Consider the following 129,322-nt stretch of genomic DNA (forward strand, 5'->3'; position numbering starts at 1 on the left):
TGATTAATTTTACAAAATGTTCAATTTATAAGACAAAACACTCTTGAAACTCTAACATACAATATATCAATAGAATGCTTGTTTTCTAAGGAATTTAATGATACCTTTGTTGATGACGTAGCTAGATTTTTCGGGGAGAAAAACAATTTTAAAATCCGACTATGCATTCGCTCAGTTTTGTGACCATGTCTGATTTTGACTTTTGGGCAATACCACAAGTTGGTATTCAGACTTAGAAAGCCTAGATTGATACCAATAACCAACCTAACGGCACACTCTGCGTACATAATATTTCCGTGTAAATAAATATCCTATATTACATAATACTAGCAATTGTTATTACATAATGCACTCAATTACTGTTGAACAACTTAACCGTATAGTTTCTCTCTTACAATCCCGTCAAAGTATCCGAAGTGTTGCACAACAGACTAAGGTTAGTTACAGTACAGTTGCCAAATACGGAAGGATTCATTGCTCCGACAGAAATGCTGGAAAAGGTGGCCGTCCTAAAAAGTTGTCTGAAGCTGATAAGAGGTATTGTATACGTCAGGTTACAAAAGGCCGTATAGACAATGCCGTTAAGGTTCAAAAGCAATTTTATAAGGATCTTGGTGTCATGGTTAGTGCTCAGACAATTCGTCGTACATTTCGGGAAGGTGGCTTAGGATCTATAGAAAAGCCTAAAAAGCCGGCTATTAGTCAAGCTAACGCAAAGAAGAGATTAGCATGGTGCATGGCTCATAAAGATTGGACTATAGTCGACTGGAAACGAGTTATTTGGTCAGATGAGACCAAAGTTAACAGATACAACTCAGACGGGCGTGTTTGGGCTTGGATTAGGGACGGTGAACAACCTCAACCTAGGCATGTCAAGGGCACAGTCAAGCATGGTGATGGTAGTGTCATGGTTTGGAGCGCCATTTCTTATGCAGGAACTGGAAGGTTATGTGTTGATTAAGAAGAAAAATAATATAAAAGAAAAATATAAGAAACAATAAAAGTCTGTGGAAACTTTGTTTAATTCTTTTATTTCAAAAAAACTGTCCTTTTAAAATTATACAAAATGGATCCTTATTTATATCTTCTGGAAACGGGTAAAACTTCTTGATAAAACTATATACATATCCAATAGATAATTATGAATCTTGTTTAACCTTGATAATGAAGAACCGGACTGATCAATTAATCTCAGCTGTCAGTTATGTTTCAAATGCTAATCTGATTCAAATAATTAGTTACCAATGGTATCTCAAATTAAACTAAATAAATTTTTTTTAGAACTTCAGAATGATCTCGAATTGATACAATATTGTTTCTTTATTGAAACATATATCTCTATCATCTTCTAATCAACTCCTCAAGTTTCTATTCTATGACTCTTTAGAGATTGTTTATAATTGTGCATAACCATACTGAAGATAGTGCTTCTTATAGGTAATTAATTTTCGATATTAAGTATTTTATATATTGATTAGCAACTATTCTTCTTTCATGTTTAAGACATCTATTACATAACATCTCTGTAATTTTATAGTTTCATTCTAACACAGGTGTGTCTCATATACTAAAGTAGATTAGTATCGTGTACATGAAGTGCACCACTAATATATGATAACATCATCCCTCTTTGATAATGATTGAATATCTATACTATATTTTGTAATACATCATCATATATACAACATTATGCAACATAGAAGGTAATATGGTCAAACACTTGTATAATGAGATTTTAGAGGATGAACTCGATAAAACAGTCGATTATGTGTGCGGAAAATTAAATCTCTGTAGAGATCAAGTAATTTTTCAGCAAGACAACGACAGTAAGCACACCTCAGATATCGCTAAAGAATATCTTGCATCTCAAGAATATCAAGTAATGAGCTGGCCTGCACAATCTCCAGATCTTAATTCCATAGAAAACATGTGGAGATTATTAAAAATTCGATTAAATGAATATAATATACCACCTAGAGGCATCAGCGAATTGTATGAACGTATTATCGAAATATGGTACAATAAAATTACTGTAGAAGAGTGCCGAAAGGTGATAGAAACTATGCCTGATCGTATTCAACAATGTATAAAAGCCAAAGGTTATTGGACTGACTATTGATGCCAAGTTTCTGTATTTGAAATAGTTCTTTAACATGCTCACAAAACTGAGCGAATGCTATCGTTGACTTTAAAGCCTTGTAACGTAGCAAATACTTGATTATTTTTTAAGACAAATATATTAATAAACTCGTAAAAACCTCACCTTTTATTCCAGTATTTTATTCATAAATACATCATATTAAGAAATAGATACTAAATAAATGATTATGTAATAAAGTTGTGAACATTCGCTCAGTTTTGTGAGTCACTGTATAAGTTACCAAAAAAATATGGTAGAAAAGCTACCTTTTGGGTGCTTATAGAATATCATTCCTACCATATTTTAACTGTCAAAATTGGTAATGTTGTGGTTTAGGTAGGTTTAAGTAATTAAATAAAAGAAAATAAAATAAAAGAAGATAAGACAGAAGAAGTACGTTGAGACTTGTCAATAAGTTTATTAAAAGTTAATTCAATACAAGTATTGTTATTAGTTGTAAGTTATACAAAATAAGGGTGAATAATGTAAGAGTATTTATATATTTTGTGGATAAGGATGATGAGTAATAAGAAGATAAAAATATAACAAATTGTATTTGATAATATAATTATAGAAGGATTACTAAGAGTTATAATTATAGATTCATGTCTTTAGTATATATTTATTTTTATAACTAATACGTGTATTCTGAGTAGAATCAATTATTACGCGTATTTGTATTATTCTTAGTTTACCCCAGTTTAACTTGTATAAAGTTATTTTTATAAATTTATATTCAGCAGAACAATAATAGAAGAAAGTATATTTTTAGATGTAGGACTTTTTATTAATTAATTATTTTTCTATACAAGGGTAAATATACTAAATATGTTTATAGAGAGAATTATTATACAAATGCACTATGTATTCTATTATGACTATTTATCTTATTGAATTAAGTTATAAATCTTACAACCATGACAGGTAACTTTGCTACCATATTGGTAACTTTTCTACCATATTTTCCGCCATAGTGAAGCAGTAGAAAATCCGTTATCTTATCATCTTGAACAACAAGTATTACAGCATCAAGAAGCTATACAAACCTATTATCCTTCTGGTGGATCGGTAACATCTTCAAGACAAGCACAATCTAGTTTATCTCCATCACAATTAATAACTCCAGAAAAAGTAATCAAGAAACGTCAACCTATCAAGAAAATAACTGTTGAAGTTGATCAAGAAAATATTTGGGATAAAATGAAAAGAACTGCTATAACAATTTCACTAGCAGAATACTTAGCAAGTAATAAGAAGGCCGCACAAGATATTAAACTAGGAATAGCATATTTATATAGAAGAAGAAAAATCACTACAACAACAAATGATCCGGTGGTTGTTAACAATTTGAGGTCTACAGGTTTACTAGATGAGGAAGCCTACAAAGACAAGGTTCAAAAACCTATTTATAACCTAAATACTTCAGATGGATCAAGCGAAGAAATTGGTAGTAGTGATGAGGATGAAACAAGCTCAATAAGTGAATCAAGTTTGACAACAAGTAGTGCTTTTGATGATGAACAAATTAGTGATACAGATGATGAACATACAATAATAAGCTATCCATATATTCGTGATACTATGAAAAAAGCAAGACCTACAAGAGTTTTAATACAGTGACTCACAAAACCGGCCCAATGTTTTGCACTTTTCCCTTTAATGATGTATTACTCGTTATTGGGACAAGCTACATACACAATTCTTATATCATTATAATCGTTGAAAAGCTCTCTCTATATATATAGTCTAAAATGGAAATAATATTTAGAACTCAGAAAGAAATTAAAGTTTAAAATCATGATGTACATTGGGCCGGTTTTGTGAGCATAAGCTAATTTTTATTTAATCTAATAATTTTATATTTAATAATCAGTCCAATGACCTTTAGCTTTAATAACTGCCTTGCAACGGTTTGGCATGGAGTCTATAACCTTTAAACAATCCTCCTTGGTTATCTTGTGGTACCATATATGGGTGATTCTTTCGAACAACTCTCTAATGCCCTTAGGTGGAGTATCATACTCATTCAACTTGCGTTTCAAAAGAGCCCACATATTTTCGATTGGATTAAGATCTGGAGATTGTGAGGGCCAATCCATTAGCTCATACTGCTGGCTTTTAAAATGCTCGCGTGCAAGTAAAGACGTATGTTTAGAGTCATTATCCTGCTGAAAAACAAGCTGATTTCTTTTTAATCCTGTTTCTTTACACACCATTTTAATTGTATTTTCAAGTTCATCCTTCAAAATATCTATGTAAAGCTGACCATCCATCGTAGAGTCAATTTTACACATCCATCCTACTCCAACACAAGTTACACAACTCCAAATCATAACGGAGCCACCTCCATGCTTGACATTCTGCTTGACATGCCTAGGTTGAAGGCGTTCATCATCCCTAATCCAAGCCCAGACACGACCGTCTGAGTTGAAACGATTTATCTTCGTCTCATCAGACCATATAACTTTCTCCAATCGTCGATGGTATAGTCTTTATACTTTTTAGCCCAGCGGAGTCTTTCTTTAATGTTTTTTTGACTGAGTGCAGGCTTTGCCTCCTTCTCCATAGATCCGAGACCAGCCGATTTTAAAGCCCGGCGAACTGTTTCGGCGGACACAGACTTGTATAGCTCTGCTTTGAGTGCTTTTTGGACTTGTACGGCGTTGTCTAGACCTCCTCTAGTGACCTTATGGACACAATAGTGCTTTTCAGTCTCCGTAAGTTTAATAGATCTACCTCCTTTTAGCGTCCCACGTCCTGGAAAAACCTCCTTTCTGATACGAGACACAGTTGCTCTACCCACCTTCACTTCATCAGCAATTTGTCGGTCAGAAATTCCGGCATTAATCTTGGCAATAATTGTGTTTCTTGTCTTAGTAGATAATACGCGCATACTTACATAAAAATGCTTATGTAAGTAACAAATAAAAAATGAAAAATTACAAAACTCACCTTACTTATAGTTAATAGGGGTCACTGGACACAATTTTCGCTATTATAATATGCTGGGTACAATTAAATACCAAATTGTGGTACTACTTTCTAAATCCTATAGTGAGTCACAAAACCGGCCCAAAGTACATCATGATTTTAAACTTTAATTTCTTTCTGAGTTCTAAATATTATTTCCATTTTAGACTATATATATAGAGAGAGCTTTTCAACGATTATAATGATATAAGAATTGTGTATGTAGCTTGTCCCAATAACGAGTAATACATCATTAAAGGGAAAAGTGCAAAACAGTGGGCCGGTTTTGTGAGTCACTGTAACTATAAGGAAGTTTTAAAGCATGGTGGAGGTTCTTTAATGATGTGGGGTTGTATAACATCATTTGGACTAGGTTACGCGTCCAGAATACTCCAAAATACTATGGATTCAGAATGCTATATTGAGATACTAGAAACCTCTTATATGGATACTTTAGCATACTATGGTCTGAATAAGACAGAGTATATACTTCAACAAGATGGAGATACAAAGCATACGTCTCGCATGACTAAAAAATGGCTTGAACGAAATCATGTGAAACATCTCTGTTCATGGCCACCAAATAGTCCGGATTTGAATCCAATCGAGAATCTCTGGCACAAGTTAAAGTCAAAATTAGGTGAATATCAAACACATGCAAAAAACATAAATGAATTATGGGAACGAGTTGAGGTAGAGTGGTATAAATTGACCAAAGAGGATATGGAGCCTTACTATAATAGTATGCCATCAAGAATTGAAGCAGTTATTAAAGCTAAAGGGGGCTATACAAAATACTAAATTTTAATACATTAATAAAAATTTATTATTAGCGTAACATTTTTTAGTTTCAGTCTGAGTTTAAACATACTTATAAAGCAATTTCCATTTTAAGACTATCAGCTTATAACAGGCATATTGTACTTTCTTTGTTCCAATATTCCTTTAAACTCGATAAGTTTTCAAAGAAGTAGAACGTGAATACCCAAATTCTCTGATTTTTTGGGACAATTTGTTCACTTAGTGTATAATTTGCTATATTTTTGTTTTATTATTACTCATCATCTTTATTCACGAAGAATCATAAATACTTTAATATTATTTTAGAATGAACTTGGAGCATTTTTAATCTTCATAGAATCTTATTAACAAATCTCAATGTACTTCTTCTTGTCTTCTCTTTTATTTTCTGTATCTCTCTATCTTTCTTTTATTGTTAACTGACATATAAACGAGAATACGACTGAATCCTGAATAAACGAAATAAAAATAATTATGAAAGAATATATAAGTCATGAAGTAATGTTGATATTCAAATATATATTTTGCTGATTCAAGTCACTGATCTAAGGATTACTTATTGGCTTTTATAAATATATACTGGGTTGATTAAGGTTTTAAATAAACAATTTATTTTTTGATCTTAGTACGGACTCCTATCGTCTTTTATATTTTTATTTTATTGGATCAAAGATGACCTGAATTCTTTATTAATACTATAAAGATAAGCATTTAGTATTGATACATGTAGATGATTGGATACCCGTAAGTTTTATATTATCTACATGATGTTACATACAGTATGATGTTATGGTTTTTTACTTTATGTTCAGATTACTTGTTTATCCTGTTTTATGTACTACATCTTTCATAATATTACTTATATTCATATTTGAAGCTTGTTCTATAACAAATACAGCGTCTACAATTGGATATGACTCAAATCCATGTGATACGGTATTTATTATACAATTTTTAAGCTATACATAGCATCGGAGTTTTAAAACCGCTAAGCCACTTTCAAGTGGTTATGTACAGAAAATCTCTATTATAAAATAAGATAACTAATTAATCGATAACAGTTCCTTAATTACTATATTATTTTAGTATAATTCAGTTCTCAATCGTATTGTTATAAAATAAGGAATAACATACGTCAGCTCTGGAAGATTGTTTTATTTAAAACATGACTTACGCGGGTAACACAAGTACTTAAAGTTTGTGAAAAAGTGTTTTTAGTCTTTACTCCAGATCCATAGTTTGAACTTAATAACAAATATCCCAAAACTTATAAATATATTTCATCATGATGCTGCTTTTGAGGGAATATCTTTGTTTTGTTCAATTTTTTGATTCTATTTATGCGTTGGTTACACGTGAATAAAATATGTAACAATTGAATCGTGGTACCTTTCTTATTAAGTATTTGCTCATATAAATATTTATCGATACTAAATATAATTGTTTTTCGTACCATTTATTTAACCAAGACAAGTCACTACGGTGCTAGTAAGCGTTCGAGTGACTTGGATCATGCGTTATAATTCCTATCTTTCATGTAGCTTAAGGAGCTAATCTATACCCTTTTATGGATTCGTCGGAATTTCATATCATCTGCATGACATAAACAAAGCTACATTGAAGTGACTGTTCTTTTCATTAATCTGACTTCTTTATTTATTTATTCATTTTTTTTTGATGAATGATCAAATAGAAAATTAAGTTAACTTTTTTTTTCATTTTATCCGTTTTTTGTCTTTTCATTCTTCTGCTTTCTTTTTTATACTCTTCCTATCTTTGAGTATTTTTTATTTTCTATTACAAGAGAATTTTGTAATCGCGATGGCAAAAAATGAATTAGCAGAAGATGAGTACGTAGTAAGTATAACTATAGACTCTGTTCAGGTGAAAAAAAAATTAACATAAATGCTTTTGTCTTAAAGGTTTCACGTATTGCTGGGATGAAAAATGTGGTAAGTGATATTAAATTTCCTTTTTTATTTTCTTTTGTTTTTGAATTCACACATTTTTTTTCTGTTCATCTACATTAAACTATAATTGCCTTTTTTTAAAAAAAAATTCTAAAATATGAGTGAAATTAAATATACACTTGTGCATTTTATTGAATCATTGTTTTTTTAGAATAACATTAGGTATTTTTTAGTAGAATGGGAAGGTTATGATTTGACTGAAAATACTTGGGAAGAAGAAGAAAACATCATCTCTGCTGAAACAATTGATCAATTTCTCATTACTTATAAAGAACAAAATAACATTAAGCAAAATGCTTGTATAAACAATATACAAGGCAAAATCTTTTTATCTGGTACGTATGATCCGGATATCAATGCTTATATTCCTATCAAAAGAACGACTGCTACACGACCACGCACAACAGATTTATCTTCTACATCTATTTCAAAAGCTAAAACTGTTACAATGTCTTCTGGGTCTATGCAAATAATTAAATCATCTACTGCAAATACCAAATCAGCAGCCGCTTCTGCTTTATCTTCTGTAGTTCAATATAATCGCTATAAAAGAACAAGAGTAAATGAACCTATGCATGAAACTGTAATTATAGAAAAGCCGTTCAGAAATGTAAAAAAAAAAAGAAAAAGAAAAAGAATGAAGAGAATGTACAAAATAAGCTTTGATACTTATATTTATCTATTTTATGTCAATGTATAATTTTAGAAGCGTAAATCGATACCTGAACTTAAGACATTAAAAAATACCATTATGAATTCTGTGGAAGTAAGTTTAAATTTTGGTATGTACATAAAGGGATATTAAAAATATATTGTATAGAATAAATACCCCATTGTGCTGATTCCCAATAAAAGAAGAGGTGCTCTACCCTTTCATGAAATTCACAATGTGGTTCCTAAAATAACAATAGTTAATACTATTGATAATGAATTGCCACAAAAATTTATATATATCGATCAACTAAAGTACACTTCACCTGTTCAACCGCCTGATCCAGCCTTCTTATTCGGCTGCAACTGTCCACATACCTATAACCAACGTACAGGTGCTTGTCGAAATGGCTGTCATGAAGGTGTCGTTAATTATGATGAGAACGGCATCTTACTTCTTAATCAAGGAACGGCCATCTATGAATGCAATCAGTGGTGTGCGTGTGATGCTGGTACTTGTAAGAATCGTGTTGTGCAAAAAGGAAGAAAGATTCCCCTTGAAATTTTTAAGACATATAATAAAGGATGGGGCGTGCGTAGTAGACGATTTATTCCTAAAGGAACCTTTATTGAAGAATATATTGGCGAAGTGATTACGATTGAAGAAGGTGATCGGCGAGGTATTCTGTACGACAAGCTTAAATGCTCTTATTTATTCGACATGGATTTTGCACGTGACGAACTAAATACTAAGTATGTTATTGATTCCTTTGTTTTGGGTAATGTAAGTCGATTCTTTAATCACTCTTGCTCGCCTAATTTGGATGTTTATGCTGTCTATTATGACAGTGCAGATAACCTTATGCATCGTCTGGCTTTCTTTGCTAAAAGGGATATTCAGAAAGGAGAAGAACTTTGTTTTGATTATAATGGCAGAAGGGATGTGCTTAATGAAGAAAATAATGATGACGCGTCGTGTTATGCTTGTCATTGTGGATCATCTGAATGCCGCAAGTGGATCTACTATTAAGCAATACTCTCTATATATTTATAATACATTTATATAATATACTTATATGTATTCAGTAGGCTTAAATTATACTTTTATTATTAAAACGATTTTCTTATTATGTATTTAACCAAAATAGATAATTAACTTCAAAAACAGACATGTATACAGTATGTAAATATATATATATATATACACATATAATGAACAAGTAAGAATTAGAATTATAATCTGTTTATAGTGGATCAATTAATGCTTAAATTTTATATGCTTGATTTGAAATACTTTCATTATTGCAGACATATTAAAATAAATTTTAAGTTTGTTTTCTTTTACATTTGAAACTTTGGTAGTTTTTAATAAACTGAGGAGGAAAGTACTTGAACCTTACATTACTCTTATGTTAATCGAAATACACTTGTGGTCTGTTTTATTTTCTTTGAGCAATATATTCACATAGGTTAAGTGCTTTGCTAATCAAAAGTTGTATATGGGTAATACATTCAATTACAATATTTTGTATACAATGTATAACCTTGAATATCTTCATTAATTTCTGGTAGATATAGAAGATATTTATAGCTACAAAATTAATAGTCTTCAAATATTATTCACACTAGTGATAGATTATTAATAAAATACATCTAACCTTTAATTGTATTAGGGCATCACGACCTTTTATTAGCAAAAAGAATATTGTATCAATAAGCAATTTTATAAATATTCAAAAATAATTATTAAGAAGTAACTTATACAATTTTAGCAACAATGGATCAAAGAACAAAAACTAGGTAATGCATATATTGGTGAGGATTAAGAAGATTGTAAATTAGGAGCCGATATATTTTTATTTTTTATTTTATTTTTTATTTTTTCAAGAAAAACCTGCTGATTACGTTTTCAGGCCAAAAATTAGTAGAGCTAAAATATGTAAAAACCTTACATTATCATAATAATTGATATATGAAGGACTAGATTAAAGATTCAAACTTATACAGATAAATTTTCTTGAAATACCAGAATATATAACTTTAAATACTATTTTTGTTTATTGACTATACATCAATAAATTTAGTCCTATAACATTTTGAAGGTAAGAAATAAAATCTTAATTAGTTTATTTTAAAAACACTTTATAAGGGCAGAGTTAATGAAACTTAAGTTGAAGATAAGCATGTTTATAATAATGGCATTTATAATTCAAAATTATCTTTACTCTTCAACAGCTGCTAAACTCTTTATATTTATCCAAAACAAGTAGCATGGCTATAAGATATTCAATGAGATAATATGCAACAGTATCCCTTATTTATGTTATCTTGATATCAGCTGTCATTCTTTTGTTTTTTCCAACTATACTGATAAAGGACAAAAATCAATTGCATAAAGTCATTATTATCCTAGTTCTTGCTGTTAATTGAATTTATACCTGTGACTAAGCCACATCTACAGGGATTATAAATTTTTCAGTATGCAACGTACTTGGTCACTCAAAACAACAAGAATTGTTTCATGCTAGTATATTAGCTATTTGCTCCTATACCCGACATTATTGAAGGTAGGGTTGTTTTTTTATTATGCAAAAATGGGTTTTTCTAGACATTGGCTGGTATTTTTATTTCATAAAATTATCGACTACCAGAAGAGCAAGCCTCTTATTAAGTATCATTATTAGCAAATTTAATGTTTGATGGAGAGACTTGACAAAATATTATTTTGAGCATTCACTTTGGTAGTATTTTTTTTTTTTTTTTTTTTTTTTTTTTTTTTTTTTTTTTTTTTTTTTTACAGGACTAAATTCATTAATAAAATGTAAACTAAATAATAACTTACAATCCACCCTAAACTAGGTCATATTTTAGTTATAAAATCAGAAATTGCTGAGAATTTGAAAAATTAGTTGAAGGAAAAAATATGTATATATAGCCATTATTTTCATTTTATATATTTACAGAAAATAAGAAAGGTCTGATTTTTTCTGAATGAAACTGACACCCATTTAATAGGATTATCAGTTATAATCATAATTATTTTAGTATTTGATAATATAAGCATTTTATTTTATACACTATTTCTTCAGCATTGTATAGTATACGTGATGACAACTTCTAATATAATTTGGAGCAAATTTTTAAATGAATATAATAATCACTTTTTTTTCTTTTTTTTTTTGGTAGTTGCTTAATCTGCTTATTGGCTTATTTTACATCTAACTTAAATATGCTATTTTTTGTTAATTCTAATACTCTGATAATATAGATTACAGATTGAATTTTCCATCAACACTGAATGATGAATGACAAACATCTCAAACAGTCACATTTACAGAGGATATCTTCAAATAAAAACCAACTTTTTATTTTATTTTATTTTAATCTTAATTTTTGTTTTTTATTTCAAGTCCTTTTTTTTTTTTTATAAAAATAAAATAAAATAAAAAAAATGTCTCAAAAGATTGGTACGTTGAAATATAGTTAAAAAATATAGTCAACTAATTTTTTATAGCTATCCTTTCTGTTTACGACAAAACCGGCTTGGTTGATTTTGCTAAGGAACTTCATGCTTTAAACATTCGTTTACTCGGTTCTGGTGGAACTGCTAGACTTGTTCGTGAAGCAGGCATTCCTATCGAGTAAGTTCAATAAAATCTTTAGATGGCTAAGTTGCCTTAGAGTTGTTACTGATATTATTTAGGGATGTATCTGTAATCACTAAAGCTCCTGAGATGTTAGGTGGTCGTGTTAAGACCTTGCATCCTGCTGTTCACGGTGGTACGCTAACTAACAATATAAAAAATTTTATTGATTTGTAAAAATTGATTTATTTTTAGGTATTTTGGCACGCAATATTGAAAGTGATGAAAGAGATCTTGCAGAACAACATATTGAAAAGATCGACATTGTTGTTTGTAACCTCTATCCTTTTAAAGAAACCATCGCTAAACCAGATGTCACTATCCCTCAAGCTGTAGAAGAAATTGATATTGGTATATATATATATACATATAACATATGCTATTTTTGTTACATTGTTTGATTAATGGTGTATAAGAATAGGTGGTGTTACTTTATTACGTGCTGCTGCCAAGAATCACGCCCGTGTATCTATCCTCTCTGACCCTAATGATTATTCTAAAGTTATCAACGAGCTTAAGGATGGTGAAATTACACAAGAGACCCGTAATATGCTTGCCTTAAAGGCTTTTAACCATACAGCCGACTATGATACTGCAATCTCTGATTACTTCCGTCATCAATATGCCCAAAATATCGCTATGATGCCTCTTCGTTATGGCGCCAATCCTCATCAAGCTCCTGCCCAAATTTTCGTAAAAGAAGGTAGATTACCTGTTGAAGTTTTAAGCGGTTCTCCTGGTTATATTAACTTTTTGGATGCACTCAATTCATGGGCTCTTGTCAAAGAATTGAAGGAAGCTACTAAGATGGCTGCTGCTGCTTCCTTCAAACACGTTTCACCTGCTGGTGCTGCTATCGGAACCCCACTCACTGACATTGAGAAAAAAGTATATCAAGTAGATGACTTAAAGATACCTTTAACCCCTCTGGCTAACGCCTATGCACGTGCTCGTGGTGCTGATCGTATGTCATCCTTTGGGGACTTTATTGCTCTTTCTGATAAAGTGGATGTTGCTACTGCAAAGATTATTTCCCGTGAAGTCTCAGATGGTGTCATTGCTCCAGCCTTTGAGCCTGAAGCCCTTGAGATCCTCAAAGCAAAAAAAAATGGCAAATATTGTGTTCTAAAAATGGATCCCACCTATGAGCCCGAGCCTCAAGAAATTCGTCAGGTATATGGTCTTTACTTAGAACAAAAACGTAATGATTACAAGATTGATGCATCTCTTTTCAAGAACATTGTCACCATGAATAAGGAATTGCCTGAAGATGCATTGAGGGATTTGATTGTGGCTACCATTGCACTCAAATATACACAATCAAATTCTGTTTGCTATGCAAAGAATGGCATGGTCATTGGTCTTGGTGCTGGTCAACAATCCCGTATTCATTGTACTCGTCTTGCTGGTGACAAAGCTGATAATTGGTAATAATATAATATAAAATGCCCTTTTTTTTTTCTTTCTAAATAGCTATTTATAGGTGGTTACGTCATCACCCTAAAGTATTAGCTTTTGATTTCAAGAAGGGTATAAAACGCGCTGATAAGTCCAATGCTATCGATCTTTACGTTACTAATCAAATTGGAGAAGTAAGTATTTGTAGATATTGCTAACTACATATACTAACTGGTAGTTTATTAGGGTGTAGAACGTGAGGCATGGGAGGCTAACTTTAATACAATTCCAGAAGCCTTGACAGCTGATGAACGTAAGGAATGGATGAGTCAATTAAAAGATACCGTTGTTTCATCTGATGCCTTTTTCCCCTTCTCTGATAACATTTACCGTGCTCATCGTTCTGGTGTTAAATATATTGCTGCTCCCTCTGGCTCAGTTCAAGATCAAGTTGTAATTGATGCTGCTAATGCTAATAATATGGTGCTTGTACATACTACCTTACGTCTTTTCCATCACTAAGCATTTTTAAATTGTGATACATAAATAAATTTATAATTTGCCTAAAAAAAGAATCCATTTTAAATGAGCGATGTTTATTATTATAAACCCACGCGGTCTTTTTTTTTTTTTTTTTTTTTTTTTTTTTTTTTTTTTTTTTTTTTTTTGCTTTTTTTATTATTATTACATTGAAAATAAAGATGGGACAAACTGGATCACAATTAGAAGACATGGTTAATTCTTCAAACTGTAAATAATTTTTAATATATAAATATTTATATTATATTCATATTCAAAAGTACTTATTTATTCTCATGAAAAAAAAAGTCTCTGCAGAGGAAATTCAACGTCTTTACAAACGTTTTATGAAATTGGATAAAGATAATTCAGGCTCCATTGATAAGGATGAATTTCTTTCTATTCCTCAAATAGCTAATAATCCATTAGCATCACGTATGATTGCTATTTTCGATGAAGATGGAGGAGGTGATGTTGATTTTCATGAATTTATTAAAGGTCTAAGTGCTTTTAGTGCCCGTGGTAACAAAAGAGAAAAGCTTGAATGTAAATGAAGTTTTATTTTTATACTAGAACAATTCAACAACAATTCTTATTCATGTGTTTACCAATTTTCTTCTTATAGTTGCATTTAAAGTCTATGATATGGATAGGGATGGGTTTATTTCGAATGGTGAATTGTTTCTTGTTCTAAAGATGATGGTAGGGAATAATTTGAAAGATAATCAGTTACAACAAATTGTAGATAAAACAATAATGGAAGCTGACAAAGACGGTGATGGGAAAATCAGTTTTGATGAATTTTTGGTGATGGTTGAAAATACAAACATAGCAAAGCAAATGACACTTGAAAGCTTTTAAAAATGTATATATGAAATTTTATTATTTACAATTATTATGATATTCTAATAAAGCCCTTTCTACATTGCCGTCATCATCATAGACGAGCACTCCTTGTTTCCATGACCCATATTTTAATCCAATTTCTTTGTTCTTTTCATATTCTCGTGCAATGTCATCGGCATTCCCCTTCCAGTCCCGATATAATTGAAGATTCTGTCGTCCAATTAATCGAATACACTTGACACGTAAATCATTGGTAGACTATAATAAGTATTAGTACTTTATTCAGCGTAAATATATATCTCATACCCATCTCGGTAAAAGATCTTTTGATATTTCTCCAAAATGGCCAATACCGTATTTTTCAATTCCCTGTATAAGCAGCCCCCTTTCAACTTCTGTCCATTTACGCTCTTCTTGTTTAACACCTTTTGGAGGACGAAAATAACTAATGACATGTGTTAGTAAGCATATTATAATATTATCATATGCTTACTCTTGATTTAAAGTGCCATCTGGAAAGATCATGTTTTTTGTAATTTCAAAATCAGGACGAACACAGAATTTAAGACGAAACTGTTTTACCCATTCTTGTTTTTCTTTCGTCAATCTATCTGCTTGATCTAATTCCTCCTCAAATTCCATAGGGTCAGTCTTTTGTTCTGCTTTTTCACACATTGCTGATCTTTAAACGCAAGTAAAAAAAAAAAAAAAAAAAAAAAAAAAAATAGAAATAATTAAAAAGCAAAAGTAAAATGTGAAAATTAAAAATTTACGTGTTTAAAATTTACGTGACGACGTATTTCTTTTTATTCAAAAATAATGTACTATTATATTTATCATTAGTAAGTGCATAGCAAGAATGTCATGCAAAAGGGGTATATATAGGCGTGTATTTATAAATGTATACATGTATAAATAATTCATTCCTTCATTGTCTGTCTAATCTTATATTGATTGGGATAGTTTTTGGTATTCTCAATATGAATACGAACAGAGTCATCGTAAGCAGACCACATGTGACCAATAAGTGCAATGTCACCGTTGTATTTATTCACATTCTGTAAACGAAATATTTAGCAAATGTTTTATACTGAATTAAGTATTTACCTCAAGTTTATTGTTAAGCTCAGTCATTGATTGATTAAGCTTGTTCTATATTAATAAATTATATAATTAAAACCTTGTTTATATATATATATATTTATAAGCATGTATATAAAACTGTTGGAATTTACAATATTTGCAACAATTCTTGCTAGTAAAAAGCTCTGTTGCTGTTCATGTGGATTTTCCATTTGCCCGATCAGTCAAAAACGGATAATAATAATAAAAAAAAAGTAAAAAAAAAAAAAATAAAAAAATAAACCGAGCAAATTCACAAATTTTTTTCTGCTAATTTTAATAGTAAAAGTATACAGCTATTTTAATGATTTAACTGCGGCCAAAAATAGCTAAAAAGTATGAATCTAAGATAGCTTTTAGGTACAATAGTACGATTAAACTAAAGAATTTTATTTTAAAATTAAAAAATGACCATTGAGCACATTGCATTGCATTTATATGCTGTTTTGTCCTTGTAAGATCGCTATGGAAAAAAAAGGAAAGAAAAACCCTTTTGGGATAAAAGGGAAAATGTTGAAGTGTATGTATAAGTGATGATAATTAATTATCAGAAAATCGTTGTTGTATTGAAAGAAGATGATGGTCAGAGGGTTCAGGGATTTGGGAGTGAGCTAGATAGTCCATCTCAAGCAGAATTGCACATATGGAAGGCCAGCGTATGAGCCAGTCATCAATTGATTTTCTCACTTTCTTAGTAAGGAATGTTGATGGTAATAGGTTCAAGGGACAAGAGGGTGAATTTTCAATAGATTTGGGGCATCTGAAGGCGGTTATGCATATGCAAACAAGAAAAACTATGTGAGCGTGTGAAGAGTTCATTTGGATGGAAGGGGCAGGCTTGGAGTTTACCAAAAGGTAACCAAAAGTCTCAAATACAGCGCTTACGGTCTCAATTGACGTAAAAATTAAAACCAAATAGCGGATTTTTGAAGTCAATTAGCGTTTCCTTTTTTTTTCAAATATAACTTTTAACATGAGTAACAACATTTACTTTTTAACAGAAGATGGTGTGGAAGCTATGGAATACATTATAGACGATGGTAATGAATTCAATTTGGAGGATTTAACAAACTTAAGCAAGTATAAAGAGTCAAATCTGACTCCAATTGAGCTTGATCCTGAGGACAAAAACTTGAAGAATAACATATTAGTTATTAATGAGAGAGTAGAAAAGGCAAAAGCTGCTAAATTGCGTGCGAAGAGTAGCTACGCCGCCTATACAGTCGACCAGAAAACATTGTTCCTGTATAATATAAAGATCAATTTTTTTTTTTGTCAGGTTGTCATTTATACATAAATAAATATTTATTGAAATAAATAGTTAGTTGTAATATCGTTTTATCATTATATTATTTAATTATAAGAGTGAAATAAAAGAATAAAGTTTCTATATCATAGCCGACAATTATTTCCGAGAAGTGTCAATTTGACTTGGCCTTGTACGATAAAGTAGTTTTTTTTTTTTTTTTTGAAAACGATAATCATTCGTAAAAACTTAATTTAGGAAGAAGAAAAAAAAGAAAAAAAAAAAAGAAAACTATATGTTAACAGCATTCGGCAATCGATGTAAACTAGTATTCTTGATATTTCAATTTACTACACGTGTCTATAACCGATTCTAATTGCACGTAATCCTCATCCTGTAACTCGTAACTAAGCGACTGTAAAAAACTGCTAGCTTTGACAGAGGTACTCCGCATAAACTCTGCTACGCATGCAGCTGTTCTAGACAGCATCCCCTCTTACATATCAGGTTTAGCAAGTGAGAAGTCGGCTACAAAATTTAATGGTGGAGCTATCTTGCTTCTTGCACTGTGGGGATTTAAAACAAAGTATTGTACTTTGTCTTTCAAGCAAGCTTCCAAGCACAGTTTAGAAATCTTCGACAATATGATCAATCAAAGTATCAGATAGATACTTTAATTTATCTACGCATGCGAGAAAATTATTTCTATATGACAACGTAAAAAAACGTAACATAGAGAATAGAAATGAGGACAGAAGAAAAAGATAAGTTAGCTGTTAAAAATTCGTTTTTCGTATAAAAACTTTGCACACATATGAGTGATGAGGAGAAGCGTGACATGCAGAAGACAAAATTGCTTTTTCTATTGTCGTGTAATAACAGGCAATCAGTCAGATTTTCAAATCAAAGCAATAAATAATCCTAGCTACGTGTTAATTTGTGGTTACCTGAGGAATCCTTGAAATGTCAATAGTAAGCAATTATTCGGTGTTCGCTATTCTACCGCAACTACGCTACTCACATAGTCTTCACGGCCACTTAACACAAAATGCGCCAACTATGCTTTCACTAAGGGTGTTATCAAAGGCGGTCATGAAACATATCATGCGCAACTATATATTTGTTAGATATGCTGCCTTAAATAACTCTTACAGTTTGCCTACGGCCCTCCAAAAGATTCCTACGTTACGATAGAAACATGAACAATGTTAAAATTGCTTGTAATTCTAGAGAAAAAAGAATAAGAAGTGGCAATTCAATAATAGAAAAAAAAATACGCGTAGATACCCCATGTACCAAGAATTCCAAAAAAAAAAAGACTGATTAAGGATGTTCCTGTTACGAGTTTTAGAAAATAGACTGATATTTAATAAATATCGTTGAGACGCACAAAAAAAAAGGTACACTTTGTTCATCAGCTGAACGACACAAAAAAAAAAAGATTTGTTTTAGTCTAAAGACTAAAAAAAAAGGCCATATTTTTATACTAATTTAGTTAGGGGTAAAAGGGGGGTGACTCTCTCTTTTTTCTTACGATTAAGAATTATTTTATTTATAACAAAAATTTTTATAACAAAAATTTAAACAACCCATGTGAGCATATAATACTGGCGTATTGGAGTGCCCGGGTCAGTTCGAGAAAGGATAAAAGTGTACTAAAAAACCTTTTGATAGGCAAAAGAGTAAAAAAGAAAGAGAAGGGAAGAGGAAAAGCAAGATATATCAATAAATACTAGATTCAGAGTTACGTAACCAGTTTACAAGTTTTGTACCAAAGGGGGCAGTTTCTGGAGGAAGTTTGCCATGATGAATATAGTCAAGTTCAAAAAGTATACGGCACATAGCAGGCCAACGAATCGTCCAGACAGGAAAGTCAGATGAGTTGAAAGCTGATGAGATTGATAGCATGTGTTTTTGTTTATTTGGCAGCTTATTCAAGAGGAAGGACAAAGGGTCGGGTTCGGTCAAAGGCATTTGTAATTGTCGATGCATATGTAGGCACCATATAGCATGAGATCTTGTGAACAAGGCATTAGGGTGATAGATGCACGGTTTAGGGACACTACCAGGTAACTAACCTGGGCGCCAGCAGACTATTCGGCTACGTTCTATATTTGACATAGGCAACCAGAGGATAGGATCGATACCTAGGGTAGGACGGCAGGCAGACAAGAGAACGGCATTCTTACTGTTTTGTCGATCACTAAGATTATCTTTCAGGTATGCTTTACAGATACCAGCAAAAGCACGAGGATCATAAGTATTATCGTCAAAAAAAGCAGTATACCGTTGCCAGATAGGTGTTTTCGAAAGCTTATACCATTGAGAATGGCTTGAAGAGGGGCGTATATGTGGTAAAAACTTGGAGACAAGAGCATCGTCTGGAGAGTGGATAGACCGAAGCAAGAATTTAGCTTGCAGGAGGTGAATACGTTCCTTCATTGTGGGCAGGTTGACCAAGTGCAGCATAACTTCAGTTGAGGACCGAGTACTACCGCCAAAAATTTTTCGGATACTTTGTGCTTGACATGCTTCTAATTTTGTGATTTGAGTAACAGAGACCGAGTTAATAGCGAGGCCATATTCAAGCTGAGTGTGATGGAACGTAAAGAGAAAATAAAAGAGAAAGAAAAGAAGAGAGAAAGGGAACAAAAGGAAGTATAGTTTGAGACTGTTTTTATTCAATTAAAAATAAAAAAAAAGAATTGAAAGTTAAAGAAAAAGTTAAAGATTATTTTATGTCTACACAACTGCTTGTATTTATATTAATGAATCCTGAATCAAAGAAATAAAAATAACCGTCAAAGAACATGAGTCATGAAACAGTGTTAATATTCGGATATACATCTTGTTGATTCAAGAGACTGATCTATGGATTATCTATTGGGTGTTATAATGATCTGATTAAGTTTTGAATAAAACATTTATTGTTTAATCTGAGTATATGTTCCTGATATCTTTTATGTTTTATTTTATTGAATCAAAGACGACCTGAATCCTTTATCAAGCTTATAAAAATAAATATGTAGAAATGATACGATGTCTTATAATTGATACATCTAGACAATTGGATGTCATCAAGTTTTATATTATTTACAAAATGTTCTATATAGAGCTTTATTTCATATTCAGGCTTATAGTCTATCCTGTTGTCGTTTAGGTAAGTTTAAGGATTAAATATAAACAAAAGAAGTAAAAGAGAAATAAAATAAAATGAAGACAGAAGAAGTACGTTGAAACTTGTCAATAAGTTTATCAAGAATTAAGTTCAATACAAGTATTGTTATGTTATGAGTTCAGTTATACAATATAAGGGTTAATAAACTAAATATGTCTATAGACAGAATTATTGTACAAGTGCACTATATATTCTATTATGACTATTTATCTTATTGAATTAAGTTATAAATCTTACAACCATGACATATTCTTTATTATGTAATTCATCTATTATAATATTACTTATGCTTATATCCAGAGCTTGTTCTATAACACTCCTGAGGAGCTTTGTTGTTCTTAGCTACCCAGCCTGCGTTGTGCGAACATTGATATTAAGAGACATTGCAGCAGCACGAACGCTCGTTCCTTTTTCTTCAACAAAATAAAAGAGCTTCTCTTTCACAGCATCCTTATAGTGTTTGTATGCTTTCGTTCCCTTATTCGTTTGCTTTTTGTCGTTTGGTAATGTTTTAGTTTTCGTTTTTATTTCTTTCTCGGGAGGCTTCAACTCTGTATAACGGTCGTAATTAGTTACGCTTTCGACTGGATACATCTCGTTATCAACCTCCATTTGAAGCTCTATCACTTCGTTTCCTTCCATGTCATGCTGATTTCCTAAACCGTCTTCAAAAATAATGTTCATCTCCTGAAATATCGTAAAGAAAGAGAGTTAGAAAAATACGCTAATTTTTTTCAATTATGTACGCTATTTTTTTTTTTTTTTTTTTTTTGAAAAAATGCGCGAATAATTTTTCCATTTGGTGTAATACATGCAATTATAGTAAAATTTTGGTGAAGTTAAACTTTCTTTGCATAAATGAATAAATCAGTCATGTGCCTAGCCTATTTTTTTTTGCTTGAAAATTTGTTTTTTTAAAGTTTAAATCACCAAATGGAGTGGGTTCCTATTTATTTTAAAATTTTACTTGGGAATATTTTAAGTGCTTTTTTTCTCTTTTTTTAATCAGAGATTTCCGCTATCCATTCTCCCTTTCATTATTAAAGAAATGAAGAGCTATAAAAAGCCTCAACAATCAAGTAGCAAGTCAACTCAAGGAATGAAGAGTATAAAAAAGTCCCAGAAACCAAAAAAGTTCCGGCAATCAAATAGTAGTCGACACAAAGAAACGAAGGAAACAAAATTCATAAATGAAAAGTATCTTTCAATAACCAGAGCTCCTTCATTTAACGATTTTGCGTCAAAGTTGACTGGTCCAATCGCTGTACACTCTATCAACTTTGGTTGTACCAACGCATATAAATTAATGCTCATTTAGGTTAAATATTATAAGACAGCTGTACTCCTGTATAGACTTCCTGGTGCTGCTCTACAAAAACAGTAAGTATAGAATTGTCAATGCATATAAGCTTTACACTAATCATTTATTTTAATATTATTCAGGCCTAAAACTACTACAATTACATTTAAAACTATCTTTAGCTTGACTTCTGCCTTGGTGAGTCATATATCCATTAAATGTTTTGTTTCTGTAACTCTTTTAACTAAAGATACAAAATAGATTCCTTGTAAAAACGATTTAATTATAGATGGGATAAAGACCAGCTCAAAATACGTGTTGTTTTCTAGTAATTTGTTTCACGTAGCTGTTCAAGTAGATGAAGTATTTTCAGGAGAAGAGGAAGGGGAAAAAACAGTTGTTGACGATAACGATGACGGGTATGAGAATGAGGAAGTAGAAGCCAACAAGAACAGTAGACATGTAGAAGAAGAGCAAGCGAGCAGTGTCGAAGAAGACATTGTAGATGACAGCAACGAAAACAGCTCTGTAGACGAAGATGTAGAAGATGGGGTCAACGAAGGTAATTCAAATAACAATAAGTACTAAAAAAAAGTGAAAGACTTTAATATATATATGTATATATATAATAAATAGCACACGATAAATTGGTTCAGTCTCTTATATCTAAAATCCTCAATGACAAATTCATTAAAGTATATTATGAGGTTAAAAACAAAAGCAATTTGGTACAAGTTTTATATCAAAAAGCAGCATCAGCGACACAAGACAGTAGTACAACAAAAGAATACGTAGAGTTTTTAAAGTTATCTGTTTCAAAATGTTTTAATATGGTGCATCCTCTTATTCGACAGCGCTCTGGCTCAGTGCTATCAAAAGATCAATTAAAAACTATTTACAAAGTTTGCTCTCATCACAAAAACAAGTTTGAAAGTATGAGTGTTCCCAATAGCTCATGTATTGACAAGCTTTTTGATGAACTAAAACAGTTTCAGCATGAGTAAGTAATAGAAATTGCTTTTTCCTACTTATCAATCTTGATAACCAATTTTTTTTGTTCCGTATAGTGTAAGTGATCATCCAATCAAGACATATATTGATAATGAAAAGAGCAAAGAAACAAACAAAAATAGCGATCATTATTTACTTTTAAAAATCATTGAAAGAAGGCAACAGTATTAAATAAAAATGAAATTATGCTTCTTGGTTAAGTGTAGTAGTATTATTAGTGGCTTATATATACATTTCTCTACTTAGCATTGATAACTTCAAAAAACTGGAAAAAAAGAATATTTCAGAGTCAACCTTTTGCAGCATTTTTCGAGACATTGTGGATGTGATACTTTATAATACAAATATAGAGATTGATGATGGGTAGATAGTATCGAAAGCAAGCAGAAGAATGGCCATTATAAATGAGTACGACAAAACAGAGTTTGGGCGAACAATTGACGTGCTGATACATCAAACGCATTATGAACATGAAATTGAATTATGTGGGATAGAGTTCAAAACTCAGGCAGCTAATGATACCTTATTGCAATATCAACAGTCAAAAAATATCCGTACTAACGCTACTATGCTGAACGACAACATAGGAATCACAAAAGACAGGTATGTAAACAATATTTACATGAATTGATGGGGTACCAGTGGCTATATGATACAATTGTCCAAACAAAAAGACCAAAGAACATGAGTCATGAAACAGTGTTAGTATTCGGATATACATCTTGTTAATTCAAGAGACTGATTTATATGGATTATCCATTGGATGTTATAATGATCTGATTAAGGTTTTAGATTGTTTGATCTGAGCTTAGGTCCCTGGTGTCTATTTCAGTGGATCAAAGACGATTTGAATCCTTTGTCAAGGTTATAAAAATAACTATTTTAGAAATGATATGATGTCTTATAATTGATATATCTAGACGATTGGATGTCAATAAGTTTTATATTATTTACAAGATGTTATATACAACGTTTTATTTCATATTCAGGCTTATATTTTATCCTGTATTATGTAATTCATCTACTATAATATTACTTACGCTTATATCCAGAGCTTGTTCTATAACAAGACCATTAATATCAGCTCACCAATTACACGAATAGTTAGCCCTCCTCGTTCCTCCCTCATTGCTACCAATAGATATTTTCTTCACCCCAAGCAACAAACGGTCCACCAAACTTTTCAAAACCATGCCAGTATAGTTATTTTGTTTCGTCATACAATAATTGTTTATGATATTGTTTTTATAGTTATTACATTTGCCATTCTTGTAGTTCAAATTTAACATAAGTTATTAACATCATTATTCATATCATAATTATTATTAAACTTGTAACTCTATTTAAAGTATTATAAAGCTTTTTGAACACACCTAGAAAAAACTTTTTAACTTTTAGTTCCCTTCATGCACACAAAACAACTTGCCCTAGTTCTTTGAAAGCATAACCATGCTTCTGATATGGGCGAACTTTATTATTAGACTTCTTATTTATTCTTTGTTTTTTATTGGGAGACTTTCCTTTTACTATTTTTTTTTCAGATAGTTTACAGTCCAAATATAATTAGTACTGTAATCGATGGGGGTGTGCTTCAATATCAATATCTGTCTCGAAGTGCTCCTTTATGCTTTCATCCACAAATTCACCTTTTCCATTTTCGTAAATAAAACGTATGCTAATTTGTGTTTTAAAAGTATATAAGCTTAGCAAAAGTGAAAAAGTCTTGCTTCATCTTTTTTTTTTTCTTCCTAAATTAAGTTTTTACGAATGATTATCGTTTTCAAAAAAAAAAAAACTACTTTATCGTACAAGGCCAAGTCAAATTGACACTTCTCGGAAATAATTGTCGGCTATGATATAGAAACTTTATTCTTTTATTTCACTCTTATAATTAAATAATATAATGATAAAACGATATTACAACTAACTATTTATTTCAATAAATATTTATTTATGTATAAATGACAACCTGACAAAAAAAAAAATTGATCTTTATATTATACAGGAACAATGTTTTCTGGTCGACTGTATAGGCGGCGTAGCTACTCTTCGCACGCAATTTAGCAGCTTTTGCCTTTTCTACTCTCTCATTAATAACTAATATGTTATTCTTCAAGTTTTTGTCCTCAGGATCAAGCTCAATTGGAGTCAGATTTGACTCTTTATACTTGCTTAAGTTTGTTAAATCCTCCAAATTGAATTCATTACCATCGTCTATAATGTATTCCATAGCTTCCACACCATCTTCTGTTAAAAAGTAAATGTTGTTACTCATGTTAAAAGTTATATTTGAAAAAAAAAAAAAAAAAAAAAAAAAAAAAAAAAAAAAAAAAAAAAAAAAAAAACTGTTAAAGCGGGTACTAACATTATCTGTTTATAGCTTGATATTATTCCCTTAATTACATTCGATATAAGTAATATTTATATAAATACATATTAGTTGCTCTCTTGTTTACTAAGGAATTCGTTTTTTATATGTTATCTCCTGTTGAACCAATTTCACCCCCTTTGCTCATCCGCAATTTATGTCCTCATTTTATTTTATTTATTTAAGCCTTTTTTAATTCAAATCAAGATTTATCAACAGCAAAATAATGTGACCGCTATATTGATGCAGCGGTCACTTTAAATTATAAAAAAAGAGAAAAGAAAAAAAAAAAAGAGAAAAGAGGATTTTAACTAGACTTTTCAATAAATACATATATAACATGCCCAAGTCCAAACGTAGTACTATTGGTATGCTTACATATCTACATATATCTATAATTTTTAATACAAAATATTAACACGCACATGTATATAGTTCCTTTAACTCAAACCAGCAAGAAAGGTCGTGAAGGAAAAGAAAAATTGATTGAAGATGTAAGAGTCTGATGATAAAATAATGAAGGATCTAATGAATAATGTATATACATTTATATATAGATTCATGAATGTGTAGATAATTATGATTATTTGTATTTATTTTCTGTAAAAGATATGCGCAACACTTACCTTAAAGAAATCCGCCACGATTTTAATGATTCTCGTTTCTTTTATGGTAAGAATCGTGTGATGGCTAAAGCTCTTGGAACAACACCTGAAGAAGAATATAAAGAAGGATTATCTGGCATTGCTAAGGTAAGTAAAAAGGAACTTATTTTTTTTTTATAACGACTAATCGTAATATTTCAATTGCAGAATTTAACAAGTGAAGTAGGTCTACTTTTTACAAATAAACAGCCAGAAGAAGTACAAAGCTATTTTGCTGAATTTGTTAAACCTGATTATGCACGCTCTGGTGCTATTGCTACTGATACTATTACGATCTCTGAAGGACCAGTAATGCGCGGCGTAGATCCCATGCCTCATAACATGGAACCTCTTTTGAGATCACTTGGTATGCCAACTGTTCTTAAGAATGGTATTGTTACCTTACTTGTTCCTTACACAATATGTATGGAAGGCGAAACACTTTCGACAAATCAAGCTCATCTTTTGAAACTTTTCTATCATCAACTGGCGGAATTCCGTGTGGAATTGATTAGTTGTTATCATAATGGGCAAATCCAACAGTTAGAATAAAAAATATATACATATTAGAAAGAGGAATTTAACTTATGGCTGCTACTTTGAGTTTATTGTTTATTAATGCCATTTTTTTTTTCTTTATTTCTCTTGAATCTTTTTATTATAAATAAATAAAAATCTATAAATTAATGCATTTCTTTTTTATAATCTAAGCCACAAATTTCATGTATTTCTATCATTTGTGCGATTTGGTGTTCCTTTTTTTTTTAATTAATATAATGACAACGACTAAACTTACACCTTATGGTAATAAACAAAATGCTTTAAAGATTTAAACTACTAAAACTTATTCATTTAGAGCAACAACGTTTAAAAAACATTGAGTTAAATAAAGAACTATTAGCGTCCTTAGACATTCCATCTATAAAAAATTCAGTTGTTACCACGTTTATCACAGGAACAGAGTAAATGATGTAGATGATTCCAAAAGTGATTTTCATTTACGCTTTTTTTTTTGTAGTGAAAAAACAACAGCAGCAAATAAACCAATGAAAAAGCTACGAAAGGCGTCTACAAGTATAAAAATAAACGGAGAAGAGAATAACATAATAGTAGAATATTAACTTTTTTTTTTCCTTTATTAGCAAAAAAGCCATTACCTACACGAAAATCATCAAGACTTCGAGGAGAACAACCTCTAGCAATTGAAATAGATAAGGAGAACAATATTGAGCTTTTAGTGGACAAAGTAAAGGTAAGTATTAAAATTTAACAACGAAGCGGTTACTTATAATTCTTTTTTAGGAAGATCCACGCTATCAGGAAATTATTGAGGAAGGCAAGCTATTGACAGCCGAAGAATATTTTAACCAGGACATAATAGACAAAGCTATTAAGACAGATGGCCATTTTAAGGGTTGGGTAAATCCTATCATTATTGAAAAATACGGACTTGAGGCATCAGCAGCAGAAGCATGGGAAAAGAATGGGGGTGGTACTTGGTCTATTGCAGATCCCACTGGTAATGGAAAAAAAAGAAAAAAAGGATCATCTAATGCAAAGGTAGAATATAAGATAGTGAAGAGATTTATGCTTAGTTTATATAAATATGTACGCATATATTTGTAGGCAGATGCTTTGAAAATGTTCAAAAAAAATCCAAATCAATATTTTTATAGACATAATGAACCTGGTGAAGAGCAATGGACGCATGAATGGTCAGAAGAAGAAAAAGGATTATTTTTAAGGGTAATGAATAGAGTAGACAAAAAAGAAGTGTATATTTATAACTTATGTATTAATATGTAGATTGCTCGAGAATATGGTTGTGGTGATAAAGTAAAGCAAAATAAACCAAGTAAATATGTTTGTATTTATTAATTATAATATTTAGTGGGGTTTGTTTGCCAGTTATATTCCACATAGGTAAGTAGAACTATACTATATAAGATTAAAACTAAAATGTAATATTGCTTGTTATAAATAGACTTGGATATCAGTGTAGTAGTAAGCTTATTGCATTTATTACTTTGCTTGTATGTTCTAAGAATTATAAACTAGGTTTTTATCGTCATGAAATCATCAAAAATGGCCTAGTAATTGATCCAAATTTTCAAGTAAGTGGAAATTAAGGGCTCTGATAAAAATAATAATGTGTTATTTCTTAGTTTACTTCTTCTGGAGAACCTATCTATGTTGGATCACATAATACACGTCGTTAAGTAATATGGTGTAAATATATGTATATATCTATTAAATAAAAATGAAGGGTTTGCATATAGTCAAGGTTATATGCACAGATACTTTTTAAACCCTGAGTGCACGTTATTTATTATATTAATTTAATTTTTTTATACCCTATATTTATATGTATATGTATGTATGTATGTATGTCTGCGTAATATTTTTTTTGCTATATATAGATGTTAAAAGAGAAGGAATGTCGTATTTTATTATCTGTGGTTAAAAGCCATGTGTATTTAACTTTCAAATAATATTAAAAATGAAAGAGTAGTATATTATATACTCCTTTATAACATACTTTCGCAATAAACTATATATTAGGAGTATATAGGGCTAATCATAATATAAGATAAAAAGCTTAAGTTAAAAAATATATATACATATTTATATAGATATATACATAATGTGCTAAAATTTTCTACATGTATGAATACTATGCTATTATCTGTTATTAAAACAATTTACCTAGCTATAGGCGGATATTTGTTTCGAAAATTTTTGTATGCTGTGTCCTCTACCCGCGCTTTTCTTTATGTAAAATGATAACAATAAAAATAATAAGGGAGAATACTGTTATATGATATATCAATAATATAGTATGTCATTATAAGGCTTCTTTATTGAATATATTGCATGACAATGTAAGGAGAAAAGCATAATTATTTGTGTATATTTATGTATTATTTTTTTTTTCTTTCAAGAAGCCTAAGAGGTTCTACCTATTCTCTCCCTTTTTAGTAAAGAATATATAATATGATAACAGATAAAATAAAACTTCTCCTCATTTTATTAGTTTTCGCTCTACAACCTTTTATAGAAATGTGGTGAAACTAAATTCTTTATAATCAAACTTTAATATGATTGAGTCAGTATGATGATCATAATAGGGGATAGCATTGGTTCCTGAATGTAATAAATAATATAGCAATCGAATCGAATATTAACAATCTGGTATATATCAACCATTAGCAAATTATGCACAGTGTAAAGTAGTTAATAATAATATGTTTTCTGAAGCTATTGTAAAATACCCTGTAGGTGTTTATTATGTTTAATATTATTTTATCCAATATAAATTCTCCTATTGACATAATATTATAGTATATTATTTAAAAATTCTGTATTGTAGGAGAATCAAATCCAACCTTTCAACTTATTAAACATTGTAATTAGGGGAAACTAAAGAGAAGTATATATATATACATACATATATAATATCACCAAAAAAAGTACCCAATATTTAATTTTAACAACTAAAAAAAAATGGATATTCAAGACTTACTATGTTCACAGCAATCTAATCAATATGAAGTAGAGCCCTTCACATTTATACATCGACGACAGCCTTCTTGGTCTTCCTCTTCATCAAGTAGCTATACTTCTTCATTTAGGTCTCCTCAACAACAACGTACGCCCTGGTCGTTTCATGAAGATCAACTACTTCAACATGGCTACGAGCAAGGGCTATCCTGGGCTATGATTTCGACTCACTATCTACCTCATCGTTCTCGAGGCTGCTGTTGGGGACGCTTCAAGACATTACAAGCCAAATCTCTTGAACAGCGAGATTGGACTTGCGTACAAGATCAGCTATTGTTTATGGCTATTAAGAAACATAGCCGTTTATTTAAACAGGCATGGAAAGCAGTAGAGCAAGAATTAAATGTGGATTGGAAGGAATGCGAAATGAGGTCTATAAAGATATATGCTACAGGTGTTAAAAGAAAGTATTTATTACATTATTAGAGTACACCACTGGGTTTTATATACTATTTCTTTTTATGTATTATGATTTATGCTTATTATGTTGGTTATTCTATATGAATATGTTTTTCTTTATTTCCATTTTTTTTTTTCGTTTTGTAATTATTCTATTTTGTAATTCTTTAATGCAAGTAATAACCCGATTTTTTTTGATTTTTGATTTTTTTTTCAAGAAAAAAGAAAAATTCTAATTTCCTTCCCGATATTCGAAACCATGTTTGATAATAAAGAACTATTATACTTCATATTCCTCTGTCTTTTCCCTTCTTTTTTTCTTCTTCCTCCCTTATAGAATTCGATAATGTTGATTCATTTATTTATATTAGTATTGGGTTTTGTACAATATTCATTTGAGATTTCTTTTCAAAAGACTACCATCCCCTCATGTTCGCTGTCTGAAAATTATGACCCAAATAAAAGACCTCATATAGCCATTATATCACATGACTCAGCTACGAGGACCTTTACACAAAGCCCAAAAAAAGGGGCCCAAGATGCGGCTAACATCCTCAATATTCAACTTGATTGGAATTGTCATTATATCAACTCTATAAAAAAGATGAAAGCCGATATATACAGTGCTGTCGATAGTGTAAGTTTGTAATTCATTTATTTCAAAAAAAAAATTTACATTCGTCTTATTATATTATCATTGTAGGGTGTTGATGGCATTATTGTCACTATTCCAAATATCGAAATTGTAGAAGCAGTCCAATACGCTACATCCAAAAATATACCCGTCCTTGTCTTCAATGCAGGGCTTAAATATGCAGAACAATTAGGCCTTACTCGAATCCTTCAAAAAAATACGGAATCCGGCGAATACATAGGAGCTGAGTTATTGAAACGAGGTTATAAACAACCACTTATTCTACGGTTTACGAGCTTTGACGATGACGCATTTGATAGTCGGTATTTCGGTATTACAAGAGCACTTGGATTTACACCTGAATTGATAGCTATCACTGATTACAACAATACAGCAAAATCGATTACTGAGGTTACATCTTACTTGATAAATAATGAAAAATACGATTCATTAATTTCCCTAGGTGGTTCTGTAAGGCATTAAAAGAAAAATAAAATAAAATAAAGAAATATAATAGAGATGCTAACCTATTCTATTATATTTGTAGCTCGGGACAGATATTATCTCTAGTGCTGCATTAAATGTCCTAAACTATAACACAAGCAGGAAACTTGGTGTCGCATTTTTTGACACAGGAAATTCTGATGATATGCTGTTGTTATTTCAACAACATCAAGATGTCTTTGGTATTTCACAACTGCCCTATCATCAAGCTGCATTACCCGTCTTTCTTATGTATTTAAGGGTAAACAAAAATAAAGGCAGAAAAAAATAAATAATAGTTGAAATCTAAACTATATTTAATAGATCCTGACAGGCTATGATGTTTTTCGAAATCAAACTATCGAAACAGGCCCTATATTAATTACTAACGAAACATTATTAACAGTCTTGGAAAACGAGAAAACAACATTGCTTCCATTAAAAAATAACAATGCTGACGTTGGTGTCATTTTGCCAAATGCACAAGGAGACACATATAATTTTGCTATTATGGCAGGTATTAAGGACCTTGCACGTAAACTGAATTGGAATGTTTGGAATGTCAATGAGGTAAGATGAAAAAAAAATGAAGAATATTTCTGGCTAATTTGAATGATATAAACAATGCAGCAAGATGTACTTGGTAACAATTAATAACAAATGAACTTAATTATTACGTAGTTAACTTCAATTTTATTTTAGGTTATACAAGTCAACTTAAAACTGAAATAGATTATTATCAAGCCCAAAACATAAAAGGCATTATACTTCAAACCAGTGATCCAGAATTACTTGAATATACTGCTCAAATAAGCAATGAAAATGAAACGCCCGTAGTCTTGATAGGCACATTTCATGAAGATTTGAATTATTCAAATTCAAAGTAAATTTTTATACGCAGACACAGTTAAAAAAAAAATACTTATTCTCAACAATGTTGATAGGAACATATTTTCAATTTCAAACGATATAGCTAGTATGTCAAAAGAGATTGCACAGAGTGTTTTTGACTTTAATTCTGTTAGTCCTTTATGTATCTCGGAGCTGACTCCTTGGAAACAAAGCGATTTTTGCGAGGATTTTTATAGTAATTATAGTGCAATTGCTTCAGCTGCAAATAAACCAGTGGAAATATTACCAGTCAACAAAATCAATATTTCAACTACGAGTTTCATGGATTCTGAAGTAACTAGAATTTTACTTCGACTCCATAATTCAGGATACACTCCAGACTATTATGTTACACTATCAGAGCATACATTCAATATCCTTAATTCTGTAAAAAAAAATATATTGATTGGGGGGTTTTAAGATGAAAGTGTTGATTCGTTTTTTTTTTTTTTTTTTTTTTTTTTTTTTTTTTTAGCGTATGCTGAAAGGCTATTTGAACAATTCAACTACCATAATAACAACAGCAGATCTTTTTGACCAAGTTCAAGCCTTTTTAGACAAACGAGTATCACGATTTTGGTTTTTGAACACGTTTTCCATGGGATTTTTATCTGTCATGAATATTTTATTTTCAACAATGTTGACAATACCTCAGCCATGGAATATGAGCGACATATCAACTACACAAGTAACACATATTTGTCCTGCAGGTTCCTATTACTATGAACTTTCTACCAGCTACTATTGTCTAGATGAAAACAGTCAAACAGTCAGGTCAGTACGATGTGCTTCCTGTCCAATCAATACCTATAGTAAATGGGCGGATATGTCTGAATGTTTACCATGCCCCTTTGGTATGTACTCAGACAAAGGATCCAGTACGTGTCATACTTGTATCAAAGGTGACATCAAAAGCAGTAGTAATGACTACTGTTTACAGTACTTTGAAGAACAGTATAATGATCAAAAACAACTTTATATAACAATCTTTGTGCCAATTGGTGCTTTATTGTTAATTGGACTATCAATATTTGGATATTGGTGGTATAAAAAAAAGAGGCGGTCAGCACATTTATTGAGTGATGAAACATGGTTATTGACTTATAAGTCATTAATGAGGCCACTTCTGCCTCATTTGCCATCAGCGCCATCGATGGATTCACCACTAATGTCTGAACATGATAATATGATGCCAGTAACAAGTTATGTAGCCCCTGATCATTCAAGTCCTCTTTTCCCATATCTGCAACAGCAGCAACAGCAGCAACAGCAGCAACAGCAGCAACAGGGTGTGATTGAATCTGGACTAGTATTTACAAATGAAGTTACCTTATCTTCAAGGTAAGTGGGAAAATAAAATGTGTTTTACATTTTTGACCGTAAACATGTAAATGGTATTGATTATTGTATTAGTGTTAGATCTTCTATTGATCATATTGAGAAGAAAGATTTTGTCTTGGAATTTACAGTTGGATATCAGTAAGCTTTATATTTTTATTATATATACATATACTAACCGAAACTTACTATTAGTCATAATTTACCCGTTTTTATCAAACAAATTGGATTTAAAAAATTAAAAATAGATGATTCTATTCGTGAAGAAGTAGCATTGATGAAGTTTTCTAGACATCCAAAGCTAGTCGAATTTATTGGTATTTGTGCTGAGCCCAATGCTACGTTTATAGTAGAAGGTAAAAAAAAAAAAAAAAAAGAAAAAAAAAAGAAAAAAAAAAGAAAAAAAAAAGAAAAAAAAAGAAAAAAAAAAGAAAAGAGAAAGTTGGGATTATTTAACCCAATTCACATTAGAGTACTGCGCAAAAGGAACACTAGCGGATATATTAGCTAATTCTGATATTGATTTATCATGGATCTTTAAATTTTCACTTATCAATGATTTATTAGAAGGTAGCTTTTGTGTGTGTGTATGTTTAAAAGCTTATATATATATATTTTAGGCTTGGACTTCTTACAACATTCCCAGTTTATCTATCATGGCTGCCTAACTTCATTTTCCTGTCTCATTACTGGTAAATGGGAATTAAAAATTACAGATTATGGATTACAAAGGATACGTCGAAATCAAATTGATCCCTCCGTATATTTTGCGCTTCGAAAGAATTTACATATGGATAATAAAGAAATTATATCTGAACAAACTTATCTTCTTCCCGACAGCGAACATTTACTTTGGATTGCACCTGAAGCTGTAACCTGTACATCAGTAGGTTTTTATCTAATTTGCCCGACTAAGCGAGCAGATATATATAGGTAAAAATGAATAAATAAATAAATATTGAATTTTACTCATACATATGTTTTGATAAATAGCGTTGGGGTTATTATCAATGAAATACTTACAAGAGAAAAGCCATATCAAAAGCTTCTAAATCAAGGATTATCGTATGAAAATATATTTATGCGTATAGCTAATGAAAACCTGAGGGTGTCCACACAACCAGTTGGAGAAGATGAATATTCTGATAAGATTAATGCAATTATTTATGATTGTTTACAATCTGATCCAAGCTCAAGGCCATCGTGTTCTATGATTAGGGTAACTAATGCTTGCATTATACATACATACATACATACATATGTGTATATGTATATACTTTTTTAACATACTAATTATTTTTTATTCATAAAATAGCACCAAATAAAGTCAATTGATCCTTATCTTACACAATCTAATGATGTTGTAGATAATTTAGCAAATTTGGTAGGAAAAACTATATAAAGCTTCAATATATATGTATATATTACTCATTGTTTATCATGATAGCTTGAAAAATATGCAAATGACATGGAAAACTTAGTGCGTAAACGAACTGCCAACTTGCAACAAAGAACTTTAGAATTAGAAGAAGAACGCGCACGTACTCAAACTTTATTGCAAGGTTAAAGAAAAAAAAATAATAATAATTTTAATATGCATATAGTTTACTGATACAGAAGAAAATAAATAGATCTTAAAATAGCAAAGGAAGTAGCCGAAGCTGCAGCTGCAGCTAAGCAAAATTTTTTAGCCAATATGTCTCATGGTAAGTTCTAGTATATGAAATTTATTGTATATTTAATTGTGTGCTTTAATAGAAATTCGTACGCCTATGAACGCTGTTATTGGAATGTCCCGTATATTAATGGAGAGTGATTTACCAACTGAGTTATATGATTGTGCGGAAACAATTGAATCTTCAGGTAAACAAAAAAATATATACATATATGTATCTGTATATCGATATATATTTATAAGCTAACTTTTTTTTTTGTTTCTTTTTTTTTTTTTTTAAAAAAAAAAAGGTAATCATCTTATGGCACTTATTGATGATATTTTAGACTATTCAAAGATTGAATCCGGAAAGCTTTCACTCGAAAAACGAATTTTAGACTTGGTAAGCATTATAAACCGTTCGTAAAAAGAATGAATGAATTTTAATAAATTTATAGGTATTTGTAATTGAAAGTGCTGTAAAGCTTGTCGCTCCCACATTCTTAGATAAAGGGTTAACTCTGTGGTACGAAATTGATCCTAATATACCAATTCATATTTATGGTGACTTGGTACGCTTACGTCAAGTTATTTTTAATTTACTGTCGAATGCTCTTAAGTTTACAAAAATGGGCTACGTTCGTATTTTAGTTGAAATGGGACAACAGCAAGAAAAGGAAGACGATAATATAATTTCTCTTTTAGTCTCTGTAACAGATACTGGTATTGGTATCCCGAAGGACAAACAAAACAAACTTTTCCAATCGTTTTCTCAAGTAGATGCATCTACGACGCGTAAGTTTGGCGGTACTGGGCTTGGCCTAGCTATTAGTCAACAGTTATGTCGTATGATGGGGGGTGATATGGTAAGACGATTTGTTTTATATTTATTTATCCCTAAGCAACTTACTAATTTTAACTTTTTTTTTAACGCTTTTAAAGTGGGTTGAATCTGAAGTTGGGAGGGGCTCAACATTCAAATTTCAGGTTTTATTAGAGAAGCAAGTAAATAGTTTAACCTATAAAGAACAAAATCATCTTTGTGAGCTAGTATGCAATAACCCATTGGTTATTACGCAAAAGGATTCTGCTAAACAAGCTTGGCAAGGACTTATACGCAGCTTACTTATAGAAAATGTTCAAACTATGGATTACGATGAAGTTATTGCATATATTACTCAAGAAAACCATTTTGATCATTCTGTCATTATTGTAGATACAGACTTTGATATTATTGACTCTCTTGATTCTCAGCCTACGACAAGTGAAATGGTCATCAATAAATTAAGGAGTACATATCCAAGTTTAAAGAACATTCCTATGCTTTGCATCAACGATATTAGACTGATAAAATCGAACAAAAAGTCATCGCCTTCGATAAACGGTTCACAAGCTCGCTCTTTACCCAAAAATATCACTCCACATCCGGAAGAAAAGGGTGATCCTACAGCACTTGAATCTATGGATCGTAAATGGAATCTTTATAAACCCATCAAAAACTCCAAACTAATTAGCATCATACGCCATATGTCAACTTTAAATCACTCTGAACCATCTCCAATGGTTGAATCAAAAGATAGATATCATAAAACACAGCATTTTACATTTTCAGAAATTAATTTAACTTTGTCTGATATTTTATCAAATAAGACAACATTACTTGTAGATGATAACCCAATAAACCAAAAGGTGTTATCGAGGATGTTGAGTAAGATGGGTCTCAAACCACAGATTGCACAAAATGGACGAGAGGCCTGTGAGCTAGTATCAAAATCAAAAGTAGATCTTATCTTTATGGACATTTGGATGCCAGAAATGAATGGACTTGAGGCTACAAAATGGATAAGAGACATGAATAAAACGGATGGTAATAATCCATACATCATAGCAATGACAGCATGTGTGATGGCAGGTGATCGAGAAAAATGCATAGAAGCTGGTATGAATGGATATGTCAGTAAACCAGTACGCAAAGAAGAGTTAGAAGCAGCGTTGTGTATGTATATTCATACACAAATTAATAACTTAGTAGTACCCAATGATACAATATGAAAAATAATGTAAATTTATATAATCTCTATACTTTTAAAAATATATTTATTTGAAAAAAAAAAATAAAATTTATTATGAAAAGTTAAATATTAAGGATTTATACTTTAATATTTATTAAATGGAGCTTTACTTCTAAAATTCTTTGAGTCACATTCCTTTATATATTTGTAGTCAGCTATTTTGCATTTGGCTTAATAATTTTGAACTAATATCCTACTGTACCTTTTGTACTGTACATTAAATAATCGTATTGTGTACGCTAGAGAGAAATTTGACTATTTATATCTTTTCAATTTAAAAAAAAAAATGTATCGATGGGAGTTTTTTTTTTTTTTTTTTTTTTTTTTTTTTTTTTTTCAAGTGGCTAAATGTTCGTGTATAATACTTGGATATAATAAATGTTAACAATTAAGATATATATCATGTAATTAATGCTGTAATTGCCCTTATGAATTGTCTTCTCTTATTAGCAGAAAATGAAGTATATTCTACAAATGAAAAAAGAAAATTTTTATTTTATAGCATCATGAACTTATGCTTATACATAGTAGATAGAGTATTTATTAGTTTTGAGAATGCGCCTTTCCAGTTGGATAAGTATAACATTCAATCGATTCACGTTTCATTTGAATAGAGTATCCAGGAGCTAAAGGAGCTGTATACTTGCCATCCTTCATGATAACAGGATGAATAAAATGTTCATGCAAATGGTCAACATATTCTAAGGCGCGTCCTTCAGTTGTACCAGTAATGCAAATGTAATCGATTAAGGATAAATGTTGAACATATTCACATAAACCCACACCACCTAAACCATAAAATAAGACTTAATATATATGTCTATACATCTTTTTTAACAAATAATACAACTAAAGAAGTTTACCTGCATGTGGCCAAACGGGAATATTAAATTTCTTTGCCATTAAAAGAATAGCCAAGACTTCGTTAACACCTGCTACACGACAAGAATCAATTTGACAAAAATCAATAGCTTGAGCTTGGAATAATTGCTTGAAGATGATACGATTTTGAATATGTTCACCAGTAGCGACCTTTGTATGAGGGTAAAGACCTTTACGGATTGTAGCATGGCCAAGTACATCATCAGGTGAAGTAGGCTCTTCTATAAATAAGGGCTTAAAGGTTATAAGGTCTTGCATCCAATCGATGGCTTCTTGAACATCCCAAACTTGATTAGCATCCATCATTAAAACACCCTCTTCACCAATTTCTTCACGAATTAATGCAGCTCGACGAATATCTGCTTCGCGATTACTACCCACTTTTTGCTTAAAATAATTGAACCCTTGTGCCTTGGCTTCACGGATCAATCTACGTACCTTTTCATCACTATAACCTATAAATCAAAGCCATTATTCCATTTGATCATCTATACGATACGTACACTACTGTATTCCTGTTCTTACCTAACCAACCAGCAGAGGTTGTATAACTAGGATAACCATTAGCAAGTACATCAGCCTCACAGACAGCCTTTGTAGCCTCTCTTTCACGCAACATTTGAATAGCTTCTTCAGGTGTTATCACATCAGTAATATATCGAAAATCGATACATTGTACAAATTGTTCAGGAGTCATATCTACAACCAATTTCCAAACAGGTTTATTTTCAGCCTTTGCCCAAAGGTCCCAAATAGCATTGATAACTGCACCAGTAGCTAGATGAATAACGCCTTTTTCAGGACCAATCCAACGTAACTGAGAATCACCTGTACAAATTCGATGAGTAGCACGCATATCTTTTACCAAGTCACATAATTTCTTATTTACAAACTTAACAGCAAGTTCTTCGATCGCACTACAGACAACGTTATTACCACGACCACAAGTAAAAGTCATACCATGACCTTCAAAGCTTGGAGTATCCGTATAGAAAATGATATAGGCAGCGGAATAATCAGGATCCTTATTCATTGCATCTGAACCATCTAATAATTTTGATGTAGGGAAACGTATATCTCTAATTTCATATTTGGTAATAGTAGAGTTTATTAATTTTTGCTGTGTCATTGCGTATAATATGACTATATATTTTTTTTTCTTATTGGATTTAAGTAAGTCAAAAGAGAGAGAGAGAGAAAAAAAAAAAGAGTATTTATATACTATTATGCAAATAAGGTTTTCAAACTCAAATTTTAACTTTTATAGGCACGGGGAAAAGGACATTATTTAATTTTCCTAAAATGGATGACGGACACTTTTTATTATTGTTGTTTCAAATTCTGTGAATTGTTTAAACGATACATTATATCTTTGCCTAATGTGTATACAACTAAGCTAGGTACAATAATCCAAAACCCATTAGGAATCTATATCCATAAATGATTAGATTAGAATATATAAATAATTATGTAGAAGTGATTTTATCTTACAATCCATAAAAATATAAGATCTTTCATCGTATTATGGCCAATATGTTGATATCCAGAAAATGGTTCTACAAGCCAATATAATATCGTTTTTGAAAGTGTCATTAGAGCAGCAGAGAAGCCTATTAAATTTGCCTGGCCTACATTCACATTTTTTCGCAATAGCCAAAGATATAGAAAATTTAAAAATGTTTCAATAGCATTCATTACAGCTAATAAAAAGTAGTATTATTATTATTAGTAGTAGTAGTGGTAAAATATAATTTGAATTATTACCTTGAGCGCCTGTGAAACCATCATGAGAATTAAAAGCAGGCAATCCATAGAAATGATCAATCTGATTTTTATTAAATATTAGGAATTTTAGTTTAACTCGGTATTTTTTTTTTTTCCTTTTAAGGCCCTGCTAACTTTTTATTTTTTATTTTTCATCTTTTAGTGCTCACATTTGGTTTCTGTCATTAATAGCCAAAGACCATAAAGTAACATACCTGTCCATAAAGATTATAAGGTTTCCAAAGAAAGTTCAACGATCCACCTTCCATGCTATGAGGTCTATAACTAATTTAGTTTAATCTTTATGGAAATAAGCTTTACCTCATACCTTAGTAAACAATATCCGAAATCCTACAATCACAATAATAATGTTCAAAACCAAATGAACTTTTTATTTTATTTTATTTTCATTTTACCCATGTTACAATTAAAGAGCTTAAAGATACCCATATTTTAATCCAAAGTGGTACCTCGGACAAGGAATTTTTTATTAAATGTTGGTTCGTGATGGTTGTCATGATTCTCTTTGAAAAAAGGAGAGACGACAAAAATTGACTCCGGAAAAAAAAATGTATTGCTAAAGTCAGCGTAAGTCATAATAATCATTTTTATATGTACACACATATTTTTTTTTTTTTTTTTTTTCATAGATTGATATAAAATAAACTTAATTTAGCCATCATTAACATCTCGCGAAAAGGCACGGATTTTAACAAAATAAATAAATAAAATAAAAGTGTTTTATAAACATGTTACTTGAATTACTTTCACATTAGACTTCTACTCTATACTATACATACCAATCTTAAAAAAAAAATTATTGATAATACTACACATAGTTCGATATAGATAAAAGAAGCTTTGTTAGAATAATACGAACAAATTCTTAAATAAGAAAACCCCTTTTTTTTACTATAAATATTAAATTGAACGATAATAATTATATGAAGGTTATATTTTTGAGAAGGTAATATAATCATATAGTAGTGTACCTTACAATGTACATAATAGATGACCATTTTAACATTTCAATACTCACATAAATAATGTTTATAATAATAACATAGATACTAGGTGAAATATGTTTCAAAGTTTATCTACCTTTTGGAATGGCTGTCAGACTATGAACGTATTGACTTTGATTAAAAGTCATTCCTGATGTTAAATGAAGCTTATAGTTTAATAACATCTGTAGTTTATGTATTTTTTTTTTTTTGTTATACAGTTTACTATAAACAGACTGGTAAAGTATATGTTTAAGTCAAGATTGATTACTCTAATGAAATGTCAAATATAAATGCTATAATGGCAAAAAACCTTGGAGTATCTAATATAGATTAAGTCTAGGTATTAATTGTAAAAAAAAAGGGGGCCAAGAGAGGGAAAGAATTAACAGTGTATTTTAGAATTTATATAGAAGATATGAACGTCTCTTATAATAAAATTTTGTCTTTAACTCATATAAAATAGAAGGTAATAATAATAATTGGTTATAAGAACATTTCAGTATGCTTCTTTGATATTATTCTCTTGTATTATACACCAACATTATGATGTAGTGTCTTCCTATATCTTTTATTTCTGTTTACTGGTATTTATATTTGAATATAAATGTATATAGGTTTATATACTGCATTCATTCAAATTTGCTAATGAACTTAGGTAGAAAAGCAAAAAAGAAAAAAAAAATAATAGTTTGGCTTAAATTAGAATGAAAAAAAACAGTTAAAAAATGTTTAATAAATAAAAACTTTTAAAGTAACAAGTCATCAAAAGCAGAAGACTTCTTGATTTGCTGTTGTTGTTGTTGTCGAATCGGACCATTGCTTGAATTATTGTTGGAATTATTAGCCCAATTGTTCCATTCAGCATTAATACTAGCATTTTTCAAAGAATTCATTGAGGGGCCCTGTGGTTTTTTAGTAGTGGTAGACTTTGTACCCAAAGAATCTAAACTAATCAAATTGGATGCTTGAGACCAGATTCCCCCTATAGGTGAAGTGTCAGAAGCAATAGCTGTGGTAGTCGTAGTAGTTTGGTTTACAGTAGTGGGCTGTTTAGTAGTTAGTTGTTCAGTAGATTTGCTTACAGTTAGTGTATCAAATGCTTGCGATAACATTAAATCACGTCCCTGTGATTTTCTTATAGGATCAGATGGTGTTGTAAATGTATTCTCTTCACCCAAAAGATCAAAAATATCTTGTGATTTTTGTGGTGTTTGATGAGGTGGCTTTGGAGGTACATTATTTGATTGCGTGGCACTTACAAAATCATCAAAATCATCTAATATAAACATATAAATTATGACGTTCCCCTTATGCTAAAATTTTATTTTTACCATCTTCATTTCCAATGGTAAAGTCTCCCCAATCATCATCATTTTTATTGGTACTTTGAACAGTAACCTTGTCGTCAAGATCAAATAGGTTCATTTCTTTAGCAGTCTTTGGCTTCTTAATTTCTTCTTTTTTAATACTCTTATTTTGATTCTGTTTACTTGTAGAATCAGATGAATTACTAGTTTCATCGTCATAACGGCTGGGCCTTTCTTCATCATAAAAATCGGCACTATTGCTGCTACCATAATCACTACCAAATCCCTCATATCGACTACTACCTGAATACATCATACCACCCTCAGATCCTACACCAGTATACTTGTTACGATTCTTTTTTGCCTTTTTACGTTCTGCTTTAATCAAGTCAACATCGGCCAATAATTCAGCTAGTTCCTTTGCACGATTACGTACTAAATAGAATAAAGTAAGCAAAAAAAAAAATGTATATATTTATATAAATAAATGTATATATCAAAGAAGAATATCACTATTTACCATTAATACCCTGATCTTTTCCTTTATCATCAATATAATGAAAGTTCTTCATCATCTTTATCATCGATATGTGTGACCTTGCGTCATCAACTACTCTTTCCGAACCATTTTTGATAAGATACTCTAAAAGAACAAGGGACTACCAAAAAAAAATGTTAGTTTTCTAAGCATAAAATATGAATACATTACTTTATAGATTTGTCTCCATTGCTTGGCTTCTTTTTCAGTAAAACGCTGATATATGGTGGGCATGATTTCATTAAAATATTGGCTAACATACTAAATTAAGAATGATGATAAAATGATGATAAAATGATGAAAATCTTACAAATTAAAAGTGCCCTGAGCAATTTCCTGCATTAGAGTACTTGATGCTCCCCATGCTTCGTTATTGGTTGCTTCATGGACTTTAGCTTCCATTTCAGTATAATTTAACACAACATTTTTACTACATGAAGATTAGCCTTTTATACAATTTTAATGCACATTTATTTACACTTTATTAATAACATCCTATTTAAAAAAAAAAAAAAAAAAAAAAAAAAAAGTCAATTTAAAATTAGGTATTAATACAAATAACAGTACTCTCACTTCCCATAATTCGGGAATTTGCCAGTTTAAATTGAATGAATTCATTTCACTTGAACAAACAAAAAGAAAAAAGAAAAAATAATTAAAATAATCATGAACTCCTAATATTATATTTTAAAGAACGATAAAATATTTTTATTTTTATTTTTAAGCGATAAGCTCAACAACACCACCGGCAGCCTTAATCTTCTTTTCAGCAAGGGCAGAGACGAAACGGGTACGAACAATTACAGGTTGAGAGATCTTACCCTTAGCCAAGACCTTACCATAACCCTAATAAGATTAAAAAAAATAAAATAAAGGTGAGCATTATAATTACTTTAAAAAATAAAATAAAATAAAATACCTTTTCAAGGACATCAATGACAGGAACCTTTTCGGTATTCTTATATTTTTCACGAACACCTTCACCAGCAAGGGCCCAAATTTGGTCAAGGTTGACAACAGGACGCCAGGTAGGGTTCTTCTTCAAGTGGAAGTGACGCATACCGACCTTACCAAAGTAACCAGGATGGTACTTATCCATGTTGGTACGATGATGGTGTTGACCACCAGCAAGACCACGACCACCAGGATGCTTTCTGTGCTTGCCAATACGACCGTGACCGGCTGAGACGTGTCCACGCTTCTTTCTGTTATGATGAAGTCTGGTAGGCTACAAAATAGGAATTAGTGACTGAAAGGAATAGAATAGAAAAAAAAATAAAGTATAATGGGGAGGGAGGGAGGCGATGAATTTTTGTTCAAAATTGATCTGTCTTATGAATTAAATTAACAAGCATTGGATTTCTAATTCGAATGTCCTTGATTAATTAAAATTCCATAAACATTTATTATACTGATAATCCATTTAGTAATCCATCTCTTATACTGTAATCCATCCATCGCTCATTATATTCATATCCCCATTTATGCTTTAGGTATGGATGCGCAACTTACCATTTCGGTTAAAAGAGAAAGTTCCTAATCATTTCTTATTTTTTTACTTTTGTCTGTTGTAAATACTGAAATGAAGTAAATTAAAAGTCCGTCGACTCATCATGGTATTGAGACGAATCGAAAAATTTTCTGAGACAAAATGAGTTAAAAAAAAAATATTTATTATAGTATTTATGAAATGAAAGTACTAGATGAAAAATATAGATGTATATATGTCTTATTACTGGAAATGTTGTTTGTTTATCCTACATGTAGTATTCATAGGCTTTTTATTTTAATAGAAGTTAGCTTAATATAATATTCATGTAACTTTATTAAACATATATGAATGTAAATATATAAGGAATGATAATAATAATAATAATAAATAAACGAATGTTGATATGCTTTTTTTCTATTTACTGTACACACGAACTTAATTGCTATAATTGTATCGCTGATCCATCATGGCTGATCCTCTCCAACCACTCTCCTTATCAATCCAAACTCCATTCTTTTTTGACATATCTTGTCCTTGTATCTCATTTGCCCACACTCTGATAGCATCTAACATGATCATAATCTTTATTTCATTTCCACTAAATACATCTTTAATTGTATATTGACCATCCACTTGCACTCCCTCACGTCCCATGAATTTAAAGGCTGCTACGATATTATCAAGCATCATAACTGATAATGAGCCACCTTTTTGTTGTGATGGACGACGTATTTGCTTATGACTAATGGCTTCTAATAGCTCTATCAACGCATCACCATTACGAAAGGCGCTAGCTAAATCAATCACTTGTCTATTAGCTGGTAAATAACCATTAATCCAATTTATATAATCCTGAGCTTCATTAGGTGGAAGGCTCTGATGCTGTGGGTCAATTAAATCCTCTTCCTCGTCAAGATGTTGTGGTGGCGGAGGTGATGTAGTAGAATACTTTGATGAAGATTGAGGATACACTGTAACAATCTCAGATTCCTCTTGGTGCTGTTCAATTTCTTCTTCTTCTAACATTGTCATTTCTACCGATGGTTTTATTATTGGTTGATTTTTATTATACATAATAACTGAGGGAGGCCTTGGTCTCATACGACGTGCAACATCTAATGATACTGTCGCCATATGATTTGATGACATGACTGGTGCTATTATTTTTTTTTTTTTAAAAAAAAAATATATACATATACATATATAAATGTAAACATTCATATATAATTTAGTAAAATACATTTCCAATATTCAAGTATAAAACTACCTCGGAAATCTCGCTCAATAGTAGCTTTCATTAACTTCTTGATCCATACTCGCATTGTTTCTTCAGTTTCTGTATAAAACAAAAACGTGCGTTCTCTGTCGTGTTGCGCTTTAAAGCAATATTTGCCTGTATGAATTGTTTCGTCTACTATTATCTTATAGCCTCGTAAATTGATAATACCTTTCATTCGAACATCTTTAGGACTCTTAAAGTAAAAAAGATTAGTACCCTTTAGAACAAACCAGCGTTTATTCCATGTTTTATATTTATCGCTTTGCTTATGAAGCCATCCCTCATGTTCAGGAGCTTGGAATGTGGTTGATTCTGTATTATCATTAAAGGAGGAGACTGACAGTGTATGCGATTTAGCAGTTTGTCTATTATTTAAAGATAAATAAATAAATATGTATGTATGTATGTAAGGAAAGAAAGGAAAAAAAAAAGGGGGGAGAAGAGCTATATATATAAAAATAGTGTAAACTTACATTGGACTCATTAAAGGATGAATACCTGAAGATGTCTATACAATAAACATAATTTCATAAACATATAGAAGAATATATATACATATATATATTTTTTACTATTTAACTTACATCACTCCAATCCGTCTTTATTGGCTGACTATTGATACTGCTGCTAGTGTTCTGTGTTGTACTGCTGCTCAATGTACTACTGGGGTAATTATTGATTTTTCTTGATTCATTTGTTCCTGATGACGATAATGTGTTGGACCGACTCATACTACCTGATGACATACTTGTGGGTGAGATAGGTCGATGAGGTGGAGGTGGAGCCTTTCGTGGAAACTGATACGGTGTAGCTGAATCTGATTGAGAATTTGAGCGTCTTATGGATGATCTACTAGTTGGTGGTCTAATAACAGTTGCTGAAACAGATGCATTAGGAGTAGGCTAATCAAAAGTCATTAGGAGACAAAAATAAATTATAAAGTGTCTTTCAATACCTTTACGATATTATGATCTTCTTTTAGACTGTTGATAGCTTGCATCACTTTGTATCGTTTACCAAACGTACTAATACCTAATTCTTTCAATGATTCAATATTTAAATCAAGTAAAATATCACCACTAATTTCTTGATCTAATCATATTAATAATAAATCAAAACTTTGTATCAGAATGGCTACACACCCTTTTGATTTTTTTTTTTTTGTTACCAATAAAGTTGATAGCTACTGAAGCCAATCCTACTGACGTTAACCACTCTGCTACTTGCTCCATGTCCCAATTCTCTACTTTCTCTTCAATTATTGCTGTAGACTTTTCAGTTGATGTATAATTCATTGGAAAAAGACCAGTTTCTCCATTCTTATTTCGTCCCTAATCATTTATTTAGTCATTTTACTGTAGTATATCTCCCTATTTTTTTTATTATTTTTTTTTTCTATTACAAACCTGCCACCATCCATCCAAGTACTTTTCATCCTTTTCAAGAACTGTGATTGGTTCTCCAGCTAGAAAATTTATTTCGTCTTCATTTTCAGCCTCAAAATCATGTATTGCATAGACTACAGTTGGTATCGTCATAATATATAAAGGAGTGTATGTAAAAAAGGGAGTGAATAAAAAAAAATAAAAAAAGTTAAAAAAAAAGAAAGATAAAAAAAAAGAAAAATAAAAAAAAAGGAGGGGAGAAGAAAGTGGTGTTTTTATTATTATTATTGGAGAAGAATTTATACACTTAACATTGTATGTGTAACATTCAATATATACTACAACAAGGCTTTAGATATAGTTTATATTGATTGTACAAGTCTACAAGTCTATAACCCTTACATAAGCGCATCATTTTATATATATTTTATATGTTTGTATATTTGTTTATTTTCTATCTTTTATGTCGCACCCAATAGTCCTTCTAATGTTGCATTATTGACTGCTGGACTCATATCAAGTAACGTTGTTAAAAATTGATATATTTCCACATTGTAAAATGCATTTAGGATAGTTCCCTTATTATACTTTTGACTGATTTTAGGCCCCTTAGCTACAAAAATAGCTCTCATCTCGGGTGCTAAATTATCATATCCATGAATGCCTCTAGGTCTATAATCCTTATCTAAACTAACATTGAAATCCGTACTACGAATGATTGAATAACCTACATCCGGAACAAGTAAAATAGGTGCAATACGTTCTGTAACATGATAATGAAATCGCTCTGGTATCTCATTTCGTTTATAAACTTGAAAGTGTGGATCAGGTGTACGAGCCATGTATTTTTGAATATCATTATATATTTGGTCAACTGCATCTAGTGGGCTATCGGATTTGGGTCTTAGTCCCAAGAGTGGCCAAGCTTCTCTTTTACTTAAATAGGATTCAGTTTGAGCTGACAGGATTTCGTCATAAAAGATCAATCGTGTCTTATGTGAAGCAGCCATACCATGATCACTAACAATAACAACATGAACATGATTATCTAAATTTCGTTCTTGTAGCCCTTGCATCAAATATCCAATAGCATTATCCATATCCGACAATACAGCGTTCAACTATACTCAATCATAAGTTTTAATAATATAATATGTATATAAATATATGTATATGTATACATATATACACACATACATGTGTATTACCTGTTTTCCATCAGGCCCTCCTCCATGTCCCTTTTGGTCTACTTGCGGTATATAAATCGAAATTAGTTGAGGTCGTTCATTCAGGGGCAAATCTAACCATTGGAATACCATATCCATTTTGGATATTGCTGAAACTTCTCTTGAATAGGGTATATAGTAATCTGCCGTTGGCTCTACATTCGACCCAGGCCACATTATCACGGCTGACTTCTGTTTATGACGTTGTACGGTTCGCCAGATAGGTTCACCACCCCACCATTTAGGATCGCCACTGATGGTTGCATTCTTATGTATAAATTCCTCATTATAAACTGGATCAAAAAATTCATTAGCAACAATACCATGTGATTCAGGATATAGCCCCGTAACTAAAGTCCAATGATTTGGAAAAGTAATAGACTTATATGATATAAATTTTTTTTTCTTGTTAAATAGATAAATAAAGTTATAACTGGCTTACTGGAAATGAGGGCATCATATACTCTGCCCGAATACCTTGTTCAGCTATATATATATATATATATATAAAATACATATACATATTTATAAATTTATCCTTATCATAATATGTATTTGTATATATATTTTTTTTTCGTCTTACCTATCTTTTCTATATTGGGAGTTACTTTTCTTTCTAAATAATCATTTCTAAATCCATCGAGCGAAATGTAGATGACAGTTTTATCGAAATAAGTTGTACCATTAAAATAATAAGTTGAGGGACTTTGTCTTTTAAAAAAATTAGAGTCAGTAACAAGTAAGAGCATGCCTAAAAACAAACATCCTATCAAGAAAGTATAAATGCGACTACGATATGTCTACTAAAAAAAGTTAATGATCTGCAGTAAAATCGGCTTTCCCTCTTTCTCTCTCTCTCTCTCTCTCTCTCTTTTGTTTTAGTCTTACAATTAAGAATTGGAGCCAATTTGGGAGTTGTTTTCTATTCGGCTTCAGGTATTTTCCATCATTTAATGTCCCAATTTCGATCACTTCACTATCGGCTAATAATAAGTTTTGTTCATAACTATCGTTGTTGGAATCAATATCCTCCCTGCTGCCATACAACTTTTGTATATCTTGGTTGCTTTTTCGTGTTCGTAAAGAAAAATCTAAATGAGGTGTAATCGCGGGTATAGATCCAGACATACTTTAACAGACATTAAAAAAAAAATAAAATAAAATAAAAAAATAAAAAAAAAAAGTAAAAATTAAAATAAGAGACTTTTTTTTTTTTCCTTTTTTTTTGTATGATTATAAAGCGTAGTCGTAGTATATTTCATCTCAAGATTACCGAAAACACAGTATGCACCATTGAACATGTAACTTTGTTATTTATATTGATCTATTATTATTATTAGGCTTTACGAGTAGTTTTATATGTAGCCAAAGATGATATTGATTGGTATAACAATAACGATTTGCATAATCAAGTCTTAAAAACACTTTATCCTGTCATTTTGGATACTTTACTAAAAGAACAGGAAACATTAAAGAAACAATATGAATCAAGTCAGCGTATCATTTATGGTAAATTATAGATTTAGATGAGACTTTATATATTATTTTTTTTTTCTTTTATAACTTTTATGCATTTAGAAAATGGTTTTCGTATCTTGTATAGATTCACATTACGCAATACACATCAAACTTTAATAAAAACAGTAAAGCATGGCATAAACTATAAATACATGTATATATATTTTTTCTTTGGACTGATTGACAGTATATTATTAGGAAAAGAATTTCATATTCAATGAACAAGACGAAAAGCCTGTTCTTAATACCTTGTATAAATCGCTTTCCATTCTGCCATTTCAACTCTTGATTTCTGTTGACAACCATTTAGCTGATAATCAGCCTACTTTATTAGATACTTATTTATCATCAGTTATTTAAAAAAAAAATAATATTTATTCTCTGTGTGTGTGTGCGTAAATAAAAATAGTTATAAAAAAAAATATGCTATTCTTTAAGTCGTTTTGGAGGGTATAAAGAGGAAGAATTTTATGGTATTTTAAGACAATCTAGGTCGTTTTGAAGTTAGATCCTGAACCTCTTCTTCTTCATCATCACTAATCAAATCAATGACATTTATATCGGCTGTAGACTTTTTTATTGTTTGCTCATTATCATCTGAATCTAGATCATCCAACTGAGTCATTTTGTATTGTGTGTGATCTTGTGTATACTCAATTTCTACAACATTCTTTGGCAACTCTTTCAGTAATTTTTCTGTCAGGGCGTCTCGTGCCAATGACTTTGGTCCTACTACAGTACTACAGTGTGGACATTGCCATACAGGATTACGTGTCTTGTTAACAATTAAATATCCTTCTAGGTCAAAACAATCCACATGTTTACAGTTTTGTCCACGTACAGGTTGTTTCATTCGCTTCATTGTGATGGGACACTTGAGTCGTAGTTTTACCGATTCTTGAATAACCATAATATCATCATCATCATTAGTTTGATTGTTGCCTAACAAATTGTCGATCATTGTTTCACTATCTTTGACACTGATTAATGTATTATGGACATGATGAAGGATCCAATTTTCACTAAATCGTGTATGAATTTGTACACTAAACCGAAATGACTATATATTTATATGTATATAAAAGTAAGTTTTTAATCACTTTCTTTTCTTTTCTTTTTTTTTTTCTTCTTTCAAATATATCTATCTATGCTACTTACACAGGCGCATCCAAACTGATGAAGTCCTAGTGTGTTTTCCCCAACTTTTATTAACTTTGTTAAATCAAAGGGTAAATCTTTTCCAATATATGTAACTTGTCCATTAGGCGACGTATGTTTTTGTCTCTGTTTATGAACATGAATATTATATACATGAATATATTATATATGCTTTATTTACCTTTTGTAAATGAAGTTCTCGTCCATTTAATTCTACCCTGACTGATGCGGGCCAATCACATTTCCTTTCTGAAGTATTTGAATACCATGCATTCACGATATATGTTCTGGGTAATACAGTGTCAGTCTTGTTGATTTTTAGATCTGTATTTTTATATAACAGACGATATGTTTCAGAATTAATATGAAATTGCTTTCGTTGAAACTCTTCATCATGTATCAGCTTGAATGGCTGAATTGCATATCCAGTCATAAATGAGAAATGCGCAAAATCACCTCCAGGTAAATAAGATATTTCATTTTTCGAAGGTAGTAATTTCGGGATAGGAACAGGAATAGGAATAGGAATAGGAGCAGGAGCAGGAGACGTCTCAATAACTGTTGGTATGATGATACTTGATGCCGATGCTGATACTGTTGTTGTCGTTGTCGTTGTCGTTGTATTGCTAGCATAACTATTTGGTAATATTTTATTAGGTGAATTTACAAAGGATGTACCTATTATTGGTGAAATGATGATTGAAGACGAGGGAGGAGGAGATACGGTAGTATTGAATGTTGTAGATGTAGGTGTAGGAGGATTAGATGACGTAGGAGGAGTGACTGGATTAAAGATGGCAGTATTATGAATAGTACCATTCGTAGGAAGCCAATATGCTTGTTGTTGTTGTTGTTGTTGCTGAGACTGTAAGTGTTGAGGATCAAATTGAGGGCTTGATTGATGACTTTGCGGTTGACTGGATTGAGAGCTTGGTTGTGGATTGAACTGTACAGTTGATTGGGGACTTTGTGGAGGTCTTGTATAATTTATTGCTTGTGACGTCTGTTGAGGCACACTATTAACTATAGTTGGATGCCCAAAAATAGGCTGACTAGTAGCAATAGGAAATTGTTGCATTCTTTGAATAAGTGCAGCATTTTGTTGTTGAAACTGAATTTGGTGTTGTCTTTGTATATGTTGTTGTTGTATTTGTTTTTGAAGATTATTGTGCTTCTGTAAGTCTTTTTGTTGTACTTGAAAATATTGATGCATTTGCTGTTGCTGTTGCTGATGCTTTTGTTGAAATTGTTGAAGCCTAAATATTGCTTGCTGGGACTGTTGTTGTTGTTGTTGTTGTTGTTGTTGTTGTTGTTGTTGTTGTTGTTGTTGTTGTTGTTGCTGTTGTTGTTGATGCTGCTGCTGTTGCTGCTGCTGTTGCTGTTGCTGCTGTTGTTTTTGTTTAATTTGAGCTACTCTATGTGCTTCTACTTGTGCTTTTTGCTGTGTTTGTATTTGTATTTGAGCTTGTGGCTGTTGTTGCTGCGCTAATGGATACATTTGCTGCATTCTTTGTCTATTTTTTTCTTTTTCCACCTGTGTCATAGGATTCAACATGGATTGCTTGTTTTGATTAGTAATAATGATAGGATTTATATGTGGTGACTGACGTGGAGAGACGATAGGAGAAATGGTAGTAGTAGGAGAAAGAGGTGGCGGTATACTATTTGACTCTAAAACTGATTGCATAAGTGCATTTATATTGGTTTGAGTGTTATAAACAGATTTATTAGGAGGTTGATAAATAAGCTGATGATTTGCAGACGAGTTTGTATCACTTGGTCTTCGTTTAAAAACAACATTATACAAATCAGAGTAGTATTTCTTTATCGTATCTAATCAACAGGATTAGGACAACATCTTTTATTCCCTATTTTTTTTTATTTACTTACTTTGCCCTCTCTCAGATAATCCTTGACACATACTATTCGCTTGTTTTAATACTTCTTTACCGGACCATGGACCATATTCAACTGCCTTTTCCGCAATTGTTGCAATACAATTTAGAAGAGCAGCTTCATTAAATACATTATACGCACGACTGTCTTTTAACCATTCTAAAAGTTCATCACAAGCTCCACCGAAAGTAGATAACTCACGTAACTCTAATTCTAATTGTATTAATCGAGTATTGTTTTTCTCGTAAATTCGTTTATCTGCTTCACTTAAATTCTGAAAAGATGGATGTTGATTACTCAAATCATGTATTGTACTATTATTTGAAGCTGGTATCATATTTTCTGTATGTGCTATATAAATATATATATATATATATATACATATATGTAGGTATAAGTTAGTAAGATACATTGTCAAGATGACGGCAAAAAAAAAAAAAAAAAAAAAAAAAAAAAAAAAAAAACTTTTTAAATTACAGAATGAAATGTTGTTTAGCGACCGATTTGCATTGATTGAAGTAATACCTATGATCATTAATATCTTAATTAGCTTATGAATTAGATTTAATCATGAATTTTTACATGATCAATTGTCTATCTATAATACCTGTATGTGAATCACTAGAGTTCATTAAATAATAATAAAAAAAAAAATATGTGTATGTCAAAAATGGAATCTAAAAAAAAAAAAAAAAAAAAAAAAAAAAAAATTAAACGCTAATTTTTTTCCGCCACTATCAAAAATAGTTTAAAAAAACACGTCATCAATTAAAAATCCGTTATTATAAAATTGGATCAAAAATCATTTTGAAATGTATGAAGAATAGACAAATTAAACAATTTAAATAAGCTCAAGATAACTTTGAAATGGATCGTTTATACCAAATAAAATAAAATAAAATAAAATAAAATAAAATAAAATAAAATAAAATAAAATAAAATAAAATAAAATAAAATAAAATAAAATAAAATAAAATAAAATAAAATAAAATAAAATAAAATAAAATAAAATAAATAAATAAATTATCATCAGTAATCAAACTTCGCTTTTATGTAAATAATGAAAATAAATAAAAATAATGTTTGAACTTAATAATCGCGTCTCAACTCCATTAACAAAATAAAGTAAGGAAACAACAATTAACATTGCTATTAGCAAGGATGAAAGCCTACACAACTATTAAAAAAAGCCATGTAATTTTGATAGTCTTGTTTTCAGAGACTATACTTGTTGAGTTACTATTCCCATACATGTTGTACGTACAGTAGAACAAATAGAAACAGATACATAAGAGATAGATAAATGTATATCTGTATTTTGTCATCACTCATCTAGAATGTAATAAAATTACGTGTATTGGAATGCAAGCTTCATACAAAATCTTTATTGGTAATAAGTTGAATGAAAATGTTGAATACCATTGAGAGTCATACTTCCACGATGAAGGTTGAATACTATACTATCGTCATTAGTTTATTACTCATATTTTACTTTTTTTTTTAGAATGGCAGAGTCTAATTCTTCTTCTACAACTCAAAGTAATTAAGCAAGTAAGGAAAGAAATAATAGGAAATTTATTTTAATTTAATAACAAAACTAAAAATTATTATTTTTTTTTTTTTTTTTAAGGGTATATTTAAATTTTATTTACAAAAATAATTAAAAAAAAAAAAAAGAAACAAAGAAACAAAGAAAACTTAGTTTCTTTGTTTCTATTAAATATAAAAATGTTAGTTTAATTTGTATGTAAAATATTTGTAAATCAAAAAAAATATTACCTTTGAACAATTTGGGGATGAATTTTCATCCCCAAATTGTTGCTTCCTCTTTGGAGGCGCCAGCGAGGATTGCCCAGAAGCAGGAAAAGACCTGGGCTTCTTGACTGGATAAGGCACTTTGAAAACCGGGTCAGCTACCTTATCCAGTCTGTCTTTTCCTGCTTCTGGCCCGGTGACGGCCTTGGACTTCTTTGTTGATGGGGCCGTCACCTTCTTGTGGAGTCTACGATGTTTGCAATCCTCGCCAAAGAGCACCTCCAAATAGGATTTTGTATACATCATGAAAGCAGCACCTGTTTCTTCTTCATATTCAACAAGTGCTGCTTTCAATGACTGGGTTGCCATGGGGAGTTCTTTGTTGATTATGTTCCTGGATTTTTCTTCTTGAAGAAGGTAACCAGGACCATACCTTCTTTTGTAATCAAACAAGCGACCAGGGTTACTTGTGGCGGCCAAGAATTTTGCTTGATCCATTTGCAGCTTGCTATATTTTTGGATGCAAATGGATACTGAGGAACGATCTTGGACTTTTGTTTGAAGATGTTGAACTTCTTTTTTGAGCTCGCCAAGTACCTGATCGCTTGTTTGATCTGTGTATGCAGGACTAAAGGTATTTCTTTGATCTTCACTGAAGCAAAGTTGATCCCATAAACTTTCAAGTTTTTTGCGCTCTGTTTCAATGAATTCACCAAGATGTTCATTTTTTTCTTGCATTCTTTTTTGAAATTCATTTTCCAACTAGATAAAATAGTAGAGTTAATTCATCTGATTGAATTTGATATATGTGTCAATTAAATACTTACAATATGAATATTATCAACGTTTAAGCTTTTACTCTTCATTAAGAATGTATTCACTTCTTCTTCAGGAACATTCAAGATTTGCCAGAGAGGCTTCAATGATACAATGATTTCTTCTTGATTATACGAAATAGTTTGTCTTTGACGCTTCAATTCAATTAAGCGAGCATTTAAATAATCTTCAAAGGCATCAGATACGACATCATCAAAGTCTTGATCAGTTGAAGAGGATTGTTCTGTTGATTCCTTTGATGCTAGTTTATTATAAAATTCAATGACAAATTGATCTCTTTCATTTTGAGCTTGTAAGCCTAATTCTTGTAACAATTGGACTAGTTCACCAGATAAATGAAAGGCAGTTTCTTTTCTTGACACCAATTTTTCTTCACAGCGTGCAATTTCATCTTCCAAGGCAGCAGCAGTAATATTTGAAACATCAGTAAATTCTTCATATTCCAATAATTCATTAGTATTAGCAAAGCTAGGCATTATGTTTTGGAGCGTTTCCAAATTAGATCGCAATTCTATATCAGATAAGAAAAAAAAAATTAATAATTAATATGCATACATATATTAAAAAAAAATTACCTTTGACTTGCAAAAGTCTTTCGTTGTAACGATGTTCAACGTCTTGTTTTTCATTTTTGAAACTATTCAAGTTTTCCAATAAAGACTTGTTTGTATCCAAGTAAGCTTCATCAGTAGCAAATTCACCCAACTTTTGCTTATATAAGAAGATCTGTTTCTGAACATTATTGATCTCTTGCAATATCTGTTGCTTTTCAATGGTAACAGTAGCGATCTCTTGATTAATAAGTTGAAGAGTGTTTTCCATGACTACTTGTTGTTTTTGTTTCTTTTGTTTGTCATCAAGACCAATTTCATTATGCAACGTGTCAAGTGCGTTGAATTGAGTTTGGAAATGAGAGAACATCTCTTGAAGAGAGTTAAAGACGAGTTGAGAAGAGTTTGAGCTCATTGTAAACAAGATAAAAGTTAAGAGTAAGTAAAATTTAAAGAAGAGAATTTTGAAAGATGTTTGATTTTTTGAAGCTTTATAAAAAATAATTTGTATAAGGAAAATCAATAATGAGAAGAAGGAAAAAAAAAAAAAAAAAAAAAAATAGCTTTTTTCCCCTCTTTTATTCTAATTTTCATGACATTTTTTTTGAAGAGCTGACTATCAATTGTTTATATAATACTCCTTAAAACCCTAACAGGTTTAATTATTGCTTATAAATAAACTTGGCGAATCTAAGCAATAAAAAAGAAAATCTAGAATAAACTTTAAAAAAAACAATAACAATAACAACAATAACAATTTAATTTTTATTTCCTAAAGCGATTAAATGCATTTTCTATCTTTCAAATCTTTCTTATCTGTTGTATTCAATCCTTCTAAAGCTTTATGAATGTTTAATGAATGCCTTTTTTATTTTTTTTATTTTTCGCTTTTGATAGCTTTGATTTCATTAAAAGGTCATTTAGATAAGCATGTACCTTTAAGGCTATTGTTTAAATTGGTTATCTAAGGATAAATCTGTTTCAGAGTTTTAACAGAACAACATCTATTTGCGTGTAACATTAACAGTTGGTCTATTTTAAACATCGTCATTTCAATAAAGTCAAATTAAACAACAAACAAGTATAAACTACAAATTTGCCTGATAAAAAAAAAAAAAAAAAAAAAAAAAAAAAAAAAAGAAAGATAAAGAAACAAAAGAAATAAAAAGCAAAGTAAACTTTCATTGACTTCTTTATTATAACATGGCTACCATCAAAGTCAATGAAGCATGTGTTATAAAAGTACATGTTTGTGCTCCCAATACGTTTATCTTTTACTGACTTTATTATTTAAAATCTATCTTTTTTTCTCTTTCTTTCTTTCTTACTTTATTTATTTAAAATGATAGAACGTCGAGTGAATAGCTTACGTTGGTCTCGAACTTTGAGTAGAATTCAAAACAATAATTCACTAATAGATAATAACATAGTACAAAGGTTTACAATACAAACATACATATTTATTATGATTAACAAACAAGTAATTAATTTTTTTCTTGAAAAAAAAAATATATATTCATATATATATTTCCCCTATAATACACTTAGTGATACACATCCATCTGATAATTTGAAACAATCATGGCCTGCACAACAAGACGAATTAAATGCAGTGCCAAGAAAAAGAAATAATTCACTTATTCCAGTAGAACTCATGATGAATAATAGTGGAGAAGGTGGTAGAGAATGTGTTGCGTTAGCAACCGTATTTGGTGTACCTGAATACATTGACTCTAAAGTCTTTTGGGAAAGACAACGTGATGAATCAAAAAATAAGCCAGTCCAACAACATCCTATTATTATTTCTGTTAATCATGAATTAGACCCAAATCAAACTTTATCAAAACTTGATATTGAACACAACGAAATTCGATCTAAATTGTTTATTTCGTCCTACATGGACTCTGTTCTGGACTCTGTAGGTTCTAATGATCTTTTAAAGAGTCCATCCTTTTTAACTGAAACACCAACACCGTCACCGTCACCGACACCTACTAAAAGCTTCTCCTTACCTCGTATCCCTTCTGTTAGTCTATTTGATGATGTTTCTATAGAAAATAAAAACAACTCTGTTCCACTTGAATTTACAGTGCCTAAAGACTGTTCTCAGATAGATCAAACAGAAGTAGAATCTACAAGCTTCTCTAGTACGAAAACACCTTTACTTCTTGTTGGACCACCAGAGATTTTTGACTTGATTTTGTCAGACCAGGATGAACGATTCATCATTTGGGGTCCCGATCCTATCATACTCTCTTCTTCAATGGCAACGACCTCCTTTGAAAGATCATCATCATCATCATCTTATGCAGTATTGTGTAATAATCAAAATAAGCGACCTGAATTAAAGGGGTTCTCATCTAATATCACCATGAGTCAGAAATCATCGTTATCAAGATTTAAATCCTCGTCAGTCAGATTACCAAATTGGTCTGAAACTCTTAAAAAACGTTGGCAAAATTCTTCTCACTATCGTCAGCAAAGTATGTTTATTAAAAGGGCATTAAAACAAAATAATGAAGATGATGTGACAAATAAAATCGATGAAATACCCAAGGTGATTGAAGCAGCTACCATTCATAAACTTGTAGAGAAATTGACAAGTACTTTAGGTATTATTTTTTTTAAAAAAAAAAAAATCAGAATTGTTTCTTAACTTTTTATTTTATTTTATTTTTTGGTCTATTTTAGATTATACATTTATGACAGATTTCTTTTTGACTTATAGAGACTTTGTAACCTCAGAGGATCTTTGTCAACTTATTATATCAAGGTTTTATTGGGCTTTAAAAAATGATGATGAATCAAGAAGAATTGTTAGAATTAGGTATAATTCTTTTTTTTTTTTTAATATGTTTCTATATATCATGTCTCATTATTTATTTTTTTTTTTTTTACCATAGAACATTTGTAGTTCTTCGTCATTGGTTAAATAACTATTTTGTTCATGATTTTGTTGGTAATAGAGCCCTTCGTATCCTCTTTACACAATTTCTTAATTCTCTCCCTTATCATCCACTCATTAAACAATCATTACGTGATCAACGTATTGTCAAGATTTTAAAATGTGTTGTACGACGCTTAAAAAAGTTGTATTACAGAGAATCATCGCATGTCAAGGTCATCGCACCTCCTCCACCTACAGCTGAACAAGAACAAATGAGTGAACTCGTACGTGCAAAACTTTCTCAGAGTGCGATTAGACGAAGGGCAGCAGGGATCGATTTTAGTAGCGATTATCATGGTAACATGGCCATTCAAGATACACGTTATGCCCCCGTTCTTGTAGTCGGTAGTCTTCATAAGAAACCCTCTGTAAGCTTGATAGATTCTGGAGTCGCTGATTTTTCACCAAGTCAGTTAGTCAATAAATTATCATTCAATAATAATAAAATTCAAAATAATAACTCTAACTCTATTAAAACAGATCAGACTCCAACTCATCAAAGTCAACTTCTTGTCTCTCATTCTCATACGGATGACATGAGTTCTTCTTCTATTAAAAGATCAATGATGGACGATCCTGTCGCTTCTTATGCTGATTCACTTGAAAGTGAACTTACTGCAGGTGAAACAACAGTATTCAATCTATCCGATGATTCAGATGACGATTTTGATATCTATCATGATTACTTTCATCATGTTGAAGAAGAAGATGAACTCGATCGACATTGGCTACAAGAACAACAAGAAACGATGGCTTATTTCAACTCTTTTACTGATATTCAACAACTTCCTTCTTCCACACTACTAGATGCATCGCTTGCTTTAAAACAAAATATAAATGAAATACATAAAGTGGAGGAGACAAATTCGGACAAAATTATAAATCAAAAGGAAGATAATGACGATGATGATGATGGCGATCAGCAACAACAACAACAACAACAACAACAACAACAACAACAACAGCCAATATTGAAAGTACGTCGTGTTCCATCTGAGCGTTGGTGTAGATCATTAGATAATTCTACTGTAGATCCTCAGCCACTTCCAAATACATCTTTACCTGTTGAACTTTTAAAGGAACTGAATCAGGATCTTGAGCAGCATCCAGTGATGCCTATCATTGGATTATCAAGAAAATTATCTAAAAAAAGTATTGAAAAACGAAAGAGTGAAAGGAGTCTTCAGGGTTCAACCCCTTCTTCACCCCTATCAACAGGAATTCAACAGTCGTCAGATAATATTCCAGAATTACCCCCTTTACCACAAAGTCTTGTTCATAGTGATGTCCTTAAATTAGTCAGCAGATCGTCATCATCTACAATAAAGACAAAAAGAAGATCCTCTATGAGTGTAAAAGAGGATATTCATTTTGAAGCAATACCCTATGAGAGAACACAAGTTATGTATTCATCTGAACGGAAGGAGGTTGCTGCTAATCATAATCAACCTAAACTATCAAAGGTCTTTCATAAGAATAATCTGGATCAATTTGATACTACTACATCAAATGATAAAGAACAATCTCTCATTCTTCAATCTGATATGCTTGTTCATAGATCTGATGCCATAGATCATGGGCAACAGCAAGTACCTAGTGGTCATTTTGTAAGCTTAATTGCTCAACGTCTGAATATGGATGATGATGATGATGATGATAACATATCAATAGCTCATAATAATCTAGCTGCTACTGATCATCATGATGATTCTTATAGACTAAGTATGATGCTTATTCAAGATGAAGAACGTAGGCAAAGTTTTGAACTAAGACGTAAACGGGGTGCAAGTATTGATATGATAGACTACATACGAACTGGTAAATCTATACATAAATCTGAAAAGGATGAAGTGGAGGCACAGGCAACAGACAATAGTATCGTCGCAACAAGTTTGACATCTTTATCTGAAAAATCAATGACAACACCTTCATGTTGTTTGTCATTTGTTACTTCTGATGTGGCGACAAATCTGGATTCACAGGTTCAAACGGCAATAGCTCCTAATGATATCGTCAGTATATCATCCTCATCTAAAGAAGCAGGCCCAAAAATCATGGATGAAAGAGTCCTAAAGACTCTAACAAAGTGTACATCAATCTCAACTCCTCTTCCTAGACCTCTACTATCTACTAGCAACAATTGTCAACTAAACAGATATCAACCCTGTTTTATCCTTTTTTATAGAACAAGTAAATTAGCGAGTCAACTATGCTATATAGAACGAGATGTATTAGTCAAAGTTGGATGGGAAGAATTGATTCATTGTAGATGGACTAAAATGGATCCAAACGGAAACGTTATTCAAGTTACAGAACAAAACTCAACAAATGATACAACAACAACAACAAGACAACGAACCAAGGAACAAGGTATTGAACAAGTCATTCAACGATTTAACACTGTTTGTCTTTGGGTAGCCTCAGAGATTGTAACAACGAAAAGCATACATGATCGAGTCAAATTAATTGAGAAATTCGTTCGATTAGCAAAGGTAAAATAACAATTAAAAAAAAATAGATAAAGTTTACCGTTATTATTCTCACTAAAACTATTGATTTTTTTTTTTTAAAAAAACACACACATACAAAGAAATGCAAAATATATTCTAATTATGCAACCTTAGTTCAAATTTTATTGGGTCTTCAATCACCTGCCGTGGCACGACTGGAAAAGACATGGTCAAAAGTGAGTTCTAAATGTCAAAGGGAACTCGCAAAATTGACTGAATTTACATCACCTATAAAAAATTGGAAACATATTCGAGATAGCATGACAGAAGTAGCTGAAGAATATGGTCATTCACCTGCTGAAGTTCAGGTTGAATTACCAGGCACTACGCGCAAAATGAAAAAGACGACACGTATCAAGATGCCCTTTGGTGGCTGTATTCCATTCTTGGGCATTTACTTGTCAGATTTAGTCTTCAATTCTGAGAACCCAAAGTTCTTGACACCCCATTCTGATAATCAAAAGATTTATAATGCAAATACAACTACCAAGTTGCCAGCTGAATTGTTAGATCAACCTTTAGTCAATTTTCGAAAGCATCGTGTGATAGCTACTGTGATTAAACGAGTCTTGGTCTTTCAAGGACTAGCAATGCGATATTCATTTGATGAAGACCTTGTATTATTGGAAAAATGTAGAAATATTCAGGCCTTAGAGGCCTCTAAAATTAGAGAATTGAGTGCTTCTCTTGAATAGAAATCTTTATATACATACTATTAATTATCAAATAAACATTATTTATTCGACTATTATAAAAGCTTTTTGCTACCTGAACAAGTTCAGATGTAGGATATATTGGTTCCTTTTTTTTTTTTACCTTTGCGTTTCGCTTCTTTTTAGTGTATAGCACTTGTGTACAGTATAGTATTGGTTATAGACAACTACTATGCTTAGACTCTTGTAAATAGTATCAAATTCGAATCTATAATCATTTAACGATAAAAGTCTTTACTTCATATTATTTTTTTTGGTAAGACGACTCCCTTATTAGGTAATAAAGAATTACTTGCACACTATTTTATAATCATTGCTAGATATTTACTATCTTCTTCCTTTTTGTTGAATATAATAAAATGAGAATAAAAGTAATATAGTATGTTTCTTTAAACGAATTATATACTAAAAAAAAAAGTATAATAATTGCTTCAAAGTCGTGTATGCTTTTTTTTATCTTGTTTATTAGTTGAAAAAATATAAATTAATTTAATCCTTCTCAACAATTCTTTGTAAATGTTCATCAATCTCTTCAGTGGTTAATGTACGGAAGTCAGTATCATCCTTATGAACAATACCAATTTCAATCTCAGATGCCTTAAAATCAACTGCCAACACAGTAGATAATGTTGTAATTGCAAGCTATTATTTTATGATATAAACGTACATTAATCGTTCTATTTCTCTTATATTCTCTTTCTTTCTTTCTTTCTTTATATATTATTTTGTTTACCTCAATGGTATCTTCCATATTCAATTCAGGATTCTTTTTCAATTTCTTTTCCAAATGATTTAATGCTTCTTGTTGTTTAGCACCAGCTGCTGTTGCTCTATAACCAACATAATATCCAGCAGGATCGCATTTATATAATTGAGGTCCCAATTCATCATCATAACCAATCAAAATCATTGCTACAATCAAAAAAAAAAAAAAAAATAAAATAAAATAAAATATTAGGTATGTTCTATTTGCAAGTTTACGTTTATAACTTACAAACACCGTAAGGTCTCATGGCAGCTTGTTGTGTATAAACTTGGTTAATATTAGCTACACGTTTAGCAAGCATATCAGTGGGCATTTCATAGCCATATTTATAACGGAATTCAGCAGCCTCTTGACGTGCCCTTGTAACTTGTGAACGAGCATCAGCTATAAATCCGTGTTAGTAGCTCGATATTGTTTTGACAATTTGGTACTCTTACCAATCATGCCAGTCATGACACATCCAATTTTAGGCGTTAATTTAAAAATATGAGTAATAGTAGAAGGATCTAATAATTTATCCTAATAATAAAAAAAAAGTTAATGGAAACATGTGTGCATTTAAGAATAAAACTTACAGGAACTTTTCTTTGAGTAATTATAACGCATCCATCACGACCACGCACACCAACAGAAGTGATGCCACTGTTTGAAATGGCTTTAAAGGCGTATTCTAATAATAATAATAATAAAAGTTAATAATAGAAAATTGTAGTTTTTTTTTCCGACTAGAATCTTTACCAACTTGATATAATCGACCTTCAGGAGAGAAAATTGTAATATGACGATCGTAACCTGCACCTGATCCTCGACTCATTTTTTATATTATTATGAAGAAAATAGCAAAAGAATAAAAAAGGGAAATCTTTTTTCGGCAAATATACAGAAAGTTTTGGCCCTCAGATGAACGCGCGTATTTTGTATGACACGCAATGGCGAGTAAGTCGTCAACGTCATCGCGGTATTTTAAAAAAAAAAAAAAAAAAAAAAAAAAAAAGAGTAACTTAAAAATCGCTCTTTTAAGAGCATAAATATTTCTTTTTTATTATTATTATTATTATTATAAACAGTTTAAGATCGATGTCGTTTTGAATAACTATTTTTACTAGCGTTGCTAGAAGCACTGTCATAACTAGTACTTCTTCTTCTTTGTCTTTTATTACTATTACGAATAGGACTTCTACTATAGCTTCGATTCGAACTTGGACTAACACTTCGACTAGGGCTTCTACTACCACTTGAACTTCTACTACGACTAGGACTATGGCTACGACTAGGACTATGGCTACGACTACGACTACGACTACGGCTACGGCTACGGCTACGGCTAGAACTTAAACTCCTAGTTTTATTTCGACTATAATCTATAGTATTTCTTCTTCCATAGCTACGGCTTCGACTATTACTTCTACTGCTTCTACGGCTACTTCTGCTTCTGCTTCTACTACTACTGCTACTTCTACTTCTGCTTCTACTACTACTGCTACTGCTGCTTCTGCTTCTGCTTCTGCTTCTGCTAGTACTGCTACTGCTGCTTCTGCTTCTGCTTCTGCTAGTACTGCTACTACTGCTTCTACTGCTGCTTCTACTGCTTCTACTGCTGCTTCGGCTGCTTCGGCTGCTGTCACTATCACTATCACTACTACTATCACTATCTGATGAATAACGACTTGATTCAGAGTCTGACTCCGATGATGAACTAAAATTGTATAATTTAATTACCATTCTATACAAAGCCTTGTTTTTTATTTTTCATTTATTACCTCGATCTCCTACGTCGCTCCTTTTTCTTTTTTTTTAAAATTTTATCGGCCAAGCCTTCTTTTGATAAAAGTTCTTTAGGTAATTCTGGTTGATACAACTTGATGGGCTTCTTTAACTGTTGTGTACGAGTAGGACGCACTTTATAGCTTCTTTCTTTGTTACATTCATATGTCTAAATAGTATAAATTTTTAAAAAAAAAATAAAATAAAACTTTGGATTAGTTTATTGTTCTTACCCAGTGTCCATATTCTAAACATCGTTGACATTGCGTTGTCGTAGAAGCCTTCTTAGGCGTACCCCGATATCTAGGTCCTGTTCTATACATCAAACAAAGCGAAAAAAAAAAGCATGTAACAAAAAAAAAAAATTGCAATTTTTTATTATTATTATTATTATTATTATTTAAAAAATGGGTCACGTGTTTTACCATGACGTGCCAACATCCCACTTCTTTTTTTGGACTTCAGCCTTTTTCCTCGAGGATAAAAAAAAACTTATTTATAGTTTCCTTTTTTTTTTTCTTTTTTGTTTTCCTTTTTTTTTCTATAATAAATTTATAAGAAAATGGTAAGCTGTCTTTATGTTATAAAAAGAAAGAAGGGGGATAAAGACACACAGTAAATAAAGTTCGTCAGGGGAGGGAAGGAGGGGAATGATGAAGCAATTAGGATGAAGGAAAAAAAAAAAAAAAAAAAAAAGCTGATTACTCATTTATATATATACAAATATAGTCTTCTGGTGTAGCAGTTAATGACCAATGTCTCGAGGTCTATCAAGACCTTAAACTTCGTAAGAAGTACAAGTATATTATCTTCAAGTTGTCTGGTAAATTATTTTTTCCTTAAAATCCTCGTTTTTTTTTCTTTTTTTTTTTCTTTTTTATTATTTTGCTAAACTCGAAACTTAATATTCCCTTTTGATATAGATAATAACCAAGAAATTGTTGTTGATAAGACTTCTGATAATCTTGACTACGATAGCTTCTTGGCCGACCTTCCTCCAAATGAACCTCGTTATGCCGTTTATGATTTCGAATACGAAAAGCCTGGAGAAGGTAAAAGAAGCAAGATTACATTCTATGCCTGGTAAAGTACAGTTAAATTTGTCTATGCATTGTCGTGTAGATTTTAAAACGCGTCTTTTTTTTTTTCTCTCTCCTCCCCACCCCCACCCCCCTTTTTTTTAGGATCCCTGATACTTCCAAGGTTCGTCAAAAGATGTTGTATGCTTCCAGTAAAGATGCTCTTCGTAGAAACTTGGTTGGTTTAGCTATTGAGATTCAAGGTACAGATGCCTCAGAGGTAAGTTTTTTTCTTGGAAAAAAAAAAAAAAAAAAAAAAAAAAAAAAAAAAAAACTTCTCGTACAAAGTTTTGCCCAAATTAATACTGTTTGTATTAGGTTGATTATGAAGCTGTTTTGGATAAGGCTAGTCGTTCTGTTTAAACATTATATAATAAATAAAACGATAAAAAGTGTAATATGCACATAACAAATAGTGGAGATGGTTTTTTTTTTTCGTTCCTTTTTTGTTTTCATTATTTACGAGTTTTTTTTTATTATTTATTTATTTATTTATTTCATTTTAATACTATTCAGAAATAGTATGAAAATAATTAAAGGAGTGTATGGTATATATTGCTAAGAAAGGGAATAACAATGACAAATTCTTTTTGCTAAAAGTTTCAAAGAAAAGGAAGCTATTGAACAGGAACAAACATAATTATGGGACGCATGAAATTGCTTAAAAAATAAAAAAAAAACAGGGTAAACTGATATTAAAAAAAATTATAAATGAAAGGTACAAATCTCTTTGTATACGTGTCATTTTATAAATTAAACTTGTATTTATATGGTTAATTTACATGTACTACATACATTTAGATCAAGGAATTCGGTTTTATTATTATTTATTTTACTTTAATAAAGCGATGTCATCTTTAGAATAAACATGATTTCATGTTATTTCAACTATCCCCAACTTTTTTTTTTTTTTTTTTTTTTTTTTTTTTTTTTTTTTTTTTTACTTGAAATATGCACACGATTGGAATATAACAGAGTTATTTAGAAAATACGCGTCTTTATGACATTTGAGGGTCATTACCCATTCATGTCAAACAATGGTACTAGTGCATCCTTATTTGTTAGCCTCTTTTGATTATCAGTCTTATTTGATATTATTTTGATCTAGTCTTTGGGAGCTCATTTTCAAGACTTTGTTTCAGCATCTTTTATAACTTTTGTGAATTATAATGCTTCAAAATCGTTTCTATTTTCTTGGATGAGCTAATAAATTTGGAACCTGTCCTAAAAAATTATAATTCGAAAAAAAAAAAAAGTAAGATGTATCTTGGAATGAATGATGAATATTATAGCCACATCATTATGTCCAACAGAATAGGTGTATAGTTTGATGATATAATAACTCAAGCTTTTCTTGGCATAAACTATAAGCTAATAGTGAGTAGAGACAAAGGATTTCATTTTCAATATGCGAGTAATCCTGCCAAGTCACTCTATAACAAGATTGCCTTGCAAATAGTAGTAAAGTTTTTTTCTTCTTTTCATTCTAGTTTACTCTAATTATCTACTATTTAAATTTAATCTTTTTTTTTCTTTTCTTTTCTTTTGAAACAACTGTAGCTGAACATATGTATGATAAATTAGGAAAACTCAAATGAATAACAATGCTTCTGACCAATAAAAACATTTAAACTTCTTTTCCTTAAGATAAAGACAATACATAATACGATGAAAGAGGAAGAAAAAAAAAAGATGCCAGGAGTATTTTCAACTCTTTAAAGACTACAAAGAACGATATGTATAGCATTCATTTTTTTTTATTTTTTTTTTTCATGTATGATAGTCTGTTTTCTATAGAATTTTGTAACTTTAACAAATCCAATATTGTATGCATAAAAAAGAAACATGGATGAGTTAAGAATTACATAACTTTTAAATCTAATAAGAAGTCTAGAACTCATCTACATAAAAAGTATATGTGTACAGTGAATTTCTTTAGATTCTTTATAACATTTATAGAGAATGCTTTTAATACTAGCTATAATGCCTTTTTTTGTCTTTGCAGCATCTTTATCCCTTTAAATACTAACGCAAGGATTTTCTTTTTTTTTTCAATCTCCACCTGTATCTTTTGTATGTTTATAATTTTATTACTTATCCATCTTTTGAAATAAGAGTCTTTGTATGTTTTATTGTATTTTATTATTTCTTTTTAGGCTTATATAAGATCACATACACAGCGTGTTCACTTGACAGGTATCTCTAACTAAATGAAACGAGGCATGTAAACAAATATATATTGTAATCTGTACTTACTAAAGAGAAAAATAAAAAAAAAATAAATATACATCCAAGTCAACATATTGAAAGGGAGTTTTCGTATATTCAGGCAAATTAAAGCAAAAAAAAAAAAAAAAAAAAAAAAAAAAAAAAAAAAAAAAAAAAAAAGTAAACTGATCATTAGCATTTATCTTAAATACGTTAGAACTATGCATTATAAAGTCACAATTATCAGTCCAAAACAGAGGAAATATCCATCTTCTTTTTAAAGTCTTATACTGTACCTCCTCCTCCCCCCTTTTTTTTTCTTCTTTCTTTAAATATTCACTATGTCTGGATTTAATTAATTCTTACTGAAATCAAGCAAGCGCTCATTAAATACTTTAGATACCAAGGAAGAGAATGTTCCCTATTTATGCCTATTCATTTTAATTTGATTTCATAGTGTGATACCATCGCTGATTCAAGATATTTTATTCCCTCATTCTGTCTCAGCTAATAATAATCCTTCAAGAACGTAACCCAAGTACAAGTGAGAAGACTTATGTGTATGTATTAAGTAATTCCTGTCAAATAGATAATTGTTCTTTTGTAGTACATCATTTAATTTGAAGCAATTATGAAACATTCTTTTCTTCTTTTAGGACTAATTATACGGTCCTTACAAGCCTTTAGACCCTCCCTCCTCTTTGATTAAATAGTTCAACTCACTTTGGAAGAAAGAAAGAAATATACTAACTCATATATGTCCCGGTTCTTATTATTTTAAAACGAACACATGTCTTGAATAGATTTATGGAGTATCCAGTTAATTTCAAGTAGGAAGCAAATTTTTATTTTTATTTTTTTTAAAGAAAAAAGGGGGGTTTATCATAATAGGCATTAAAATAAGTAAATATTACTTTTTATATAAAGACTATTTTGTTTTATTCCTTTAATTCTGGTATAGGTGAAAGACGTATATTTGCAACATTCTTAAGGACACATTAGAAATACATAAAATATTATTAAAAGACGCGTAAGAAAAGATACATTTATTGTATTTTATTTTCATTTTTATTTCATATATAAAAAAAAGTGAATCCCCAATTCGTCAACAGTAATAATTACTGCAGTCCAAAGGTGGCCGCGTGGAGGCTAGGATTCGTTGCACCTTCTTTGTTCTTGTATTTTTTATTTTTACTAGGAGGTTAGAAAAAACCCATAACTATCACAATATGTAACGCCCTCTGAATCAACAAGACACCCTATCTTGCCCTCCTTGAATTAGGAGGACATTGTAGGGTGTCTTGTTGATTCAGAAGGCGTTACATAAGTAGTAACCATGAGAAAAAGAATTTCCTCCTAGGGCAGGGAAGAAGAAGAAGAATAAAATAGTATTATTTAATGACTTACCTACAAAAGAAATAGTAATAATAAAGAAGAAAAAGAAGAAAAAATAACTTTGAATATCTACTTTTTTATAAGAATAAGGAGGTCGTTGTTGTAAATTACAGTCACAATCATATGAAATCGATAAGAATATGTGTTACCCCACATTTAATACACACACACACACAGTTACATTATTTAATTTTCTTTCTTTCTTATAAAAAGTAACAATGTGTAGAATAGTAAAATGTTGTCAATTTTATATCTTCTTTATGACTATATAAAATGTGTTTATGTTAAAGAAAAGAAAAGTAAGTAAAATAAATGTCTTTTTTTAATCATTTCTTTATATTTTCATGAAACTTATTTTTTTTCCTTTTAAGGTATTCAATAATAATAAAAAAGGATTTTCTTTCAATGTGTATATACTATTTAGCAGGACATGATCCTTTTTCTTTTAAATCATTTTAGGGCTTTAAATAAGCATGACATGATAATACTTCTTTCATTAAAGAAAAGAATAAAAAAAAAAAAAAAAAAAAAAAGTAAATTGTCCTTTATCTTGTATGAATACTTTGTAGTAACAGAAAGAGGCTTTCTAATGATTGGGTTGTGATAAGGTAAAGTATAATGATCGTATATTGGTATAATCTATAGCTATGCTAAGAAAAGTAGCATATACTATGCTTATCCCTTTTTAATGTAGAATTGATATAACAGAGAATGAATTCTATTTTACTTGTGTTTTCATGACGTATATCCAATATAGAACCTTTCATTCATAAAGAAATGATACATTAAAAAGATAGCAAAGAATAAAGAGACAAGCCTTTTTTTTTTTTTTTTTTGCTGATAATGATATATGTATGTACCTTTCAAATATCTGTATTCGTTTCATTTAGAGCCTTATTTATTTGTAGTGAATAAAGGACATATAATTGTAAAAATATTAGAACAGCTTATTTATTGTTCTCCTTTAACACATCTCGTTCTATATAAAAAGGATTGTAAACGAATTAGACTCGAGAGTAGCAAAGGTATTTTTAATTTGCGTATGATTTATATAATTTTCCGCTTATTAGAAATCAATCTTCTAACCTATTTACTAAATTCATAAAAATCTGATGCGAACACTGTTGTTATCTCGATGAACTGAATAATTGATTCTTTTTATTATTTTTGGCTAACAGTACTTGTCGTGAGTGTTTAAGATTGCTGAGATCCATGATTAATAAGGTAATGGGCATTTCTTTAATTAAATGTAAACAATGATAATTATTTTGTATCACAATTTAATACATGTTACTGCTGTTACAACGTGAATAAATACGGGGTTTAAATTAATCATGTTTGACTATAAACTTCAATATTATCTTCAAGTTGAGTAAGAGTCCAAGTTTATAAACCATATAAAAAGATGTAGTTTTTACAATATAATCATAAGATTTGCTAATGCTGCTGCTACTACTACTACTGCTACTGCTGCTGCTACTGCTGCTGCTACTACTACTACTTCTACGTCTACTTCTACTTTTTCTTCTTCTTCTACTACTACTACTACTATTACTACTGCAATTCCATATAATAGTCCATTTAACTTGACTTTTGTAATTCAGCTAAATTTGGTGGTGGTATTTTTTTTTTTTTTTTTTTTTTTTTTGATAATAGATCAGTAGATAATTAAAGATTTGTATGAAACATGCGCTAGATATAAATATTTGGTAATACTGCACCATCATCATATAATAAATGATAAACGACGACGACGATGATAATTATTTATAGTTGAAGCTAGTCCCTCTTTTTTTTTGTATACACCTTTTAAGATTTTTATATCTTGTTATGTTTATCAACTTTATAGACAATTTCGAACTTATCAAATGTTTAAGCCATTTTTTTTTTGATAAAAGTTATGAGCACATTACTTTCCTTATGCGACAAAGTAGAGTTTAACATATCACTGAAACATATTAAAAAGTGGTTGTATTACATAATTGAATCTTCATTTATGTTTATTTTTTGAAACAATCCAACGTCATCAACAAATGATATTCATTCTAAAAGACGTTGACTCTCTACCTTAACTATTCAATTGGGTATATACACATGCTTCATACCAACCCAATCAGTCCATATGAGTTCATTCATTTAGTTGTCTACATTATTTAATCAATTGACTTGTTCTTTTATCAACGGCCCTCACTACTCATTCAAGCTAACAATAAGAAAAAAAAACATGTCGTGTTTTCCACTGAAGAAATCATCTATTCCCACGACGAATCTTATAATAAGGTCCCAGTCCATTTTGCTGTCTCCGAATACTATGTTATTATTTTTGCTTTTTTGCTACTGCAGCTACAGCTACTCTTACTGCTAATACTACTTGGTTTCATTGATCGTCATCCTTTCTGTTACTAAAGAAGATGAAAAAAAAAAACTCCATACTCCACTCCTTCCTCCCCCATAATTACTGATTCTCTTCTACTCTAATCATCATCTTTAGTTTATTCTGATATGGGATTTATCTCTTATAAAATAGTATACACTATTGCCCTCCTCCTCCTTTTTCTTGCTGTTGATTGAATAAATGAATTCCCGTGTAGTTTATTTCTCTCTATGGTGTGTGTGTGTGTGTGTATGTTTTTTTTTCCTTAAAAGAGTTCAGAAATGCACTTTTGATAGAATGAAACTTGATTTCTTGTTCATTTACTAATAAAGTATTTATTGGAATTAGGAAATAAACCTAACTTGTGTTAACAAAGACTTTCTTTTAGAAATTAAATAGAGAACCCTTGTCTACTATGTCCTCATAAAGAATCTCTTTATTTTTGACTTTTTTTAATTTTCGATTTTATTATTTATCTTTAACAAAAGAATTAAGGCCTTTATATATATGCATATATACATGAGGCATATCTATTATTATCTATATGTAATCAACAAAGGAAGTTCTGAGTTTCAAGTTGGTAAAGAAGGTCTTTGTTGATCATATTTCCATGGGTTTAAAGGAGGCAAGTTAAAAGACGTTTCGGTCGCTAATGATAATTCTTGTTTATTAAAATCTTTTTGATATTGACGATCGGCCAGCGATGCCAACATATCTAAGGGAGGCGATGATTTACGCGGACTATCTTCTTCCTTTTGTTTTGCCCATTCAATATCATTTTCTGTATCTTCTTTAGACAAACCTAATGTTAAAGAACTAATCATCGTAGGTCTTTCAGGAGGCACCCATTCAGTTAAATGATCTTCATCTAGCGAAGTTTGAACATGATTTGAATAATATTCTTGTTCTAATATATTAATTTTTTGTTGAACTTGTTGTATCATATATCGTCTAAGCGCCAACTTTTCCCACTATAAAAATAAATAAATAAATAAATAGATAATAATAATAGATTTGAATTACATAAAATTGTGAATAGGCTGCATATTTTTGAGAATGAAAGAATTTAGTAATATTTCCTTCAGCGAGTGATCTACGCATTTTCGCAACATTTAATCTTTTGGCTCTCTTGGTTTCAATTTCTTTTAATAATTTATGATATTCTGAATGTGATCCATCTCTCACTGCTTGTTCAAGCTTATCTAATTCATTTAATCTATAATAAAGAAATAAATAAATCCCATTCAATTGTTCCCTTTTTTGTTTGTTTGTTTGTTTGTGAAAAAAAAAAGGATTTTATACCTTTCTTTAATAATAATCTCTCTTTGTGCTCTTTTTGCTTCCTTTGCTTCCTTTGATAATCGTTGAGTTGTATTTCTAGTTTCACGTTCATTTTCATCTTTATTATTATTAGAATTTGTAGCTAGCTTCTTATGATGATTGTTATTGGTTTTCGTAGTAGTAGTCTTTCGTTTTCTTTTTTTGGTGTCGCTATTTGTTTCATAACCACTCGATTCAACAGATTGAGACCGCGTAAGAACACGTCCACCATTAGTGTCCGTAACAGGTGAGCCATCCTCTGTTACAATAGGTGATGTCGATCGAGTTGACTTGGTACTTGTTCTTCTTGTCTGAATATGATGTCGACTTGATTCTTCTACACTTGTATCTTCTATAATTTTATTGTTCATATTTTGAGACATATACATATATTAAAGAAAAAGGGAAAAAAAATAATTAAAAGAAAAAAAAATAAGGGAAAGAAAATAGGGTAGATAAAAAATGTGTGTGTATATATATTTAAATAAATAAATAAATAAATAAATAAATAAAAATAATAAGGGAGGAGAAGGAGAAAGTATTAAAAAAAAAAGTACAATAACTTGAACACTTTTTTTTTTTTTTTTTTTTTTCTGAGTTAAAGTTTTTTTTTTTCTTCATTTTATTTGCGGTTTGTGTTACAAGCTTTTAACGAATAAAGTTGTCTATTTTAGCTGCTTTTTTTTTTTTTTGCGTATCCAATAAAAGTGAGACTTGAATCAATAACGCGTCTAACATGAGTTCATTTTTATAATAAAATGAAAGGTAAGATATTGATGTATATATAAAATAATATAGGAAAAGGAGATTACGTTGAGCTTTTGTGTAAGGAATATAACAAAATGATATTTTCTAGTAATAGTTGTCTATGGTGATGAGTTATTTACTATATATCAGGGACAAATAGACATTTTTTTTTTTTTTTTTTTTTTTTTTTGAAGAGAAAAAAAAAATCTAGAATTTTATTTTATTTTATTTTTTTCGAATTTCTATTATTATACGCTTATTTTAGTTTCTATAATTGATCTTTATCTGAGCCAACAAACTTATACAGCAAGTCAATTTTATTGTAAAAAAAAAAAAAAAATACAAGCTAGAATGCATGATTTATGTACAAATAGATCCCTTTTTTTCTTTTTTACTATTATCATTGATATGGAGTGTAATAGGGTAGATTTTCTCTATTATGAATAATAATATACTATTTTGTTCTTGCTAGTAGTTAATAACATGATTGTATTGTATATATTTGTATATGTTTTATTTAATTTCATTTCATTTCTCTTTTTAGTAAGGCTGAGTTGAAGTCTCTCATCACCCACCTTTCAATAATCAATCTATTTTGCTGTTTGTTCATATTTTCTATTGTAGGGTCATTGCCAACTATAAATAAATAAGAATTGTAAGTCACCCCATCTCCTCCTCTTCTTTTAGAGAGCATCGTTTTTATTATTCCTTTTTTTTTGAAGCAGTCGCGATGATGATTGAAGAATCTCGATTTGTAGCTCAGCTTTATATACAAACACACATTTAAGATAGGATCGTCTTCTCCTTCCTATTTTACACACAGTTTGACATGCAGCTTATATTGAATACCATTTATATATAAAAGGTAAACAAGTCCTTATTTCAATAGGTGATTCTATTCCTAGCTACCCACTAACAATACCATCAGAGAGGTGTATCACTTACCCGTGCCTCCCCCCCCTACACACACACACACACACACACACACACACACACATACACACACTTACATACATACGAAAAGGTCTTTTATCTATTCATTATTACATGAAACTAGTTATACTTAAATATAAATCGAACTCTCCCTCCCCTTAAAGAGAGCAAGAAACTACTACTATTTATAATTATTCTTTTTCTCCTCTAGATTCACTTTTATTTGTTTGAAAGACTATCAAGTAACATATCAGACTCTATACAAAGTTGTTTATATTTTTGCCACAACATGAATCCATTATCATCATCATCATCACTATCTTGATTGGGTATAGGTGAACTGCTTCTACTCCCAGTATGAATACCACTAATCTGTCCTTCCAAATAAATCATAATCAATGTATTCAGCAAATCTCCTTGACTTTCTGTTAACTCACTCCATTGCTCTGTAAAAGATAACCATAATTGACCCAGGGATTGATAGAACGGATCTTGTGTAATATTATCAGGTCGAATGATTGAATGTGCTTGATAGGCAATTCGTATGCCTTCTTCTAAGCCTCTTGTTCTGTACGATGCATGAAGTGCCTTTTTAAAGGCATTTTCATTTAATATCTATATTAGAACAAATAAATATGTATTCATTATGTCTGTATCAATTTATATTTTATATATACCTCAAGACATTTTTTACCATATTTTAAAATAATGGGATAAAATGATAAAGTATCTAAGCCTGTATAATCATTACAGACTTCTGTATCCAACATAATTTGTGTTTTCCATGATGCTTCTGCTCGTTTACTATCTAAAAATCCTTGTAAAGCACGAGAATAGTCTTGGTTTACAAAATAAGAAAGTGACTTGACTACCATTTCTCCAATTTTCAAATAAGCTCTATATTCTTTCCAAATCGATTTTAATTCTTCATCTTGCTCTGATGCCTCTTCATTAATCACTACAGCATCCCCTTCCTATACATACATACATACATGTATATGTAAACAAAAGAAAAGAAAAACTTACATACGTACACACCCACCCACACATTTTACTAGCTTTTTTTTTATTACCTTTTCAGTCGAATAAAACAAATATAAATGCTCTAAACTTAATTGATTTTGGGCTCTCGCTAAAAAGTTCTCGAAACTAAACATAAAAAAAAAAGTGTCAAATTGTTTCTAAATGTATGTTGATGATAAATGATCTTATGTTTTACCTCTTTAGGAATCGATCATCATCAGAAGAATAACTTGACACTTCAACAATCTTTGAATTAACACGATTTTTGAGTCTAGATCCACTAAATGAATAGTGATGGGCCTCTTCTGTTTGTCCTTGATTCACTGCTGTACCCACAGAAGAATCATCCAAAAGGATGGATGAGTCCATAAAATGAACTGAATCAGATGACGTCTTTTCTATAAATCCAACATCATCATCTGACGTAGTAGTAGTATTAGTAGTTGAAATTAACATTGTATCTTCCATTGGATGATCATGTGCATATATTTCTTTTGTAAATGATTCATTATCCACTTGAATAAATTCCTACAACAGAGAATGTATCAATCTTTTTTTTTTTTGTTTTTATCTCTTTCTTTACCTTTAGAGTATCGGGTATACAATCATAGAGTTGCTCTTTAGTCACTTTAGGCAATGCATCACTGACATAGATGAAAGAAAAGGGTGGGATGGGATCATTCAAGATATCTTGCTCAGTAGCAGGTGTTACAATTGCATCACAAAACTTGAACCATCTACCTTCAGATAAAGACGTCTCTACCCAAATATAAGCCCAATAATGTCCTGTACCACTCTTGCCATCATGATGAAAGGTGGCTCGTAATTGATAGGCTGTCGTCTTCATGTCATCAAATAATCTTTCTATTTGCGCCTTCTTCTCATCAATTACTTTCTCGAGTCCAGCTAATCGATCCTCTATCCATTCTCTTACAGACGTCAATACAGACTCTAAATCATCTATACGCGTTTGTTGTTGATTAAAGTACTCAAGTGTTTGCTCAAGTAGGTTGCGTTTATCTATCTTATCCCCTTTCAGTTTAGTAATCTCTTGTTGAGCGCAAAGAATTTGTTTTTGATATTGATCCATTTCTTGGAAACCCCTTAAGGCTCTCTCCTTGTTCTTTGCTAAATAACGATCCATATAAATTGTATGTTCTATCTTATAATCCTGCTTTATTGACTTTTGGGACATTCGATTCTCCAAGTTAATAAAGAGAATAGGTGGTATTTGTGTAAACGATGTAAACTTGAAAGAAGAGGATTCATCACTTTCATAGGATTCATAGATTAATGGGTCTAAACATGTATGGAATGAATTGGCTGATGGTTGATCAAGGTTAAGTGTTAAATAATAAACTTCTTCATCTTCATAATCATCCCCATATTCTATTCTTGCCTTCAATAGGAACAAACTATCATGACAATGAAAGAAAACCGTCTACAACTTAGAATATATGTGTGTATGTATGTGTGTGTGTAGGTATGTGTGTGTGTAGGTATGTGTGTGTGTAGGTATATGTGTGTGTATGTGTGTGTATGTGTGTGTGTATGTGTGTGTGTATATATGTGTGTATATCTATCTATCCATATATGTATATGTATATATATATGTATTTTACCTTTTAAATATGGGTATATAATCTATTAAATTATCTGAATGTTCATCTGCTTCTATTAAATCGTGTATCATCATATCCAAAAATGCTAGATATATATCATATAAATGAAAAATTGAACCCTAATTAAAATGTGTTCTCCTCTATTAACTACTTTTACCTTCATATGTTTTATCGCTTGATTCCCATCCATTGGCTGTCAACTTTGTATTTAGGGCTCTTACGTAATGTGATATATTACCATACTGTCGCGTGGAAAGGTTTAGAAATGCAAAACACTTTTGTAATTCGGCTAATGACTTGATGCATTTAGGCATCAGTCGAGGTTCACTTTCGATTTGTCCTTCTTCTTCTATTTCTTGAATAGGTGTTGTTGATTCAACAATAAGTGGGGGTAAATCACTTTCAACCATGGCTTCATTAATACTGCTGCTGTTGCTTGATACGTCGTTATTTAATGAAAGTTGAGATAATTCTTGTTCGTCAAAGGTAATTAAATCAGGAGAGGGTGTTATCTGTCGTTTTGTAATGACTTCTTTCATAATGTAAGCAGAGACTGAGTCACCAAATCCTTTCCAATAATTACTTGGACCACCCCATTCATAAGGAATAGGTCGAAAGACGAATACTATTTCTCTAAATGCAGTAATATGGAAAAGGGCTTGTATAACGATAGGTGAATAAGCAAAATTATAAGGAGGTCTGAGCCCAATTGGCCTAAGATATTGAATGAGAGTTAATGTACTCATTTTAATGAAATTTTAATGTATATAAATTTACAAATCATCCAAAGCTTTTCTTTCATTTGGATCTTCGGGATCTTTCCACCAAGTGAGTGAAAATTCATTGTTTTTAGTAGTAGTAGTAGTAGTAGCAGAAGTAGTAGTAGTCGTATTCATGTTTTCCTGTTGAAAAGGAACTACACTCCATTTCGATAAATCATAGTGTTGTTGTGGTACAACAGCAGGTGGCTTCTCTTCTAATGTATCAAAATTATGCATAAAAGGAAAATGATTGAATTTTGATATGTGTATATTTAGACGAGTATACTTTTTTTTTTGACTTACCTTGTGGTGTAGAAATAGGTGATAAATAAGCTGTTTCTTTATTGTTATCATCAAATAAAGCTTGGTTTTTTTCTTCTTCTATGCTTAGACGAAGAGCTAATTGTTCGTCCGTTTCTAAATTGGTCTTTAGACAAAAAAAAAAAAAAAAAAAAAAAAAAAAAAAAAAAAAAAAAAAAAAACAAGTCAACAATGCAATCATTATATTCCCCCCTCTCCCCCATTTTTACTTTACCTCATCGGTATCATCGTCACTTAAATCAGCACCAGAGAATATATAATCAGCAGCTCTTGCAACATCGTTATTGTACCTCTGTTACTAGAATTTTAATAAACTTGAATGTAAAGTTCGTTGTAACTCACTTACAGCTAGTGCTTTTCTGGCTTGACCTCTTGTCACCCCCTTTTAGAATAATAATAATAATAATAATAAAAAAGAGAGAGAGAGAGTTTAAAAGAAAACGAAAAAAAAATATGTATATACATTAATTTACAATTATTAGTAGTGTCATTAAACAAGAATATTTACTAAATCTATTAATTGCTGTATAGCATCCTCCATTTTCTAATTTAATATTTATTTATAAATGTATTTGTGTATATAAAAACAACCAAGAATTGCTGTGAAGAATTTCTTTTCATATTGTCCTTTTTATCATCGCAGTTTAAATTCTCGAAAGAAAAGAAAAAAAAAAAAAAAAAAAAAAAAAAAAAAGAGAGATAGAGAAGTAATGATTATTTTAAAAGCTCTGGAGACAACCTGTGTATTTACTAAACAAAACTTCTGGTTTCTTATAATAATGAATGATACGTTAACAATATACATAATTACCTTACCTCTAAGATTTGAAACACTGTTCATCGTTGCTCCGTATGATTTCCTACTATGAATTGCTTTTCACTGGTTCCTAAGCGTACCCCCATTTATGTCACTTTTTTTTTTTTCTTGCATGTATTCCTACAATAGATAGCTGAAACGAATATTATAAAAATAAAACCTAGTAATAGTGTATGAAATACACTCGTTTGTTTGTTGCTTACTTACAACGCATAAATTTGGTTCATATATACACTTTATTTATATTATAACGTAGCCTCTTATCTATTTATACAGCCAAAGCATAATCTAGTTTATCACAGAGTTGCATTAAAAAAAAACTTATCAACAATTCCATTATAAACATTCTCAAACACTTCAACCATTAGCATCCATGATAGTAAAAGCTTTCTCATGCTATACACTGTGTGGAATACTTGTACTAATAATGACAGGATAAATTCATAACATTATGAGCAAAATGACGTCAATCATAAAATAAAAAATGAAAATAAAAAAAAATTGGACATAATAGAGACCTGTCAGCACTCATAATAAAACTTTCTACTGTATCTTATTGAATGTTTTTTTTTTAAAAAAAAAATGTCATAACAGACAATATAACAGGCAAAAGTATTTAAAACCTAGTATAAGCAGTACACTAATAATAAATTTCAATATATTTATTGATTTTGTCTAAAACAAAAATTTTACTACAACTTTGCAGTGCAGTAATAATAAAGGAGTAATTTATGATTTAAAAATTTCGACTCTACAACTAAACATTTTTTTTTTTTTTTTTTTTTTTTTTGTTCTTTCTTTCTTTTTTTTTCCCCCCAATATTTATAATAAAAGAAAATATGAAAAAGAAAGAAAAGGTATTATTATTATTAACATGTACCATATTATATAAGCTTAAATAAATGAATATAATAGGTTTTACTAATGGGCAAAAGCGGGTCTGGAAAGACATCTATGCGTTCTATTATCTTTAGTAATTATATTGCTCGAGATACGAGAAGACTTGGAGCAACAAGTAAAATAAATAAGACATAGACACACATTATATATCTGGTATAACTCATTTTAATAACTTTAGTTGATGTTGAACATTCAAATGTAAAGTTCTTGGGTAATCTCGTTTTAAATTTGTGGGATTGTGGAGGGTAAGTCAATGATGATTCTGCACTAGTACTCCTCCTTTCCTCCTCATTCCTTTTTTTTAATATTTTGCATAATAGTCAAGAAGCGTTCATGGAAAATTATTTTGCATCGCAAAGAGATAGAATTTTTAAGAATGTTGAAGTCCTTATCTATGTATTTGATGTTGAAAGTAGAGATTGGGAAAAAGATTTACATTATTATCAATCTTGTTTGGAAGCTATTCTTGCTAATTCAAAGGAAGCTCGTATTTTTTGTTTAATACACAAAATGGATCTTATACCAGAACACCAAAGAGATCAAGTAATGACCCTTTTTCTCAACGACACTATTTAGATGATTTCTATTAAACTTACCTTTCTTTTTTTTTTTTCTTAAAAAAGATCTTTGAACAAAGAGTAACTGAACTTCAAAAACGATCTGAGCCATTGACAATTCAAGCATTTCAAACATCAATCTGGGATGAAACATTGTACGCTGTATGCCAACGTGAATAATATTTAATTGTAGTCTATATACTTATTTTTATGTATAGGCTTGGTCTAAAATTGTTCATTGTTTGATTCCAAATATTCGTGTATTGGAATCTCACTTGGATAATTTTTGTCGAATTTGTGATGCAGATGAAGTTGTATTATTTGAAAGGACGACATTTTTAGTTATAGCTACAGCTGCCACTATTTCACATCAAGATCACCATCGATTTGAAAAGATTAGTAACATTATAAAGCAATTTAATCTTGGTTGCAGGTAAAATTAAAACCAAGTATGTAAGCGTTAATCGTATATATGCATATATGCATATAATTTAATTTGTTTTTGCTATAGTCGATCACAAACGAGATTTAAAAGCATGGAAATAAGAGGAAGTAGCTTTACTGCTTTTATTGATATTTTGACAAATAATACATATGCTATGGTGATTATGTCAGATCCAAATATTCGTATGTATTCGCTTAAATTTTATATCAATTTATATATTTATATTTATTTATTATTAATATACTCATTCATATAGAATCAGCAGCAACTTTACTTAATATTGAAGCAGCTAAAAAGCATTTCAAGAAATTGGAAGCATCAAGATAAACAGAATATATGGACACAAATCCTACCTAAAAAGATGTTGTATTATAAATTTGAATATAATCTGCCATAATAAACAAAAAAGTCATACTTTTAAGTGGAATTAATCCTTTGTATATAATAATAGGTCTCATTGTTGACTGTTTCCATAATGGTTCATCTTCTTGCTCTTTTAAAAATGAAAAAAAAAAAGCTAGCGTTGCCATAACAATAGCCTAATAATTCGAGCTAAATAAAACTCGAATGAGTCCATAATAACCATGAACTTGCTACTCTCTTTATAATTCATTCAATTAGACTAAAATATAAAAGCTTTTCTTTTCTTTTCCGTATACAGATATGTAAATACATATATACATGTCTCATTGTAAAATATCACAGCACTCTTTTAGTAGCCGTTGTAATAATAATAGTATCTTTCCTTTAACAGAAGAAAATTTAGCAATATACACCGAATATGTGAGTTATAGAACATGAAACTAACTATAATATGTGTATACGTATGTATTCATCTTTTTTTTTCTTCATTGAATATAAGTTACTTACTTTGAAAGAATCAAGAATGCAAATTACAGAAAAGTATATACAGGAACAGAGACCCATATTAGCCACAGAACTGTTATTAGAAGAAGAAGAAGAAAGAAAGAAAGAAAACGCTCTATTGGAGTCTACGTACAAGATAACACCTCAGGATTCACAACAAGGGCTACCTATCATTTTATTACATGAAGATCTATCTTTTAATAATAAATCAAAGTGGTTAAAAAGGAAATGGATGAAATGGTTAAGCAACAGCGCGTGGTAGGTCTTGGACACTAGACACTACTACGAAGGATCATCATACATTACTAATTGAAAAAAAAAACAAAATCAAAATCAAAATCAAAATACATCTTCCTTGATGATGCCTATAAATAAATTTAAAGTACTTGTATTAAAATATCCTGAAACAGTACAACCAACGATTGTAAATTCCTTGTATTATTATAAAATACCAAAAAAAAAGAAATAAAATACATATTTATCGCTTTATTATCCCCTTTCTTATTCTTTTTTTTTTCTTTTAAAGTAGAATCGTACGACCTTCATCATTACTTTGATGAGCTAATTCAATAATACGTATACAGTTAGCACCATCTTCAGGCTTCACTGCTAAAAGATCTGGATCGCCCTTCAAGATGGCCTCTGCCACGTTATTATAAAAGGCTAAATAGTCACCCTTTTCTGTATCTACTTTACCCACGATATGAAGACCATTCCATTCACTGTTAATCGTACCATAACGTTCTACGGGCTCAATACCATAATCAGCATCAGAGGGGACTAAGCCGGCCTTTAGTTGTCCCTCCTGTACATCTAACCATTCCTTTCGATAAGAGCCTTGCATACCACGTAAATTAAATCTAAAGACAGGCTCATGACGTGCCAACATACTCGATCTTAGAATCGCTTTCAGATTATTTTCGTAGCCGAGAATGATGGTGAAATCATCAATGATGTCCGTATCCCTCAGTTGACGTTGATTACATAAGACGGCAAAGACAGATTTCGGCATACCAAATAAATGTAAGGCTTGGTCAATCAGATGTGCTCCTAGATCATACAACATGCCAGACCCTGGCGTATCCGTCTCCTCTCGCCAACCTGTCTTGACATAATTACGGAATCGATCAAAGTGGGATTCATACTCTACAAGACGTCCTAATTGTTGTCCCTTCACAATCTTTTGAACTGTTAAAAAATCTCCATCCCAACGACGGTTTTGATAAATACTACAGATACACCCTGTGTCCCTTGCAACCTTACAAAGTTCTTCTGCTTCTTCTGAAGTCACTGTGAAAGGCTTTTCAACAACAACTAAAATAATAAATAAATAAATAAATAAATTAAAAAAAAAAAAAAAAAAAAAAAAAAAAAAAGTGGATCAAGAGTGAATAGGAAATCATTCCTTACTACGGACTTACCATGTTTTCCAGCTTGCATAGCTTGAAGTACTAATGGATAATGAGAATCATTTGGTGTCGTGATGACAACTAAATCAATATCTGGATTTGCAAAGAGTTCTTCTGCACTTTTATGAACAGTTATCCATGGATAAATATCCTTTGATTTATCACTTCGACGTTCAACTACTGCTGCCAAGTGCAAATAAGGCGAAGATGCGATTAAAGGACAATGGAATACTCGGGCGGACATGCCTGAATAATAATAATACACACACACACACATATATATATATATATATAAAAGGTGAAAGCAAGTTTATTAATAAAGCAGGCCTGCTTCGCTAATTTATTCGGTTTTATTATTATTATTATTATTATTATTATTACTCACCAAACCCAATAACCCCCACATTAACTTGCTTGTCAGACATAATGCTAATAATAAAACACACAAAAAATATTTATAAATATATTTATATACGTATAAATATATGTGTATAAATATAAAAAAAAAAAGAAAGGGTTTTTTTTTCTGCCTCAAGAATTGAATGCTTTAACTTAAGTGACTGTTTTTGGCTATAATTAACTTTAAATTCATTCCCCTACAGTCATTGCAGATTGATGTAGCAATAGCTTATATGAATGACTGTAGACAGTATCGTGCTACATTGGTATACAATGAATAAATTACATAATCACTTTTTCTGCATTTTACTATGTAATAACTTTATTTTATTTATTTATTTTATTGAATATAACTAATGACGATCATACATTTTATTTGACCCTTAATATATATAGTTGTATTGCTTATATGTTAGTGCGTGCGTGAGTGTGTGTGTATGTGTTGATGGATATTTATATATAAAAAAAAGAGCAAATATTAACGCTTCTTTGGTGTGCGAGGCTTAATCTCTTCATCTCTAACAGCATGTAAATAAATCTTATTTGTATTTGATGGTAATGCTTGTTTATAGCCCTGATTTAGATATGGATAAAAAGGTATTAAAAAACAAAAGAAAGGTCTTTATATATTTAGCTTTATAGCATTCCTTACCTTTGACCAATCATAACTAACAGCATAAGCAAAGATACTACCATTTCTATTGAAAGCTGTACAGGCAATTTGTCCATTACTCTTGGGAAATGGTTTCAAACGCTGCTTAGAATCCTTATCCCAAAAACTAACAGTACCATCTGCGCCACATGTAGAAAATGTACCATGAACAGGATGAAAACTGATGTCGTTGACTGCATATACATTTTTAGCGTCATCACGATGACATTTGAAAGAGAAATTTTTACTATTGAAATGGTTAGGAATTTATAATTCATCTATTTATATTTAACTTACGATGCATCCTTATCCTCTACATATTGAATACCAACTCTTCCTTCAATTGAACCAATAGCAAAGCCTTTACTGTCAGAAAAGCATGAAACAACACGAGTTTGCCACTTCAAAGGCGATGCCAATTGCTATATATGACGTTAATCAAATTAATATCTTCTCTTATTAAACGAAGAGGGATAGTCATATTATGACACATACCTTGAATATAACAGTAGGATTATTTAAATCAAATATACAGACATGTTTTTCTGCAGTTCCAACCACCATTAAAGGCCCATTTGCATCCATAGCATAACAACGTTCAGGTAGTTGAACAGTACCCACAGGAGTAGGACTTCTGAGATCCCAATACTTGAGTGTCTTATCCCAACTGCCAGTAGCTACAACGTTACTTTGTTCTAAGAACTTGATGCATTTAATCGTGTCGTCATGTTGAGCGATTTGTGTTGTCTGTCCTGTAGCAATATCAAACATTCGACCTGCTTTATCAGCACCACCTGAAACTACTTTTGTACCATCCTAAATAATATGTGTGAGTTAACTATATTCTCATTACATTATACATATATATATAAAAAACAAAAAAAGGGAATACGACATTTACTTTACTCCAACTAACACATAATGAAGGAGCTTCATGAGAAAATGCTGCTTTAGGAATAGTAGCGCCAGAAGGTTGAACTTCATAAATACGAACCTATTTAAAGTGTTAAATATATTTAATTTATAACGCATATTTTTTTTTCTTTTCTTTTCTTCCTACTTGATTATCCCATGAAGAAACGGCTAAAAAATCAGCTTGTGAAGAGAAATCTAAGTCAGAAATACCGTCGCTAGGTGGTTGAGAAACCTGTGGATTAAAAAAAAAAAAAAGGAAAAAGATCAATGAGATTAAAATACATGTACTTGATTAATATATGATCTTTACTTCAAAATCTTTAGGATCTAACATTTATAGTTTAAACGCGTAGTTAAAGAAAAAAAAAAAAAAAAAAAAAGAAAAAAATCAACAATTTTTTTTTAATGTAGTAGTCCGAGAGAAGCAGAAAAAAAAAAGCAGTTGTGGCGGAATTAGGATAAATAAACTTTTTTTTTTTTAGACCAGAAGACTATACGATAACATAAAATAAAAATGATCGATGAGCACATAGCAGTTTAATTATGCTATACTGCTCTTGCCAGTTCAAAAAAGAAAAGGTAGGAAAAAGCCTTTTAGGAGTCAAGAAGAAATCAGAAAATATACCAGTCTATGACAAGAACAGCTATTACATTACTTTATCACCAAAACTGACGGCAGGAGGAGGAAAAAGTGCTTGATGAAACAAATAATACATTTCATATGCATACTGTTGGCTAACAAACTAATTGAGGAGAAGAGGGCCGTGAAGATTTAGGTTTCTTTAGAGGAAGTTGGTTGAGGGAAAAGGAAAGTGAATTCAGCTATAATGAATAGTATTTGGAGTTGATAGTGCAATATGAAGACATTTGATAAGGTATTCATAGGTAAAATTATCATATGAATGATAAAGATATGACCGAGAAGCCTACCAAGACGCCAATGAAGGATGCAGCCACGCTCAATATGGGTCATTGGTAACTAAAGGATTGCATCCCGCTCTAAAGAAGAAAGATGACAAGCAAAAATCAATTTGGTGTTCATATTATCGCTGCTAACTTGTGAAAATTGTTGATAAAGCTGCTTGAAAGTACGACAATCTAAGATATTTAAAACTGGAACAATATAATTATCAGAGAGAACGTTTTGTAAATTTATACCCATGTGAGCGGCTGGTGGAAGTATGGATATATGGCAATAGAAATTATAATCAAAAATTTTTTAGGCAGTTCCACCGAATAAAGAAGAATGTTTGCTTATATAATTGAAACGCGAACTACCATCAATGACTGCTAAACAAGATGAAGCATTACTTTAACTGAGACTCGAGATGAGACATAAAATATACGGTGAATACAATCATTTTAATAGGGTTACAGGTTTTTTTTTTCTTTAAAAAAAACAATGGTTGTTATTTAAAACACTAATAACAAGTCCGTATTTCAGGTGAGATTGTATTATTTGTATATAAAGGAGCATAGAAAGCAAACGATCAAAATCTTTGGAATGAACACTTGATAGCATTAATTTAATTCTTAGTCTTCATTGCCTTATTAATGTTCTATTTCCTTTTCAATGTGCTCCCAAAAAAGCCCTTAACGTATGCAGTCAAATGTTTATATTGGATATTTTTACACACTTTACTGCAAACAATAGATAATATTTGACACTCTACCTACCATGCAACTTCTACTCCTTCACTATCATTCACCAACTCTCATTTTACTCTTTTCAAATATACATGACAGCAGACTAAACTTTCTTAAATTATACTTTTGATATTGGAATATACTGTAATGCTAAAATTGAAAGAGCAGAGAGCATAAGAATAAAGAGCATTGCTTCATATTATCTTGCACATGAACATGTTGTATCGTGAAATTCTGTATTTGCTTTTATTTCATTTTTTGAAATGCATCACTATATAAAATGGCAGGGAATTCAAAAAATTGTTTAATCTTGTCAAAATACTATTCTTGAGAACCAATATGCCTCGAAAAAGCCCTAAGATCACTTGATTAGTAAATCAAAAAAAAAAAAAAAAAAAAAAAAAAAAAAAGTAATTTCAGTTAACACAGAAAAGAATAAAATACTATTTTAATAATGAAGATGAATATGACTTAGTGAGTAAGATAATAATCAACTTAGCTATGGTTACGAAGAATAATCTTCCATTCACAATAGTATATCAAATGAAATTGTTCCTTTATTTATATACATCTTTCTTCTCTATACTTTAATATTAAAACAGTATTAGAACAAAAATAGATAAGTATGATAATAAAAATATTTATCCTTTCTTTTAACCATTGGATATTTTATTTGTCACCAATTAGATTTCATTAGAGGTGGGAATAGATGGCAGTAACATGCTACTACTACTACCACTGCTACTGCTGACTTCTAAACACTTCTAATATAAAAAGGGCCTAATTTTCCGGGGAAATTCTTTCTTTTTCTTTTTTTTTTGTATACTATATCATTAACAATGGTTGCTGGTGCCGCTGCTAACACTGCAAAGAAATCTTTCTGGTCTATCTGGTATAAACATGAAATTATCCCCATCTATTTTGTTGTTGGTGGTGCCTGTGGTTTAGCTGGTTGGTATCTTACTCGTCTTGCTCGGTAAGTTAAATTAAAATTAAAGTTTCTCTTTGTTTGAAATCTAAGACATTTAATAATTATATAGTGGTCCTGAAGTTGTTTGGGATCGTACTAACAATCCTTATCCGTAAGTGTCCCTCTCTTCTTTTCTTAAATGTTGAATTATTTACTTACATCTTTTACTATTATTATAATTTCTTTAGTTGGCAAAACATTGACCAGGATACCCAGGTTAAATTTATGACTGTCAATCAAAAGTTTGACAAGACGTAAGTTTTAGTAGAACTTTTTTTTTTTTTTTTTCAACAAGACAAAAATATATACTCATAAAACCTCTACTTCAATAGCTATTCCCGTGATCGTCTTTAATGGCACTGTAACTATAGAAGAAGATTAAAAAAAAGCCCTCTTCCTCCTTTTTTCAGTATACATATAAAGCATTTATTTGTGAAGGAAGGGAAATTTTGTTCCAAATACTTCTTTAAATTTATTTATTACATAGATTTACTTTATATTTATGTTTATTTTTTTTCTTATACAAAAAATAAAAATGATGCATTACATTCTTTTTTAATTAGTAAATATCAATATTTTTTTTTTGACAATAAAAGTCCAATTGAGTGCGGATATTTTACATACCAAAATTTGCCTGGACCAGTTCACAACACATAGAATAAGAGAAAATCCCCCCCCTCATGGGCTCAAAGGAAAAATGTAAAGAGAGAGAAAAGGAAGAGAAAGGGAGATATATGATATTATATCTAATGTTTTTGATTCCAATGTATGATGAAAGGGAAACCTATAAAGAATGTTAAAAATAAAGGTGAGAATTCTTAAAGCATTACTATATTATATCAACTCTACAAGTAGTTGTAAAGTTTGTTAGAAAAGGACCTAATATTGCTAGCTTAGAAAGTGAGTTGAGAGATTGGTTAGATAACATATTGAGGATATATGAAACAGACTCAGCAATAGTTGTAGAAACATGTGTAGACTGGAGTATATGATATGGATTATAGTGAGCGTGTGCTGTCGACATGAACAAAGTTTGAGTATTCCCACCAGGTAGTCGTCCTAAACACCATTATGGAAACCGACTACATTCAATAGACAACTAGATAATTTGATTCAAGGATAGAGTTGGGCGATACACGGACGATAATTCGCTGTACTTGGGTTGAAGTGTCTGATGAAAAAAAAATCCTGTTGATATGTTATGAAATACGGAAATAGTAATGAGTCAGAGAGAAGAGAGTCTTGGTGAAAGGTATTAAATCTATAGAATTAATTTGACTTGAGGTTGGAAATGAATAGTAGTAAGTACGTAAAATATATATCATTAAGAAGCGAAAGTGAATATAGAATAAATCTGGCTTGCAGTATGGTGCATCATTCTCATATGAAAGGTAGTTGGCTACATATATCACATTACTACTTTTGCTCGAAAAGTAGGAGAAACCACCTAAGATTGCACATAAGCAAGTACCTTGGAGCTTGTTCTAAGTATCCATGTCAAGCAGCTATGGACTTCAAAATAGCCAAGTTATATTCTAATTTGAGATCGCACCATTTGCTTATAATGCATCACCGATAGTAATTTGGTAAAAATTGGGCGTATTGACGTCAATATTTTTGAGGACTTGCAAGAAAAAAAAAAAAAAGTGGTTAAATTTATTTAAACAAATGTCCAATTGATGACGGAAGTACTGTATTTCTTTTTTTTTTATTGTTTGGCTCTTGAGCCTTTACTTTAATTCGTACGCAAAGTTAAAAAAATAAAAACTGACGCACAAATTCATTGAAAAGGCTGCAGGATGTCTGTAATTTAAAATTTCAAACAGACCGACAAGTGATATGTAAATTATATGTAATGTAACATTGTCAAAGAACACCACGAATATTTAATACATGTATTTTAGGAAAAAAAAATTAAATGTAAATATAAATATATATCTCAACACTATAGTAATAAACCTATTATTTTATATTATACAATAAGCAGGGAGGGAAATGAAATTTATGAAGAATTACATTATAAACACTGTAAATATTTTCCTTTATATATATGTATATATAATAAATGTACAAATTTAATGATATAAGGGGTAAAAAAAAATAAAAGACGTTAGAATATTAAGTCTTACTATTAGAGAGTAGCAGAATTACGTCGTTTTTCGAGTACATCTAAATCAACAAAAGGCATAACAAATGATCGTACATCATTATCTATATCTAATGCGAGTCTATACGTCATTTGATCCAATGCATGGCCTGATTCACCTGCTTCATTGACCGTCCTAGATGGAGCAGCTATTTCACTTAGTTCACGTCGAAAAGGCTCTATCATATACATAACATTTATATAAATAAATATTTTTTTTTCTGAAGATAATAATCAGTTTTACCATTCGCATAAATAATAGAAACTGTACGTGAGGCTGCAATACGAACATTAACAACAGGATCAGTAGCCAGAGGTGCTAAACGAGGGAAAAAGAATGAGGCGAAATCAGAAGCGCCTATACCTGACTCAACAAGTGATTTACATATTTGAGCAAACCTTTAAAAGATAAAAATAAGTAATTCTTCCTTTTTTTTTCCTTAAATAAATTTAACTTACACTAGTCTATCTCGGTAACTTTCTGATCGTGCAAATTCATCTAGTCGCTCCATAACATGACTTAATAAAGCAAGAGCATAATTTCGTTTATTTTCTGCTATATCATCTCCATATCCATCGGTTTGTGATAAAGATTCACCATCTTCCTCAACTGCATGTTTTACAACATCCATAACAACAGGAAATATCTTTACGCCCGTTTCTCGGATCGCTGCAAATTCATCATGGCAAGCACGGACCACTAAGGGTAATACATGTTCTACTACTCGAGATGCATCAAAGAGGGTTGTAATTTGCATTAGTTGCTCTGCTAAAATATTTCTTAGGTGCCAATTAGTTGAAACGCCATCCCAAACTTCTGCTAAAATTGGAATATATTCGTTTCTGGAACTTGCTTCTAATGCTCCAAGAAAATCAGCCAAATGTTCAAGGACACCTTCTTTGACATCGTCTAGATCCATTAAATAGAGAGCAAATATCTGCACAAGGTCTTGTTCAGTTTGTTCAGGGCCAATAATTCGAGCAATATCATGAAGAGAATGTGCAAATGTACAGCGTACCTTAATTTGATAATCCTTTGTAAGATTTAAATAGGTCTCTCTCAGATGACTCTTCCAATAACTTGCCCCAGCTGTTAATACAACAGCAGGGAAATTATAAGCACAGAGATAAGTGCGATCTACTTCAAGTTTAAGCATTTGATTATTATTATTCGAATTGGATCCTAAAGATAAAAAATATTCTAAAAGCTCTTCAGGTAACTTGCCAGGTGCTCTTGTTTTTTCCCAATCCTCAGGTAGAAATTTAGAAATAAGCTCGCCTATAATATCTGCCATTGCATTACGAACATTACGTGAAACATCGTTGGGAAAAGTCTCTACACTTGTGATTGCTAATGCGCTTTTAACTGGTTCAGAAAGTACACCACATAATTGGGGAAGTGAAAGGACACAAGATCGACGTACATGCCAAATTTGATCTTCAGCAAACATACGAAATAAAGGAAGCTATATACATATATATACATATATATGAGGCTCAGATAAATAATATGGACTCTGTTTTTTTTTTCCTAGTATTAAACTTACCAGTCTCTCATTTGCTATTGCATGATTTACTACTTCAGCCATATTGCCAATTGATAAGGCTACTTCTTTTCTAACATAAAATAATGGATCTGTTGCTAATTTTTCAAGAATAGGTAAACACTCTGTCACACATTTTTCTGCATCAAAGACACTTATAACAGCTGCAATCAACTGCAAAAGGAAAAGAAAAAGAGATAAAAATAAATAAATAATAGCAATATATATTATTACTGCTTTACCGAAATACATGTAATCTTTGCTAAGCTAATGACACCTTGATCAATATCGTCTTCAGACGAAGGAGGAGCATGATGTACATTAGAGGAAGTTTCAAATCCAGGCGCTCCAGAAGATCTTCGACGTTCCAAACTAGAACCTTCATCAGTAGAAACACGATGATATCTTAATGCCTCTAATCTGCTCTCTTCATCCTCTTCTGTTTCTATTTGAGGAGGTTTTTGTTTACCATCTATAATCATCACAAGTCCTCCAATAACTCCCTTAAATATCTCACAATCAATGACTTGGGAAAAGAATGGATTTTGATCTGATAGCTGATTTAGTTCTCTCAAAACTGAAACAACTGCTTGTTGTGCTAGGGCAGCTACCCCTGAACTTTGGTCTAAATGTAATCGAATAATCAAAGGTACAAATGTCTTTTCCTGTGGCGTAGATGGGTTTGAGGTTGAAAATAAGGCTGGCACATTCTATATTTAAAATTTAATTTATAAATAGCTTATCCTTATAATAGACTGTAAAATACGTTACCTTATAAAAATATAGTAACAAATGATTAAGTTCACTAGCAAACGTCTCTCTTACAGTGTCATCATTATCACAAGCTAATTTATCCATGATAGGTAGAATATCTTGGATAGCTCTATCTATAGTTATTTCATCTAATGCATTAGGTAACTCTTTTGCTAATGAAAGTCTAAGTATAATATTGCATAATTTTTTTTTCCTTTTTTTTTTAGTTCTATAACCTTTTTCGTCTTATCAAAAGAATATTACCTATTAACCAGTTCATCATTATCTTTGAAAGCATATATGCGTTCAAGAGGTGACATATTTTCATTTACTAATAATTCGTCTTCCAGTTCATCTTCCATAGATTGATCTGCTTAAAAATAAAATAAAATGAATATATAAAAATAAATTAATAAACATTACAAGATGGTTTCATAATCCTTTTTTTTTTTTCAATAAAAAACAAAACAAAATCTAACCTTCAGACATAGTATGTATTAGTAATGCAGTATCCTCGGATTGTATAGCTGTTATAAAGTCTTCTTGAGGAACAATTTCAGATTCAGGTATGTCTTCATCCTCTGTTTCAAGTTGGTTTTTTTCTCTAGATTCATTATTGACATGGTCAAACATTTCCATATCTTGTTCTTCATATGTAGTGTCCTCATCATATTCATCACTGGAAAAATCAAAACCGAGATCTTTTGATTTAACAAATATGTATATAATGTATATATAAAAAGAAGAAATAAATATTTATCGAATGTGTATTCAAACATGCGTTTTCAGCATCTTTTTTCTCTTTTTCTCTCTTTTTTTTTTCTTTTTTTTTTTGCCTAATTTACCAGCCATTCGTTCTAACTATTTCTTTTTAAAAGTGCAAAACTGAAATATATTTTGAAAAATAGGGAAAAAAAAATAACTATAATAATGGAATTTTTAAATATAATAATAAATCAGAGAATAATAAGTTATTGTTTTAGCTTTTTTTTTTTTTTTTTTTTTTTTCCTTTGTCTTATGCTCAACTATTTCCTTTTATATTATTGGTTCTTTTAAATTGCTACTATTACATTTACACATAAAGAAAAGTATTATTTGCCTATTTCATCTGAGTATGTACTATGCAAATAACAGTTTTATGCTGAAATATACTAGATGGCATATATGCCTAGTAGTTTGTCTGAACAAAGTTTTTTTTTTTCTACATTATACAGACTGTTAAAAAAAAAAAAAAAAAAAAAAAAAAAAAAAAAAAAAAGAGAGAGAGAGAGAGAGAGAGAGAGGAATTCCTTTTTACTTTTATTATTATTATCTAGTTTGCAATTATTCTTATTTTCTTATTCATTAGAAATCATCAAAAGCAAAAAGCGAAAAGAAGACACATATCCAAGTTATTGGGATATTACACCTGTTCATGATGGTCTGAATATTCCACAAGCAACAAGTAAAAAATAAAAAATTGACGAATAATAACAATACATCTGTTCATGCTATTTCAATTACCTGGGATGTACATCAAGTCATGTTCTTAACTCTACAAATTTAGTGAATAGCCTCGACGTAAACCCTCCTTCTTTAGCCCTTAAAAGTTTTATTCCCTACTGTACCCATTTCTTTAATTAATTAAAAAAAAAAAAAAAAAAAAAAAAAAAAAAAAAAAAAAAAAAAAAAAAAAAAAAAAAAAAAAAAGAGCAGCTACTGTGAATTCAGAAGGAACAAAATAGGTTAAAAATCAATTTACTCTTTTGCCTAATTTTCGTAGAGAAAAATATGTGAGTTTATAACAATGAATTCCATTTCTTTCTATTATATCAAATTGACGGATCAAAAATTGTTAGTTTCCTTTTTGAGTAACTACTAGTTTCCCATTATTTCATACAAATAATAATAATAAAACTTATTACTTCTACTTTGAGTATTATTTGTCATGTTCTATAGTATGATTGTGTATGCATTTCATTTTTTAATAGAAAAAAAAGGCTCTTAAAAGTGCACATAGACCAGTCACAATCCCTGGGTAACGAATTTTTTGGCAAAAAAAAAAAAGTGATACGGAGAACATATTTCTCTCTTTTTTTTTTTTGTTATTATTGCCCATATTTATATTAAGTTATTTGCATTTTTTTTTTCTTTTTATAAAACTAATAGCAATGTCAATGAAAAAGTTACAAGGTAAAAGTTTAGTAGTTAAAACCATAAGCAATTACCTACTTATTCTTTTTTTTTTTTCAATAGCCGAGATCGATCGGGTCTTGAAGAAAGTTGGTGAGGGCGTAGAGACATTCGATAGTATATTCGATAAAATACAATCCACTAGCAATACAAATCAAAAAGAAAAATATGAACAAGACCTTAAAAAGGAAATAAAAAAACTTCAACGTTTACGTGACCAAATCAAAACTTGGTTATCATCGAACGATATTAAAGATAAAACCGCTTTAATGGAAAACAGAAAACTGATCGAGTCTGAGATGGAACGATTTAAAAATGTGGAACGTGAGATGAAAACAAAAGCATTTTCAAAGGAAGGATTGTTGCAAAGGGAGCGTATGGATCCAAAAGAAAAAGAAAAAGCAGACGCGTGTGAGTGGATTTCAACCACTGTGGAAGAACTTTCGAGGCAGATTGAGATGGCGGAGGCAGAGGTCGAGACATTGCAAGGCACTTCTCGAAAGGGAAAAAAGGATCATGCTAAAGTAGAACGAACGAACGAGTTGGAACATTTTATTGAACGTGATCGATGGCATATTAATCGATTAGAACTCATCTTAAGATTACTTGAAAATGATCAACTTTCTCCTGATCGAGTAAGTTTTAGGCAAAAATCAAAATCATTGATAGTCATAATATAATTCTATACAATATATGTAGGTGCTAGCTTTACAAGATGATGTACAATATTATCTTGAATGTAATCAGGTAAAAGGCGTTTTCATTGTTCAGATAACTATTTTTTTTCTAATATTTAAATTTTGTAAAGGAACCCGATTTTGAAGAAGATGAATTAGTGTATGATGACTTGAATCTTGAAGAAGAGGAAGAAATGTATAACGTTGGCACTGAAGATTATCATGTAACAACAGAAGGTAAAATAAAGAAGAAGAAGAAAAATGATATTTTACTAAGCAAAAGTTTAACTAAGATGCGGAAGAAAAATCAGTATCGAAAAAACCAAAAGAAAAAGAGAACAATGACGAATTATCTTCACCAGTTTCTATACGAAAATCAACTTCAGCGTCTAATAATTGTAAGTCTTTATATATATATATATATGATATAGCCATAAAGTCAAACTAACAGTTTTGATTTTTTATGTATAGCAAAACCAACAGTAGCAAGTAGTAAACCGGTAACAACTAATTTGCCAGCAAATAAGTTATCAAATAATGTTACTGTTACGTCTGTTGTACCACCAGCAAATAATCTGAAATATGCACAAGCAGCCAGTATTGCTGATAGTCCTAAAGAAAAACGTAAATTAATTTCTAAACTCTTATAATAAAGTAAATTCTATTACTAACTATTACCAAACCAAACCAATTATAGCTCAATCACCAAAAGTAGTTGTTCCGTCTGCTTGGTCAGGACCTATTAAGATTGCAGATCAAATTAAATCGTCTACTGCGCCTGCAGGAGAGAGTAAAGCAGAGGTAACTGAAATTGTAAATAAAACGCCACAACAACAACAACAACAGCAGCAGCAGCAGCAGCAGCAACAGCAGCAGCAACAGCAACAGCAACAGCAACAGAAATCTATAACTTCGTCTGCGCCAGGTGCGCAGGTCAATACAACTTTGAATAATGTTACAAAAACGGTAATTTTTTTTTATTTTTTTATTTTTATTTTTTTTTTTTTTTTGTAATTAAAAAATAATCATGTGTTCTAATAATTGTTAAAGTTACCAATGGATGCATCTTTAACTCAGCAACCAGGCGCAGAAATTGAATCACGTTTACCTAATTCATTAGCTGACCTTGCAACCTCATTTGAAGCCATCAAAGCAAAGGCTACTTCTGGGAATGAAGATATACAGTATACAAATCGTATGTTGGACGCAAGTTTACAATTTGTTCCTGATTTAATAGATTCTGAAAGGTTAGTAATGCATATATATCACCTTTATTTTTTATTGATTATATATTATATAGACCTAAAGTATATCAAGCACAAACACCACAAATAACACCAGCTTATTATCCTCAACAACCTTTAGCTATTTTTGACAATCCAAGTTTATTTGAAAAATTCGATATGGATGCGTTATTCTTTATCTTTTATTATCAACAAGGAACTTATCAACAATATTTAGCAGCAAGAGAACTAAAAAAACAATCCTGGCGCTTTCATAAAAAATACTTGACTTGGTTTCAACGACATGAAGAGCCTAAAACAATTACAGATGAATACGAGCAAGGAACTTATATTTATTTCGATTACGAAGGTGCTTGGTGTCAACGAAAAAAGACAGAGTTTAGATTCGAATATCGTTATTTGGAAGACGCATAATTAATTTAACACGAGATTTATTATTAATAATATAATTTTTTTTTTCCTAAGTTATTGATATTATTAAAAAAAAATAATTTTTATTAAAATTTATGTACAAAATACAAAGAGAAAAAAAGAAAGAGGGAAAAAGAGAGACATAGACAGACATGACAAAAAAAAAAAAAAAAAAATGAAAAAAAAAAGTGCAAACTATTTTTTTTTTCCCTTTTCTATATAGAATTATAACAAATGGTTCTAAAATTATTTATTTTTGTTGAGGCTTTGAAAGTGCTGGTGTACGACGTTTGAGGTCAGTATTTGGTGTAGGTTTGGTAGTTTTGTTAAATTCTTTATCATCATCATTAACATTCACTTTAACACCTGGAACAGCTTCTGTCTTTGCAACATTATTTAAACGACGTTCTTCGTCTTCCATAGCACGACGATATTTACCATCAATAAGAGGTTTAAATGATTTGGAACGAGTTAAACCAAAATTAGTAGCACGAGGTTTACGAATATCAATATCCATTTCAGGTAACCACCAAGGTAATAAGGGCATACGTTCACGGAAAAAGTAACAAGCACCATGAAGATATTTAGAGAAACGAGGAACTTCATGAACTAAATGGGAATCAACTAATTTTGTTAACCACTCAGGAGGTTCTTGACCTAAATGAGTTTGTAACTTGGTCTCTAGAACTGCATATGGGAAACGACAAATTTCAGTTTCGTCTAAGTCTGGGAAAGGATAATCGATACCAACATCAGGACGACGCCATTCACTTTCCTTTCTGCGTACCTTATCCCCCATATTATCTTCACGAATGAAACATAAATCAGTATCTAAACTTACTCTGACACGTTGGTCACCGGGAAGTTGGAAGGCTGTACGATTATAGAAGGCACGAAGGACAGGCTTCAATCGTTTTTCTTTCAAAGATTTTTGAACACCAGTAGCAATAAAATGTGTATCCTTACAGATCTGCTCATCTACGCTCTTTGCCTTCAAACGTTCAGTAATTTCATCAGGAGTAAGTTCATATTCAACAAACTTTTGTACATCATCATAATCAAGTCTAAAACGATCCTTCACTGAGGCACCCTCTAACCATGAAGCATGATGTGTCTTACGTTCAATAAAGACATTTTTAGATTCCATAGGACCATACCAACGGAAACGGATAGCTTCAGCACCTTCATCACGTTGAAGACGTCCAGTATAAAGCTCGAAGTCTTCATTATCATAATAAACACTAGAGATAGCAGAATCAGAGGCTTCATATTTCTTATCCTTATTAAAAATCAATACAGGAAGGTGTAACATGATAATCGATTTAACTTCAGTCACGTTATCCGGATGAATCCAATACTTGGCTGTAGCACGCTCAAAGGCATTCTGATCACCACCAGCAGCAGCATTACCAGAGCGAGGCTTACCTTGAAGACGACAAAGGTCATGTAAAGCAGAAATATATACAATAGCTACATCAAAACGTTGTTTATCAAGAGGCTTAGAACGCAATTGAGGAATAAAATCTTGTTGAAGACGAAGACCAGTCCATTTATCATGTTTTTTAAGAATCTTTTGGAAACCAATATAATTTAAACGAGTAAATTTAGCAAGATCATTCACGTCGAAAAGAACTTCGGTAAGAGCATCATCCATGATATTCCAGTTTTGTTCAGATGACCAAGAAGGGTTATTCATGAAAGTTTGTAAAGTTCTTTCACAATAACTAATTCTAGCCTCAACCTCTCCAAGTTTAGCGGTTATAAAATCATATACCTTTTCCAATTCATTCTCTAATAGATTAATAAAATCCTTCTCATCTTGATCAGTCCAGCCATGATCAAGTTGTCTCGCCTTGAGCTCAGTTTTTAATACGTTGTAATTGATATAAGATAAACGCCATGGGGCAAAAATACCTTTTTGAAGTTGCTCGGCGAATTTCATTTAAATTATATATAATATATACGAAAAAAAAAAAAATAAAATTAAAAAATAAAAAAATAAAATAAAATAAATAAAACAAGTATTTGTTAATGTGGAAAAGAAAAAAAAGAAAAACAAGAAATATCTTGGGACATAATAAAATAAGAATACCTAAAAATAGATAGCCTTTTTTTTTTTGTTGCGAAAAAAAAAAATAAATAACTGAAACGGTATTAATATTCAAAGTCCGACAGTTTACCATATTTTATACAAGCTCAGCCGTGGTTGAGTTTTTTCTAGTGAAGATTAAAGAATTTTGATATTAACGGATAAACATAAACTGTTTTAAGTCAATTGATTAAATATATTATTACAGAATTGAAACGTTAAATCATGTCTCCGTTTTGTCCAATATATTTTGATCTCTTTTGATAAATATTTAATTAAAAAATAACTAATTAAGCTTGTATAAATATGGCAACATAACGCTTACTCATGATTTAGCAATAGGTGTAACTTTCTAAATACATAAAAAGTCCAAAATATATTTTCGATTCATTTAAAACTCCGTACACCAGCTTTTTTTTTTGTTTTTTTTTAAAAAATTCTCGGTTCTTTATTCTATTATATTATATTATACAAATCAAAAACTTAAATGGTATTATTATTAGATTGCTGTTCTGTTTTATTATCGATCCCCAAGTAAGTATTTGAGCTTGGTGGATGCTCCCAACGAAGTATAAAGTTTAACTATTTTTTTTTAAAAAAAAAAGTAAATGTTATTTATATATTTATAGATATATATAATACATGATTTAAACAAGAATTTGATTCTTACCACCATTGCACCTAATATTAAACAACATAGACCAATAGGGCCATAAATATCATCATATCTGACATCAGGACGAGTTGACATTTGATAGGCTCGTAATCGATATCTGAAAAAGGCATATAAAGCAATAACAAGCGAAATACCAAAAAATGTTCCACCTGCCACTGTACTTACATAATCACCAAAGTTAAGTAATGTTAGAGCTGCTGTCAGAATCAAGGCTGCAAACTGTAGCCAATGAATAAACGTTCTTTCATTAGCAAAAAATAATTTAGGCTCTAATCGATGTCCAACCGGCTTTAATTTCTTTTTCTTTTTTTCAGTCTTTTCTTTTTCTTCACCCATTTCGATCACAGCTGCTGTTCGAAGTGCATCCTTTTGATTGACAGTATTTATGTCTTGTAACATATAACTCATTGATTGTCTACTACGTTTATCGTTATAAATATCTAGAAAAGAAGGGGCGCGATGATTTTTAGAAGATTTACTATTAACACGAGAACGTAATTCGTTTGGCTTGCAGGTAGAAGAATCGAATGACATATAACTTGTAGAATCAGCAGCAACAGCAGCACCACCATCACCACCACCAGCAGCAGCAGCAGTATCCTCTACCTGTACTATAACTTCCTTATTGTTATTAACGGAGAATAAATCCTCTGTGTTCTCCTTTTTCTCCTCATCATTATCAGAGGTTGCATATTTTACTAATTTTTGTTGATCTTCATCACCATCATCATCATCCGATTTTATTCCAAGTTGAGATTCTAAATATCCCATAAGATTGATACGACTGTGACTAGAGGATTTTAAAATCTCATTTGACCCTTCCATCATCCATTTGTCTCGTTTCTCTACGTTACGTATATCAAAATCAATCTGAGATAACCACCATGGTAATAGAGGTAACTGTGAACTCCAGAATTGTGCAACACCATGTACATATTTAGAAAAGCGGGGTATTTCATAAACAAGCTTTGAATTTAAAAGGTCTGTTAGCCATGAAGGTAAATCATCGATGGCTTGTACCTCTAGTATGGCATACGGGAATAGATAAACGTCGTTTTTATCGAGTGATTTAAAAGGATATTGTATATTATCTTGATACCATGTTTCAGATCTATCACAAGCTTCATCTTCTCTTACAAAGGCCATTTCTGTATCCAGTGATACAACTAATGAATTGCTTTGAGAAGATTTAAATGAAAGATGATTAAAGCTCACGCGTAATTTGGCTTCAAGACGTTTATTCACTATTGTTTCTTGAATTGACCGAGCAGCTATTGCGTGAGATTGATCATTGGCTTTCACTAACTCCAACTCCTTTTCAAAACTGTTCCCGTTTCCCATTAAAAAATCTTCGATTTGATCTTTGTCGACGGCTATTTTTTCTGACATAAGCTGAGCGCCATGACTTGTTTTTGTAAATGTATTGTATTCGATAAAGATGTGATCTACTGATGCAAGCTCCCCATTCCAGTAACATTGAATACTTTCATCAACATCATCATATTGAAGACGAGATGCATAATGATCAAGTTTGTCATTATCAAAATAAATTCTTGTTTGACGTTGTTCATGTTGTTCAAAGTCTTGAGATGAATCGTCTGTATAGAGTGGCAAATTGAACAAAAGGATTGCTTTGACTTCTGTTATATTTTCAATATGAACCCAATAACGAGCTCGTCGTCTAACTGTTTGGGTTTTACGCATTTCGGTCTTACAACACGTATCGATAAGGGAAGCTGCCCTTATTAAAAGTGAATCAAATCTTTGAGTGTCAAGGGGTCGTGTTCTGATGATTTCTACCAAAAGAGGACTGCTGTCAATAAGTGTTAACTGATTATGTTCTTCAATTAAATTTTTTAATGCCTTAAAATTAAAACGGGTATATCGACTCAATTCGAGTACTTCTTGAAAGATTCCTTTCGATGTTTGTTCATCCAACATACGCTGGCAATATCCAATCTTTGTTTCAATCTCACGTTGCTTCTTATTAATGAAAATATCTACTTTTTCTACTTCAAGACGAATGGCAGATTCAAAATCCCTTTCATCTTTTGTTGACCAAAGACCTTGGTCACAAATGTTGTACAAGCCGTCATAAATGGCTTCATAGGCAACGTATTCATTCTCCCAAGGTTTATAAATATTTTCCTTGAATTCTAACAAAAATGACATTTTTTCATATTCAAATAGACGAAAGGAAAAAAAAAAAAAAAAAGAAAAAAGAAAATAATTGTTATTTCTTTTTTTTTCGATTGAATGTAAAATTCTACCAAGTAAAACAGAAGTTGATAATTATGGAGGAAAGACAGCTTGCGTTTCAGAGCGCTATTTATAGAAGAAGAAAAAAAAAATACAAGTAGGAAGCAATTGATTTCCTTTTATTTTATATATTCTTTCATGTTTATTATTCTTTTTTATTAAATGCTTTAGGCTTTTCTTAAAAATATATTGAAACGACAATCATTATTGAACCTCTTAAATATGTAGTAACAGTGAATAAAAGTATGTAATGGCAATCTTAATATGTTTATTCTTCCTTTTTTTTTTTGTAGAGAGGGTTTTGCAGTTATTCGTTTTTATATGTCAATTCTATATATGATAAATATTTCACTCACTATGGTGCTATCCTATATCATATTATTGAGCTTAAATACACGTATGTCAAGAGCCTAATACGATTTATTTACAATCACTGACAAGTACACTAAACTATAAAAAAAAAATACAAAAAGCGAAAATTGTCCAAATTTAGGTATATTTATATATTTTTTTGTTTTGGTTTTTTTTTTTTGTGTTTTGGTTTTATGTGTGTGGTTTTTTTTTTTTTTTTTTGGCTAGCGCGGATTTTTTTTCAATTGAAAATAATAAAAAAAGAAAAATTACATTGTGGCCCTTTGTTTATACAATGAGTCACTTTCTTACTATTCTTGTGAAACAAATGTCTTGATTTTACGTCATATTGTATTTCCTTTTTAAAAAAAAAATTCTTTCTACAAAAGTACTCTAAAAATAGAATTTAATTTTTTTGAAAAAACATTATCATTCGCCATCTATAGCATAAAATTGTTCTTTTAGAATATTGAGTGTATATTTTTTATCATACTTTATATTACATAAATATACCCCTACTATCATAATTTCGGAAGTTTTATTACGGGAAAAAAACCTCGGCCCATAATTATCAAAGGATAGTGTAAACTACAATTATTATTTTTTTTTTTTCATAAGGTGCAGATCAAATATTATTAATAGAAAAGTAAGTTGTATATTATTATAGAAAAATATCGGCTTTCAAAAAAAAAAAAAGAAAAGATGTGGAGTAATTACATTTGAATCCTTGTTAAAGACGATCCTACTTCTTTGGTAAATAAAACATTGGATTTATACAGAAGGAGTGAATAAGAAACTATATTTGAAGAAGCATAAGAATACTCTTAATATTCGAATCAGATTGTAAATATACAATGATTTGTTTGCATAGAAAAAAATAATTTGGGGAAATTATGTATCAATAAAAACAATGTTTGGATTTACACAATATGTCCTACTTTATAACAATTACAATAGAATCTTTACAGCAAGTATATAAATTTGAAACAATTAGGTCAAATTTTATTATTTTTTTTAATTAATTAAATATTTATTGTAAATTTAAGAAAGTATTTGCTTATTTTAAAAGCTATTTTTTATTCCTATGAAATGATTGGACTAAATTATATAAAAGCAATACAACCGTACTTTCGTCTTGTTAACTATTGTATCTTAGCAATTCCTGAATTCTGGGTCTATATAAGGTAATCCAATTAGGTTGAAAATATCCTCCTCTGATCGTACTGTACATTTTTCCAATTTATTGTTTTCTTTCAAAGAAATCCCTTTACTGCTTATTAAAAGGTTCTTTTCCTGTATATAATAAAATATTAGAAATGTATAATTAGTATGCTGATTTACAGAAAAAAGGCAGTATATATACATATATACCTTTCTAGCATACTCTTTAAGAGATTTCTCAAAATAGCTTGAACCCGTCCAACTTAAGATAGCAGTATATAATTCATTACGGTTTGTAATGATCAAATTAACCTGTCGACAAATTCTACTTGAAGGTTGTAAAAATGCACAAAAGTACTATATATTCGAAATCAATCATAAATATGTATACATATACGTGTATGTATATATCTATGTATGTATATATATATATATGTGTGTGTGTGTGCCAGTATTACCTTTTCAAAACCATCGAGCATTTGATTACTATCAAATATTGAACTGATTGCTTTTTTACCCTTGTTATTCTTTGTATCTGAAGTAGAATGCCATAATATGTATTTTATATAGTCCAAGTCGGATAACCGTTGTATTAATTGATTCGAAAAATTATTTAAAGATGGAATATTATTGTTTGTTACAATCAAGTCAAGGCTGTTGATAAACTCTTTACCACGTCTGTATTCAATTTAAAACATGTATATTAATATGATTAGTCAAGTAAACAAGTGTATATGTATTTACCTGTAACTACCAACAGGAACAATCAGGCCTTGGATATCAATAAAATCCACTTCATATCTTATAATTTTAATTATCTCCTCAACATCTTGTCTACTCATCCTAAAATAATAAAAATTATTATACACATGTATATATAGATAGAGAAAGAGACAGAAAGAGAGAGAGCTTATATAAATACATCATACAATTGTTCAAAGCTTGGTAACAACTGAATACCTAAGCGTATTGTTGGTGATAGATTATGTTCTTTGTCAAGCACCTCTTGTAAGGTACGGTATCCTTTATTCCACCAATAATTTGCCAGAGTTGACTCTACACCTATATTTGACTAAAATGAGTACTATGCTTTAAGGAGGAAAAATGACTTGAATTTACCAAATACTTTAACAAAAATACTAAGAGTCCTAAATTTATCATGGGACAATAATTGTTTTGCTTCTGATATTACTCCTGTCTTTAAATACTCCGAAATAATTTGAGATATTTGTCGGCCAATACCTATGATCTGTATGGCTTCCTCTGATGATTGAATATTTCGGGTATACATCTGCTTATCTTTATTCATCATATGCTTCCTTTACCTAATCTCTATATAAATTTACCTTTAAGGCAGCAATTGCACGCTGATAATATAATGCTTTATCACATTGATTATTTAATATTCTTTCTCTTTCAAGGATCATTAAAAATGATATGAGCTTTTTGTTATATTTTGGTTCATATTGTGTTGGACGAAAACAAGCGTATTTCGTATTAACAAAGCTGGGATCAATAGAGATATCTATTCATAGATAGATAGATAGATAGATAAATATATGTATAATGCCATGTATGAAAATTTTAAGTATAAATGTATATCTATATTTTTTACTCTCATCACTAGGTTCTTTTATTGGCCTAAACGAGCGGATATATATTAAATCATGTCTTTCTCTTATCTTCCACTTCCACACACACACACACACACTCTCTCTCTCCCTCTTCTTTTTTTTTCGTTACTTACACAGGAATCTCGTCGTCAAATTCGAGCTTTTCATCTGGAAGTTCTTTAGCCCTTGTATTCAATGTTTCAAGAGAACAGGATCCAGAAACTATATAATTAGTGATTGGTATATCAATTTTACTTTTTGGTTTGACAATGGTATAATTGGCTATTGAAAGTAATTGTCGTGATTTATTACTTTTTTTAAAAAAAAAATAAAAAAATAAATAATAAATGAAATAAAATGAAACGAATCAGCTTGAATTATATCTTACCAATCCTTTATCCATTGAATATCTAAAATAGGAACCTATATATTTATTAAATGATCTTAAGGAGAAAGAAGAAGAAAAAAGATGATATCTATTTACTGAATGGTTTTTAACACTTTCATTTATTCTTGAAGGAGAAGTGGATGCAGCAAATAAATAGTTGGCATCAGCTTGTGTACTACAAAGATATCCACCTAAGCATACCCGCATTATGAAATAAAAAAAAAAAAAAAAATATTGGAAATATACAATCATAAAAATAAAATAAAGGGCTAACCATTTTTCATGAATAAATTAGAGTAAAATCGTATATCATATCCTTTTAGCTTGTTAAGAAGAATATAACCCTTTATATCTTCAAAAATCCTCTTTGCCATCTTTTTATTTTTAAAATGAAAAAAAAAAAAAGAAAAGAAAAAAAAATATTATATATGCATAACTGCTTTTATCATTAAAAATATATACATACATGTTTAAATAGATTACATAACAGTAGCATCATTAATGATTAAAAGAGATTTTTTTTCCCTCTTAATATTATAGATTATTTTCTGAAAAAACTTAGCTCTCTCATCAAAGAAAATTGAGAACAAAAAAAAACTTTTTTATATTGAATACTTTTACGATATTTAAATAATATACATTAACGCTTTCCTTTCTGTGATGCTGAAGGCAGTACTCTTCTACGCCTCTCTTGTGTAGATGTTATTTGTGAAGATGTAGCTGCTGGCACTGATAGTACCGATGTCATGTCTCTATTATTATCAGCATTGTCCTCTTCTTCACTACCGCTTGAAATAATATAACTAGTTTGGCTGCTATTAATGCTATTTTTTTGTGGTTGCTTTGAAGACGAGACTGCTGCTCTTTTACCTCTTGCTCTGGTGAATTGCTGACTTGTCTTCAACTCATAATCATCATTTTCTTCTATCTCAGTCTGTCGTCTCTTTTTTCTATTATCCTGACTACTAGTAATTAACTCTGTTCTTCTTTTCTTCATTGATGTAGTTGCAGATGAAGTTGGTATAATTGCAATATCATTATCTATATCGTTAATAACATGAGTAGCTGTACTATCTATGATTTGTCTATTTTGAGATTCTGGAATGGATCGTAAAGCGATATCATTATTATTAGTTTGAAGTGAAGGTAAAGAATCCTGTTGTTGACTACTTTCTTTCAATTCTGATGCTTTACGTTTAATATATTCTTCTGTCAATTGATCCTCTGTCAAATCAGATATATTATTTCTTATTAATGTTACTGATCTAGTCACAAAATTTCGAATTGCATCTTTATCATTCTTCTCCACAAGTGACATCACAGCCTCCTCTAAGCCTGTTTCAGGCAAAATAGTTAAATCATTCGAAAGCATCTCACTTACAAGATTCTCTACTCTCAAATTATCTAGTCTTTCAGGGATAGCAATCGTCACGTCAGAAATAATGTCTGTCGCTCGTCGACTATTTCTCTCTTCTGGATGTAATTTTTGAAACATAAGCATGTCCTTTGGATTTGCAACTCTATTAATAAATTTATGTCCAAATTGTTGTGGATTAAATTTCTCAAACCCTCCAGAATAATCAACACGAATACGAATAAGTGGTAAGGGCATCTCTATATCGCCTAGATTTTCTAATCGATAAGCCTCTCGTTGTTGTTCTTCCCAATCTATTCGAGCACGCTCGATAAGTGATTCAACTACATCTTCAAGATAGGATTGAGTACTAGCGTGATCTGAAGGCCGTAAAGTCTCAACACGACTTAAAGAAACAGATGTAAACTGAAAGGGACGTACCGTCCTAAGTCGAATTTTATCAAGGCTATACTCATGATGTTTATTGATTTGCAACAGGCCAACATATTTTGGTTCTGATTCACCTTGACTCAAACTTGTAGCCACAGAAGAGCCTGGTTGTGTGACAGCAAAGGAATGAAACTCTTCTGGTGTAATACGACATTCATGCTCATGTCCCCAAAAAACTAAATCTAAAAAGCTATCAAGAAATTCTTCTGGGATATGTGAAGTAGGTCCATGACGTGCACGGTTTTGATGAAAGACAAAGAGATTAAATGTATCGAGCCATTCACGATGCTCACCGTCCTCTTCTGGTTGAGGCCTCATAAATTTCACACGTCCAGCACGCCATTGACGATGCAAACGTTCCTCTCTGATATTTCCAAGTCCATAGAGAGCTAATCTAGTATCGCCTTTTTGCATCAAAATGGGTTGAATGACAACATCTTCAACACTTGAACTTGCACCAAAATAATTCACCATGCCTGCTACTGATAATAAATGTAAAGCACATAGATTACCTACTCCAGAGGGATCATCGTGATTACCATGGATTGAAAAGACAGGAATACTGACATTAAGATTTTCGTCAAGGTAGTTGGCGGTTGCAAATTCGTCTGGGAAATTGATGGATTGATCGCTTGCAATCCATACTTTGCTTGGACGATCGCCAAAACAATGACGACGTAGCATCTTCATGGTTTGGTAGATACATGAACGAGAAGGGCGATTATGATGAAAGAGATCACCACCTAAAAGAATAAAATCAACCTTTTCTGCATCTGCAATTTGAAGAATCTCTTCAAAGGCGTTGAATGAATCTTGTCCTCTAATAGGATCTTTTTCGAGATAGCCAAGATGATTATCAGTTGCGATCAAGATCTTGAAAGTATCATTATCATTCTCGTCGCTTAATTGTGACATTTTTTAAAAAGAGTAGGTTGAAAAAAAAAAAAAAAAAAATACTCTATTTTTTTCTTTTTTTTCTTTTTTTTTTTTTGCAAAATTATAATGTGTGTATGACTGCTGCGTAACGAATAACAAGTATTTCAAGTCAAGATAGCTTTTTATGCAAACTTATTATCTAGGCTAATTTGCTTTTTGAAGTGAAATTAAAAAGAAGAAGGAAAGGTTACATAGATTCAGTTATTAATTTAACCAATTAGTAGCCAGAATTAATAATAAGAACTGGGAGATAGAATTCTATTATAAAACAAGTTGTCTATAATAAAGGCTAAAAATGTGAGTGATAGGGCGCTGGATAAATGAAAGAAATAAAAACGTTAGTTAACAATGCTGTTATACTACATTTGTACCTAGTTATATGTACCTTTTTAATAGAGAAAAAAAAAGGGGCATTTATCTCTGAACAGTATTTAGTAAAGGATAATAAACATTAACTAGCACGTTGAAGAAAGGCACATGGATAAGTATTCAAAATATTAGTACAACTAATAACAATACTAATAATATAGCAAATACGAAACTAATACGAGAAAATAAACTAAATATACAAGTACAGCATTGGCTTAATGTGCGTAGAATAGTTGTATAAATAATTCTTATATCCGGTTGAATGACAAAACTACACCCATTGTAAAACAGCATTATGTTGTCAAATTTAATACTATACTAATATCATATCAACACTATTCCTTAAGTAAAATGTAATATATAATGGTTTATAAAGGCAACTATAAGCATAGTTCAATCAAAAATAGCTTGACTTTGATCTTGCTTATCTATTCAAGCTATTTTACTTGCTCTTATTTGATTAAAAATTCTTGGTTATTTCGTCTAGTAACAAATATGAAGCAGTCTAAATATATTGCCCATCTCGCATTACTCTTTTATAATAGGTATAATATTATTTGATCTATAGCAGAATCCTCGATTCTTATTATTAATTATGGATACTAATTGATTAACTGATAGCAAAGCCTATGTGAGCTTTTATTCTTCTATTTTTACATCAAAATAATGACTATGCAATGCAAAAGGACTTCAAAATTCTGCTTTCTAATCGTGCTTTAAAATTTCATTTTTTTTTTTAAAAAAAAAATAAAAATAAAAATAAAATAGACATAGCATCAATAATATCAGTTACTGTAACAAGACAAGCATTATATCACTGTATACACTAGTTTATTATATTTTGCTATTTATTATTAACTTTATAATATTTTTTATCTGCTTTTATTTTATGAAATTTGAGCGGCACAATATTGAGGAGGGAATAAAAAAAACCTCCATCAAGTATCTTGACTGATTCCAGTTTTTTTTTTTTTTTTTTTTTTTTTCACTGTAATACAGTGACATTATTAGATGACGGGAAAAAAATAATATTTTATGTTGGGTACTTTCAAACTAATAAACATGTTTTCTTTTTTCTTTTTTTCTTTTTTCTTTTACAAAAAAAAATAATAATAATGCCTGAAGACATGTCTGCTCGTGATAAGAATTGGCAATTTTTCCCGCAAACAAATAATAATAATAGTAAGTTTAAACTGACATATATTTGTTTGATTAATTTTTTTTTAACACATACAAATATACTTCTAATAGATGATAAACAAACAAAAGATCCACGGTTAAAGGTAAAAGAGAAAAGCTGTGGTTACCCTTTTTTTTTTTTTTTTTTTTTTTTGTTTATGCTTTAACACTTTATTATTTCCTTTTTTTTTTAGCCTCATGCTTTGAAAAAAAATACAATAATAAAAAAGCAGAAATTCGGAAGTTTCATGGGAAAAATACTTCTTCAAAGTAATAATAAAAAATCAAGCTCTGAGAAAGGAGGAGTTGAACAGCAAAAAGCTTTAAAAGAAGAACCTTTTTCTGGACTTTTTCAGGTCAGGAAAAATCGAATTGAACAATCTAATACCTGTCGATCAACGAATAGCAATGCTGTGGAAATAAAGTTTAGCTTTAAAAAGGACTTGGCAAACTTTCCCCCCTCTGTTAAAAACTATCGCATTGTTAATGGAAGGAAAACACGCTGGGATATTCAAGATTCTCCTTCTACACAGCAACAACATGCCGATGAGAAAAACGAACAAGAAGAAGATGAAAGCAGCCATTCATCTGATGAGGATACAAACTCTATTAACACCTTACAATCTGATGACGATGTATTAGGTCCTTGGATTGAACTTGGCATGATTGATCCTATTACTACTACTACTACTACTACTACCCTTGATACAGCTTTAAAAAAAAATTGGCCCGCTGATGTCTGTCAAGAATGCTTGTCACACAATCAAAGCCGAGGACCATTTGAGTCCATCAATTTATGCGCTCAATGTAAAGTTGAATGGAATTTTCTTTTTCGAGACTTGGAAAATAAAATGAAAGGTTTTTCGTCATTGTCATTGGATAATAATAATAAAAAAAGAGTTGAGAAATTTTCATCGAAATCTACTACTACTACTACTATAAAGAAATCTACTATTATTAGTAAGCCTAATAATAATAATAATAATCAAGCTACTCATACCAACAGACAAAAAGCGATCATTCCGCCTACTAAATCAAATCATTTTCAAAAAGCAAATAAAAAAATAATGGCATCCAAAAAGAATCAAGATTTATTGCTAAAGAAAAAACCTACAAGTGATCACATCACAACAGGAGCATTTTTGACACGAAAGACGGCTTTAACATTAGCGGATCCAGAAAATGGTTTTTATCCTAATCCATACGGCTTTCTACATCACCAGCATGTTGAAGTTTTGAATATGAATGGGCTTTGGTATCTTGGAAGGCTTGAGATGATGGATAAGGGTAAAGTTAAAGTAAAATATCTTGATTGGGACGATCAAGAAGAATGGATAATTATGGGTAGCCGACGTTTAAGAATAGCAGAAGATCAATCTATTATAGCACGTGAAAGTCAAAATAAGATGTCCAGTTCGGAAGATATAATTGATATTGTTAATGTAGATAAAAAAGGTATCCTATCATATTATATAAATAGCACTTTTTATAATAATGTCATTTTATATATATTTATATATTTATATATATATTTATATACAGATAATATTACATCGCCTTTAAATAATAAAAAGGAATTATTAAATAATTCTACACCAGTTTCAGTAAATAAAAAGAAGCTAGATGATGATTATATATCTCAAACTTTAGATAAAGATCCTATGCATATCTTTAATAATAATGAGGTATTTATGACTCGAAAAATGGCTCGTGAATTAACAGATCAATTTGGATTCAAACCAAATCTATTTGGATATCGTCGTAACCGTCCTGTAATGATTACTTCTTTTAGTGGCTCTACAAAGAAGAAAAAAGAAGAACATTTGGGTTTTTTAAGAGAAATGAGCCAAGACCAAGTGCGAGTTTGGTACCCAGACCTTCATCTTTCTGAATGGCTTCCTATTGGCACTCGTCGAATAAGAGTCATGACGGAAGAAGAAGAAGAAGAAGAAAAGGAGAAGGCTTCCTTAATCAATAAGGTCGATTTGGATATTGAAGAAACAGCTCCTTCGTCTCAAACAGTTATAACTTCTTTAGCAGAGGAAACTCGTACGAAGGATGATGAGAATACTGTAGTACAAAAATCAGATACAAGTAATGAAACTAGCGACACACCTATTTCAGTAGTAAAAAGAGGCAGAGGGAGACCAAGAAAAAAGTCATCCACAATAGATACAGGAATAAATCATTCTATTATAAAGCCAACAAAATCTCAAAGGAAAAATAAAACAGAGGTATCGACTAAAAAAAATCTGAGTGTAATTTCGTCCATAGAAACAGATACTAGTAAATTTCCTTCAACGCTATCAAATAACAATAGTATCTCTTCTTCATTTACTACTGCCTCAACTGAACAACAGGATAAAAATTCCTCTTCTTCAGTTCATGAATTCTTGACTACAGGAGCATTTGCAACAAGACATACTATGCGACAACTTCGGGATGAAAACGGATTTATTCCTAATCCATATGGTTACAAATATAAATTGGCAGTTGAAGTCCTCAATACACGGTCAGGGAAAGCTAAGTTTTGGGAACATGGAACATTAATAGAGATGCGGCCCGGCCAAGTTAAAGTACATTATGATGGGTGGGCCGATATTTATGACGAATGGATTAAAGTGGGTAGTCGCAGAATTCGCATCGCATCACAAGAAGAAAATAGTATATCAGATATAGCAAACTCGAATACTGCTGATATAGGGAATACAGATCTCTTAATAGCAGAGCAAAATCCAGAGTTAGTAGAGGAAGTCAGGAAAAATCGAAAGCATCAGATCATTCGTCCTGAAGATTATCAAAAATTAGGTTTACTTGTCAGCTTAGATGAATTGGCTGAAAAGGAAACAAAAAAAAGGAAAAAACGACAGGAGAAAATGAAAGTCCAACAACAAAAACGAAAAATATCAGATTATCAACATAGTGATAGCAATGGTAGTAGTGGGAAAGAAGGATCGGATAGTGATCATCAGTATACTCCAGTTAGTAAACAAAGGACCAAAAAAATTCGTACAACAAAAAAGAAAAAGAAACATCAAACATCAGCTTATTCTAACCATCATAGTTGCAAGCATCATGCCTCAACAGAGACTGAAAAGATAGATACCATTTTAACAGAAACAGATGGAGCACAGCAAAAAATAATCTCCCTTCGACTCGCTCAAGCTAAGGCCTCTGGAAGTAGTCAGTTTGTGGCAAATGTTTATGGTTATGATTATATGCAGCATGTTACTGTACTTCATTTTGATAAAAAAGTATATGAGGGAAGACTTGTAAGTATTAATAAGAATAAAGTAAGAGTGCATTATTGTGGCTGGCTTGATGCCTTTGATGAATATATCACGCTTGGTAGTAGAAGAATACAGCCTATTGAAAACGATCATGAAGTTGTATGTCTTGAGCCTGGTTATAAAGAAAGATACGAAAGTAATAACAGTATATTGACGGAGAATATAGCAACCACTGTTGATCCATGTTGTTGTCATAAGGATCAGAAACCACATACTATTAATCGATTTAGTAGAAAAAGGCTAACATTAGATGACGCGAAACTTAATGAAACTTCAGATAATGATAGTGTAGAATATCATAAAGATATGATAAATGCTGATGATGAAGAAGGTAAAAATAATACAATTTCCAGAATAGTTAATTATGTGCTAAAAATTAAATTAAAAAAAATATATATATATATACATATATAAATACATATATATTTGTATGTAGTTATTGAAACTGAGAATTGGAAAGTTTATTGTAACCAATGCAACATAGTTATTAAGCAGTTTAGGTATTATTGTACTTATTGTGAAACACCATCTCTTGGATATGACTATCAAAGCTTTGAACTTTGTCTTAGGTATATTAAGCAAATACAAACACTCACACCCATATGTATATAAATCGTTATCTTATTTCTTGACTTTATTCGTTGTATAGGTGTTTTGATCAAAATTTTCCTTTTTGGCATGAACATCCTAGATCCAGTTTTGCAATTCAAGCTGTCATTGACGCAGAGATAGGGCCTAGACCAATTAAGGGAGAACTTGTGACAATTTGGGAAGAAGATATTTTAGATGAAACACCATTAGAGGCATTGCCAGATACAAATGAGCCATTAATAAAAGATGTAAACGTGATCAATGACTCGTCATCTCAGGGATTTGTTACTGCAAATACTATCCAGGAAACTAATTCGAAACATCGTACTGAAGAAGAATCAATTGATGCAAGCAAGGTTTTTACCGGAGATGCTCCTATAACAACAGATCAAGGATATAAATATCTTAAAAAATGGAGACGTAGAAAAGTATGTGCATTTTGTAATGATGATGATGATACTTCTGAAGAGCTTGGTTCATTTATAGGTCCTTTTATTATTGCAACATTTAATAAAAACGGTATTGAGAAGAAAAGATCATTTTGGGCTCATGATGCGTGTGCTCGATATTCACCTGAGGTATTCTGTACTCCTGAAGGTAAATGGTATAATGTTACTTTAGCTTTGCGTAGAGGTAGAGGCATGGTAAAAATCTTTTTTTTTTTTTTAAGAATTTATTTGTTCATCTAAAATTAATTTTTTCTTTATTATAATAGAGATGCCATAATTGTAAAGAAAAAGGTGCAACTATAGGGTGCTTCGAATCAAAATGTTCGAGAAGCTTTCATTTACCATGCACTCAGAAACCTGTTAGCTATTTTAAAAACGGTGTTATTTTTTGGTGTGGCATTCATGAAGCTTATTACAATAAAATAGGTACATATCAATTAAAAACATAACAAAAAAAAACAATATATTAATAGCTTACTATAGATACATATGTTAATATTTTCAATTGTGATGGCTGTAATAAAGAACTTGCTGATGAATCTTGGTTTACATGTGTTCCATGTTCGCAAAGCTATTTTTCTTCGTTTGATCTTTGCATGGAGGTAGAGATTGAAAAAAAAAAAAAAAAAAAAAAAAAAAAAAAAAGGTAGAATTTATACATATCATATTGATATTGTTTGTAAAATATAGTGCTTTGAAAATTTTCCTAAAGATCATCCCCATAATGAAGACGAATTTGAAGAAACATGTAAGACTAAAAAAAATTACAAAGTAATAGAAAATAGCTGATAATACTTAATTGATAGCGTTTGCCATTATAAAAGAAATGGAGGCGCAAAAAGCTACAGAAATTGCACGTGAAAAAGAAGAACGCCGATTAGCAAGTAAGTTATATGCATACACATATACATATATAAATATTTAATTTTACTGAAATATATGCATGCTTTAGATGCTAAGAAAAGAAAGAGACCTCTTTTTCCAAAACGGCGACGCAAATTAGCAAATGGTTCTTTACCTGTATCTTGTTGCTATTGTGGAACATATGATGCAGATAGTTGGCGAAAGGGTTATGATGGAGGTGTCATTATGTGCAATAAATGCTTTGAGTTAGCCCTATTAATTGATAACGATGGTGAGCCTCTTCCAGAAGACATGCCTCTTGTTATTGAAAATGATAACAATGAAACTCAAATAATGCAACAACATCGATTACAAAATCGATATGTTTCTTCTATTGAAGACTATTCGCATAAACCATATCTGACTCGTGATACATTATCATTAACTAAATTTAACGAGTCACCTACTAGTATGCGATTAGCTTCATACGAGCCGCAACCAAACCAGCTATTTTCTCTCGTCTTTGATTCAACATATTTTGATATCCCTGGAAGGGCCCCTCGTTGGGCTTCACATTCAGGCACTGATTATCATGGTAAAAAAAAAAAAAAAAAAAAAAAAAAAAAAAAAAAAAAAAAAAAAAAAAAAGAGAGAGAGAGATAATTTTATTGTCTATATTCTAATATATTTTAATTTATTAGGTACATGGTTACCGCAAACTGTTCGTAGGTAAGACATTGAATTCTGATTAATAATAGTTATTATGCATAATATATACAAAACACAACTTATATTTAGGGCTATTCTGAAGTATACAGCTAAAGATGAGAGAATATTATCTAATTTTTTGGGAAGAGGTAAGCTTAGGGTTATAATAAGAATCTCATATACGCATTACAACTATTTGTTTTTGTAGGTACTGACGCTATTGAATGCTTTTTGTTACAAAGAAAGTGTTGTGGTGTTGATATCAATCCTGTAAATAAAATAATGATATTATTATATATAAAGCCTCGCTTTAACGTAACTTCTCTATGTAGTCAGCCATAACGTTATCTCAACGTAATTGTTGCTTTGAAGTACCTCCTGGGTTAACAAGTGCTGAATACCGCCCAATCATTGCTCAAGCAGACTCACGACATTTATCTGGTGCTCTATTCACTGATGAATCTTACCATCATATTCTTTCTCATCCACCATATAAAGACTGTGTAGCTTATTCAACTCATTTAGATGGTGACCTTTCGAGGTAATGTATATTCTATTTTATCTTTTTTTTTTTCGATTTGATAGACAATCCGTTATGATAAGGAATATACATTTATATTTATTTTTTTTTTCTTTAGATTCACAAATATTGAAGAATTTAAATTAGAGTATATAAAAGTAGTGAAAGAAAGCTGGAGGTAATTTTTAATCTCGTAACTTAAACATGAATATATTTTCATTATTTAAACAATGCATATAAAAATATAGGTTATTAAAGATGAGTAGAAGATTAACTTTAGGAATTGGTGATAACAGAGAACATTGTTTTTATATACCAGTTAGCTTCCATCTTATACGCTTGTATATTGATCATGGATTTGAATTGGAGGAATTGGTAAGCACTTAAATGATATAGACAAATAAATAAATATTTACTGTTACTTTATTTTTTTTTTATTTGGGAATTGAAAAGATTATTAAAAGACAACGATATTGCTCAGCATTCGGTTTAGGAACATACTTATGTGTCCAGTTTGACTTTTTAGTGTTCACACATGAGTTTATAGCAACTTTTAAGAAAATCCCAATGGAAAACATTAACCGCATGTTGATTGAGGATAATTTAGACAATGGTAGTATTAAGTTGTTTATTAAACGAATGTCAATGAATATATTATTGACTTATACATTTGTACAGATACTAGCGAAATAATCGAAGTCAGACGTACTTTACGTGGAGTTCCTTCTTCTGCCATCATGAGGAAGAGCAGAGTGATGGGAACAGTATGGATATTTAAACCAACAACTAATTATAGTTTTTCCCAATTATGTGTCTCACGAATGGTAGAAAGGTTTGGTAAAGATGATGGCAATTGGGAATATATTGAACTAAAATTAAAGGTTTGCTTATTTATAAGAATAGAAAGACAAAATTCACTCACCCTGCTTTTTATTAGAAGCAGCAAATGCACTCTGCCATTTTAAAAACAGCAAATACTCAAACAGGGGATTTAATAGATAATGGAGGTATAAAAAAAAATAGATAAGATAACATTTTGATTAAAATCAATTTTATAGTCATCAAAGTGTTGAAGAAAAATGGAACAGCGGAGACTGAAGAAAAGGTTACATTATCAGAATACGAGCAAGAACGTTTAAAAAGAATACAAGAAAACAACAAAACACTACTTAAATTGGTATATCAATTTCGTACAGAATAGATTTATTTAGACTAATATTTATGTAACATACTATAGGGATTAATATCTGAGCTTAGTGAAGAATCTGAAGATGTTATACATTGCGATACAATGATGAATAAAGCTCCATATAATGGAGGTGATCTGGTATTAATGGTGACAGGTCATATAGAACCTATTCTACCGGGCCAAATCAATTGTTACAGAAAATCTATAGTTTCACTTGCTAACGAAGCTATTGATAAACTAGCCACTAAAGGCATGTTAATCATAGGCACTCAGGATATTCGTGATCCTATTACAGGAAAGTTATGGCCACTAACGATGCTTGTTCTAGAGGATATCGAAAGGGCATTAGGTTGTAATGTTATAAAATTGAAGGAAATGGTTGTTACAGTACCAGATGGTTATTCAAAAGATAGAAAAACTGAGTACGAGCCTGTACAGGAACAAGAAGAAGACTTTATAGATATTGAAACCATTGAACATGATCATTTACCTATTGTGCATGCTATTTATCTTGTTTTCCAAAAATTATAATAATCTTTACTATAAAAATATAAACTGTACTTTTTAATGTGCTACCCTTCTTTCTCTACTTTTATAAATTATATTTTATATTGTATGTACAAACTTTTTATTTAAGCAACACCTGACCTTTCTTTTTTATTAAAAAAGAAAGGAAAAGAAAAAAAGGTCTCCACCTTGATTAGTCGCAAATCAACTCTTAAGGAAGGCTTTGAAAATTTTCTTCAGAAATTTATTATCTCTCTCAGTGATAAAGATTTAATTAACTATCTGTAAATATCATTTACCGTATAAAGCCTGTCATTTGTATGCTACCTATTCGACTAATGATACTCTGTGTTATTTGTCTCGACGCTAGTAAATGACTTCCTTTTTAAGAGTTATGTAAATAACATGAATATATTTTATTAACACTCTGAATAAATTTTAATCTTATAGCAGTTGATATATTACTTAAATAGATATTAGGTCAAAACATTTCTTTGATGACAGTTGTTTATAATATGCACTGTGTACGTGTGAAATTTTATTGTATGATGCACCATATAAAGCTTTACTACAGGTTGTGCAGAATATTGTTATAGATTATGGCATGTTACTACTATATTCCTTTTTCTTTTTATTTTTTTTGACAGCGATGGCTAAATAACAAAAACTAAAAAAAAAAAAAAAATGAAACTGCTAATATTTTAAATAACAACAAGAATCGGGTAGAGTATGAGATTGGGAACGCAAGAGAAATAAGAGGAATCAGCAAACCAGGTTGTTTTCTTGGCGAATTGGGGAAGATCCAAGACGAGTATGATGGTTTTTTTTTTCTTCTTTTCTTTGGTAGCTAAGTCTAAGTTCAGTATTGTCTTTTCTACTCTTGAGATAAAAAAGTATAAACTACTATTCTCAAAGAATCCTATTGTTACTGATGTCATTTTTTAGGCAGTTGAAGATGGTTATTATCTTTTGTTCATTATTGATTTTTTTGACTCAATAGGGCGCTTTAAAAAAATAAAAAGTATGCGTCGTCGGGGAATCGAACCCCGGCCCTTCGCGTGGCAGGCGAAGATTATACCACTTAACCAACGACGCGAGGTTAAGAACCGAGTAAGGTCGCGCGTAAAAAAGGACGTTCTTATATATCAAATTTCACTGCAGATAAAGTCTAATTTCACAATTGTGAAATTTTGTGAAATTAGACCATTTCACAATTGTGAAATTAGACATTTCACAAAAAATTTTGAAATTTTGGAAGATTAAAAATTTTTTTATACCAAATGAAAGAGAAAAATTTGCTCATTTTGAATATGTTAATTTTTTTTATTTGGTTAAGAATTGATAGAGATATTAGCATTTAAAGATTTGTTTAATGATTAAAAAATATAACAAATTTTTGGGTATAGTCTTCTTTACTAGAAAATAAATTTAGAATCCCGACATTTTTTTTTCTTTAAATTTCATTGGACAAAAATATTTTTTTTTTATTTTTTTGAATAAGTCATCAAATATAAGCGTGTGTTAGCTGTGTTATATTCTGAATTCAAAAGAAGTTGAAAAAAGATAATTGTAGCAATAATTCATTCAAGATGAATGTTTAAAATGTAAAGTCAAAGTAAGTCTTTTTTTTAAGAAAAGGTCAAATTATTTAACATTTTCAAAAAAAATTTATTAAAAAAATAATAAAAATTCAACATGTACAGTAATGAGTTATGTATAATGTCAATTGTTAAAATAAAACTTATATTATTACTTTACAATAAATTACTTTATCTAGTAAGATTAATTTGTCGTAGTTGAACATAATGTCAAAATGTCTAATTGTCATTCCAAAATCAGCTTGAATGTAGATGTAAAAATTAAAATATACACTTGTTAAAACAATTAAAAATAATAAAACTATTTATTATTTTTCAAATGTAAGATGCATCTTCTCTTGATTGTTAGTTTTTTTTTTTTTTTTTCTGAAGAATGAGTAAAAAGAAACTCAATTTTTTAAGTTTAAAATACAGCAATAAATTTAATCGTCTGTAATAAAATTATTTTCTTCTTTTTTTATTATCTTATATTGATTATTAACAATTCAAATTAAATTATAACTTCATTGCAACATGTCCATTCAATTAAACAAAGACCAAAGAGAATGCAAATGCTCAACTTGCTCTCAAAGTGAGTTGGGATATAGGGTTGTCCACAGACATACAGCCCGTATACATCAAGAAATTGATGAAGGTCTTGCAGATGCAAATGCAATTGAACAAAGTAAATAAAAACTATGCATTTCAAATGTTATAATTAATAAATGCAATAATGCTAACTTTTTTTTTTGTTATCGTGTTAAAGATGTTTATGATGCAAATGATGATCTAATTTTTGAAGATAACAATGCCATTGATGCTATTGAATTAGAGGATATGGATTATCTAGAAGGAGAAGAAGATGTAGTTGAATGTATGTATTACCTTTTAAAAAATAATATTGCTATGATAATCTTTATATAAATTATTTATGCTAACTTTTTTATTTATTTCATATATAGATGAAGCTAATGATAACTTTGCAACTAACGATACAAAGTTATTCAACATTAGTGAAAATGAAGCTTTACCTTACTTCATTATGATTTTCTTGACATTCTTCCAAGCCAATAATTTAACCATTACGGCTACAGAAAGCTTGTTCAAGTTCATGAATGCTATACTTTTTCTACTTGGAATTAATTATGCATTCCCCTCTAAACTCCAAACAATTAAATCTAAAATTTCTGCTAATTATGCTAGCAAGGGTATTTATTTTATTTATTTATTTATTTATTTTTTTTTACTAATACTAATTTCTCATTATAATAGATATCAAAAAATATATTGTTTGTGAGAAGTGCAATGCAATTTATGTATACGAGGAAGTTATCGATAATTCGAATACAATTAAAAAATGCAGTAATAGAACACTTCCCTCGTATGCTAATGGAATGAGAGCACGATGCAATCATCCATTAGTAGTTAAAAATGCTAGCAACGATTCGGTCAAACCAATCAAACGTTATGCGTACAACTCAGTAAAGGCAACTTTGATGAAGTTTTTCATGCGCCCTACTTTTGAGCAAAAAATTGAAGAATGGAGAAGTAAAACTGTAATGCCTGGAATGATGTTTGATATCTTCGATGGTCGATTTTTTAAGGAATTCAAGAAGGATGATGAAGACGAACCATTTCTTCAAAAAGAAGGTTCATTAATGTTAAGTTTAAATGTTGACTGGTTTACTCCAACTCAAGGAATGAAATATCACGTAGGTGCCATATATTTGATCATTAATAACCTTCCTCGTAACGAGAGGTTTAAAAAACAAAATATGATTCTTGTTGGCTTGATGCCTGTCCTCGTGAAGCTGCTCTTTCGGAAATTAACCATTTCCTTCGACCTATGGTGGATGAGCTCCTTGAAATACAGTGACTCACAAAACTGTTCACACTCTCCGAAATTTTATAGATATGCAAAAATTGACATTTGAAGTTAAAACAGTAAATTCACATATAACATACCAATCGAAAGCTTCAAATCTGCTTAGTTTGTATATAATCATACTATTTTAACTGGAGGACTAAGGAATCTAGAATCTGGCTTTTAAATTAACATGTCCGTGTAAACACTTTTGTGGCCGTATTTTAAAAAATTAAAAAGTCGTTACCACAACTTGGTTTTTGATATATATCGGACTGCCACTTAGCCAGCATTTAGCTTCTTGTATCATTTTTACTCTTTATTATTAGGTTTTAACTTCAATATATAGGTACGTTTATTGAATATGGCTGCAATTCCTGTAGATCAACGTGATAATGTTATTTCTCTCTTGAGATCTGGAGTCAGCACAAGAGAAGTAGCTAAAAGGGTTGGAATTAGTCTTGGTGGAGTATCCAAAATTGGAAGACAAAATTGCTTTAACAGAGTTAAGAATAAAGGCGGAAGATATAGTATCTTGACTCTAGCAGATAAAAGGCATTGCGTTCATTTAGTAACCAAAGGACGTCTAGAAAATGCGGTTCGAGTCCGAAAACAACTGAAAATGAATTGTGACATTGATGTCAGTGCTGAGACTATTCGTTGAGCCGTAAAGGAAGCTGGTTTGAGGTCTTTCGAAAAGGAAAAGAAGCCTACCCTAAGCGGTACAAATGCAAAAAGGAGGCTTGAATGGTGTCTTGTGCATTGCAATTGGACTATAGACGATTGGAAGCGTGTAGTATAGTCTGATGAAACAAAAATAAATAGGTTTAATTCTGATGGACGTGTCTGGGCATGGATACGAGACGGTGAGACGCTTCAGCCGCAGCATGTCAAGCAAACACGAATGCATGGTGGAGGCGATCTAATGTTTTGGAGTGCCATTACCTACGCAGGTGTAGGTTAGATTTGCAAGATCGAAGGAATAATGGACCGCTATGTCTATAAAAGCATTTTGGAGGAAGATTTGTCATATACTATTCAGCATACATGTGAACAATTGAACCTCAGACGTGACCAAATCATTTTCCAACAAGATAATGACTCAAAGCATACATCAACTGTAGTCCTAAAATACCTCAATAGACAAGATTATCAGCTTATGGACTGGCCTGCACAGTCTCCTGACTTGAATCCAATCGAAACATGTGGTGTTTATTAAAGATTCGTCTAAATGAATACGATACGCCTCCAAAAGGCATGAATGAGCTATATGAACGAGTAGTACATATATGGTATAAGGTAATCACTATAGAAGAATGCCGAAAGGTTATTGAAAGTATGCCACGTCGTATAGAAGAGTGTATCAAGGCGAAAGGTTACTGGACGAAGTACTGAAACCTCAACTTATTCACAATTAGCAGTTTCGTTAGGGCCTCACAAAACTGTTCACGCTGTATACTATAATTTGAAAGCCGGTTCAATAATAATTAATAAATTTTTTCTAGTAAACTTTTCTATACATAAAATGTCCGAGTCTTAAGCTCTCTAGAAATATAAGTTTTATATACTGTTGATATATAACATAATTAATAAATGTCACTAATTATGTAAAATTTGCAAATTCGTGGACAGTTTTGTGAGTCACTGTATACATTAGAATGAGACCAATTTCTTACGATAAAAAGATGGATATTTTAGCAAAACTTAATGCTGAAAAGTCTTATAGAGATATTTCTACAGCAATGGGGTGTCAACTAGGACAATTAGCAAATTGCCAAATAAAATCAAGTTGAAGATTAACATAAAAGAAGGTAGACCAAAGACGATTATCCCGTTACTTGGAAGATTGATTGCGCGATCTTTTTATACTGGTCATTTTATCACTGCAGTGGATGCTGCCCGGAACTTACATGGTCAAGGGTATGATATTTCCACACAAACCATTCACAGATTCCTAAAATCGTCCGACTTGATTCGAAGATTAAGAAATCTGCATTACCATTGACGAATGAGCGTAGACGAAATCGTCTAAAATGGGCCAAAGCTCATAGAAACTGGATGGTTGAGGATTGGAAAAAGGTCGTCTTTAGTGACGAAAGAAAAATCAATCGTTTGGGTTCATGATGGAAAGCAATGGACATGGGTTAAAAAGGGTGAACCTCTAAAAGACCATAACGTTAACTTTAAGTACAAAGGTGGGGGTGGAAGCCTAATGTTATGGAGTTGTTTCACGCAACATCGCAACATGGTCCTGATTTTATTGCCAAGATTGAGGGCGGAATGGACTCGCAATTATATTGTGAAATATTAAAAGGTGACTTTATGGAGACGCTCAAGGATTATGGCCTTTGTAAGAAAGATGTGATCCTTCAACAAGACAATGATCCGAAGCATACATCCAAATATACAAGAAACTGGTTCAAAAGAAATAAAATAAATGTCCTTGAATGGTCATCATACTCACCTGATCTAAATCCAATTGAAAACCTTTGGTTTTATTTGAAGTGCAGGCTTGCTGCCTATGATAGGCCACCAAAAAACATGGATGAGTTATGGGAGCGAGTTGCTGATGTTTGGTACCATAAAGTTACAGCTGAACTATGCTTAAAACACATAGAAAGTATGCCAAGACGTGTTGAAGCAGTAATTAAAGCAAAAGGTGGTGCTATCAAGTACTAAACATAAAAAATGCGTTATTCATTTCATTTTTCAATAAACTATTCGCATTAAATTTTTATACATATAACTTTTAACATTATTTTTTCAAATAAAAACATTATATAATGAATATATGCTATAAGTATCATCAAAAAGAGGAGACTTCTGTCTTTCTGCTAATATATACTATATTGTACTTTACTTAATAAATAGACGAGTTGTTATTGCCGATTTGCATAAATTACCTAAAATTCTGAAACTTTGCCACACTTTTGTGAGTCACTGTACAGTTTTTGTATAATCTTTAATAAACTATACAAAGTTTTCACAGACTTGTCTTCTGTTCATTCTTTTTCCATTATCTTTTGCTAATCAAAACATCTTTTTTCTGTGAACTACTCTAACATTTCAAACATTACTACAGTGACTCACAAAACCGGCCCAATGTTTTGCACTTTTCCCTTTAATGATGTATTACTCGTTATTGGGACAAGCTACATACACAATTCTTATATCATTATAATCGTTGAAAAGCTCTCTCTATATATATAGTCTAAAATGGAAATACTATTTAAAACTCAGAAAGAAATTAAAGTTTAAAATCATGATGTACATTGGGCCGGTTTTGTGAGCATAAGCTAATTTTTATTTAATCTAATAATTTTATATTTAATAATCAGTCCAATGACCTTTAGCTTTAATAACTGCCTTGCAACGGTTTGGCATGGAGTCTATAACCTTTAAACAATCCTCCATGGTTATCTTGTGGTACCATATATGGGTGATTCTTTCGAACAACTCTCTAATGCCCTTAGGTGGAGTATCATATTCATTCAACTTGCGTTTCAGAAGAGCCCACATATTTTCGATTGGATTAAGATCTGGAGATTGTTAGGGCCAATCCATTAGCTCATACTGCTGGCTTTTAAAATGCTCGCGTGCAAGTAAAGACTTACGTTTAGAGTCATTATCCTGCTGAAAAACAAGTTGATTTCTTTTCAACCCTGTTTCTTTACACACCATTTTAATTGTATTTTCAAGTTCATCCTTCAAAATATCTATGTAAAGCTGACCATACATCGTAGAGTCAATTTTACACATCCATCCTACTCCAACACAAGTTATACAACTCCAAATCATAACGGAGCCACCTCCATGCTTGACATTCTGCTTGACATGCCTAGGTTGAAGGCGTTCATCATCCCTAATCCAAGCCCAGACACGACCGTCTGAGTTGAAACGATTTATCTTCGTCTCGTCAGACCATATAACTCTTCTCCAATCGTCGATCGTATAGTCTTTATACTTTTTAGCCCAGCGGAGTCTTTCTTTAATGTTTTTTTGACTGAGTGCAGGCTTTGCCTCCTTCTCCATAGATCCGAGACCAGCCGATTTTAAAGCCCGTCGAACTGTTTCGGCGGACACAGACTTGTCTAGCTCTGCTTTGAGTGCTTTTTGGACTTGTACGGCGTTGTCTAGACCTCCTCTAGTGACCTTATGAACACAATAGTGCTTTTCAGTCTCCGTAAGTTTAATAGGTCTACCTCCTTTTAGCGTCCCACGTCCTGGAAAAACCTCCTTTCTGATACGAGACACAGTTGCTCTACCCACCTTCACTTCATCAGCAATTTGTCGGTCAGAAATTCCGGCATTAATCTTGGCAATAATTGTGTTTCTTGTCTTAGTAGATAATACGCGCATACTTGCATAAAAATGCTTATGTAAGTAATAAATAAAAAATGAAAAATTACAAAACTTACCTTACTTATAGTTAATAGGGGTCACTGTACACAGTTTTCGCTATTATAATATGCTGGGTACAATTAAATACCATATTGTGGTACTACTTTGTAAATCCTGTAGTGACTCACAAAACCGGCCCAATGTACATCATGATTTTAAACTTTAATTTCTTTCTAAGTTTTAAATAGTATTTCCACTTTAGACTATATCTACATAGAGAGCTTTTCAACGATTATAATGATATAAGAATTGTGTATATAGCTTGTCCCAATAATGAGTAATATATCATCAAAGGGAAAAGTGCAAAACATTGGGCCGGTTTTGTGAGTCACTGTATAATGAACTCTTCTGGTGCTTCTGGTGCTTCTGCTTCTGGTTTGACTGTTGACTCTATGTTGAATTCTGGTTTGGATGCTCTCCTCGAAAATGGGACTCCTCTTTCTTCGGTTGCTGGTGAGGTCTCGAATACTACGGGTTTGGATAGTTCTTCCATGATGGTAGATAATGCTGGTTAGGGTGTTGCTATTGGTGGTTCCATGTTGCCATTCGCCGCCGAAAAGGCAGGACAAGATGAGCAATTGTTGGGGGACAATCTTCGTCAGTTAAGAGCAGAGATGTCTACTCGTTTACAAGAATTTGCACAAGCCCGCAGTAAGAACGATGGGGTTGCAACTCAAAACACTCTCAGGTCCATTAAACTCATCAAACAAAGTATGAAAAGTTTGAGGGAATATCAAGAGACCTTGAACGAGGTTAATCCCCGTCAAAGAGTTAATGAAGGCATGTCACTTCCCGGAGGACTTGCACTTAGTAGAAAGGACTTACCAAAGTTCCAACTCGCCACTAGTCTGGTCAGACCTTTTCCCAATGAAGAGGCTTTCGAGTCAGTTGAACATTTCTTGAGAACATTTGAAAAGGTCATAGAATCATCTGGTCGACAGATAGAATTCGTTTGAAGAACTTTCTTCCCATTGTGCCCACCAAACTCTGAAGACGCTTGATACGAGACTAATATGAAGAACGCTCACTCATGGGTGGAGGCCAGAAAAGTTTTCAAGAATGGTCATAGTTTAAAAAATGCAATACGTTAATACACGGATAAGGTCTTCACAATGAAGATGAACCCTGGAGAACCTCTATTAGATTATTCTAGAAGGTTTCTACAAGCTGTGTTCTATGCTGGACTTTCCAAGGATAACGAACGTATTGCTGATAGGTTCTTGGCATCACTTACACGACCGGTACAGACTGTGATTAGGATGCCGATGGTAAACGCCAGAGATGATTTTGGTTGGACCGTCGAACGTATGACACAAATTGGTAGAGATGTTCTTGGTGATGACCCGCAAACTTATGCAGAGTCTACCCAATATGTCATGAGGAATACAGATGGTGTTCGTGGAGAGAAGATGCTCAAGAAAAGAAGTGCTTTCTCGGGGAAACAGATGGATTATCATCGTTCGAACAACAAAAGATATCACAAGAAGGCAAAGAAGATGAAGGAAACCAAATCATTCTTTTGCACTCATCATAGCCGTAACAGTACTCATGACACCAAGGATTGCTTCACCTTGAATAAACGTGCCGCTACTATGACATCTAGAAACAAGGATGCTAAGATAGCAGGAGAACAAAATAACTTATGCTGGAAATGCAAAGAAGAACCATGGAGCCCGAACCATGTTTGTAAGGTCAATAAGCCCAAAAAGGTCTTCGCTGCCAAGAAAACCCCAGAAACTGTTGAGACTTCTGAGTTGGAGCTAGAAGAAAAGGCCCGAATTGAAGCTGAACGAGACTTCCAGGAGGCTGTTTCCACCGATATCGATTCCCAAATGGAGGAAATCAGTTATGATTGTAAGTACACAAACAAGAAACAAAACTTAGAGAGTAAAGTGAAGAATAAAAATTCATTCAACTTACTAACGCCTATTTTGGTAGAGAATACAAAGCTCATCGGGTTAGTTGACACCGGTATCGAAGCTAGTTTCATAAACATAAATAGTTTAAACAACAAATTAAAAATAAATAATTTAAATAATGGCTCTACCTACAATTTCTTGTCTAATAATAGTAATGTTTCTTGTATTGGTTCTACCGATTTGTTAAATTTTAAATAAACAAATGGTATTACTTTCAAACATTCATTAGATGTGATGAAGTTTAACAAAGGATATGACTTTGATATTTTGTTGGGCACTGATATTTTACCAAAAATGAATATTGGTTTAACTGGAGTAACATACAAAATTGGTGGTGAATTCACACATTCTGATGTAGCTGCCAATGATGAAAGAATTTTTGAAAATGTTAACATCAGTTATGATGGTAAAATTCAACTTGATGATTCGCCTGCCGGTACTCCTGAGCAAAGAGCAGAATTCATGAGAGCTATTAAAGAGGCTATTGGCAACAATAAGAGTATTCCTATTAGGCTAAAGCAAAAGATAGGGTCCTCCAGCATTACTCATGACTGAGATACTGTCAGAGCTTGAAACGTGGCATGTTGATAGAGCTATTTTTTAGCATCTCAGAGCAGTTTTTTTGGACTATTTATGATTATTTTTCATGGAGTAATCAGCTTTCAAAAAATGGCCAAAATAGGGCCTGTTATAGAACAAGCTCTGGATATAATCATAAGTAATATTATAGTAAATGAATTACATAATACAGGATAAACCATATGCCTGAATATAAAATAAAACTCTGTATATAATATCTTGTAAATAATATAAAACTTATTGATATCCAATTGTCTAGATGTATCAATTACACTAACTCAAAAAATGGTTTCAATGTTTTTTAAAAATTCACTTTTTTCCTTTTTTCTTCACATCATTAAACTGAAACGGCTAAAAATTGAACACAGTAATAGTACACATATATTTCCATTTTTGGTAGAAATTTCTTCATAGTCACGTGCTATACGGTCAACTTACTGGCTTTAAAAAATGATCACCCATTGAAACCATTTTTTGAGTTTTCTATTTTTTTCTCATAAATTTACTGATTTTATGTATATGTGACTGCTATTGAGAAAGTAATTACTATGAGCATGAGGGACCCTGTAGGTATTTTATTGTTTGTTCATCTATTCATTTTTCTCCAATTAAGAATTGCAATCTATAAAAAAAACATGAAGCCCATTTCTGTTGAAATTAAGCAAAACATTGAATGTCTTCTTCGTGATGGCGTTCAATATAGTGACATTAGTAAGCGTACAGGTGTCTCAGTTGCAATAATTAGTCGCATTTCGAAAGAGATCGGCATTACTCGAAATGCCCATCATGGTCGTAATGGAACATTCAGCACTAATGAGGGTAGATTAATATTACGAAAGTTTGCAACTGGTCAGTTTACTACAGCAGCACAAGCAGCTAGGAGACTTCAAGGAGAAGGTAAGAAAGTAAGTGCGCAAACTATTCGTAATCTCTTGAAAGATGGAAATTTCGAATCTGATGTCAAACCGTCATCTGTGCCATTGACATCTGAGCGAAAAAAAGAACGACTTCAGTTTGCAAAAACGTATCGTAATTGGACTGTACATGACTGGAGAAGGGTTGTATTTAGTGATGAAACAAAAGTGAATCGTTTGGGGTCCGATGGCAAGATATGGACCTGGATCAAAAAAGGAGAGCCTCTGCGGGACCATAATCTGAATTATAAATACAAGCATGGCGGAGGAAGTATATTTCTTTGGAGTTGTATTACTAGTCAAGGACCCGGCTTTATCACTAAAATTGAGGGTGGTATGGATTCCAAGTTATATTGTGAAATCCTTGAAGGCGATTTCCTCGAAACACTGAAAGATTATGGGCTTAAAATTGAGGATGTTGTTTTTCAACATGATAATGATTCAAAGCATACATCTAAAATGACTACCAAATGGCTTCAAGATTATCATGTTGAAGTACTTAATTGGCCAGCATATTCACCAGATTTGAATCCTATAGAAAATTTCTGGTATTTTTTAAAACGCGAATTATATAGTTTTGAAGAACCCCCTAAAAGTATGCATGAATTATGGGAACGTGTAGCCAATATTTGGCACAAAAAAGTAACGAAAGAGATGCGTCTTAAGCGCATTGATAGTATGCCGAATCGTATTGAAGCATTC

General features: G+C 31.1%; 47 protein-coding genes and 1 non-coding gene across 48 annotated transcripts; 20 read left to right on the forward strand and 28 right to left on the reverse strand.

Annotated features, from left to right (window-relative positions):
• Positions 1-3,014: 3,014 nt before the first annotated feature.
• BX663DRAFT_555795 (uncharacterized protein) lies at positions 3,015-3,760 on the forward strand (the record flags this gene model as incomplete). Its single annotated transcript, XM_051531660.1, has 2 exons — positions 3,015-3,064; positions 3,115-3,760. The coding sequence occupies 2 exons, from the start codon at positions 3,015-3,017 to the stop codon at positions 3,758-3,760; spliced, it is 696 nt and encodes a 231-aa protein (XP_051378419.1).
• Positions 3,761-7,618: 3,858 nt separating this feature from the next.
• Positions 7,619-9,711, forward strand: BX663DRAFT_524706 (uncharacterized protein). The gene is made up of 5 exons (XM_051529665.1): positions 7,619-7,768; positions 7,834-7,863; positions 8,033-8,491; positions 8,588-8,647; positions 8,702-9,711. Exons 1-5 carry the CDS (start codon positions 7,733-7,735, stop codon positions 9,560-9,562), a joined length of 1,446 nt encoding a protein of 481 aa, XP_051378420.1. The 5' UTR covers positions 7,619-7,732; the 3' UTR covers positions 9,563-9,711.
• A 2,219-nt stretch (positions 9,712-11,930) lies between these two features.
• Positions 11,931-14,149, forward strand: BX663DRAFT_524707 (phosphoribosylaminoimidazolecarboxamide formyltransferase/IMP cyclohydrolase). Its single transcript, XM_051529666.1, has 7 exons — positions 11,931-11,999; positions 12,047-12,173; positions 12,236-12,312; positions 12,372-12,527; positions 12,598-13,603; positions 13,660-13,768; positions 13,821-14,149. Exons 1-7 carry the CDS (start codon positions 11,984-11,986, stop codon positions 14,094-14,096), a joined length of 1,767 nt encoding a protein of 588 aa, XP_051378421.1. The 5' UTR covers positions 11,931-11,983; the 3' UTR covers positions 14,097-14,149.
• Positions 14,150-14,246: 97 nt separating this feature from the next.
• BX663DRAFT_524719 (calcineurin subunit B) lies at positions 14,247-15,045 on the forward strand. The gene is made up of 3 exons (XM_051529667.1): positions 14,247-14,324; positions 14,403-14,639; positions 14,719-15,045. Exons 1-3 carry the CDS (start codon positions 14,276-14,278, stop codon positions 14,952-14,954), a joined length of 522 nt encoding a protein of 173 aa, XP_051378422.1. The 5' UTR covers positions 14,247-14,275; the 3' UTR covers positions 14,955-15,045.
• On the reverse strand, positions 14,976-15,581 carry BX663DRAFT_533325 (uncharacterized protein; the record flags this gene model as incomplete). Its single annotated transcript, XM_051530518.1, has 3 exons — positions 14,976-15,197; positions 15,246-15,384; positions 15,433-15,581. 3 exons carry the CDS (start codon positions 15,579-15,581, stop codon positions 14,976-14,978), a joined length of 510 nt encoding a protein of 169 aa, XP_051378423.1.
• Positions 15,582-15,671: 90 nt separating this feature from the next.
• Positions 15,672-16,287, reverse strand: BX663DRAFT_524725 (DASH complex subunit Dad4). Its single transcript, XM_051529668.1, has 3 exons — positions 16,175-16,287; positions 16,047-16,091; positions 15,672-15,997 (listed from the first exon to the last, which is right to left on the reverse strand). Exons 1-3 carry the CDS (start codon positions 16,232-16,234, stop codon positions 15,860-15,862), a joined length of 243 nt encoding a protein of 80 aa, XP_051378424.1. The 5' UTR covers positions 16,235-16,287; the 3' UTR covers positions 15,672-15,859.
• A 232-nt stretch (positions 16,288-16,519) lies between these two features.
• BX663DRAFT_257954 (uncharacterized protein) lies at positions 16,520-16,931 on the reverse strand. The gene has a single exon (XM_051521895.1). It carries the CDS (start codon positions 16,878-16,880, stop codon positions 16,602-16,604), a length of 279 nt encoding a protein of 92 aa, XP_051378425.1. The 5' UTR covers positions 16,881-16,931; the 3' UTR covers positions 16,520-16,601.
• A 3,895-nt stretch (positions 16,932-20,826) lies between these two features.
• BX663DRAFT_524735 (uncharacterized protein) lies at positions 20,827-21,171 on the reverse strand (the record flags this gene model as incomplete). The annotated part of the gene is made up of 1 exon (XM_051529669.1): positions 20,827-21,171. A coding segment is annotated over one exon (344 nt), but the record flags the coding sequence as incomplete, so codon positions are not given.
• A 362-nt stretch (positions 21,172-21,533) lies between these two features.
• On the forward strand, positions 21,534-23,163 carry BX663DRAFT_555804 (uncharacterized protein; the record flags this gene model as incomplete). The annotated part of the gene is made up of 8 exons (XM_051531661.1): positions 21,534-21,749; positions 21,804-21,865; positions 21,929-21,983; positions 22,047-22,053; positions 22,132-22,347; positions 22,422-22,785; positions 22,853-22,960; positions 23,043-23,163. 8 exons carry the CDS (start codon positions 21,534-21,536, stop codon positions 23,161-23,163), a joined length of 1,149 nt encoding a protein of 382 aa, XP_051378427.1.
• BX663DRAFT_258038 (uncharacterized protein) lies at positions 22,756-23,774 on the forward strand. The gene is made up of 4 exons (XM_051521896.1): positions 22,756-22,785; positions 23,043-23,399; positions 23,471-23,497; positions 23,589-23,774. Exons 2-4 carry the CDS (start codon positions 23,188-23,190, stop codon positions 23,665-23,667), a joined length of 318 nt encoding a protein of 105 aa, XP_051378428.1. The 5' UTR covers positions 22,756-22,785; positions 23,043-23,187; the 3' UTR covers positions 23,668-23,774.
• Positions 23,775-24,359: 585 nt separating this feature from the next.
• On the reverse strand, positions 24,360-25,071 carry BX663DRAFT_546382 (uncharacterized protein; the record flags this gene model as incomplete). The annotated part of the gene is made up of 2 exons (XM_051530963.1): positions 24,360-24,471; positions 24,800-25,071. 2 exons carry the CDS (start codon positions 25,069-25,071, stop codon positions 24,360-24,362), a joined length of 384 nt encoding a protein of 127 aa, XP_051378429.1.
• Positions 25,072-25,430: 359 nt separating this feature from the next.
• Positions 25,431-26,518, forward strand: BX663DRAFT_524743 (ribosomal protein L10-domain-containing protein). Its single transcript, XM_051529670.1, has 4 exons — positions 25,431-25,532; positions 25,600-25,658; positions 25,722-25,916; positions 25,977-26,518. The coding sequence occupies exons 1-4, from the start codon at positions 25,505-25,507 to the stop codon at positions 26,358-26,360; spliced, it is 666 nt and encodes a 221-aa protein (XP_051378430.1). The 5' UTR covers positions 25,431-25,504; the 3' UTR covers positions 26,361-26,518.
• Positions 26,519-26,564: 46 nt separating this feature from the next.
• Positions 26,565-28,130, forward strand: BX663DRAFT_524750 (uncharacterized protein). The gene is made up of 11 exons (XM_051529671.1): positions 26,565-26,612; positions 26,665-26,770; positions 26,827-26,882; positions 26,951-27,060; positions 27,111-27,368; positions 27,435-27,554; positions 27,615-27,644; positions 27,700-27,731; positions 27,793-27,812; positions 27,867-27,922; positions 27,974-28,130. Exons 1-11 carry the CDS (start codon positions 26,585-26,587, stop codon positions 28,025-28,027), a joined length of 870 nt encoding a protein of 289 aa, XP_051378431.1. The 5' UTR covers positions 26,565-26,584; the 3' UTR covers positions 28,028-28,130.
• A 1,308-nt stretch (positions 28,131-29,438) lies between these two features.
• BX663DRAFT_418206 (uncharacterized protein) lies at positions 29,439-29,753 on the forward strand (the record flags this gene model as incomplete). The annotated part of the gene is made up of 1 exon (XM_051522369.1): positions 29,439-29,753. A coding segment is annotated over one exon (315 nt), but the record flags the coding sequence as incomplete, so codon positions are not given.
• A 2,473-nt stretch (positions 29,754-32,226) lies between these two features.
• Positions 32,227-33,067, reverse strand: BX663DRAFT_524755 (uncharacterized protein). The gene has a single exon (XM_051529672.1). It carries the CDS (start codon positions 33,015-33,017, stop codon positions 32,685-32,687), a length of 333 nt encoding a protein of 110 aa, XP_051378433.1. The 5' UTR covers positions 33,018-33,067; the 3' UTR covers positions 32,227-32,684.
• Positions 33,068-33,094: 27 nt separating this feature from the next.
• Positions 33,095-33,644, forward strand: BX663DRAFT_524756 (uncharacterized protein). The gene is made up of 2 exons (XM_051529673.1): positions 33,095-33,470; positions 33,586-33,644. Exon 1 carries the CDS (start codon positions 33,168-33,170, stop codon positions 33,354-33,356), a length of 189 nt encoding a protein of 62 aa, XP_051378434.1. The 5' UTR covers positions 33,095-33,167; the 3' UTR covers positions 33,357-33,470; positions 33,586-33,644.
• Positions 33,645-34,771: 1,127 nt separating this feature from the next.
• Positions 34,772-36,820, forward strand: BX663DRAFT_480016 (histidine kinase-like ATPase; the record flags this gene model as incomplete). The annotated part of the gene is made up of 6 exons (XM_051524330.1): positions 34,772-34,820; positions 34,873-34,977; positions 35,080-35,171; positions 35,227-35,646; positions 35,711-35,810; positions 36,345-36,820. Exons 1-6 carry the CDS (start codon positions 34,811-34,813, stop codon positions 36,818-36,820), a joined length of 1,203 nt encoding a protein of 400 aa, XP_051378435.1. The 5' UTR covers positions 34,772-34,810.
• A 447-nt stretch (positions 36,821-37,267) lies between these two features.
• Positions 37,268-38,925, reverse strand: BX663DRAFT_524763 (enolase C-terminal domain-like protein). Its single transcript, XM_051529674.1, has 3 exons — positions 38,248-38,925; positions 37,704-38,177; positions 37,268-37,628 (listed from the first exon to the last, which is right to left on the reverse strand). Exons 1-3 carry the CDS (start codon positions 38,849-38,851, stop codon positions 37,384-37,386), a joined length of 1,323 nt encoding a protein of 440 aa, XP_051378436.1. The 5' UTR covers positions 38,852-38,925; the 3' UTR covers positions 37,268-37,383.
• Positions 38,926-38,951: 26 nt separating this feature from the next.
• Positions 38,952-40,193, reverse strand: BX663DRAFT_524767 (uncharacterized protein). Its single transcript, XM_051529675.1, has 7 exons — positions 40,163-40,193; positions 39,903-40,074; positions 39,815-39,837; positions 39,702-39,765; positions 39,487-39,547; positions 39,214-39,422; positions 38,952-39,150 (listed from the first exon to the last, which is right to left on the reverse strand). Exons 2-7 carry the CDS (start codon positions 40,002-40,004, stop codon positions 39,046-39,048), a joined length of 564 nt encoding a protein of 187 aa, XP_051378437.1. The 5' UTR covers positions 40,005-40,074; positions 40,163-40,193; the 3' UTR covers positions 38,952-39,045.
• A 994-nt stretch (positions 40,194-41,187) lies between these two features.
• On the reverse strand, positions 41,188-43,056 carry BX663DRAFT_524775 (uncharacterized protein). Its single transcript, XM_051529676.1, has 6 exons — positions 42,906-43,056; positions 42,649-42,833; positions 42,510-42,591; positions 42,321-42,459; positions 41,825-42,235; positions 41,188-41,769 (listed from the first exon to the last, which is right to left on the reverse strand). The coding sequence occupies exons 2-6, from the start codon at positions 42,738-42,740 to the stop codon at positions 41,240-41,242; spliced, it is 1,254 nt and encodes a 417-aa protein (XP_051378438.1). The 5' UTR covers positions 42,741-42,833; positions 42,906-43,056; the 3' UTR covers positions 41,188-41,239.
• Positions 43,057-43,058: 2 nt separating this feature from the next.
• BX663DRAFT_490013 (ribosomal protein L18e/L15P) lies at positions 43,059-43,853 on the reverse strand (the record flags this gene model as incomplete). The annotated part of the gene is made up of 3 exons (XM_051524934.1): positions 43,059-43,184; positions 43,258-43,566; positions 43,851-43,853. 3 exons carry the CDS (start codon positions 43,851-43,853, stop codon positions 43,059-43,061), a joined length of 438 nt encoding a protein of 145 aa, XP_051378439.1.
• Positions 43,854-44,064: 211 nt separating this feature from the next.
• On the reverse strand, positions 44,065-46,745 carry BX663DRAFT_524777 (uncharacterized protein). The gene is made up of 7 exons (XM_051529677.1): positions 46,512-46,745; positions 46,278-46,440; positions 46,065-46,201; positions 45,694-46,011; positions 45,583-45,617; positions 45,098-45,474; positions 44,065-44,987 (listed from the first exon to the last, which is right to left on the reverse strand). Exons 1-7 carry the CDS (start codon positions 46,542-46,544, stop codon positions 44,266-44,268), a joined length of 1,785 nt encoding a protein of 594 aa, XP_051378440.1. The 5' UTR covers positions 46,545-46,745; the 3' UTR covers positions 44,065-44,265.
• Positions 46,729-48,901, reverse strand: BX663DRAFT_524780 (alkaline-phosphatase-like protein). The gene is made up of 5 exons (XM_051529678.1): positions 48,609-48,901; positions 48,304-48,520; positions 48,163-48,206; positions 47,703-48,101; positions 46,729-47,615 (listed from the first exon to the last, which is right to left on the reverse strand). Exons 1-5 carry the CDS (start codon positions 48,846-48,848, stop codon positions 46,956-46,958), a joined length of 1,560 nt encoding a protein of 519 aa, XP_051378441.1. The 5' UTR covers positions 48,849-48,901; the 3' UTR covers positions 46,729-46,955.
• Positions 48,902-48,929: 28 nt separating this feature from the next.
• BX663DRAFT_524786 (uncharacterized protein) lies at positions 48,930-49,620 on the forward strand. The gene is made up of 3 exons (XM_051529679.1): positions 48,930-49,003; positions 49,061-49,229; positions 49,299-49,620. Exons 1-3 carry the CDS (start codon positions 48,950-48,952, stop codon positions 49,457-49,459), a joined length of 384 nt encoding a protein of 127 aa, XP_051378442.1. The 5' UTR covers positions 48,930-48,949; the 3' UTR covers positions 49,460-49,620.
• BX663DRAFT_524787 (uncharacterized protein) lies at positions 49,621-51,696 on the reverse strand. Its single transcript, XM_051529680.1, has 3 exons — positions 50,578-51,696; positions 50,397-50,522; positions 49,621-50,298 (listed from the first exon to the last, which is right to left on the reverse strand). Exons 1-3 carry the CDS (start codon positions 51,607-51,609, stop codon positions 49,717-49,719), a joined length of 1,740 nt encoding a protein of 579 aa, XP_051378443.1. The 5' UTR covers positions 51,610-51,696; the 3' UTR covers positions 49,621-49,716.
• Positions 51,697-52,180: 484 nt separating this feature from the next.
• Positions 52,181-52,981, reverse strand: BX663DRAFT_258320 (uncharacterized protein). Its single transcript, XM_051521897.1, has 3 exons — positions 52,900-52,981; positions 52,770-52,817; positions 52,181-52,643 (listed from the first exon to the last, which is right to left on the reverse strand). The coding sequence occupies exons 1-3, from the start codon at positions 52,922-52,924 to the stop codon at positions 52,279-52,281; spliced, it is 438 nt and encodes a 145-aa protein (XP_051378444.1). The 5' UTR covers positions 52,925-52,981; the 3' UTR covers positions 52,181-52,278.
• A 942-nt stretch (positions 52,982-53,923) lies between these two features.
• BX663DRAFT_524789 (microtubule associated protein-domain-containing protein) lies at positions 53,924-55,983 on the reverse strand. Its single transcript, XM_051529681.1, is given in 6 exon segments — positions 53,924-53,948; positions 53,962-54,005; positions 54,072-54,086; positions 54,126-54,809; positions 54,875-55,395; positions 55,460-55,983. 5 exon segments carry the CDS (start codon positions 55,848-55,850, stop codon positions 53,991-53,993), a joined length of 1,626 nt encoding a protein of 541 aa, XP_051378445.1. The 5' UTR covers positions 55,851-55,983; the 3' UTR covers positions 53,924-53,948; positions 53,962-53,990.
• Positions 55,984-56,702: 719 nt separating this feature from the next.
• BX663DRAFT_524791 (uncharacterized protein) lies at positions 56,703-57,389 on the forward strand (the record flags this gene model as incomplete). The annotated part of the gene is given in 2 exon segments (XM_051529682.1): positions 56,703-57,331; positions 57,346-57,389. A coding segment is annotated over 1 exon segment (265 nt), but the record flags the coding sequence as incomplete, so codon positions are not given.
• BX663DRAFT_524793 (ras guanine nucleotide exchange factor domain-containing protein) lies at positions 56,703-61,648 on the forward strand. Its single transcript, XM_051529683.1, has 5 exons — positions 56,703-56,915; positions 56,984-58,047; positions 58,127-58,262; positions 58,339-60,874; positions 60,973-61,648. Exons 2-5 carry the CDS (start codon positions 57,090-57,092, stop codon positions 61,585-61,587), a joined length of 4,245 nt encoding a protein of 1,414 aa, XP_051378446.1. The 5' UTR covers positions 56,703-56,915; positions 56,984-57,089; the 3' UTR covers positions 61,588-61,648.
• Positions 61,649-62,033: 385 nt separating this feature from the next.
• On the reverse strand, positions 62,034-63,263 carry BX663DRAFT_524799 (nucleophile aminohydrolase). The gene is made up of 6 exons (XM_051529684.1): positions 63,110-63,263; positions 62,947-63,041; positions 62,809-62,890; positions 62,600-62,755; positions 62,339-62,517; positions 62,034-62,247 (listed from the first exon to the last, which is right to left on the reverse strand). Exons 1-6 carry the CDS (start codon positions 63,183-63,185, stop codon positions 62,095-62,097), a joined length of 741 nt encoding a protein of 246 aa, XP_051378448.1. The 5' UTR covers positions 63,186-63,263; the 3' UTR covers positions 62,034-62,094.
• A 589-nt stretch (positions 63,264-63,852) lies between these two features.
• On the reverse strand, positions 63,853-64,480 carry BX663DRAFT_524800 (zinc knuckle-domain-containing protein). Its single transcript, XM_051529685.1, has 2 exons — positions 64,369-64,480; positions 63,853-64,304 (listed from the first exon to the last, which is right to left on the reverse strand). Exons 1-2 carry the CDS (start codon positions 64,456-64,458, stop codon positions 64,128-64,130), a joined length of 267 nt encoding a protein of 88 aa, XP_051378449.1. The 5' UTR covers positions 64,459-64,480; the 3' UTR covers positions 63,853-64,127.
• A 140-nt stretch (positions 64,481-64,620) lies between these two features.
• Positions 64,621-65,624, forward strand: BX663DRAFT_461812 (uncharacterized protein). Its single transcript, XM_051523956.1, has 5 exons — positions 64,621-64,700; positions 64,865-64,958; positions 65,059-65,218; positions 65,320-65,434; positions 65,533-65,624. Exons 1-5 carry the CDS (start codon positions 64,698-64,700, stop codon positions 65,575-65,577), a joined length of 417 nt encoding a protein of 138 aa, XP_051378450.1. The 5' UTR covers positions 64,621-64,697; the 3' UTR covers positions 65,578-65,624.
• A 6,016-nt stretch (positions 65,625-71,640) lies between these two features.
• Positions 71,641-73,013, reverse strand: BX663DRAFT_524805 (uncharacterized protein). Its single transcript, XM_051529686.1, has 3 exons — positions 72,494-73,013; positions 72,215-72,407; positions 71,641-72,162 (listed from the first exon to the last, which is right to left on the reverse strand). Exons 1-3 carry the CDS (start codon positions 72,898-72,900, stop codon positions 71,764-71,766), a joined length of 999 nt encoding a protein of 332 aa, XP_051378451.1. The 5' UTR covers positions 72,901-73,013; the 3' UTR covers positions 71,641-71,763.
• Positions 73,014-74,410: 1,397 nt separating this feature from the next.
• BX663DRAFT_533335 (uncharacterized protein) lies at positions 74,411-76,304 on the reverse strand (the record flags this gene model as incomplete). The annotated part of the gene is made up of 5 exons (XM_051530519.1): positions 74,411-74,806; positions 74,869-75,165; positions 75,265-75,340; positions 75,411-75,742; positions 75,798-76,304. 5 exons carry the CDS (start codon positions 76,302-76,304, stop codon positions 74,411-74,413), a joined length of 1,608 nt encoding a protein of 535 aa, XP_051378452.1.
• Positions 76,305-76,620: 316 nt separating this feature from the next.
• Positions 76,621-78,592, reverse strand: BX663DRAFT_258807 (uncharacterized protein). The gene is made up of 7 exons (XM_051521898.1): positions 78,427-78,592; positions 78,265-78,300; positions 78,133-78,210; positions 77,901-78,024; positions 77,614-77,812; positions 76,994-77,550; positions 76,621-76,921 (listed from the first exon to the last, which is right to left on the reverse strand). The coding sequence occupies exons 1-7, from the start codon at positions 78,457-78,459 to the stop codon at positions 76,833-76,835; spliced, it is 1,116 nt and encodes a 371-aa protein (XP_051378453.1). The 5' UTR covers positions 78,460-78,592; the 3' UTR covers positions 76,621-76,832.
• Positions 78,593-79,659: 1,067 nt separating this feature from the next.
• Positions 79,660-80,964, forward strand: BX663DRAFT_443090 (Gtr1/RagA G protein; the record flags this gene model as incomplete). Its single annotated transcript, XM_051523552.1, has 6 exons — positions 79,660-79,750; positions 79,814-79,880; positions 79,956-80,178; positions 80,259-80,354; positions 80,411-80,591; positions 80,894-80,964. The coding sequence occupies 6 exons, from the start codon at positions 79,660-79,662 to the stop codon at positions 80,962-80,964; spliced, it is 729 nt and encodes a 242-aa protein (XP_051378454.1).
• Positions 80,965-81,775: 811 nt separating this feature from the next.
• Positions 81,776-83,407, reverse strand: BX663DRAFT_524834 (uncharacterized protein). The gene is made up of 3 exons (XM_051529687.1): positions 83,299-83,407; positions 82,926-83,159; positions 81,776-82,818 (listed from the first exon to the last, which is right to left on the reverse strand). The coding sequence occupies exons 1-3, from the start codon at positions 83,336-83,338 to the stop codon at positions 82,025-82,027; spliced, it is 1,068 nt and encodes a 355-aa protein (XP_051378455.1). The 5' UTR covers positions 83,339-83,407; the 3' UTR covers positions 81,776-82,024.
• Positions 83,408-83,606: 199 nt separating this feature from the next.
• On the reverse strand, positions 83,607-85,248 carry BX663DRAFT_524837 (WD40-repeat-containing domain protein). The gene is made up of 7 exons (XM_051529688.1): positions 85,190-85,248; positions 85,025-85,111; positions 84,866-84,958; positions 84,460-84,780; positions 84,262-84,386; positions 83,965-84,211; positions 83,607-83,886 (listed from the first exon to the last, which is right to left on the reverse strand). The coding sequence occupies exons 1-7, from the start codon at positions 85,211-85,213 to the stop codon at positions 83,791-83,793; spliced, it is 993 nt and encodes a 330-aa protein (XP_051378456.1). The 5' UTR covers positions 85,214-85,248; the 3' UTR covers positions 83,607-83,790.
• Positions 85,249-87,336: 2,088 nt separating this feature from the next.
• On the forward strand, positions 87,337-88,053 carry BX663DRAFT_461827 (NADH-ubiquinone reductase complex 1 MLRQ subunit-domain-containing protein). The gene is made up of 4 exons (XM_051523957.1): positions 87,337-87,502; positions 87,567-87,608; positions 87,685-87,750; positions 87,829-88,053. The coding sequence occupies exons 1-4, from the start codon at positions 87,366-87,368 to the stop codon at positions 87,848-87,850; spliced, it is 267 nt and encodes an 88-aa protein (XP_051378457.1). The 5' UTR covers positions 87,337-87,365; the 3' UTR covers positions 87,851-88,053.
• A 1,383-nt stretch (positions 88,054-89,436) lies between these two features.
• BX663DRAFT_524840 (armadillo-type protein) lies at positions 89,437-92,807 on the reverse strand. The gene is made up of 8 exons (XM_051529689.1): positions 92,419-92,807; positions 92,204-92,312; positions 91,958-92,123; positions 91,429-91,896; positions 91,190-91,360; positions 90,102-91,108; positions 89,887-90,041; positions 89,437-89,821 (listed from the first exon to the last, which is right to left on the reverse strand). The coding sequence occupies exons 1-8, from the start codon at positions 92,576-92,578 to the stop codon at positions 89,628-89,630; spliced, it is 2,430 nt and encodes an 809-aa protein (XP_051378458.1). The 5' UTR covers positions 92,579-92,807; the 3' UTR covers positions 89,437-89,627.
• Positions 92,808-93,640: 833 nt separating this feature from the next.
• BX663DRAFT_564715 (Not1 N-terminal domain, CCR4-Not complex component-domain-containing protein) lies at positions 93,641-96,558 on the forward strand. The gene is made up of 9 exons (XM_051532056.1): positions 93,641-94,112; positions 94,176-94,747; positions 94,812-94,859; positions 94,921-95,026; positions 95,083-95,187; positions 95,261-95,413; positions 95,487-95,755; positions 95,840-96,036; positions 96,090-96,558. The coding sequence occupies exons 1-9, from the start codon at positions 94,091-94,093 to the stop codon at positions 96,445-96,447; spliced, it is 1,830 nt and encodes a 609-aa protein (XP_051378459.1). The 5' UTR covers positions 93,641-94,090; the 3' UTR covers positions 96,448-96,558.
• Positions 96,559-96,601: 43 nt separating this feature from the next.
• Positions 96,602-98,466, reverse strand: BX663DRAFT_524848 (VTC domain-containing protein). The gene has a single exon (XM_051529690.1). It carries the CDS (start codon positions 98,384-98,386, stop codon positions 96,695-96,697), a length of 1,692 nt encoding a protein of 563 aa, XP_051378460.1. The 5' UTR covers positions 98,387-98,466; the 3' UTR covers positions 96,602-96,694.
• Positions 98,467-99,016: 550 nt separating this feature from the next.
• Positions 99,017-101,381, reverse strand: BX663DRAFT_555833 (VTC domain-containing protein; the record flags this gene model as incomplete). Its single annotated transcript, XM_051531662.1, has 2 exons — positions 99,017-99,115; positions 99,204-101,381. 2 exons carry the CDS (start codon positions 101,379-101,381, stop codon positions 99,017-99,019), a joined length of 2,277 nt encoding a protein of 758 aa, XP_051378461.1.
• A 1,590-nt stretch (positions 101,382-102,971) lies between these two features.
• BX663DRAFT_555834 (uncharacterized protein) lies at positions 102,972-105,188 on the reverse strand (the record flags this gene model as incomplete). Its single annotated transcript, XM_051531663.1, has 11 exons — positions 102,972-103,112; positions 103,191-103,337; positions 103,439-103,658; positions 103,725-103,823; positions 103,910-104,042; positions 104,100-104,241; positions 104,327-104,505; positions 104,596-104,621; positions 104,728-104,904; positions 104,982-105,016; positions 105,078-105,188. 11 exons carry the CDS (start codon positions 105,186-105,188, stop codon positions 102,972-102,974), a joined length of 1,410 nt encoding a protein of 469 aa, XP_051378462.1.
• A 292-nt stretch (positions 105,189-105,480) lies between these two features.
• BX663DRAFT_524859 (Metallo-dependent phosphatase-like protein) lies at positions 105,481-107,705 on the reverse strand. The gene has a single exon (XM_051529691.1). The coding sequence runs from the start codon at positions 107,698-107,700 to the stop codon at positions 105,622-105,624; it is 2,079 nt and encodes a 692-aa protein (XP_051378463.1). The 5' UTR covers positions 107,701-107,705; the 3' UTR covers positions 105,481-105,621.
• A 1,500-nt stretch (positions 107,706-109,205) lies between these two features.
• BX663DRAFT_555836 (uncharacterized protein) lies at positions 109,206-117,390 on the forward strand (the record flags this gene model as incomplete). The annotated part of the gene is made up of 22 exons (XM_051531664.1): positions 109,206-109,272; positions 109,342-109,373; positions 109,464-110,724; positions 110,812-112,890; positions 112,996-113,128; positions 113,209-113,794; positions 113,866-114,025; positions 114,083-114,201; positions 114,290-114,347; positions 114,406-114,483; positions 114,552-115,037; positions 115,144-115,171; positions 115,241-115,299; positions 115,359-115,420; positions 115,483-115,691; positions 115,789-115,848; positions 115,919-116,045; positions 116,124-116,283; positions 116,349-116,551; positions 116,608-116,677; positions 116,729-116,847; positions 116,908-117,390. 22 exons carry the CDS (start codon positions 109,206-109,208, stop codon positions 117,388-117,390), a joined length of 6,639 nt encoding a protein of 2,212 aa, XP_051378464.1.
• A 1,000-nt stretch (positions 117,391-118,390) lies between these two features.
• BX663DRAFT_t130 lies at positions 118,391-118,461 on the reverse strand. Its single transcript has one exon. It is a non-coding gene; the product is annotated as a tRNA-Gly (tRNA).
• Positions 118,462-125,546: 7,085 nt separating this feature from the next.
• On the forward strand, positions 125,547-126,164 carry BX663DRAFT_555839 (uncharacterized protein; the record flags this gene model as incomplete). The annotated part of the gene is made up of 2 exons (XM_051531665.1): positions 125,547-125,666; positions 125,724-126,164. The coding sequence occupies 2 exons, from the start codon at positions 125,547-125,549 to the stop codon at positions 126,162-126,164; spliced, it is 561 nt and encodes a 186-aa protein (XP_051378465.1).
• Between the last annotated feature and the right edge of the window lie 3,158 nt (positions 126,165-129,322).

This window comes from Cokeromyces recurvatus (genome assembly GCF_025118155.1).
Source record: "Cokeromyces recurvatus strain NRRL 2243 chromosome Unknown BX663scaffold_40, whole genome shotgun sequence".
In the NCBI taxonomy this organism is placed as follows: Eukaryota; Fungi; Mucoromycota; class Mucoromycetes; order Mucorales; family Mucoraceae; genus Cokeromyces; species Cokeromyces recurvatus.

Excerpts from the sequence above, each read along its gene's own strand:
- BX663DRAFT_524787 (XM_051529680.1), bottom strand. The coding sequence starts at position 51,609 with ATGCATCAATATTTTCAAGTACAACAAAAAGACTTACAGAAGCACAAT. Across the intron at positions 50,523-50,577 it reads GAGAACTTCATTTACAAAAG|AGACAAAAACATACGTCGCC; the intron begins GTAAATAAAGCA and ends GTTCATAAACAG. Across the intron at positions 50,299-50,396 it reads ATCAGTTTGGATGCGCCTGT|TCATTTCGGTTTAGTGTACA; the intron begins GTAAGTAGCATA and ends ATAAATATATAG.
- BX663DRAFT_524750 (XM_051529671.1), top strand. The coding sequence starts at position 26,585 with ATGACAACGACTAAACTTACACCTTATG. Across the intron at positions 27,061-27,110 it reads TTTTAGTGGACAAAGTAAAG|GAAGATCCACGCTATCAGGA; the intron begins GTAAGTATTAAA and ends ATTCTTTTTTAG. Across the intron at positions 27,813-27,866 it reads ACTTGGATATCAGTGTAGTA|GTTTTTATCGTCATGAAATC; the intron begins GTAAGCTTATTG and ends ATTATAAACTAG.
- BX663DRAFT_524719 (XM_051529667.1), top strand. The coding sequence starts at position 14,276 with ATGGGACAAACTGGATCACAATTAGAAGACATGGTTAATTCTTCAAAC. Across the intron at positions 14,325-14,402 it reads CATGGTTAATTCTTCAAACT|TCTCTGCAGAGGAAATTCAA; the intron begins GTAAATAATTTT and ends TGAAAAAAAAAG. Across the intron at positions 14,640-14,718 it reads CAAAAGAGAAAAGCTTGAAT|TTGCATTTAAAGTCTATGAT; the intron begins GTAAATGAAGTT and ends TTCTTCTTATAG.
- BX663DRAFT_524775 (XM_051529676.1), bottom strand. The coding sequence starts at position 42,740 with ATGGAAGCTAAAGTCCATGAAGCAACCAATAACGAAGCATGGGGAGCA. Across the intron at positions 42,236-42,320 it reads AAAAGATCAGGGTATTAATG|TACGTAATCGTGCAAAGGAA; the intron begins GTAAATAGTGAT and ends TATTCTATTTAG. Across the intron at positions 41,770-41,824 it reads TACCATTGGAAATGAAGATG|ATGATTTTGATGATTTTGTA; the intron begins GTAAAAATAAAA and ends TGTTTATATTAG.
- BX663DRAFT_524859 (XM_051529691.1), bottom strand. The coding sequence starts at position 107,700 with ATGTCACAATTAAGCGACGAGAATGATAATGATACTTTCAAGATCTTG.
- BX663DRAFT_524789 (XM_051529681.1), bottom strand. The coding sequence starts at position 55,850 with ATGAGCTCAAACTCTTCTCAACTCGTCTTTAACTCTCTTCAAGAGATG. Across the intron at positions 55,396-55,459 it reads AAGACTTTTGCAAGTCAAAG|AATTGCGATCTAATTTGGAA; the intron begins GTAATTTTTTTT and ends TATCTGATATAG. Across the intron at positions 54,810-54,874 it reads ACGTTGATAATATTCATATT|TTGGAAAATGAATTTCAAAA; the intron begins GTAAGTATTTAA and ends TATTTTATCTAG.
- BX663DRAFT_524767 (XM_051529675.1), bottom strand. The coding sequence starts at position 40,004 with ATGACAACCATCACGAACCAACATTTAATAAAAAATTCCTTGTCCGAG. Across the intron at positions 39,548-39,701 it reads CTTATAATCTTTATGGACAG|ATTGATCATTTCTATGGATT; the intron begins GTATGTTACTTT and ends AATAAAAATCAG. Across the intron at positions 39,423-39,486 it reads TGGTTTCACAGGCGCTCAAG|CTGTAATGAATGCTATTGAA; the intron begins GTAATAATTCAA and ends ACTTTTTATTAG.
- BX663DRAFT_524793 (XM_051529683.1), top strand. The coding sequence starts at position 57,090 with ATGATGAATAATAGTGGAGAAGGTGGTAGAGAATGTGTTGCGTTAGCA. Across the intron at positions 58,263-58,338 it reads AGAAGAATTGTTAGAATTAG|AACATTTGTAGTTCTTCGTC; the intron begins GTATAATTCTTT and ends TTTTTACCATAG. Across the intron at positions 60,875-60,972 it reads AATTCGTTCGATTAGCAAAG|AAATGCAAAATATATTCTAA; the intron begins GTAAAATAACAA and ends ACACATACAAAG.
- BX663DRAFT_524800 (XM_051529685.1), bottom strand. The coding sequence starts at position 64,458 with ATGTATAGAACAGGACCTAGATATCGGGGTACGCCTAAGAAGGCTTCT. Across the intron at positions 64,305-64,368 it reads GTTTAGAATATGGACACTGG|ACATATGAATGTAACAAAGA; the intron begins GTAAGAACAATA and ends TATACTATTTAG.
- BX663DRAFT_524780 (XM_051529678.1), bottom strand. The coding sequence starts at position 48,848 with ATGTCTGGATCTATACCCGCGATTACACCTCATTTAGATTTTTCTTTA. Across the intron at positions 48,207-48,303 it reads TCCCAATATAGAAAAGATAG|CTGAACAAGGTATTCGGGCA; the intron begins GTAAGACGAAAA and ends ATATATATATAG. Across the intron at positions 47,616-47,702 it reads GAGGGCCTGATGGAAAACAG|TTGAACGCTGTATTGTCGGA; the intron begins GTAATACACATG and ends GATTGAGTATAG.
- BX663DRAFT_524725 (XM_051529668.1), bottom strand. The coding sequence starts at position 16,234 with ATGGAAAATCCACATGAACAGCAACAGAGCTTTTTACTAGCAAGAATT. Across the intron at positions 16,092-16,174 it reads CAAGAATTGTTGCAAATATT|AACAAGCTTAATCAATCAAT; the intron begins GTAAATTCCAAC and ends TTATTAATATAG. Across the intron at positions 15,998-16,046 it reads AGCTTAACAATAAACTTGAG|AATGTGAATAAATACAACGG; the intron begins GTAAATACTTAA and ends TTTCGTTTACAG.
- BX663DRAFT_524755 (XM_051529672.1), bottom strand. The coding sequence starts at position 33,017 with ATGGGAAAAGAGGACTTGAATGATCAGGGGCTACATAACTTGTTACTG.
- BX663DRAFT_524840 (XM_051529689.1), bottom strand. The coding sequence starts at position 92,578 with ATGGAAATGTTTGACCATGTCAATAATGAATCTAGAGAAAAAAACCAA. Across the intron at positions 91,109-91,189 it reads CAATAGCAAATGAGAGACTG|CTTCCTTTATTTCGTATGTT; the intron begins GTAAGTTTAATA and ends ATATGTATATAG. Across the intron at positions 89,822-89,886 it reads TTCTATTATTTATGCGAATG|AGCCTTTTCGACGTGAACTA; the intron begins GTAAAACTGATT and ends TGTATATGATAG.
- BX663DRAFT_524706 (XM_051529665.1), top strand. The coding sequence starts at position 7,733 with ATGGCAAAAAATGAATTAGCAGAAGATGAGTACGTA. Across the intron at positions 7,864-8,032 it reads TTGCTGGGATGAAAAATGTG|AATAACATTAGGTATTTTTT; the intron begins GTAAGTGATATT and ends TTGTTTTTTTAG. Across the intron at positions 8,648-8,701 it reads CCATTATGAATTCTGTGGAA|AATAAATACCCCATTGTGCT; the intron begins GTAAGTTTAAAT and ends TATATTGTATAG.
- BX663DRAFT_564715 (XM_051532056.1), top strand. The coding sequence starts at position 94,091 with ATGTCAATGAAAAAGTTACAAG. Across the intron at positions 94,113-94,175 it reads GTCAATGAAAAAGTTACAAG|CCGAGATCGATCGGGTCTTG; the intron begins GTAAAAGTTTAG and ends TTTTTTCAATAG. Across the intron at positions 94,860-94,920 it reads ATTATCTTGAATGTAATCAG|GAACCCGATTTTGAAGAAGA; the intron begins GTAAAAGGCGTT and ends AATTTTGTAAAG.
- BX663DRAFT_524834 (XM_051529687.1), bottom strand. The coding sequence starts at position 83,338 with ATGTCTGACAAGCAAGTTAATGTGGGGGTTATTGGGTTTG. Across the intron at positions 83,160-83,298 it reads TGTGGGGGTTATTGGGTTTG|GCATGTCCGCCCGAGTATTC; the intron begins GTGAGTAATAAT and ends ATTATTATTCAG. Across the intron at positions 82,819-82,925 it reads TATGCAAGCTGGAAAACATG|TTGTTGTTGAAAAGCCTTTC; the intron begins GTAAGTCCGTAG and ends TTATTATTTTAG.
- BX663DRAFT_524707 (XM_051529666.1), top strand. Across the intron at positions 12,174-12,235 it reads GAAGCAGGCATTCCTATCGA|GGATGTATCTGTAATCACTA; the intron begins GTAAGTTCAATA and ends GATATTATTTAG. Across the intron at positions 13,769-13,820 it reads TTACTAATCAAATTGGAGAA|GGTGTAGAACGTGAGGCATG; the intron begins GTAAGTATTTGT and ends GTAGTTTATTAG.
- BX663DRAFT_258320 (XM_051521897.1), bottom strand. The coding sequence starts at position 52,924 with ATGAACTCTAGTGATTCACATACAG. Across the intron at positions 52,818-52,899 it reads CTCTAGTGATTCACATACAG|GTATTACTTCAATCAATGCA; the intron begins GTATTATAGATA and ends TAATGATCATAG. Across the intron at positions 52,644-52,769 it reads GCTAAACAACATTTCATTCT|CACATACAGAAAATATGATA; the intron begins GTAATTTAAAAA and ends ATATTTATATAG.
- BX663DRAFT_461827 (XM_051523957.1), top strand. The coding sequence starts at position 87,366 with ATGGTTGCTGGTGCCGCTGCTAACACTGCAAAGAAATCTTTCTGGTCT. Across the intron at positions 87,609-87,684 it reads CGTACTAACAATCCTTATCC|TTGGCAAAACATTGACCAGG; the intron begins GTAAGTGTCCCT and ends TAATTTCTTTAG. Across the intron at positions 87,751-87,828 it reads AATCAAAAGTTTGACAAGAC|CTATTCCCGTGATCGTCTTT; the intron begins GTAAGTTTTAGT and ends CTACTTCAATAG.
- BX663DRAFT_461812 (XM_051523956.1), top strand. Across the intron at positions 65,219-65,319 it reads AAGATTACATTCTATGCCTG|GATCCCTGATACTTCCAAGG; the intron begins GTAAAGTACAGT and ends CCTTTTTTTTAG. Across the intron at positions 65,435-65,532 it reads AAGGTACAGATGCCTCAGAG|GTTGATTATGAAGCTGTTTT; the intron begins GTAAGTTTTTTT and ends TGTTTGTATTAG.
- BX663DRAFT_524837 (XM_051529688.1), bottom strand. The coding sequence starts at position 85,213 with ATGTTAGATCCTAAAGATTTTGAA. Across the intron at positions 84,959-85,024 it reads TTTCTTCATGGGATAATCAA|GTTCGTATTTATGAAGTTCA; the intron begins GTAGGAAGAAAA and ends CACTTTAAATAG. Across the intron at positions 84,387-84,459 it reads ATCCTACTGTTATATTCAAG|CAATTGGCATCGCCTTTGAA; the intron begins GTATGTGTCATA and ends CGTCATATATAG.
- BX663DRAFT_257954 (XM_051521895.1), bottom strand. The coding sequence starts at position 16,880 with ATGAACTCTTCACACGCTCACATAGTTTTTCTTGTTTGCATATGCATA.
- BX663DRAFT_524848 (XM_051529690.1), bottom strand. The coding sequence starts at position 98,386 with ATGAAATTCGCCGAGCAACTTCAAAAAGGTATTTTTGCCCCATGGCGT.
- BX663DRAFT_258038 (XM_051521896.1), top strand. The coding sequence starts at position 23,188 with ATGGCCATTATAAATGAGTACGACAAAACAGAGTTTGGGCGAACAATT. Across the intron at positions 23,400-23,470 it reads ATAGGAATCACAAAAGACAG|ACCAAAGAACATGAGTCATG; the intron begins GTATGTAAACAA and ends CCAAACAAAAAG. Across the intron at positions 23,498-23,588 it reads AACATGAGTCATGAAACAGT|ATTGTTTGATCTGAGCTTAG; the intron begins GTTAGTATTCGG and ends TTAAGGTTTTAG.
- BX663DRAFT_258807 (XM_051521898.1), bottom strand. The coding sequence starts at position 78,459 with ATGGAGGATGCTATACAGCAATTAATAGATTTA. Across the intron at positions 78,301-78,426 it reads TACAGCAATTAATAGATTTA|GGGGTGACAAGAGGTCAAGC; the intron begins GTAAATATTCTT and ends TTATTCTAAAAG. Across the intron at positions 76,922-76,993 it reads AAGCGATAAAACATATGAAG|CATTTTTGGATATGATGATA; the intron begins GTAAAAGTAGTT and ends ATATATATCTAG.
- BX663DRAFT_524786 (XM_051529679.1), top strand. The coding sequence starts at position 48,950 with ATGATTATAAAGCGTAGTCGTAGTATATTTCATCTCAAGATTACCGAA. Across the intron at positions 49,004-49,060 it reads TCAAGATTACCGAAAACACA|GCTTTACGAGTAGTTTTATA; the intron begins GTATGCACCATT and ends TATTATTATTAG. Across the intron at positions 49,230-49,298 it reads AAGTCAGCGTATCATTTATG|AAAATGGTTTTCGTATCTTG; the intron begins GTAAATTATAGA and ends TTATGCATTTAG.
- BX663DRAFT_524799 (XM_051529684.1), bottom strand. The coding sequence starts at position 63,185 with ATGAGTCGAGGATCAGGTGCAGGTTACGATCGTCATATTACAATTTTC. Across the intron at positions 63,042-63,109 it reads AGGTCGATTATATCAAGTTG|AATACGCCTTTAAAGCCATT; the intron begins GTAAAGATTCTA and ends TATTATTATTAG. Across the intron at positions 62,891-62,946 it reads TTACTCAAAGAAAAGTTCCT|GATAAATTATTAGATCCTTC; the intron begins GTAAGTTTTATT and ends TTTTATTATTAG.
- BX663DRAFT_524805 (XM_051529686.1), bottom strand. The coding sequence starts at position 72,900 with ATGTATATGTCTCAAAATATGAACAATAAAATTATAGAAGATACAAGT. Across the intron at positions 72,408-72,493 it reads GAGATTATTATTAAAGAAAG|ATTAAATGAATTAGATAAGC; the intron begins GTATAAAATCCT and ends TCTTTATTATAG. Across the intron at positions 72,163-72,214 it reads CAGCCTATTCACAATTTTAT|TGGGAAAAGTTGGCGCTTAG; the intron begins GTAATTCAAATC and ends TTATTTTTATAG.
- BX663DRAFT_524777 (XM_051529677.1), bottom strand. The coding sequence starts at position 46,544 with ATGAAAAGTACTTGGATGGATGGTGGCAGGTTT. Across the intron at positions 46,441-46,511 it reads GGATGGATGGTGGCAGGTTT|GGACGAAATAAGAATGGAGA; the intron begins GTAATAGAAAAA and ends ATAAATGATTAG. Across the intron at positions 44,988-45,097 it reads TATTGAGCGAGATTTCCGAG|CACCAGTCATGTCATCAAAT; the intron begins GTAGTTTTATAC and ends AAAAAATAATAG.
- BX663DRAFT_524756 (XM_051529673.1), top strand. The coding sequence starts at position 33,168 with ATGGTATTGATTATTGTATTAGTGTTAGATCTTCTATTGATCATATTG.
- BX663DRAFT_524743 (XM_051529670.1), top strand. The coding sequence starts at position 25,505 with ATGCCCAAGTCCAAACGTAGTACTATTG. Across the intron at positions 25,533-25,599 it reads GTCCAAACGTAGTACTATTG|TTCCTTTAACTCAAACCAGC; the intron begins GTATGCTTACAT and ends ACATGTATATAG. Across the intron at positions 25,659-25,721 it reads AAGAAAAATTGATTGAAGAT|ATTCATGAATGTGTAGATAA; the intron begins GTAAGAGTCTGA and ends ATTTATATATAG.
- BX663DRAFT_524763 (XM_051529674.1), bottom strand. The coding sequence starts at position 38,851 with ATGACACAGCAAAAATTAATAAACTCTACTATTACCAAATATGAAATT. Across the intron at positions 38,178-38,247 it reads AACCTCTGCTGGTTGGTTAG|GTTATAGTGATGAAAAGGTA; the intron begins GTAAGAACAGGA and ends TTTGATTTATAG. Across the intron at positions 37,629-37,703 it reads TCCCGTTTGGCCACATGCAG|GTGGTGTGGGTTTATGTGAA; the intron begins GTAAACTTCTTT and ends TTTATGGTTTAG.